The 124,255-nt window shown below is 35.2% G+C and overlaps 2 protein-coding genes across 15 annotated transcripts; both read right to left on the bottom strand.

Moving 5' to 3' along the window:
- Positions 1-301: 301 nt before the first annotated feature.
- On the bottom strand, positions 302-69,766 carry LOC134843542 (gamma-aminobutyric acid receptor subunit pi-like). Of its 14 annotated transcripts, none has more exons than XM_063859688.1 (13): positions 69,362-69,766; positions 69,178-69,269; positions 7,640-7,776; positions 6,944-7,141; positions 6,384-6,578; positions 5,968-6,099; positions 5,420-5,440; positions 5,145-5,168; positions 4,245-4,361; positions 3,388-3,543; positions 1,199-1,378; positions 1,078-1,125; positions 302-546 (listed from the first exon to the last, which is right to left on the bottom strand). In XM_063859688.1, exons 1-13 carry the CDS (start codon positions 69,430-69,432, stop codon positions 493-495), a joined length of 1,425 nt encoding a protein of 474 aa, XP_063715758.1. In that variant the 5' UTR covers positions 69,433-69,766; the 3' UTR covers positions 302-492. The 14 variants fall into 14 exon arrangements, with proteins under 14 accessions (XP_063715758.1, XP_063715826.1, XP_063715724.1 ...); XM_063859756.1 differs by lacking the exons at positions 69,178-69,269; positions 69,362-69,766 and adding exons at positions 8,738-8,792; positions 9,479-9,660; XM_063859654.1 differs by lacking the exons at positions 69,178-69,269; positions 69,362-69,766 and adding an exon at positions 50,166-50,552.
- A 20,642-nt stretch (positions 69,767-90,408) lies between these two features.
- LOC134856954 (uncharacterized) lies at positions 90,409-103,814 on the bottom strand. Its single transcript, XM_063873253.1, has 7 exons — positions 103,487-103,814; positions 93,417-93,428; positions 92,902-93,012; positions 92,674-92,714; positions 92,052-92,204; positions 91,143-91,750; positions 90,409-90,740 (listed from the first exon to the last, which is right to left on the bottom strand). Exons 1-7 carry the CDS (start codon positions 103,812-103,814, stop codon positions 90,512-90,514), a joined length of 1,482 nt encoding a protein of 493 aa, XP_063729323.1. The 3' UTR covers positions 90,409-90,511.
- Between the last annotated feature and the right edge of the window lie 20,441 nt (positions 103,815-124,255).

Consider the following 124,255-nt stretch of genomic DNA (forward strand, 5'->3'; position numbering starts at 1 on the left):
AAAATCCGCCCCCCCCTCGAGAAAATCCTAGATCCGCCCCTGGTTTAAAGGCAATCCAACGCTTGATTTTTGTCAATTTCGTGTGTTGATGGAAAGTGAAAGATGAAAACTTTTCCAGAAAAGCTGAATAATGGCATTTTGTCACGTTTTGGCTAACCTAAAAATTGGTAGAAAAAGTTGGAAATCCTCTTATTGCTGGCAAAAATCCTTGATCCGGTCCTGGTTTGCCTTATTGTGCCAAAATAGCACTTTATTTTGAAATTTAAGACAAAATAAACCTAATGCTTGTTTTAAAAGGAAGTACAAAATAAATTTTAATTCGAGCAATTCAAAGAAATTTTAGCAGGTTAATTCAAGTCAATGACTAAACTATTTTAAAGTAGGTAAATTTACAGGCAGATTTAAATTGTTCATTTAGGATTAATTTTGATGATTTATTTTTCGAAAGTTTTACCTCTCTGTTTCCGTTCTGAGAAACCGGCAGCGTCCGCTTCACAGAATAGCCACTTTTTGAGCGTGTGCATTACGCTGCGCCTGAAGATCTTTCTGAAATCAGAAGAACAGGTATGTCCTTTTGCTCCAGAACAAGTAACCACATTTCCCGACAGAATGTGATGTTTTTTTGTTAATTTGAGAACTTGATTATTTTGATTGGTTGAATTGCTCATCAAAGTTGGCATGATTGGTTGAATTGCTGTTTAAAACTTTACTTGGGGCCGTTCAACTTAACATACCCTCAATTTAGGCCAGTTTACCAATCACACATCAAAGACAAACTGCTGGAACATTTTTTGGGGAAAGTTGGGGTTTTTGAGGAAACCCCGCGAGCAAAAGCTTATAAGGTGAAGTTTCTTTCCAACAAGCATTTTTTGCTTCAATGCGCTTATACAGGGGCGGATTAAAGGGCGGGGGATTCGACCCCCTTTGAAGTTCCCCTTTAAATTTGAAAATCGGCCCCCGCGAGAAAATAGTAGATCCCACCTAATCTTATCTATAATTCATAAAATATCATTAAAAACTATCAATAATTGGCAAAGTGCAGGTAACTGTCTTCCGAAAATAGCTGATCAATCTTACCAAATAGGCGTGTTCTGCTCGTAGAGTCTCTTGTTTCTTGCGGAACGTCTGCAAAAACAATACAAAGTGAATGTTTAGCAATTATGCATGAGAGAACAGTTATGCTAGTATGTACACTTACAGTCCAGTAGAAGACGAACATGTACATTGTCTGCCACAGGCCTTGGGCGATGCCGAGTCCAATTAGCAGACAGGTGTCGATTGTCTTGGCTGTATCTTCGTCGTTTTTCCAGATCGAGATGAACGCGAAGAGAGCAGTCTTGCCGGATAAGTAGCTGACCCCGGCTAATACATAGGTGTCCTAAAACAACAATAGCTGGCATTTATGTCGGGCAATTATCAACAAGGGGGAGATTCATTCACAAATTTGGTTTTGACTGAATTAGACGTCATTTCTCGAATTCGCAACTCCAGAACTTGAAAAAGCTTGATGACCTTTTGAATAATTTTTGCTCTATTGTATCAAAGGCGGATCTAGAATTTTCTCGAGGGGCGCGAATTTTCAAAAAATATATATCAAAACAGTTGTTGACCTTTTTTAGGTCGACCAAATTGATTTCCGAGCTCTTACAAGTCACTAAAACAACCCTGTTTCGGCCGAATTTTCTGCACCGCAGGCAAAATTTGGAAAAAACAGGCAACAAAAATTGGGAGAATTGAGCACTTGTCTACGGCGTCCTAATTTACCATGCTAACCATTATATTTTTGCCCTGATATAATGAAACTTATACTTCAGTCGCGCTTGTCGCGGTTAACTTTTATTCGGTCGCGCTGGTCACTGTTAATTTTTTTTGGTCGCAATCGTCTGATCATAAAACCACAACCTCGACCCGGGTACAAATGCAGACAACAAAAAAGAGTTCGGAGAAAATTTTTCATTTATTTTTTACATGTGGCGGGGCTCCAAAATGTTGAGTTTGTGAGTTTAAAGGAGCTTTTTTTTAGCAGCCTAGCCACCCAGTTCAGATTTTTTTCAATCAAAACTATTTGATGATGTTTGATTGTCGGTATCAAATACAGCAGGCTGCTACAGTTGTCTTGTTCCAAATGAATTGAAATTTGCTGGCTCCATCTGTAACACAATTAAGACATTGTATTTTGCTCTTCTATCTTGCGCAAAACTCTGCAAATTCTGCAAAATTCTGCAATTTTGTATCGTTCCGACCATTGAAAATGGGATATAGTTTTGACACCCCTGATTAATTATCATAAATTACCATATCAGAAAAAAAATTGTTCTGAACCCTGAATGTAATGTGGGGTGGGGGGGGGGGGGGGGGCTTTGTATTCGGCGTGTTTTGGTTTCTTTATCTTTTATCACACAAAATGAGGTACCCCGAATAATCATCGGCATGGGTCAAATGAAAAATCATATAAACGCCTTTTCAATGTTGTTCCAAATCTCAAGATGGAACGGAATATGTATAATATTTATAAAAATATGGATGACCTGAGCTCAAAATGGAGATTAATTCCACCTAACACAGTTTTTGATATTAATATATTGATATTGCGTTTTGGAGAAGAAAAACACTGAATTTTTTTTTCATATTTTTTGTTTTTTGTTTCTGAATTTTTTTTTTCATATACGCTTTCTCTATTCACGGTTCTTGTAATTGCAAGGATTTGTTAGTTATTTAAAGATAGCTGATCTTAGCATCTTTATGTCGTTTTTCGACATGATTTGATAATTTCATAGAATGTCAATAAACTCAATGTATTTTACTGGTAGGCTTATCAAAAACTTGAAAATTGCAGTGACTTTTTCAGACAAACTCGTTTTGAACATTTTTCAACGTTTGATGGCCAAAATAGAGCCAATAAAAACATCATGATAATTTTTTTTGAAAGCGTGAAAAAGTAGCAAGACTTGAATCATACTGAAAACTGTTACTGAATAAAACATTTTCTTCCGGCCGAAATGAATGCCTCCGGATTTTAACGATAACCGTGTATTTTGATTTATGTCGAGACCTTCAAATAGTGCTATTCATTCAACGTCTGATAGAGTGGATGAGCTTTTGGTCGTAGTATAGAAACGGTATTATCCCCCATATTCGACGTCGTTGGACCACAAATTTATTTTCTCCGAATTATACGACGCTTAAAAGCGCGATCATCAGCTTCCTGCCTTTGATTGACCTTTGTTTTAAAATTGATCAAAATAGCCAAAATAGACCATGGGAAAGCTTGAGTGTTTTTAAAGCAAGCACAAAAAGTAAACGTTCATGCTTATATATAATAGCTAAAACATCAATAGCTGAACGCCGTTATTTGTTCTACATTTAACGCAAACTGCAACTACTTACCAGTTTAGTGAGGTATGAGATGGTGGGGAGGGTGTTTGAGACTGCGATCTTGAAGGCCACCGATGTCAGCAGCAGGGTGAGGGTGCCCCCTATTCTGAACTTCACATCAATTGGGTCAATACAGAACCCGGTGAACGACAGGCCAGTGATGAAGAACTGAAACACAACTCCCAAGTCATTCTCATGACTTCAGAATTATTGGGGCAAAATTACCACTCCAATTTTTTTTTTAATTAACAACATTTTCAAAGCGGCTCAAAAAATCTATTTGTAAATTTTGAAAAGTTTCGAACGTTGACTGCGATATAAATGTATCAAAATTGTTTGAAGAGTCTTTGCGCTGTAATTAATATCGTCAAGGATCTTCAAGTTGTCGAGTTCCTGGGTGTTTGCAGGATAAAAAGTGATGTGGTAAAAATATGGAACAGGCGTTTGCCCTGTCGGATCAGAGAAAAAACTCGAAGGGGTTGAGTTTTTTCATTATGGATACATGAATTTCTCAGGGAGATTGAGTTATAGTGGTTGTGTTGTGTCTATAATTGATGCATGAGTTTCTCTACTCAAGTTTTGAAATTTTGAGGCACTTTTTGGAAAATTTTGACGAAAAAATTTGCGTTTTTTCGGCGAGCGCTTCCCCCTCAAAATTAGTAAATATGGGCGGCTCCGAATGCGCTTTTGAAAAAATGTAGTGTCTGTCAGCCAAAAATGAACATCTCAAAATAGCACAAAGAGAAGAACTTTTGGGTCAACCCCTAAATCCGCTACTGCATGAATTCATGAATAGCTTTTCGTTTCTTTTAATTTCCACCCTTTTTTTATTTTTTAAATTTTCACTTTTTTAAATGAAAACTGCTCACCATGACCAAGTATGCGTTGTAGACGAAAAACTTCATCTTTCGGGACACTTGCGCAGTGGCAGTCAATGTAGACTGCATGATTTGGCTTTGCCTCGACAAGATCACATTATGCTTCAGCTGCACACAAACAGAAACGACCAGGTCAATCAATATCAATAGAAGAAATATACAAATTACGACATCTTGTGGTTACACATAGAAATATAGGAGGAAGATTACTAGTAAAATAAGTACAAAAAGTTCTTCAATGAAACATGATCGATGCAAAAAGAACATCTAAAAGCACAATTTTTTGCAAAAAAGATCAAATTTGATATAGTGGCATGATTCTCATGGCAGCTAGCCAATTCTGCTAATGTGACTGATTATATCTTTCGCAATGCTCAAAATCACTCTATGCTGAATGCCGACCACTTACCATCATAGTTGACTAAAATGTGTACCAATTTAGTTAGTTTAAAAAAATTAACATCAGGTTTGAAAAAAGTAATTACGATTTTTCAATGGTTTTAACAACATAAGACTCCATGTGAAGTGATAGTCACTGCAAAGATTTTTTTCGGGGAAAAAATGGAATTGTTTGTTTATATGAGGGTTTGACCAACGACGAGAGCTTTTTTTGACATCTGAAGGTTAAGTCCAAAACTTCAAAACATCGTTTGTCTAGTCTTGCAAGGATTTGTTCGAGGATAATCATTAAAAGTTAACAGTATCTTCAAGGTCAAAACTTTTCGATGTCGATGAGAGGAAGAGTTATTAGACTGACACTTGGTCGAAAGGTTTGGTTTTTTGAAAAATGACGTATTGAGTTTTTATGGGTTTTTAAAATTTATATAATCATTAATTACTCAAGGTTAGTTCGCTTTTGAGAGGATAGATAGACGTTACTGTTTTACAAACCTGTCGGACTTTCTCAGAATCTATCTATGAAATACAATTATGATTCAAAAGCACATTTCATATGGAAGTTAGATTGTTATGTGAAGTCATTCTTGTATGAAAACATCAAATATTTCAACCAAAATAATACTTAAAATCAACTTTTATTAAACATGCTCTGGCTGTATTGTTATTGTTACCAATGTTTTTAAAGAAACTGAAAAAGACCATTTATCATTCACAGTTTGCGATGAGTGAATTAATTAAGTTGCTGCGATTATTGACAGGATACATACATCGCGCTCGCACGCTGAAGTCTGAAAAATTAGTAATGACTGAAGATCATTCGGTTGAATCGTGAGTTCTCATTTTTTAATAACGACCAGGTGTGGATTTAGAGGAACGGTGGGAGAGGTGATAATTTTCCAAGACAACCATATTTTTGACGACCAAGTTCAACGTTTTTTTTCTAAAGTGCCTTTGGCGCCAATGCATTCACACTGTGATGGGAAAATGCGCGCCAAAAAATGCATTGTTTTTGGTCAAACTACGACAAGATATGTCCTAAAAGGTGACATTTGCAGCATATTTACAAAAAGTTGTTTTCTGTGGCGTAGGATTTTTAGTAAGCAAGTGTATTTTTAGATTTTTAAGTCTTGTGACGAGAGCTCCGAAAACCAATTGGGACCTTAAAAACTGTCGAGAGTAAACATGGATAAATGGCTCACTACCAAAACATGGCCCACTACCTCCTCAAAATCCAAGATCCGCCCCTGGTAGATGCGTTGATTAAAATGTAAGTCTTAGAATACATTTTTTCAATGATAATTAGAAGGAAACTTACCTTGACGTGTTGATAGAGATGCCATTCTTGACTGTCCTGAAAGGTCTCGATGTCTATGATTCCCAGTTCCTCGTCCGGACACAACAGCACCTCACTTGAGGGCTTTTCAGAAATAAACGTCACCGAAATATCCTGAAAAATGTACCTAAAGTTTGCAATTAAGATAATTATATGTCAAACAAAAATTACTTCCTTACGTTAAAACGTTCTTCACTTCTCATACCATTTTCGGCTTACTGGTGATAGTCATTGTTGATGTCGGAACAAAGCTTCTCTGTCTTTATGACAATTTACATAATTCAAAAACAAAGTGATTGTTCATTTAAACTTTTAAATGAGCGAAATTCAAAAACTTTCTTTCATCATCTGCAATTATATTGTTTTCTAATACCTAGAAGTGAGAGTGGGAGAAATACCTGAACGTCATTGGGGAAATCCATGAGCTCCATGTTTTCGAAGAAGGTGCCTTTCAGACGTCTGAACAAGTAGACGGTGGGGACTCCACTGGAGACATCCAGGGACCAGACGACCTCGTCACTCTTCTTGTCCTCCAGGTTGGAGATGTAGAGTTTGGGATCCCACCTCTGCTGTGGAGGCAACTGGGCGAAGTCCTAATACAAATTCATAAAAATAGTAACATTAATAAGTATGGGCGAGTTGTTTCCAGGCATTAATGAAACGATTCACTAATTCACTTGATAAGTTTACAAAACACACCAATAAGTTTACTGCCTAAAAGAGCTTCATTGGACTTACAAGTCCGTTCACAGGTGCCTCGGAGCGGAAATTCATTTTGTAATTTTTTGATACTGGGTGAGAAATAAATTTTCAATATTTGAAATTAAATCATGTGACTACTTGGATTTCAATTTATGTTGCCTTTCGCCAAAAAAAATGAGAGAAGGAAAATTAACTACAAAAAAGACAAAAAAAAATCATGGATCTTACTTAACTAATAGAAAATATGATAACTAGCCAGTGGGGTCATGTTGGCGACACTTGGGTGAGTCCACCTCTGTCTGACTGCCACTTCAGCTATGAACTTTTGACTCTTTGTGTCAATGTCGCTTATCTTTACGAAGTCCAACTTGATGTACACTCGAGTGGGCTCCCCCTTCTGGGCCCCACCACCACCAACTCCCCCTACCTCGGTGGGAGGTTTCGTGTCTCCGACCTGTACGCATGAAGTTAGCATTTATTATGATCTATTCTCTCAATATAGCAGACACAGCTCGACTTTTTAAATCAGACAAAATAAATTTCGAGCACCCTTGAAATCACAAAATCAAGGTAAATTGTCAGAAACTTTTTGCTACGTTATAAAAGTATCAGTTGCATGAGCGTGGGCTTTTGTTTGGACCTGTTGGCTAAAAATATCGTTTTGCGCAGTTGTTGGAAAGTTGTGACCAAAAAGTTACGTTTTTGTTCAGTTCCCCATGAAACTAATATAGGTTGGCTGAAAACTTTAATGTTGTTTGGGTTCGGTGTAAAAGAGTGTTTCAAGATACTGCCAAAAGGAAGAGAGCCTTTTGGTTGATTAAAAGGTGGAAGTCCTGAAAGAGTACCACTTCTCAAAAAAAATCGTGTCCCGACTATAGAGCAATATTAGACACTTTACTAGTTGAAAAAGCTACGTGCACATTGATGTAATAAGTTGAAAAAACTATTTAACCTGTAGAATTAGGTCTCCGTTGGACCCCATATTCGACTGAGCGGGATGAGGGTGTTGACGTGTATTTGCAATGGGTACTTCTGTTCCTCCGTTGATGAAACCGTGTATTGTATCTGCGTCTGGTTTGATCGACGGCGCTGAAGAAAAAAATGACAACTAGAGGAAATGGAATCGGTAGCGAATTTCAGCGCGCCAAGTTCAAGCGCAAAAATATATATTTTGGCAATACAGTTACAGCAAACTAGGAGAAATAAAAGAAAAGTAGGTGTAGATTTTGATTATCTTTTGAATCCCCATAGTGACAACACGGGATCCATACCTGAAGGAAATCATAAAATATGGCGGAAATCAAGAGCGCCATTTAATGAGCAGAATAATTTTATGGGTCGTTTTATAGTCACCTTTGAATATTTCTGGCTAAAAATTCCAACTGCAAAATACTAGGAGTTTGATGTTGCTCAAAAACTTAACCGAAAAAAGAAGAGGCGGTTGCAGTGCAGATGGCACAGAACTTTTTGATCACGTTATAATTGCAAAGAAAAGGTTTTTGGATTTTTTCTGTCAATTTTTTTTTTCGGAATGGTAAAGTTACAGCCGATCATTGAATAGAAAATGGGCTTTTTATTGGGCTTTTTAATGAGCTATTTATGTTGTTCAACTAAAAAAAGACTAGTGGATATGAAAACAAGCATTCGGAGTGAGTAGAAAAAAACTCGCTTCAGTTTTTCTCGATACTGAGAATTTTTTTGGAACCTGAGATGGCTACTAGGGTTTTAAACTTTAAAACGATACCACACTTAACTCACTACGAGTTTTCTCACAGGTGCCAAAAGCCGGGCAGAAAATCTACCCTAAGCCATAGTTCCTTGTCGCCATAAATCATTACCTAACTTCTACTCGGACACTTGGCATATATTTGTTCTTAGTCAGACCAAACAGGCCCGGATGACCTTGAAATATTACTGTACTTCAAGCTCAAGGAACAAATGTTTCTATTTTGTCTATTTTGGCAACAATTTGTATCAAAAATGCAGTTTGATGTTGAAGTTCTGCTTAGTGCATGTTGTTGGAGAAACTTTCTAATTTTAGCATGCTTACCTGGAGCGCAGTGTTATGCTAGGAAATAATGAGACTGCAATTGAGGAAGGAAGCTCTAGGCAACCGTTTGTTATCAATTTATTATAGCGACAAAAAATTGTAGGTTGCTTTTATATTTTTATAAAGCGGAAAACAAATTGGAATCAAATGAATTTAAATGGCAAGATTTGTGCTTCAATTATCTAGAGGCCATTAAAGTCGAGAAGAAAATAAAAATTATTGAATACCGCATGAAGCTTTTGTAGTCAGAAAATGCTGAAACAATTATCATTTATTTTCCACAAGCACTTCTAGTGTCAAAGATAATAAATTGTTTTTATCCATCTCGATAAACATTCATATTGAAGATTTGAATCAAACAAAAAAAAAAACCACAAAAGTTATGATAAAACTCAGGTTTTGTCTATCTTGGATTGATTGATCAATCGAAGTGAACTTTATTTGGTAGAGATTAATAAAAAGCAACATTATAGAAATAGGTTTTTTCAGCTTAAGTCACCTTTGAGCATGGTCGCTTGGTACTACTGCCATCGCTCAAACCAATTATAATCGTTAGAAGAATTGATTGAAAAAACAATTTCCTAGATGTGGCAGAAAAATAGTAAAGAAATAAGATTTCAACAAAACGGAAAATTAAAACGGAGAATTGGATGGTTTTGAAAAATGTAGGTGAGTGCATTTTTCAATGCCATTTTTTCATTCTGTGTCATGTGTATATAAATAGTGGAATACCATACTTACATACAGTTAAACACGATCTGTCATTTTTTCAGTTTTTATGACTTCAATAGTGGCATTTTTGTTAGTAAACTGAGCCATAAAACAGAACAACAGTGGATTAAAATATCCAGTGCTCCAATTTTCTGCGGACTTAATTCTCTGTTTCTGAATAAAACTAGAAAAGCAGCGGAGAAAAGACAAAATGAATATTTTTTTAAGATGAGGCCTAAAAAACCAGGATGTATCAACGGTTCAATTTGCCCTAAATTAACAACGGAAAGCAGAGAGGAGCTGTGCATGTCGCTTGTTAATGAAGCATCAAAGCAGCCGAGTAATTAGGGGGATATTAGTGGGGTCAGACGCTTGACTGATCTTCAGGAATTTCACTTCCACATCACGCAAAGGTCCCAACCTTTGATACTGCTTATGGGCCCACGTGAACAACCCCTCCCCCCTCCATCCTAAAATAACCATATGAGCACACGAAAATAACCATAAAAATTGTGAATTTTGATCGACTGAAAAAACGCTTCTCTCCATGTGAAATATCTCCCCTCTAAAAAGGGAGGTTGTTCACTTGGTCCGCTTCAAGTCATCGATTTTCGATGAACTGACACTGGATTTTTTGTACGGGCGCAAAAGAAGGCAATCAATTTCAATTGAGAGGCGTCATGACAAATATTTTAGCCGATATTTACTCCTTTTTAATAATAAAACTTGGACGATGACAAATCTGATGATTATAGAAAAAAAGATTTGTGTGCATCTAACAAAAAATTATGTGGCACACATCCTTCCTTCAGATATTCGACCTTCCCCCTTCAACGTAGAGTGGTCAAAATTTACAAACTGCACAAAACAAAAAAAAAGAACAGAGCGAAAAGTTGGTATCTACAATTGAGGTTGGTGTGTACAAATAAGTACAAATGGGTGAACTTTATAGAACTTACTTAATCTGCACTAAACATACAAAGAAATTAAATTAAATTTACAGTACCGAATGTACACTTAAAGGTACATATAAATGAAACGATGGGGCAATGTAAAAGGCAAAAACCTATTAAAAAATATATTAAAATAGTCAACAAATGAAGTTTAATAAGTTCGTGGAAGTTTTAGTTATAAGATACCTCGAATTTGTCTAAGGGTTGTCGCAAGTGTTGGTCTATAGTCGATGACACTTCGCTCCGGAAGTCCTCTGTTCTGTGCCAATACTTTAAAGCGTCGAGAATTTCCCATTGGGAGACTTCCACGAAGTTGGCGTCATGGATATTAACTTAGCGACCCCCATTGCGGTTGAATAAGAAGATCAAGTAAGGGTTGTTTCGGCGGCCATCGTCTGTCTTTGAGGAGAGATAGTGAGGGGGTAAAAAAGTCGAAAGGTGACCAGCAGGAGAAGGCAGGGGCGTCACATAATTGATCTCAGGTCTGTGTAATTATCACGTATCGGCGCTCCTCGTAAAACTGTGGGGGTCCCACATTTTTTCTCGGTCTGGCTGATGGTCTCGTCTGAGTGACGAGAGGGGGGTCTCCTCTGGTGTGCTGTCCAGCACTATTGGTTCTGTTGCTGAACCAGATGTTGATGGTCCTGGTAGTCTGCTACGCTCTTCATATTCTGGGAGTGGGGTCTTTTGATCACCTGTAACACTCAAACAAACGTTATTGTCTGTTTCTTGGCTAATTGTAGCATCGTTGTTCGAAACATCCTCGAAGTACTCATCGATCAAGCCGTCCCAAGAATTTAAATTTAGAGAAGATGAGGAGGTCGATTTCGGTGGTGATTCCGGAATGACATTTATTTCTGTCGGTGACTGCGTGTTTCCATGTGTCGGCGTCTGGTTCCCAAAGGTCGTCCTCTTCTGAGAGTTTTCCCGGATTGTCTTCTATCAGTACACCTTGATTGTGGTTTAAAAAGGATTTTAGAAGGGCCCGGAAGTATTTTTCCTCTGATGGCTACATCCGACCAACGTAAAATTTGTCCATTTTACAAAGTAACCATGTGTCAATGATCGCCTCTCTGACGGGATTAAAAAACAGGTCTCCATTTTTTCGAGACTGCACAAAACAAAAAAAAAGAACAGAGCGAAAAGTTGGTATCTACAATTGAGGTTGGTGTGTACAAATAAGTACAAATGGGTGAACTTTATAGAACTTACTTAATCTGCACTAAACATACAAAGAAATTAAATTAAATTTACAGTACCGAATGTACACTTAAAGGTACATATAAATGAAACGATGGGGCAATGTAAAAGGCAAAAACCTATTAAAAAATATATTAAAATAGTCAACAAATGAAGTTTAATAAGTTCGTGGAAGTTTTAGTTATAAGATACCTCGAATTTGTCTAAGGGTTGTCGCAAGTGTTGGTCTATAGTCGATGACACTTCGCTCCGGAAGTCCTCTGTTCTGTGCCAATACTTTAAAGCGTCGAGAATTTCCCATTGGGAGACTTCCACGAAGTTGGCGTCATGGATATTAACTTAGCGACCCCCATTGCGGTTGAATAAGAAGATCAAGTAAGGGTTGTTTCGGCGGCCATCGTCTGTCTTTGAGGAGAGATAGTGAGGGGGTAAGAAAGTCGAAAGGTGACCAGCAGGAGAAGGCAGGGGCGTCACATAATTGATCTCAGGTCTGTGTAATTATCACGTATCGGCGCTCCTCGTAAAACTGTGGGGGTCCCACATTTTTTCTCGGTCTGGCTGATGGTCTCGTCTGAGTGACGAGAGGGGGGTCTCCTCTGGTGTGCTGTCCAGCACTATTGGTTCTGTTGCTGAACCAGATGTTGATGGTCCTGGTAGTCTGCTACGCTCTTCATATTCTGGGAGTGGGGTCTTTTGATCACCTGTAACACTCAAACAAACGTTATTGTCTGTTTCTTGGCTAATTGTAGCGTCGTTGTTCGAAACATCCTCGAAGTACTCATCGATCAAGCCGTCCCAAGAATTTAAATTTAGAGAAGATGAGGAGGTCGATTTCGGTGGTGATTCCGGAATGACATTTATTTCTGTCGGTGACTGCGTGTTTCTATGTGTCGGCGGCTGGTTCCCAAAGGTCGTCCTCTTCTGAGAGTTTTCCCGGATTGTCTTCTATCAGTACACCTTGATTGTGGTTTAAAAAGGATTTTAGAAGGGCCCGGAAGTATTTTTCCTCTGATGGCTACATCCGACCAACGTAAAATTTGTCCATTTTACAAAGTAACCATGAGTCAATGATCGCCTCTCTGACGGGATTAAAAAACAGGTCTCCATTTTTTCGATTGGTGTTTTTCTAAAAAGATTACCTCCGATGGTCACTTTCATAAGTGAAGGTCGTCTGCGTTGGGTGATAGGAATCGGTGTCGTCCGGTTTTCGGGAAAAATTTTGGCCGGCGGAATTTTAGATTCCGAGTCTGATGAAGCATCCATGTCTGCATCTTCGTAGCCGTTTTCTGCTCCATCGTGTAACTCCCAGTTCCTGGCCGACGGTCCGACATGATCAGTTTTCTTTGATCTAAACGATTATAAATAGAGATAAGTTTTTTTTAATCTGGTGTTAGCAGTGCTGTTGAAGTGTTTTTTGAACGAAAGTACATCCGATGTACAGTTGTTTGGTAATCCGTAGGTTCCAAATAATTTTTGCGATTGAAGAATTTAAAATCAACTTAGGTAATTCGTCAGACATGGCAAGGATTTTGGATTTTACAGTATATAAAAGTCTCTCGACAAGTCCATTTGATCTATGATCACCTACTGTACAATAAATAGTTTATATTTTTAACTTTTCCCAAAAAGATTTAAAATTGTGTGATAAAAGGCATGACCCGAGGTCGACTTTGATTTTTCTTGGAAAAGCCGTTAGGATGGCAAAAATTGTTCAAGAAGGCGATAACTTAATTTAGTTAGACGATGTATTGCTTACTACCTTTGCAAACGGAAATTTGGTAAAATGTTCTATGCAGTGTAGAATGTATTTTTTTGATCCCCAAAAAGCGTCCAAAGGAACGGCAAAATCTAAAATTATCTCTTCGTTGGCAAATGCTAAGGCACGAAGTTTGCTCACGTGATCTGATCTCAACAAAAATTTAGGTAATTACCGGCTTTCAAACGCTGCATGCAAGACTTACCATGAGTGTATATTTCTCTGTGAATATGCGGCCACCAGATTTATTCGGCCTAGAATTCGGCCAAACTGGCCTCGGTGGGACTCGTGCAACATAGAGCAGAAGACCCCTCGTGCCGCTGCTGGCTTTATTAACAAGCTTGTTGTCCAGACAGAGAAGTTCGTCTCTAGTATGCAGGTCCTTCTCATACGTTTTCATATAAGATCCATGAGTTCCCAGTGGGCGTCCGAAGTTCAGTTTTGTGATTGAAACCCAGAAAATTTTGTCGTCCTTGGTCATAAATTGTAAGGACTACTTTGCTTTATACCGTTTTAGTAATGCCGCAGGATCGTTATTGAATAGATCATCTTTGATTTTTAAAGCAATTTTTTGTTCCTATGGGACAATTACTAAGTAATCAGATAATATAGAGAATGGTGTACCCGCGGTATTTAGTTTTTGTCGGATAACATTTTCGCTAAGCATTATGAAATATAACAGGGCCTTATCCGTAAATGAGATGCTTTTATAATTGAATTTGGAGTTATCTATCGGAATGCAAAATGATGAGCAAACTTCTGACGTGACGTGCATTACAAGAAATGGTAGCAGCAATAAGTTTAATTTCAAAAGAAGCTAAAGAGCTATCGGTAAAATTTTGCACAATCACGTCGCTTGAATTAATCGTTCCGACAGGAGATTAGTATTTACAATTGCATATACAGCGACCGACGGTCGATCTACATCAACTCTGCTCACCGGAATAAAATTGGATGGATTCGTTGAAAACGTACAAATTTTTTTCAAAAGAAGCCACGACAAATTTTACCTCGTAGTGGGAAGGGGGTAAGGCTTTGCCTGAGTGTAATCTAGATTAAACGTCGGTAAATCCCATAATATTACCTGGAAGATTGGAAATTTCAAAATTAATTGGTAAAAACCTGTTCGCTCAACGGGTTAATCTGCTATGCATACTTTTTTTGCTGTGGTTTAATGAAAGTGCTGAAAGAGCTCCTTGTGGTCCGTAACAATTTCAAAACGTGATCCATATAAAAAAATTCTGAAGTCCTTACATGCCCAGACTACACCTAACAGTTTTTGTTTCTTGGTTAAGTATTTTATTTCGTGTTTATTTAAAAAATCTCGAGGCAAACGTAATAGTTTTCCACTCTCCCCCTTGGAATTGTTTGAGTGTGGCTCCTAGGTCGTTATGTGAGGCATCCGTTTTTAATCTTGTTCTTTCATTGATGTCGAAACGAATATTCTCGGAAATATTTCCGATTTCAGATTTTATTTTTTTTTGAATTCAATAGAACGAATGTTATCCCATTGGAACACTGACTTTTCGTTAAGTAACGGATGTAATAGAGAAATTAGGAGGGGAAAGTTTTGCACAAGTTTTATTTACTGATTGATCGAACCAGAGAATGAACGAAGTTCGGTCAAGTTTTTCGGGGTTGGGAGGTTTTTTATTGCAACGGCTTTTCCGACCAAAAGTTTTTTCCAACTTCTGAAACTTCAAATCCTAGCCATTCTATCTCTTTTTGGAAAAAAGCGCATTCCTCCATTTCACTGCCATGTTGATTTTGTCTAAGGTTTTCAGTATTCTTTGTACGATTGTTTTATGTTCTTCAATAGTTCCCTTAGAAATCACTAAATGTCATCTATTTAACAATTTGTGAATGGAATTTCTTTGCAAAGTGAGATCATGCCTCTTTGAAACTCTTTGGGCATATCACCAAGTCCGTAAAATTATGTTAAAAGTATGTATGTCCCAGTAGTGTCTTCTCGTACCTTACTAAAATTGCACTGTTTGCTTGTCCTTTTGCATCACTTGGAGTTGACTATAAGCGTTCTATAGATCGAAATTACTAAGCCAGATCTACCCATCGTTCTTCTCTGACAGTTGTAAAGCTACGTTATCAATCAATTCGTGGATATTGGTTGGGCGTCTGTCAATTTTTTTGCAAAATTCTGATCATTCAGTAGTTTTAAATCTGAAAAGAGTCTAATTGAACCGTCTTTCTTCTGGTTATAACGGTTGAGCAATCCTCAGTTGGTATCTTGCCGATTCTATTGAACAGGTTTTTTGTGCTCGCAAAAAAAAATTCCTTTGTCAAGAACTTGAAGTTATTTCACTTACTCTTCCCCGATGGGTCACTGATTGTACAGATCCGCACTGGAGACTTCTTCTGTTTCACGTCTTTTCCATACTTTGGGGGGTTGTCAATGCTCAGGATATTTTTTATAGTCTTTCCGTAATAAAAAAAGGGGTCTCTTCACATATCCCCCGTTGGAATGAGTTCGAACTACTATTTTATCCAAAATACTACTGTGCTGTCTGTGAAACCGCAGTACAACTGTTTTGTACGTTTATCTACAGGGTGTATCTTCAAGTTGGTGTTTCCTACCTTCAACTCATGTAGAACATTCTGTTTTAAAAAAACTCACTGGACTGGCCGAATGTACAGGTACGTTCATATTCACAATCATTTCCCACCCGAGTCCTATATTTAATAATTTAATCGTTTTCGTTCCGTTTTGGTCGTAAGTTTCCTCACATTCAATCCTGAGTAGTAGTCGTCCTTACTTTGACCGTTTTCGTTCCAGGCGTTAATTATTCAACAAGTTTCCTGGTTTTTGCTCCAGGAATTTTCCGAATGGACATATTTAAAATTTTCGGTTTTGACAGATTCGTTTAAAATACTTACATTTGGTCTTTTAATCTTCGTCTTTGCATAACTTTGCGAAACACCTTTCATAGTTACAGTTTTTTCAAATGATATCTCTGGCTGGAGAGACATTTAGGTGCCATTTTGTGAAGGGATATCCGCATTGCGTACACGTGTTGCTTCTTTCAATGTTAAGACTTAGTTCTTTTCGAACTTGGGCATTTATGTTAAATGAATTGAAGCTTGGGCCGTTGGTCGCTTTTGCCATGTTCGTTGGCTACTGATGGTCAAAGTATCCTTTTTCGTCTGTTAGGGTTTCACTTAAGGCTTCCGACGGACTGATGGCTAGGAATATTAGTTTCCATTGGGTCTCGCTATTTCTCAGATTGCAGCTGTATACATCCCTGATCCACTCTGCTTCGTCAGGCTCTCTAACGTTACATACTAGCTAGGTGAGTCAGTGCTTCCCAGAACTGTTCAAAGGATTCCCTGTCTCTTTGATTCTGATTTCAAATTTTGTACCTCTCAAATGTAACGTTTGGAGGTTTGTTAAAAGCTAGGTCCAAGAGATCCCAAAATCTTTAAAAGAGATAGATAAACATTTTACTCCTGGGTTTTTCTGAGAGAACACCCTTTTCCATTCATCGAAGAGAATGCAGACGACAAATGACCACAGAAAGACTCCTTCGATATGATTTTTTTTTGTGATATCCTTTTGGACTGATAGTTTCCTAAATATGTCTAGCGCGTTTTTTTTAAATCAAAAATTTTGAAAAATCTTCAATATAGCAAATTAACGTTGATAACATTTTTAAAGATAAATACATCTCTGATCCACTCTGCTTCGTCAGACTCTCTGACGTTAGACGTACTGGCTAGGTGGGTCAGTCCTCCCCTGAAATATTCAAAGGTTTCCCTGTCTCTTTATTTCTGATTTAAAAGTTTTACCTCTCAAATGTCAGTTTGGAGGTTTGTTAAAAGCTAGGCCCAAGAGATCCCAAAATTCTTCAAAAGAGATAGGTAAAGATTTTATTCTAGGGTTTCTGGGATAATACCTTTTTCCCGTAATTTCCGTGAGCTAGAAATAAGATGGATCTCAACTTCTTGTCGGCTTCTGCTCATCTCAAGCCTACGAATTTGTTTCTTTCTTCATCTATTCTCTTCTCTTCAGCGGCTTCATTAGACTTCATTGCAGTCCTATTTATTGCCTCCTGACGGGCTTGTTCCGTTTCCGATTCACCTCCTGTGGGCTGTTCGAGGATTGCATTCTGGTTTTCTGGTACATCTTGTCCACTTAAAGTGTCGATTTCCAGATAATGGCCAATTGAAATTGGTCGCTCCAGTAGGTCTAGGAATATGGTGGCTCCATGGTGTGGTTCGGCCAGAATGCGGGAAATACCCGCAAGTTCGATTCGTTTGACAGCGAAATAATAATTTATTCTAAGATTGACCCTAAATGTGTACAAGTTATGTACACTAACTAGGGAATTGAAAGAATCAGAAAGAATGATTGTGAAATAAATTGTCTGTTCTAAAACCGCTACGAACAGTGAAATGATTGACCAATGGTCGATACGTTGGCAGGTATCCAATCAATACCAAAAGCCTCAATAGAGCAATTAAAATGAACAACTCACACAAGGGATAACTCTTTTGGCCTTTTGTTTGTAAATTTTGACTGTCGATGTATCGACCAACGTATCGACCAACGTATCGACCATGCTGAAAATTTGGTTGAAATTGAAATAGAGTGTTTATATGTTTTTCGAGCTCTTAGAAAAAAAACTCAAAAAACGCTACAAAGAACGCGGCGCAGAAAAACGGGGCGCAGAAAAACGCGGCGCAGAAATTTTGGCTAAAAATGCGTTCTTTAAGTGATTCAGCAGAGCTCGGAAAATCAATCCGGTCGACCTACAAAAAAGTTCGTCAAAATTTTTGAAATTTTTTGAAAAAAAGTTCACCCCCTTAGAAAAATCCTAGATCCGCCCTTGACGTGTCTTTAACATCAATGGCGGACTTAGAAAGAGAATGCAGACGACAAAAGACAGTTTCCCTCGTTGGGAACTATTTTATGGCATCAATTTTGGATTGATAGTTTCTTAAATGTGTCTAGCGCGACCTTTCATAATCAAAATTTTTGAGAAAGCTTCAATACAGCAAAATAACATAGTTAGCATACTTAAAAAAATTTCTTCACAGTAAATTGAAAAAAAAGATGGTAGAATCAAATTGGTCGGCTGATTAAAAACTGAAAAGCTTTCTCAAAGCGTAATGAAAATCCGCCCCATCGAAAAAATCCTAAATAAGTATTTCACAAAATCCAGATATGTAAAATCACAGGAAAGCTTCAAACTAATTTTTTTGACAATCTTGTTTTTGAAACAGAAAAAAAAATTGAGATTTTGTGTAAAGAAAGGTTTTTCTGTATTGACATTTTAAATTTTTTACGATGAGCATACAAAGTGGAAAAAAAACTTTTTAAATTCAGAATTAGATCAGGTTGGTGTTATGAAGTTTTCGAGGGAATATTTTGGAATTTTTAAACCCTCGGCAAGGGTGCGGATTTTCATGGTCTAGCATTTATTCGTACATCTGCTGATTAGCGACTGAATTCAAGTAATCACAGAAAAGCCGGGAGATAGTTTGTCGAGCAGTTGACGCAATGAACTGTGTAGATACCTGTCCCGGTTGGAAAATTGAGCCTGCAGAAAATTGAGGGAAAAATTCAAAAACTGGAAAATTTAAGTGAGAGAAAAAAATTAAAAAAGCCCATGTGGCAAAAATTCAAAGAACCAAGAATCAAAAAAACTGTTCTTTTTTGAGGTTGGGTTGGTCAATATCTGCTAGACTATGAAATTATGAGCACTTGCCGATGGGTTTATAAAAAAGAAATCAGCCACACATCGACCAGTAATGACTTGAACCAATCACTTGCAATCAGGGTTCGTTTTGAGTCATGACTGGTCGATGTGTGGCTGATTTCTGTTAAAAGTAACCTCACATTTTTTCTTTAAACGTAATTCAGTTTCACAATATAGTTTTTTCAATTGAATGGTCTCATTTTCCCACTTCGGATTTTAGAGTCAATTTCCGGTCACAATTAAACTCTCATAAGCTAACCAAAATGGCATTTTTCAAAAACAATCACAGGCTAGACTTGCTATGTTTTGAACTCAGGTCAGGGAATTGTTAGTTTTGAAGTGGAGAAAAAAGTTTGCTCAACGGTAAAACTCTGAAAAAAAAGAACCTTTTTAAGGCCAATAGCTTCATTCGTGCAACCGGAGATGAAGGTAAGGATGATTTTGCTTTATACCGTTTTAGAAAGGCCGCATGATTGTTATTGACTAGATAATCTTTAAAAATTGAAGCGATATTATGTTCCTCTGGTAAAATTACTGAAGGATCAGATCATGTTTTACCGGTGGTCTTTAATTTTCGTCGGATAAAACTTTCGTTAAGCATTATGAAATATAACAGGACTTTATCCGTAAATGAGATACTTTTATAATTGAACTTGGAGGTATCTATCAAAAGGCAATTTTATGAGCAACATTCTGACCTGAAGTGCGAATTATCGACTTGGCAATACAAGAAATGGTAGCGGTAAACTCTTTTGGCCTTTTGTTTGTAAATTTTGACTGTCGATGCTGAAAATTTGGTTGAAATTGAAATAGAGTGTTTATATGTTTTTCGAGCTCTTAGAAAAAAAACTCAAAAAACGCTACAAAGAACGCGGCGCAGAAAAACGGGGCGCAGAAAAACGCGGCGCAGAAATTTTGGCTAAAAATGCGTTCTTTAAGTGATTCAGCAGAGCTCGGAAAATCAATCCGGTCGACCTACAAAAAAGTTCGTCAAAATTTTTGAAATTTTTTGAAAAAAAGTTCACCCCCTTAGAAAAATCCTAGATCCGCCCTTGACGTGTCTTTAACATCAATGGCGGACTTAGAAAGAGAATGCAGACGACAAAAGACAGTTTCCCTCGTTGGGAACTATTTTATGGCATCAATTTTGGATTGATAGTTTCTTAAATGTGTCTAGCGCGACCTTTCATAATCAAAATTTTTGAGAAAGCTTCAATACAGCAAAATAACATAGTTAGCATACTTAAAAAAATGTCTTCACAGTAAATTGAAGAAGATGGTAGAATCAAATTGGTCGGCTGATTAAAAACTCAAAAGCTTTCTCAAAGCGTAATGAAAATCCGCCCCGTCGAAAAAACCTTAAAAATGCGCCTGCCTGCAACAAGAGCAAAATTGAATGAGCAAATCTAGTATCTCACCAACTCCAGATTTATAAAATCACAAGAAAATTTCAAACTACTTTTTTGACAATCTTCTTTTTGAAACAGAAAAAAGGTTCAGATTTTGTGTAAAGAAAAGTTTTTTTCTATTGACATTTTAAACTCTTTTTCTTAATAAGCAAGCAAAAGGAAAAAAACTGATTAAATTCAGAATTAGATCTTTAAAAATTTATCTATTTAAAAACGTTGATGTTTTCGAGAGAACTTTTCGTAGTTTTTAAACCCCTCGGCAAGGGTTCGGAATTTCATGGTCTGGCAATTATTGATACATCTGCTGATTAGCGACTGAATTTAAGTAATTACAGTTTCCAGAAAAGTCGGGGATACTTTTTCGAACAGTTGACGTAATGAGCTGTGTAGATACCTGTCCCGGTTGGAAAATTGAGCATGCAGAAAATTGAGTAAAACTTCAAAAACTGGAAATTGAGACAACTGAAAATGTTTCAAGTGTGAGAAACAAAATGGAATAAGATGTGGCAAAAAAACCAAAAAACCAAGAATCAATAAACTATTAGATTTTGAGGTTGGGTTGTTCAATAATTGCTGGACCATGAAATTCCGAACCCTTCCCGAGGGGTTTAAAAACAGAAATCAGCCAAACATCGACCAGTAATGACTTGAACCAAACCCTTGCGATCAGGGTTGGGCTCAAGTCATTACTGGTCGATGTGTGGCTGTTTTCTGTTAAATGTGTCCTCACATTTTTTTTGCTTAAGCGTGGTTTCAATTTCACAATTTAATTTTTCAATTGAGTGGTCTCATTTTCCCACTTTGGATTTTAAAAGCAACTAACTCTAGGCTCATTTTCCGGTCCCCATTAAATTCTCATAAGCTAAACAAATTGGCAACTTTCGAAAACAATCACAGGCTAGAGTTGTTATATTTTGAACTCAGGTCAGGAAATCGTTATCTTTGAAGTGGAAAAAAAAGTTTCTCGAGCACAAAGTTTTTGCTTAACGTTAAAAGTCATTTGTGCAACCAAAACTTTTTCACGCGTTCTTTTTTTTGGCTTCGAAAATCAAAATTGAATGAATGATAGCTACTTTTTTCAAAATCTTAGAAGGCTTTTTATTTTCAAAATAAATTATAAAACTTGAAAACGCCAGATTAGATTGAAAGCTGATGATGTCCCCAGTAGCGGATTTGAGAGGAGGGAAGTGGGTGCAAACACCTCCTTTCAAGTAACTTTGAAAATACTCACTGCGAAAATGGAAAAAAAAGTTTCATAAAAAAGACATATTAGCATTTAAATCTACTTTTTTCGAAGAAAATTGCTTGCAACGCAGAAAATAATGCGAAAAAGTTGTTTTTTTTTCATCCAAAAAAATCTAGAATCACCTGGGGTTGCCTAGACTGCCTATTCTAGATAATCCTTTGGCTATCCCAAATTCCCAAATTTTTTTGATGAACTCCAATGCGCAGGAAAATTCTCAAAATCAAAAAGAAGGAAAATATTTTACCAAGTTTGTCGATAGCGTTGTTGTAAATTATTCATTTTTGTAAAAAAAAATTCAATTATTTTTAAAATTTAAACTTAAGATCTTGTGAAATTACTTAAGATCTGAAATTACTTAAGATCTTGTGAAACCAGTCCAGAACAAGTTCTTATTTTATTCTATAATATTCTTGAAAACTACCTCCGTAAAATACTTAGAACTAACCAATCATGATCCATTACTAAAACTTACAATAAATTGTAGGGCTGAAACTATTTATAGTTTTAGCCAGAACAGAATAAATTTAACTTAGCAAATAGTTGCTCTTCCTCAGAACAGTTCTTGATTCTAAACCTAGAAAATACCAGTAAAAAATCCCGACCCTCAATTTTTACTAAGAGTAGCTCTGGTGGGAGCAACTCTTTAAACTAACCAAAACTAATAAAAACGCTTTTGCAAAAACAATTTACAGCCATCAAAACTAAAATTGAATTAATTTATATGGTGCAGATATAAATATAAACTGTAAAAAAGTTTCTTAGAGCAAAAGGAACGAGCAGCAAAGGAAGATGAAATTCGATGACCTTTCCGACTCTGGAATGGCGAATCTATTAGTTTGTTGCCGTAGTCACAACCCTCACAGGATTTTAAGTATGGAGCCAATATCGCAGCAAAGGTACCCATTGAACTATACAAAGTTCCAAATCGGTATTGAACTCAAACGTACGAATCCTAGTCTTTTGGCGCTTCACACAGAGAGGTCAAACCCTATCTTACTATTTGATGATTGTTTAAGCATGAACGTAATCTCGCTCTATTTACCGAAATCACCACATCACTATATAATTCCGCAACCTAGACTCCACCCCTCAATTCAACCACGATCTGCGTAATCTACTTCTTCAATACAAATAACTGTACTCCTCCTCTCTTGATGAGAACAACTTCGCCATAATACGTTAACTTTTTCTACTCTCTCTTCACACCTTCACTGCTTCAAAAGAAACTACTCCAAAAGAAACAAGAAAAATCTTGATCCATCCCTCACAAGATTAAAGCTTAAAACCTATACAACTTTCTAAACCCCTGATTGGAGGAACCAGTCCAAAACAAGTATTTATTATATCCTATTATAACTATCTCTATAAAATACTTAGAAGTAACCAATCATGATTAATTACTGAAACTTATAATAGTTTGTGTGGCTGAAACTATTTATAGTTTCAGACAGAAGAGAATAAACTTAACTTAGCAAACAGTTGCTCTTCCTCAGAACAATTCTTGATTCTAAACCTAGCAAACACCAGTATACGCTAGATCTATTGAGACTAGGAGATATAAAAACTAAGATTAGGATTGGTATTAAACTAAGAAGTTGCACGACCCTATCCGGCCGAAAATAAGATAGCGTGGCGAACAGACGGTTCACCTTATCCGAAATTACTCTATCAGAAAGCCACCCGGACTTAACCTCACTTGTATCATCCAATTTGAGCTATTGAAAGTGCTTACGAGAACTTCGCGTTGAAATTTAGATACTCAAATAGACTACTTAATACTAATTACAAGGAAACAAAAAGATACTAACCGTTTTCTTTTTCTATCAACTGTTCAAAATAGTTGTTCACAAAGTTACAGGTGTTAAGAATTTGTATGACATTATAAAAACCATATTGAATTTGCATTTTCATAAAAATTATGCTAATAATTGATGAAATCTCAGCTCGCACTTCATGGTTTTTATTGTTTTCGTTTTGGCTACGGCGTCTGCGAAACACAAAAATGCATTATTAATGAAAACGCAAAATTGAAATATATAAAATGCCCTAGAGATGAAAAATTAATGCATTATTTCGCGACTATCAAATAAATTTGGTTATGATGAAGTTTAATCGTTCAGGGAAACATCGAGGGTTACTGGCGGGAACAAGGAATTTATAATCGATAAGGTGTATTGAATTCTTATCGTAGGTTTCGTGGTCGATCTACGGTGAGAAGCTAAATAAAAGCATGCAAATTATTATCTATCACGGGTATCAAATCTGCATTCGGATCTACTTAACAATATCCACCCCTTTCAAGACAGGGGGGGGGGGGGGGGAGAGATTGTTAAGTAGGTCAAAATGGTTGATTTTTCGACCAATCAGACAATCAGAATGCAGTAAAATTAGACTTTTCAATAGAAAGCTCAGTGATAATTTACTGTATTTATTTATAGGGGTGGATCTGTATTTATTTATAGGGGTGGATATTCTTAAGTAGGTACCATAGGGCGATGTGGGATTGTTCAGTAGATCCCTGCATTCTCGGCCTCCAAGCTGACAGGAGAGAAAGCATGTGTCAAATTGGTATTGAGTTACCCCAATTTTAAGCCAATCAAAAGCTAGTACATTGCACGGAGAGATTGTCTTTAATTGGACTATTTGGCCGGAAGGTGCTAACTAAATTGGTTTAAAATCGTATTCAGGTTTCGTTACAGACGGGAAAGTCTTATAAAAAATAAATTTAGCTGTTTTTCGGACAAAATTGAAAAAGACAGGCAGAGGTGGGGTTTTTTTTTTTTGGGGGGGGGGGGGGGGGGGGTTTATGCGGGGTAGGGGGCCGACGTTCGTTCTTCAGAGATTTGACCTCTTCCCAACCAAAGGGTCCTCCCTTTGGTATTTTTTTTATGAATCCATTTTAGGCCTATTAACCCTAAAATTTTTCTAAAGGCGCTTTCGGCGCCAATATATACTTATTTTAAAGGGGAGCCCAAAAATTGCTTTTTTGACCTGTTTTTCAAAAATTTGTATGCGGCGCAAAATTTGTGTCACAATAGGGTCTTTATAATGTTTTGGCAATGCTTGTAAATCAATTTGGTTGACCTAAAAAAAAGGATCGACAAATTTATCGACATTTTTTTTGAAACTCCGCCCCCCCCCCCCTCGAGAAAATCCTAAATCCGCCTCTGAAGACAGGTGATTTTCTCACCTGGCCAGCCTTCTGATGAAGATGGCAAAACTCGACTGTTTCTAGTGGCTCCGTATACCATGTACGCCATGAATGATGGTAAGGATGTTTATTTCAATACACTATTTAACGAGGCCATTTTACTCTAGCGTGAATTTAAAAATTACTTAATTAATCGTCAAAAAATCTGCTGATGCAGCAAAACGTAAATAATTTTTTGTTTCTGAAGTGAACAGTAAGATTGTTAAAACATAATGAATTAAACTTCAGAGTACAATCTGCGTAATTTATATTTTACAAAATGAAACAATGCAGTTTTGATCAATGCTTTTTTTCACTCACAGCATAATTTGAACATCGCCGCAGTTGGATTCAACTGTTACACCATGAGTTCTACGCTTCACCAAAGGCTATTGACAGTATTTAAAACAAAAAAATAGTATATGAAAACACTATCTCAATAGCAAAAAAAATGAAAAACGGTTCTCAGTGTTTTTGACTTTTTCAATTTCTCGGCCAAAATCTGGTATGTTTCGACTGTCTAGACAACAAATTGTTATTTTTATTTAGACAAGTAAATTTTCAATAAAACTCAAAAGTTAAAGTATAAATTTATAAAATTACAAATCACCCTCTTCAATGATTAAAGCATTCCACGCCTGGTTCTTGATTGTATTAGAATTAAATTAGCATATTATAAAATTTAAATATAAAATTTACAATTTACTAATTTAACTCTAATACAATCGAGAATCCGGCATGGATTTTTTTAACCTTAAATCCGCAAGGGCCATCTCTTACGAACCAAACTTAAAAAACTCCTACCTTTTTGAGTTCCAACAGCATATGAAGACAACGATTGTAAATTTTGCGAAATGAAATCGGAAGTTTTGTTTAAAACAAATAGGTTTAGTTAATTTTTCAAAAAAAAAACATTTGAAATACGTAGCCAATTTATCCTTTTTTGGTGGATGAAACCGAGAGTACATGCCTGCTAATTATCAGGATTTCCACTACGAAATGACATCTGTCTCTGCCTTTTTTGGTTCGATTTTTAATAATGAACAGAAAAGAAGTTTTTCTGCTTTGGTAATTGTTGTTAACCCCTTCTAAGACTTCGATATACTAAATTCAAATAAAACAAGACTGCTTGTATCAGGGCGAAGCCCTGAATGTTCCGACTGCCTCCTAAGGTTTATGGAGCAGTAATAACATAAAAAAATTAAATGCAATAAAATAAAATTAAACTTTTTTTTCTGAAGATTGAAATTTTATATGAAAATCATACCCCCACACGCCATTTAATTGAATTATAAAAAAGAATAAATTTCGCTCCTTGTAACAAATCAATTATGGCAAATAGGCTTCCTTCAACCATTTTGGAACAATTTCTAAGACGGCTTAAATCTTCGCTTACGCATTGATAGCGCGAATTACATCGCGCGTTAATTGTCCCAAATTGGCCAAAATGGCAATCTTTAAACTCCCATAACTTTACAAAAATTGATTTGAGGTGAAATATTTTATCAAATTTAAGCTCAGGACAACAATGTTTTTTGAATAATAAAAAAAAAATTGTCAAAAATGGTTAGATAAAATGTCGAAATTTCTCTGAAGAAAAAAAAAACGCACCCCGAGCACAAATATTTCTTTATTTTCGTATCGAAAGTCGGAACAAAAAATTTAGTCTGTGACTGATTTGAAAACAGCTACGAAGTTTTGAAGTTTGCAAACTTGGCTGGGTAGTTAGAACTCGCTGTGAAATGGAAATGGAGCCGACAAGTGATTGCGTCTAAAAATCAAAAGCTAGGAAACTGAGTGTGAAAATGAGACTACAATCAATAGAAAAGCGTATGGCGTTGGTTCGTAACAGACGGTAATTTGCAACTAGTGACGATCTGAAACAAGCAAAAAACCGTAACAAGGCGTTGGCAAGTGGGACACGCTTTCTCCACTGCGCCTACATCCAGCAGAGTAAAGTAATGCCGAAATATCGGGCTGTCTCTTGGATTGCATTTTTTCTCTTCAAAAGTTATAATATTAATGATTCTTAATGATATTATTTTTGTCATGAGTTTGTTCTGAAAAATATACAACGACAGTGGCTTTAAGATGACTCGTATTTTTACGTTAAAAAAAATCAAGTTCATTATTCACAAAAAAGATGAAATATCCTCAAATTGCATCTGCCTTCCCACCAAATCTTTGTTCTTTTGTTGTTCCGACTTTCGTAACGAAAATAATGGAACATTATTGCTCGGGTGGGTTTTTCTCTACAGACAAATTTCGACGTTTTAACTAGCCATTTTTGACGGAATTGTTTTTTATCAATCGAAAACTATTGTTGTCCTGAGCCTAAATTAGAGAAGATATTTCACTTGTGACCATTTTTCATGAAGTTATGGGGGTTCAAAGATTGTCATTTGGGACAATTAACGCGCGATATATTTCGCGCTATTAACGCGTAAGCGAGATTTAATCCGTCTTAGAAATCGTTCCAATTTGGTTCAAGGAAGCTTAGGTACCATGATTGATTTGTTAATAGGAGCAAAATTGATCACTTTGTACTCAATATGACGTGTGGGGGATTGTTTTTAGCAAAAATCTCAAATTTTTTTTCGAAGTTTTTTAATTTAATTTTTTTTACCTTTAAATTTTTCATGTTATTACTGCTCCATAGACCTTAAAAGGCAGTCGGAACATTCAGAGCTTCGCCCTGATACGAACAGTCTTGTTTGAGTTTTGTAATTTGTTTTTCTCGATAAGTTGATTTTTGTTTGTGCTGCTTTATTTCGCGCTCGTCTACTATGTTTTGGTTCTTCGACCCAAGCCAAAAGTTGTTCCAACCGCTCGAACAAGTTCAGGTAATTTTCGACTATCTCTGCCAAAATGCAGTATGGTTCGACTGTCTTGACTCTCGATCAAAAAGCAAGCGCCGCCTGTTTGCTTGACCCAGCTCAGATAAAATTCATTTTTCCGACCAAAAATAACTACGTTTTGACTGTCTCAACTTTATCGGCCCCAAAAATAATTTCCTTTTGTTTGCTTCCTATTTTTACTTGCCCTAAAGTTCGAATATATTTGGTCTCTCTTTCGACTGTGTTCAACCTTGCTTTCGACCATGCTTGACCTATTTTTTGAGTTTCACGACTTTACTGACAACTAAATTATAAAAAAAATTGAAATAAGTTTATGAAGTATACAGTGCTGATTTAAATTATCCGGATAAAATGAACAAAACTTGAATTTTCAAACGCGTTTTTTTTCAAATTGGGTTAAGATAAGACAAAAAAAGAATAGAACAAAAGTTGCTTAGAATTTCATCAGAATTAATATGGTGCAGTTTGTTCTACAGAACTTTCAACCAAAATTTCACCCAAAAATGGATAATTTTTGCTTTTTTCAATTAATCAAAATTTTTTTCGCTGAAACAAATTTGTTAATTGATAAGAAAATTATGTCACAAGAAGCCTTTTACACAGCTTAACAAAATTTGAAAGGGGTTAAACCTCCAAAAAACAGTATAAGAGGAAACATTTTTACTTGATAGTCAATAAATGTGATTTTTACTATATTTAAACAATTTAAACAATTTAAACAATTTGCGCAAACTTTTGGAGAATTATACTCTTCTTAAATTTTGTTATGCTGTGTAAGAGGCTTCTTGTGACATAAATTTTTTATCAATTAACAAAGTAGTTCTGATTAATTCAAAAAAGCCAAAATTTTCCATTTTTGGGATAAAATTTTGGCTGAAAATTTCGGAGAAAAAATTATACCATATTAATTCTAATGAAATTCTAAGCATTTTACAAAAAGCATTCTATTTTTATTTAATTAACATCATTTTACAAAAAGCAATGCTTCACCCAGGGACGGATTTAGGGGGGCGGGGGGGGGCGGACGTATCCCCCCCCCCTCCCCCCTCAGGAATTCGACCCCCTGCCGACCCAAAGTACTTTTTCGACCCCCTGCCGACCCTTTGGTACTTTTTATGAAATCCATTTTCGGCTAACCGACCCTAAAATTTTTTTTCTAAAGGCGCCTTTGGCGCCAATATATTCTATTTTGAGGGGGGAGCGCGCGCCGAAAAAACGCAATTTTTGGTCAAAATTTTCCAAAAAGTGCCTAAAAACGCCTTTTTTGGACTGTTTTTTCAAATTTTTGCCTACGGCGCAAAAAATGTTGCCAAAAAAGGGACTAAACCATGCTTAGGGAGAGCTCAAAACAAAATTCAATTCGGTCGACCCCTAAAAAAAAAAGGTCGACATAATTTTTAAAATTTTTGAATTTTTTTTTGAAAATCCGCCCCCCTCGAGAAAATCCTAGATCCGCCCCTGGCTTCACCTGCTGTGATTCGCCTATTTTTGAACTCTATTTTGTCAATACTTGGCTTTGGCTTCTCTAATTAAAAATCAGGTATATTTCGACTGAAATGGCTCGGCTGAAATGGATTCTAGACAGCTTACTTTCAGTGGCAAAACTGCAGCTTCTCGATTTTCAAAATCGAAAAATCAGTTCAGCTGCTTGTCCCATCATGACAAAACCCCTGAATTTTTCAACTGCCCATGAATATTTTTTGGTGAGCCTCATAGGGAATTAGTATAGCCAGTTCGCTTGTTACAATTCAATTTATGTCGAGTTTGAGCGATAGTTTGCTACCCAAACAGAATTTGCGCTATGCTTGAAGCATCATATGTTTAATTTGAAGATGCGCATAAACTACTCCAGAATTAGACAGGTTGTTACTGAAACAAAGGGCGTGGATTTAGAGAGCTTAACTTTTTCAACGGAAGCAAAAAATTCAACTCGATAAGATTCTTTTTTCAACGGCGAAAATTTGTTTGCGTTTTTTTTTGCAGTCCAAATCATCACTGAAATCACTTCATATGATGACAGGGGCAAATCTAGGGTTTTCTCGAGGGGGGCGGGGGCGGATTTTCAAAAAATGTTCGAACATTTTGTCCTTTTTCTTTAGGTCGACCAAATTGATTTTCCGAGCTTTCTTATGGGGAACTTTTTGGAAAATGTTGACCAAAAAATCGCGTTTTTTTTGCGTGTGCTCCCCCCTCAAAAGTAGTATATTTTGGGGCCAAAGGCGCCTTTAGAAAAATTTCAGAGTCAGTCGGCCAAAAATGGATTTCTTAAAAAGTACCAAAGGGGGACCCTTTGGATCGGCAGGGGGACCCTTTGGAAAATCCGCCCCTGTATGATGACATGTTGTTGTGATGCCTGATTTAAATTTAACAAAATCATTCAAACATTTAGTACACTCCCATAACTTGGTCAATCCAGTAAACAGCAGAATACTTAAAAAACACTAAGAGTCACAAACACTAAGAGTCAAAACACTAAGAGTCACAACAGCAGCATATTTGAAAAACACAAATTGTATACAAAGGAAAGGCCTCACCTAGATCAATCAAATCAAGTTTTGACACCGAGTTTTGATAAACTTTTTTTTCTAAAATTTTTTTTCAAAAAAATGTCATTCATTTTCAGTGTGCTATAGAAACATTGTTTCGATTGTAAAAATATTAATTTAACGAACTCGTCACATTTCTCTTTTCATTAAGCAAAACTTCAAGTCTCATCTCAGAACTTTGATATTTGATGATATAACCTTATACGAGATCAATGTAAGCTTAGTTTTATGCTTGAAACTTTTTGAAATCTCATGCTCTCAAATGTATTTCTTTTTTTTAAGGATTTTGTTTTTCAATCCAACAGCGTACCTGACGAGTCAGGGGAGTCAATATTTGGGCAATCGAATGCGATAAAACAATGCAATCTTTGAGAAATTGTCGGTATGAAAAAATTAAGCGTAATTTACAAAAACTTTTCCAACACAGCAGAGTTTAGTGAAACTATTTAATTGTTCTTGGAAAAACTTTAAACGTTAAATTCGTTGAGCTCAGAAATTTTTTGATAAATCGCGCATCACTCTCGCCCAACTCTCTGATTTATTGCTGATTGAAAAGAGTGCATTGAGAAAACTCCGGGAATCTTACGTCATTGCTAATCCATATTTTTTCCGAGCAGATTTTTTTAATTGAATTAGACTATTAGAAGAAAAAAACAAGACTGCTCGGATCAAGGTCAAGCCTGGAATGTGGAGTATTTCAAACTCGCTGTGGATTTCGCTCAAAGAAACTGATGAGTATTTCAAAAAAATGAAAACTGCTGGAGCTATTTCTAAAAACCAACCTCCAAACGCCATATCACATAAATTGATAAATTTCGCTGCTAGTAAGGTAGAAATTATGACGAAAAGCCTGTTTCAACCCATTCGGAACTATTTCTATAACGTATTAAAACTCCGCTTAAGCGTTAATAGCACAAAATATACTGCACGTTAATTGTCCCGAATTAGCCGTAATGGCCATATCTATAGACTTGTGACTTTGAAAACGAATCACAGGTGAGAATTTTTTAAAATGTGAGGTCAAAGCAACGAGGCTTTTGGGATGATACGAAAAAAAAATGTCAAAAACGAGTAATAAAAAAGTCGAAATTTTTCACCAAAAAAAACTGTTCGTGTTACGGCAAAGCCCTCAAAGTTTTGACTGACCAAGTGTTCTCCATTAGTTTTCGGTTAATGAAGTTGTGACAAACTATGAATTTTAGGCTGAAAGAAAAAAAAGAGTAATGAAGTTTGAGTCGTGAATGGAATTAATAAACCAATTAGCTTGCCTCAAGTCAAATTGGAACAATTTGGGCGTAAGGGATGACTCGCCACGCGTTAATATTGAGAGTTAAACCATCAGCATCAAAATATAAATTGAGCAGTTTAGTGACACTCGTTTCATAGTGGTGAGGGTGACTTTTCTGGGAATACCAAGACGAGAGTTTTGATCTCCCGAGATAAACATTCATTTGAAAGCTGCTCTAAATAAAAAACCACCCGAGTTCATGGGAAGTCGGAGCAAAACAAGGATCGCCCTGAGCACAAATTATCAGCCAGCTTCTTTGAATTTCGGAAAAAAACGAAAAATTATAGAAATTTAGCTTACAAGTGAAAAAAATATATATTTGGTTTTCAAATTTTTGTCATTTTTGCAATTTTTAGTCAAATAAGAAGATAGGTTGCAATTAGTTAAAAAGGAATCAAAAACATAATAGTTCCGTCCTTTCTCTGTGGTGCTTTCCCTTATCATCCACTCGAGGCACTTAGGATAGCATTCACTTAGAGGCACTTAGAATAGTGGTAAGGCGTTCACTTTGAAATAGTCAGATCATGTATTCGATCCAATGCCATGGGAATGATAATGTATGAGGACAAGCTCTCACTTCAGGTCTATCATAACCTGAACAATTTCGGCTGCAATAGTGGTACCACTTGAAAGTTCTAGACGCAAAAAACGGCCTTGATTTGCAAAAAAAAGCTTCACTCAACAAAATAACACAGTCTGGAATGTGGGGAGAAAATACAAATGGACCATCCTCGACAGGACAAATAAAGCCTACTGATAGCTCTTCTACGATTTGCAGGAACCACTTTTTTTTTACTCACGGAAACAGTTTCTTAGTCTGATAGGTTAACCTTCTAAGAACTGATCAAAAGTGACTGCAAGTTTTTATTATGACACCACACTCGCTAAGCCTTTTTAAAAAATCACAAATCAATTAAGATAAACACTTTCTAGACCAATTGCACTGTCCTTTCGCTTCTTTAGAAGGGCAGGAATGCCAGAAACAGCAACTCACCGGTCAAATTTTTTATTTATCAGCCGGAATATTGCAGTTTCGGAAAACTTCGATGAGCAATAGTTTCCTTGTTTTCAAATATTACGGTACCAAAAATCTATTGATTGACTAGAATGGTTTTTCCTTGCTTCTTTAGTCTGTATTAAAACTTCTGAAAAACTGTATTAAAACAATTGGAAGTTTTTGTTTTCACTATACCTTGCAGATTACCGGACGGTGTACCAATTGACTTTATGCTTCTGAAGTCCTCCATAGATAAAGAATACACAAACAAAAATGGAGTTTTAAACAAAAAATCAATAGAGTTCCAGTTATGACTGCAACAGTTAATTGCGACCTAAGGTTGTTCAAATAGTTCAATTGTATCAACTAGTTTGTAAACTGGTAGCTGGTTATTATGAAATATTACCCAAAGAGCAATAACACGCAAGGTGGATTAGAAGTCAGCTGGGACTCCAAACAACTAGGGTAGCTTTTGTCGTCTTCAAAGTGATACCTTTACACCTGGACTATTAAATGGACAAAATATGGAGCATAACTTCCCCAAACTATCTTTGATTTCACTTCAATTAGTATCAAGAAGGTTGGATTTATAATATCATAAAATGGCGGTCGGATTTGAACGGTCCTCATATTAAAACTGAGATAACTCTTACTCTGATACCTTGGTGGAACGGCAGTCGGGCGACAACGCGCCCATCTATATGGGTCTAGACAGAGGCGGATCTACGAAACTTGCAAAGATAGAGAACGGAAAGTTTTAAGCTTTTAAATCAACCAGAAAAAAATGGCTAAAAACACATTTCAAATGCGGTTTTTAAAGGTGTAAAACAAAAAATGCGTTTCTCTTGGCACGCGTTATCTTCTCAACATGTATTAATTATGGCTTGTGAGACAGTTTTAGAAAGTTTGTAGAGTCGTTTATCGAATTAACCCCCGGCCTCAACCTTGGATCTTTTATGACCGGGTGGGGGGGGGGGTGTTTTCAAAAAAATCTCGTTGACTTTTTTTGGCTAATTTTTGAAAAACAGGCCAAAAAAGGCGTTCTTAGGCACTTTTCGGGAAATTTTGACGGAAAAATTGCGTTTTTTGGCACGCGCTCCCCGCTCAAAACTAGTATATTTTGACGCCAAATTCATTTTTGGCACCGAATCAATATGAAACGCTATTTGGACCAACTAGCCTAATGTCAACCCGCATTGGAGTTCCATGAACAAAAATCAATTATAATTCAGTTTCCTTGTCAATATCCACAAAAGTGAAAACAAACCGATTATAATCAATTGCTTTTTTAAATTCATTATAATCAATTTTTTTTTCACTTTTGTGGACACTGACAATAAAACTAAATTATAATCGACTTTTTTTGCAATTTACTGAGATGCGAATTTCAACGCACATAAAGTTTTTTCTACTTTTTAAACTAAAGTTGGTTATGTTGGTTACTTGTTGTTCAATTGAATTTTTTTCTACCAAACTTTGATATTTTTGTTACTTTTTTAGATTACTCAACATTACCTCCCTAGCGTTTGCGCATTTACAAGGGGTAGGGGGTTCAGGTGGGGGGGTTGTTCAGGCGGGGTGTTCATGTGGGCGGAGAGGGAGTTGTTCAGGAGGGTATGTGGGTTCAGGTGGGGGGTGGGTTTAGGTGGGAGGGGGGTTGGGTTCAGGTGGGGTGGGTTTAGGTGGGGGGGGGGGGAGGAGGAAAAGGGCAAACGTTAGGGGGATTGAAGGGGAGCAAAGAGGCAAACGTTGGGGGGGGGGGGGGGAGCTCAACGGAATCTTTTTGCAATTTGAGTTTAGGTTTTGAAATGGATTAAGCCAGTCCGTACCTTCGCTTTGCAAATTTTTCGCATCACTCACTCGATAAATGCTGAAATTCTTGCAAAATTTTGCACGACGCGCGAAACAAAAATAAAGTGGAAAAGAAACCCGGGTTGACCAAAACTTCTTATCATACAATTTCCATATATGAGAAACTTCTTGTCATACAATTTCATACAATTCCATACGTACAGAAAATTGTATGAAAACTCTATGATAAGCATTTTTCCATATATGAAAATTGTATGATAGGTGTTTTCCCATAAACCAAAAGATTTGATTTTTTCCTTCTAAATGTAGTCTCTGAAAAATTTCCGGTTGTAGTTGCAACCGAACACAAGTGACAAAGACCTTGGTTACTCAAAACACCAAAGGTTGGACGGTTTTGCATTTACAATGCATAGAAAACGACCTGAATTTGGTTGTCTTTCACAATTCATATAACAAAAGTAACCAACTTTTATTTTTTGGCAAAATTTTTTTAATGATGATTATTTTAAATTTTTGAAATTTCAAATTATCAGAATTGAATTGATCAAGGCGTACATTAACACACCATACAAAAGAAAGAGGAATTTTTAGCGTTTTTGAAAAAAAAATCAAGTGAAAAGAAAATAAAAGCCAATTTTATCGTATCCAGGACTACGTTATGCACACAAAATATTAACTTTTGCATGCAAAAAATTTTTTTTGAAAAATGTTTGTTTGCGTACGAAAATCGATTTGCGGTTGAAAAAAACAAAAAAAATTTCGGGCCAAATTTTCAAATTTACTTGAAAATTATTTTGTGTCGCCATCAAAAAATGCCAGTCATACAATTTCCATATATGGGAGTTGTATGATAAGCATTTTTTTCAAAAAACGAAAACCTCAGTTTTTTATCACCAGATTGTTTTATTACAATCAAACAGCCACAGAAATGATTTTATACCAGTTTTCAACCATTTTTAGAAATTGTATGAAAATTGTATGACAAGCATTTTCCCACACACAAGATGTATGGAATTGTATGACAAGCATTTTTGGTGTATGGAGGTCAACCCGGGAATTCATTTCAATGTGATTTCCTACTTATTATAAAATCCATTATAATGGATTCAAAATGAATTATAATGCATTTTGTTTTGGCGAGAAAAATGGATTTAAATCCATTTTTAGTCCAATTTTGTTGTCTGAACGTAACATGGGAATCGATTATTTTAACAACATTTTAGACCACGAAAATCCATTATAATCGATTTGTTTTCACTTTTCTTAAATGCGGGAACTCAATTTTACAAATAGTTCCAATTTCAAACCCTCATAATTTACAAAAAAATATATAAAGTGAAACAAATTTTGGAGAGAAGCCTCCTCATACTTCAGTGTGACCCTCCACTCTGCCCAAGCTGAAATCCGATCACCACCAAATCACAAGAATCACACTGAAAGCTTGTTTCCATGGCTTACTTTGCTATATCTGCATTACTTAAATGTATACTCATAAAATTAACTTGCATTAATCCTTAATGATCAATCGAATCTAACAGATAGCAATAGCGAGAAGGACTCTGTTGTGTGTTTTGAGTAACTTGGGATGCTCAGCAATAGTCAATTGCCAACTCATCGCTAAAAACTAAGGTATTTTTCCAGCGCAAATTAAAACCGCGCTAACCTAAATTAAAAAAATTTTATGTTGATACATTTTAATTTTAAATTTTTACTTGTAATTGGTTGAGAAAAGACCTTTGAAACCAATATACTTTTTGCTCACGTTTTAGTTGAATTTTTGATGTGGTTTTTAAAAATACAATGAATAATTAGACAAGTTCATAAACCACTAATTGCTTTATATTTTTTGAACATAAAATTTTGGGAGAATTTTATCAATGATCCAATGCTTCAAATAATGAAAGTAACTGATATCAAATCAAAATTAAGAAATAATAATTATACTTTTCATGATACTGCAAATAGTATAACTTATGGTTAAAAGGAATCTTTCAACAAACTGGTTTCAAAATACATACAATATATGCATGGCCAAATCAAAAAAACTTGAAAGAAAAATATCATATAAGCACGGAAGTTTAGCTCCTTTTTGGTTTTTTGCAGCTTATGTTTTGTGATAGCTTTTATACCAATGGAATTTGTTTTAAGCAGGCAATTAAAGTAATTTGTTATTAAAAATCTTCAAATTGCTGAAAAAACTCCTTGTGATCATCAACTAGCAGAAACGTTTCTGACAACACTGATTTTGGAAAAGAATTCTAAAATTAGGAATCAATTTAAAAAAAATACGAAAAAAGATTTTTTTCCTTTATTTTTCAAAATCATTTTTTATTCAAAACTCCCGCTGCTCCTTTATTTTTCAAAATAATTTTTTCTTTCAAAGCTCCCGCTAAATTTCAATTTAGTAAGAAGAATTATTAGAGGTGAAAACAAACCTTTAGTTTTAACTATGGAACATTTTTTCAGTTTCGACACTGTTGAACGCCCTCGTAATTTTTCGAGGTACAACAGTGCCAAAACATTATATAGCTCAACAGTGCTATAAATTTGGACTTTGTTGAACGCATTTTCAGTTTTGGCACTGCTGTTCTTCGGCCTTGTTGATCGCTTTCGTTCTCTCGTAAATCAAACTAAAAAAGGACAAATTTTTTTATCTCATTTCTAGCTCGACCTTTAACATGAATTACAAATCAAAGAAGCTGGTTGGTGCGCATGAAGCTCAAAATGCTCTAATCACAAAGAGAATTGCAAAATTTTATATTTTTCGTTAAACAGATAGTTTTTGTTCCGACTTTCGTAAGAAAAGTTACGGAATATTTGTGCTCGGGTGTTTTTTTTTTCTTCTGACAAATTTCGCCTTTGTAACTAGCCATTTTCGACGGAATTTGATTTCATCGTTCAAAAATTGTTATTGTCCTGAGCGTAGATTTGAAAAAATAACTTATCTGTAATCAGTTTCTGTAAAGTTATGGGGGTTTCAACATTGTCATTTTGACCAATTTGTGACAATTAACGAGCGATATGTTTCGAGTTATTAACGCGTAAACGGAGACTTAATCTGTGTTAGAAATTTTTTCAAATTCATTAAGGAAGCTTATTTGCCGTAATTGATTTGTTACTAGAAGCAAAATCTAGCTTTTTTGAACTTTATATGGCGTGTTGGGGTACAATTTTCACAAAAAATTTCAAATAAAAAAAATCATTTTTTTTTCATTACATTTAACTTTTTCATGTTATAACTGTTCCATAGACCTCATAAGGCAGTCGGAAAATTTAGGGCTTTGCCCTGATACGAGCAGTCTTGTTGTTCCGACTTTCGATACGAAAGTGACGGAATATTTGTGCTCGGGGTGGGTTTTTTTTTCTTCAGACAAATTTCGGCTCTTTTCCTGTCCCCCCCTTTCAAATTCAATTTTGAAAAGTTTATTTAACATTGTCATATCGCAATGAAATTTGGCGTGGTGAACAAATCGACAATTGTGAACAAATTTGTTCTCCATATTTTACAGCGTAACATCACGCATTTAGCCGTAATAACACGTAAAACAAACATAAAACTCGGTATTTTGAAAGGGGGGGGAACTGGAAAAGAGTCCAAATTTCGACTTTTTAACTAGCCATTTTTGACGGAAATTTTTTATATCATTCAAAAGGTATTGTTGTCCTGAACTTAATTTTGAAAAGATATTCCACCTGTGATTATTTTTCGTAAAGTTATGGGGGTTTAAAGATTGCCATTTTGGCTAAATTGGGACAATTAACGCGCGATATATTTCGCGCTATTAACGCGTAAACGGATATTTAATCCGTCTTAGAAATCGTTCCAAGTTGGTTGAAAGAAGCTTATTTGCCATAATTGTTTTGTTACAATGAGCGAAATCTATTCTTTTAAACTTAATATGGCGTGTGGGTAGATGATTTCATAAAAAATTTCAAATTTTAGAAGAAAAAATTTTTCATTTTTTATTTATATTTAATTTTTTTTATATTATTACTGCTCGATAAACCTGAAAAGGCAGTCGGAACATTCAGGGCTTTGCCCTGATACGAGCAGTCTTGTTAATTTTGTTTCCAAATAATTGTATTTTCAAAATTAGTTTGAAATAAGTAAAAGTTTGAGTAAACAATGGTGAGAGATTTTTTGAACATTTTAAATCAAAATTCCAATAACTTTCCATGGCTGAAGTCATACCTGCAGTGCCGATCGTTTCGGTTCCAAAATTTTTGATGCTGCGAAAGTCTTGCATGTTGAAGAAAAATATCAAAATTGAACAACAGAATGATTGATTATTTATCCCCTAGGTGGTTTTATAGTTATTTATACCATTTCAGAAATGGATCCTTAGATATTACAGATAATTGAACACGGATCAATAGCACTAGTCAAGGATTAAGTGACTAAAAGCAACCCTAAAACATGGAAATTTATCGAGTACAATATCAGTTTACGTCTTTTCCTATCAGCGGTAGAACATGCAAGCACCTAGTTTACACAATTATCGAAATATTTGAATACACAAAGCGCGTTTGCTTTTTGATCAAAACATGTTTGCTATACAAGAGGACATAACAACGCACTTAGTAAAAGGGATCCCTTCCATATTGTCACAACGATTAAGAAGATATTAGAGGTGGTATAAGAGACAGCTACGGGTGAAAGGGCGGATAGAGAAATTGTTCAAAACAGCTCAGAAAGTTAAACGTCTTTTTTCCAGTCACAAACAAATTTAAATCAAGCTCAGTTTTTTCTTGGTCATAAAAACTTGGCAATTTTTTTTCGTTATTAAATGAAACTCGTAATGTATCAAAGGTTTGTATCTGTATTTCATTTGCTGTAGGCACAAAAACACAACATTAGTTATTGCCAATAAAGAAGCAATTTCGTGGTCAATAAAAAACAAACCTTGGACTAAATGGAGCCTGCCTGTTCTATCGATTGTTCACAGAGATCAAAATATGCAAAAAGAACAAAAACACCAATGAACTAACTGATTAAAATCAATTTTAATGCAAATCTTAAGTTAAAACTTCCAATCCGATGGCAGTGAACAGTATAAAAACTTTAATAAAAGTAACAGCTTTATTCAAAATTAGAACGAGTTTGACCGAAATTCTGGAATTTACTCTAAAGTTATCAACTTACCTGCTGCTGCGTTTTCTAAGTATTTATTTGAGTTATGCTTGTTTCCAGCTATTGATTGCATGGCAAAGGCGGCAATTACGACCAGTTAATGACGGCTATTGTTACGCTTGGGTTCATTTTAAGTAAAAATTAAACATTGTGTCATATGGAAACGAAATATAGGCAGGTGTTTTGTGAATCAAGCCTCCCTTGGGAATAGGAAATGACCATCGAAATTGTGTTCGAAAGTTCAATTGGTACGATACGATAACTGGGAAATATTGAAATATGGAAAGTTCGATGTGTTCTTGTTACAAAAAATAAATTGAATAGGCTACTATTAATAAGTTAAACTAATCGCACTATCTGTTGGACTTTACAAAAAAAACTTCAAAAAGGTTGACTTAAATCATCCCAAATGGCATTTTCAGATGGAGCATAAATGTTAATTGCAGCCGTTTTTAGAAAATACCAATATTAGTGCAGCCAATATTCAAGTGAAAAAAATCTCCCTTAAAATTGCGTATCGAAAGATTGCAAAATACCTAATCAAATTAAATTATGTTCCAAACGAATTTAAAGGAACAACAAATAACAACACGAAGTTCACGAACAACAAATAACGTCCAGTATTTTTTTCGCCCAGTTTTACGTAACTCAAAGAAAATTCACATGGGTCAAATCTGACACCTTATTAAAGCCCTGTTGATCGTGATTTAGAGTCCATAAAAAATCGGTCTGAATTGGTCTGAAGAAAAATTGGTCTGATTTTTTTTGGTTTTTAGATTAAGTAAGACAAAAGTTGTGACGCTGACCTCACCGCTACAGTTTTAAATTTTGTTAGCATTTATTGCCTCTCATTATTGCAGTTTTTCATCTGTAATTGTTTTCAGTCACACTGTTTTGTGTAAAGCAATTTTTTAAAAACATAATGCCAAAACAGCTTGCGTGAAAACAAAAAACAGACAAAATAGTTTTGGTGACAGTAGTTTTTTTTTAAAATGAGCACTAAAAAGTTTTTGATGAAAGTTAGCAGATATCAAATTGTATAACTCACCGATAGTTTTGCAAGAGACAGTTTTCATGCTTCTGAAATCAGAGATGGTAGATCCTCCCCCCATATTAGCCATTTCGACGCGAACTAGATGCTTTTATTTACTTTGTAAAAATTATTACACCTGAATTTCAGTTCCTCGTTGTTCCCTTTTTTCGCGAGGAAAGTTGATAAATCAAACGACGGTTTCAGATAAAATAAAATTTTAAAAACGCTACTCAGAAAGTGTGCAATCAAAACACATCGAAAATCGATTTCCTTGGCAATTAGAGATAATAAATGGTAATGATGTGTTTGTCTGTTGATGTTTATGCGCTGTTTTTGCTGACATTTTTTTATAACGCTCCATGTTGAATACATTATTTCCTGATTTCTATTCAAATGATAGTGTTTTCAAGTAGTTTTCAAATTCCGATTCTCCTCTTATGTAGACTCCAGAATCCTAGATAAATGACACCATATTAATCTACTCACATATGTTGGTTTATAAATAAACTTTGAAGTACTAATAAAAAAATAGATATCAAAACAGAACAGACTTGAGAAACTGTTTTTTTTCTTACTTGGTTTCCATCCTATGGTTTCCACTTTTCGGAAGTCAGTGAGTTTGACGGCCACATCGAATGTTAACTCGTCCATTATGCTAATTGATTTTTTTACAATGCAGATTTAATGAAAAATGAAAAAGTATTGGGCCATAAGGCTTGAATTGTCCTTTGATTTTGAATAAGAAAGCAAATTTAGTGATCGAGAAATGTGGCTCAACCAAATATATTTTGATGCAAAATTTTGTTCACATAAATAGGCAACCAAAGTCCCACTTTTTATAGTCATAAGACACGATCTTTTTCATAATGAGTTTCATCAGCTCCCAAAATGATAATTCAGTCACGTGCCGAGTAAGGTGATTTCAAAATGAGCGGAATGAGTTATATCAAAACTGCGGCATAAGACTTTTATTGCAGGAAACTTATTTTTATAGAATGATAAATGCGACAGGTAAGAATTTTGGTGAGAAATATTTCTAAGCCGTTTCCTTTTTTTGATAAATTAACCAACGCTTTTTCTAAAAAAAATTTTTTCACAAATCTAGCCTAATCTTTGATCTGAAAATCAAATACGTTTAGATAAGTCATCTTGCCAGAGTTTCATTGCAACTTCAAACATCAGACCAATTTCAGCGATCGAAATAATAGTTTTCATATAAAAAGTTTGATATTCCGATAAAGATATCTATGCCTGTAATTCGAACGTTTAAAAAATGTATTATCTGCAGCCTTTTTGTGATTTTTTTTGGCTTGGAAACTGTCCATTTGGCGATGTTCGTAACCCTTTCATATGCTTTGTGAAGAATTTAATTTTGATATTAAAATTGTTCTAAGGCGACTCGTTCACATCTTTCATGCTGAGGGAAGAAAAGCAAAAAAACAAACGTTGTGAAACTGCATTTTTTTGTTATCAGAAAAATATTCGAGCCATTTAAGGAGAAATTGGGGCCCTGGCTTGATCTAAACAGTAATGCTGTGATTCGTTTTACCTCTTTAATCTTATGAGCCTCGGTATTGATAAGATAACTGTCAATCTATGTCCATCGGTTGATCGTTCGTGTTATTTTTAGAACAGACTTTAAATTCAACGCATTTCTTGTTTGTTTCATTCTTTCAGCTTGGAATCCATAACCTATACATAGGTAGACAGAACAGTTTAATATTTTACTATAGCTCATTCTAACGACTCGAACTTGCGGAGACTTCGTTAATTTTGGCTCACTCACATCGAGGAGCCGCCTAGTACCTGGACCCAATAATACAATTGGCAGTTATTGCAACGAAGATTTTGGAAATCGACAGTATTAGTGGAACAAAGATCCCAGAAACTCAAATTCTGATCATGGAACAATTTTCAGGAACTGGGATTGATACTGGTAGACTCAAGAAACAAGAACGCGTTTCAATTTACGAATCCACTGAGGAAAAGAGGTTAAAGAAGAGAAGAAAAATTCTCTAATACAATTATAAGTTCCGAAGCCGACATAAATTGCGATCAAACTAATAGGTGAGACGGCTTTTTGATCAAAGCCCCAAGATTAAAAATCTACTTTTCTGCTTTCAACAAACCTCCTGATGCAGCGTTTGAGAGATATGACAATTAGACTTATTGTAAAACTAGAAACATGCAAGAAAGTCGGTTTTATTAGCCCCGTAGTGATCACAAGAAAAAAGATGGAATAGTAAAAATGGATCTAGACTGGAAACTTTATAAAACCAAATTTGTAACGCAATTCTTCATATGCCGAACATTCACGAATTGATAAACAACGTGATTTTGCAATTGTCAGAAAAGCCAAGCGGTCAAGTATGTTTCAGCTTTTTTAATCTCAAAACGCTTAGAATTGTCTCGAGGCTCGTGATGCAACGAGTAAACAATACACTTTTTGCATAGTAGGTGGTAGCACACATGAACATACCGAGTTTTTCTCTGATATGCAAAATGAGTTTCAAAAAGTCTTAGACTCACTTAAAAAACTTTGATTCACGAGTCATCACACAAATAATTTTTTCGTGGCCACGATAAGCTCATTTAAAGAACACAAATCCATTGTTATAAGAACACTCAAAAGCCTAAATGAAAACAACATGGCAGTGAAAAAAACATGGCAGAGGCGCTTTCTTTCAAAAAAGCGCTTTTCTTACATAATGCTTAGGATTCAAGATATCCGAATCAGGGGTGCAACCGTTGGCGGGAAAAGATGACTCAACAGGGATTCTTCCCAATTTAAACAACATATCTTAAAGTCGATCATTTTTTGGATCAACAAATCTACATATCAATTTTTTTATCAAACGTGGCAACGTTTAGCTATCCATTCAGATCTCTTTCAATTTTAAAATAACTAAAAAATTGACTGCTGATCAAATCAAAATTTTCGAAAAATCAAAAGCAGAAGGTTTAAAAATTACCTAAGCTTACACGTTGAAATTTAGGAAAAAACTGAAAACTGACGCTTTCAACACCGAATTCTGAGCACCGACTCCAAGGGGAAGAGTGAGAAACAATTGCGTTTGCATCAAGATTTTTAAACTACCATAAAATGAAATTTTTCTCCAACACATTAGAAGTTTTCGGCGTAGTTTGAGCTTCAGAACAAGTCAGAAATCATCTAATTAGCAAAGAATTATAAATAGTTACGGTTCACAAAACTTTACTTTTGACTTTTTCAGGTAATAGTCAACAAAACTCATCCGTTGGGTCAACAGACTTTTGTTATTTAATTGTAAAATGTTTCGTATGCCTTTGAAAGTCATAGGTTGTACCGATCTTTTAGTCTTCCCCTGGTTAAAACCTTACATTTTTCACATTATGACAATGGATTTGTGGTGGTTTCAGTTGGAGCATTTCGAGAAGTTTCATTTATTGGTGATTTTAATAATGCTGTAAAAATAATTCTGTAATTAGAAAGCCGGCGCTGTATTTTGTAAATTAAATCATCACATCGCGAACAGCATATACGAGCAGTTTATTTGGTTGTCTCTAGCTTACTCTAGTTTTTTGCCTCAAAATGTGTGCACCTTTTAATAGTTGTTTTACTCAGTCTCTCAAAATTTGCAACAATTCCCAGATTAGGGCAGAAAATTGTTTCTGAATTTGTGTACCATTAGAAACTACCATTTCAGACAGGGTACATTTGTTTTTTTTTCAATTCCAGCATCAAACTTAATCTAGCAAAACGAAATTCAAAAAAATTAGATCCTCACCTTATGTTCTCAGAGAAAGATATTATTGCCTTAAAATTCAAAGACGATTTGTTGCAGGCTGACCATCATGCTTAGCTAAAATTAAATTGTTACAAAATTGATTTGTCGTTACAACTTTCAACTTTCCCTAAATCCCAGAAAACCATACTCAACAAAAAACAGTAACCAATAGGAAACTGCTCCAAAATACTACAACAGTTGGCACGATCATTTTAGACTTAATATCGACAATTACGAATTTCAGAATTTTGAGTTTTCATCGGGCGTACATGAAGAACAATAAAAAAATCTTCAGGGTTGATTTAGTTTTCTTAGACAACGACCTTGTCGTTCGGCAGCTATACTTGGATAATTTCACTTTATCTTTCATGCTACTCACCTGGGACAGTATGGGATGAATACCTCTCAATTTTTAATCCTTTTGTAGAAAAAAAATGATATTGAAACTTTATAATGTACACTGTTAGATAATAAATTAAATGAACTTCCAGAAGACTGGTATTTACAGTTCACGCATATTTTTTTTAGCCATGACAATCAAATTACATAACTTTTAATGCGTCAATGGAAAAGATCATTCCGAATCTGAGATTTACGAAACAGCTTTTCTCTCGAAAAGAATTTTAACTGGACCACCAATTTTCGTTGAAAAAATCTGATTTCGTATCATGAAAGTTTATCTTATCCGAGAACAGAGCACACATATGGGAGCTGCATGATAGGGCAGACAAAAGCTAAATGGACAAACATTTGAGCAATTCCAATACTCAACTCACTCAAAATACAACATTCTTCTCGAAGCATCAGTGCGATCATCAGAACCCTCACAAAAACTAGAATTCCCTGGATAACTGCTTCTGGGGGATAGTTTCATAAGAAGGCCACGAGTCGCAAAAACGAGGAACCTTACTTCAATTTCAGCTAGCAAAACATCTTAGATTCCTCAGATCTTACGCTAATCCTAGCCCTAGATGATGGACGCATTCTTCGCAGATCAGATCTCGCTTTCAAAGGTAAATTGCTTTTCGGCTACTACACTCAAAATACTAGCCTCAATTCAAAACTGAAGACCACAAACCCCACGATGATCCCACGATGATCCCAAAAATTCAGCGTAAATATGAATTTCAAACTTCGACGCGCGTCAGCACAATTTTTTTTGAAACAAAGACATGCTGTTTAGATTTTGCTGCCAAATTTGATATTGCTACTCAATTAACCCCGGTTATTGTGTTAGTGGTAAAAAAAATTGTTTATTTGCCATCAAAACAACATATGACCAAAAAAAATCATCAATTCTTCGTAATCGAATAATTAGCGCTAGGCTGTTGAACTATGGCTATAAGTTCTATTCGTAAACCCCCCATCTGAAACTGAGCTCAAATTAAACGACGACATAAGTTTTTTCCAGACTTCTGTTCTTGCGCAGTCCTTTCTTCAGCATGAATAAAGCTTTTGGTGCTCTGAATATTATTTCTGGAGGCAAAGTGTATTTAACCTGACAAAAAAGTAGAAATGGTTGTATGATGATCAAATTGGATCAGATCTAAAATTTGCTAAAAATTTTGGTGGAATTTCGATTGACCTAATGCTCTTTCGAAACTAAGCTTTAAATTTATTATGTTTACAGTTTTGAAGGTGTAAAAACTTTAAATGTTTTTTTTTCTGTTAAATTGAAAATTTTGTCATACGAACTCATATCATCGACTACTGAATAGTAATAATCCTGCAGGACGACAAATACAGCAATTATATCAAAAAACATATCGATACTAAAAACTTAAGCCTTTAATTGTATTTTCTTGAAAATTCATATGTTTTGCAAAAAACTCGTCGAATGATGTATAAAACATAGTTAATCATAATTATAGAATTAATTAAAACGTTTCTCATTGAAATGCAAGCGTCTGCCAAAAAAAGACAGCAATTAGACGAAAATTTTATTTCGTTCATTCAAAGAAAAGTTTTTTTCCTTAGGAAGGCTTCAAACGCAAAAAGTTCAAATATAAGAAAGTGAAAAATTTATATACATTTATAGATCGATATTTAAAACAAATAATTTTAACTTTGGATGCTTCAAATTAATAAAATCATTTAAAAAAAGGTAATTTTTATGTTGTATCTTATAAGCGCATTTTGAATTTTGTAATTTTTATAACTAGGGTTGCATTGAAGACACATAGTCCTTTTTTATAGTATGAATAGTCGTCTTGATAGTTCCGGGTGCTATGCAAATGAGAAGTTTTTTTCCAAAAGAAATTTTTGAACCAATTTTTGGTGATATATTGCAGTAGGTGGTAGTGCAATTGCAATAGCTGGATGTCATTTTGTTATACTTCGCACATTATTTATAATTTTTTTCAAAAGCTAAATTTTTGTATTAACAAAAACTATGTTAGTAGCAATACAATTATTTGAAAATGAAATGACTTTATCATGCATTATAATTCACAAATTTTATACATGCACTATGCTCAAAATTACCACCTATTTTAACATTTTACTCATTTTGTCTTTGCTTACAAGATAAGACTTTTCAAATTGTTATGTTTTCATCACAGCGTTCATAATGTACCTTGACGACCTGAGTTGACCAAAATAATTAGTGATTTCAAAAAATGGATAATTTTGCAAATAAAGTTAGGTAAAAAACCTTGTTTGGTCAATAAAGGAAAAAATCTGTGTTTATGTTTTTTTGTATTTATGCAAACTAAAATAACACATTTAGTAATTTTTTCATCAATAATTTTACATAAAATCCGTTTTCAATCGACACTGATAGTTGTTGATCAGATTTGTCGGTGTAGTGATACTCAATTTCAAGTGGCATTAAAATCTTATATTGAATCAAGACTCTACTGTCGGTTGAGCATCTGAGTTAATCTAACAAATTAGTGAAATAGAAAATTAGGATAATTTGCGTTTGAACTTAGGTCAAAACAAATTTTTTGACCGATAATTTAAAATGTAATGTTTTAAGTAAATGATGCTCAAATAATCGTTAAAAGTAACTATAAAATAATTAGATTTTTTACATTTTATAAATGCAAGAAAACCAAATTTCGATCAACGCTGAACAGTGTCCTGTCCGTTCAGATTTAATGTATTAGTTATACCTATAGCCACTCATTTTTTTTCAACATCTGCCTTGTTTTTTAACTGGAAAAATCCGAGAAAAAAAACGTTTTTATTTCACAATCAATCAATTTTTTTTCCAATTATTTTACGGCAAACTTTCGAACTTAAATTTTGTTGACGCTTACAGGTGCAAAAATTCTTGAGTAAAATTGAGCTTAACTCAACACAATAACACTGTCTGCAAGCTGAGAGAGTAGAAAAAATTGAGTAAATTTAGCTTTAGACTTAAGTAATTAAGGCTTACCGATAACTTCTTTATGATTTGCAAAAATACAGTTGTTTTAATGTTCGCTGTGTCCAAAAAAATAGGCGATAACTGATTTTTTTCTATAAAAACTTGTTTACTTACAAAAGAAATTAAGAAACCATCAGTTACCTATCTGATTTCAGGGTTGTTGATATTTCATTCATTTATTTCACTATTATTTGTGGTGAATCTACTTAACAATACCCCCCTATGGAACCTATTTAAGAATATCCACCACTATATATAAATACAGTAAACTAGCACTGAGCTTTCCATTGAGAATTATAATTTTGCTGCATTCTAATTGGTCGAAAAATTGACCAATTTGATCTAATTAACAATCTACCCCCTTTCTTGAAATTGGTGGAGATTGTTAAATAGATCCATTGTGGTTGCAATTTTTAAAATAATATTTGAGAAAAATGGTATAAGAATCAAAAACAGAGCTCAAAAATTCAGTATTTAGAAAAAAAACTAAAACATTTGCATGGTTTCATCCATGGCTTTTGCTACATCGGTATTTAACCAAAATTCAGAAAAGCCGCATTTCGAGGTTCATGGGAAGCAGGCTCGGTTTCAGATCGTTGAATGCCTATCCTGTAATGATAAAAAATTCTTCAAAAAATTGAACAAACTACGCAGCTGCTACCTTGATCAGATTTCTATTTAATATTATTGTCATTGCTTCAAAAATTGGGGATGAAGTACGAAAAAAATAAAAATCAGCTACCTCAATTTTGAGAATGAAATGAATTAAAAGCGAACCGTAAAAGTTTTTTCAAAATTATAGTTTCTGTAGGATTTTGTAATTTATTTGCTCCCCTACGTTACTTTGTAAAGAATTGGCTCCTCTATAATTCGTTTTTGTCTAAACAAGGCAGGATGTCCGTTCTAAGGTCCATTCGTATTCGTTTGGTATTTCTCAGCTAAGCATTTTTTCGTATTCTTATTGGTTGACTTCATTTCATTTTGTAATGAATTGGATCCTTTTACAAAACGGAAGCAAATAGTTAACAAGATTCAGTCCGTGCTCTATGTAGTTTCAGTTTTTTGGTAGCTTCAGTTTTTTGGTGAAAATGAAATGTTTTGAAAAGTAGGGTTTCCAAAATTTTTTTGCCATTTAGTGTCTAAGCTCCAAACAGGGATCACAAGCAGTTGGTCTATATAGCATGGCTTAGTAAAAACAATTGGTGGATACAATGTCAATTAACTGTTTTCGCCAATTAATTGGATTGACAATCGTGGTTATGTCATTTAAACAATTAATTGTAATTAATTGGTTTCATTCACGGCTTTTGCTACATCAGTATTTAACCAAAATTCAGAAAAAGCCGTATTTCGAGGTTCATGGGAAGCAGGCTCTGTTTCAGGTTGTTGAATGCATATCCTGTAATGATAAAAAAATTGTTCAAAAAATTGAACAAATTACGCAGCTGCTACCTTCATCAGATTTTTATTTAATATTATGTAGCGTGCCACCCAAGTATAGAAGACCCAATTAATTGCAATTAATTGGCCTTCGTTGTAAATTGACACTAATTGAAAGAAAACTATTGTCAATTAATGGTCCATTTAATTGCAACTAATTGGTCACGATAATTTGCTAAGCCCTGCTTCATAGACTTTTAACGAGAAACGTATAAAATACCAAAACTTTCAAAATGCTTTGTTTTAACCTTTTGATTTGTTTTGGGCACGGTTTGGTCGTTTTGTTTTATTGGCTCCCAATGCCACCCAAATCAGCTTCAATTTTCTCATAATAAAAAGTAAGACCCAAGAACTTAGGAAGAAAGTTTCAAAAAGTGTGTATTTGTCATTTAATTTTTGTAGTTATTTGCTGACTGAGTTTTTGTTTGATGAATCGCTACGTTTGTTTGAATATGTTACTTTTTATTTTTGTTGTGATGAATTTTTGTTACTACCGCAAACAATTGCTTGTAGTTGACATAGAATCTAAAGATGCAGTCTTTTCCGTTGGGTGTCCTGCATTTCGCAAGTAATACGCGAGTAAATCTAACTTGCAAAAATACGAAAAGTTCTAAGTTTTGCTAGTGCGTCCATCTTACAGTTTGCAAGCAACAACGGCAAAAAATTTTTATATGCAAATTTTTTGTGCTCGTCTTTTTTTTCTACTTTGGTGCGACTAAGCTAAGCTTAGGATTAAATTTGGCGTGACTTTCTTATTTTTGTTTTATCGAAAAAAGCTTAAGAATATATCTGGGTTTTGTTTACGACTATCGAAAATTTTGATTATGAATTTTTTGTGCTGACCCTGGTGAATCTTGGGTTGCCGTTTTAATCCTGAGTTAATAAACAAATGTGTTATACTTAAAAACTCTTGCTATCATCTTGTTAAAATTTTCTGGGCTAACTGATAAATCTGATGCCTAGTTTTGAAGAATTTGACAATGAACTTGAAAATATATTTTCACCTTTGAATAATCTTGCGTTAGGGATTATCGGCGGCCTTTCTCTGTTTGTGTCAGCTTGCATCGCGGGTAGCAAAAACACAGCCGAGATTGCGTGCAGAGCACCCATTGTCCTCTTACTCGGAGAATCGCACGACACATTCCGAGAAGCATTGGATGATAAAAATGTGGGATTAGTCAACTCTGCATCAGCACTCGCTGGATCACTAGATCCATCCACAGGTTGTATTTTGGTGGACTTATAACTCATATGCATACTGGTTTGAAAAAGGAGTCCGGACATTTACTTAACGGAAAGAAACAATGCAAAATCAAATAAATAAAAATGAACTCTGATGTGTTCCAAAAGCTTAACTAAACGATGCCGTTATTTCAAAGTAACGTATTGCAGTTGAGTTGAATAATCTCCAAAACAAAAAACTGTTTATTATTTTTCATTAATAGTAATGGGGATATAGAAAACTGCCATTTAAAGATATGCACCATATGAGCTCTCAAAAACTTGTTTCAAACAACTAGCCTGTTTCTTTACAAGTAGTACAAAAAATTCCGACCACAACTATTGTAGCAAAGATAACCAAAAATAAGTTCTTACAAGGATTTTAAGAACTATTTATAAACAGCATTGTTCTGGCATAAAAAAATCTACTGAAATTCAAAATCAAGAGCTAAAATCAAGGAATCTATTCCAACCTGGAAAAATATGAAAAACTACAAAAATAAGGTAGTTGCTGGAATTTAACAACTTCAGAAAAAAGTTCTTTTTTTGAGTTGTATTTTTTCAGCCCCCTTCGCACACACATGTATACACATATATCATGCAATACAAAAAAATTTGACCGTATTCTGCGTTTTGCGGAAAAAATGTCAACTTTGGTCTTATTTTGACGCTTTTATGTTACTTTTTATCGCTATTGGTAATTTTCATTAAAACAAGACATGTAACAAAACTTTTTCCTCGCTTCAATTTGCTTATAAAAAGGATTTTATAGTGTATAACCTGTATAAAAAGTGTATAAAATTTTTGATTAAAATATTTAAAAAAAACTTGTTTTTAAAAATGGATATTGGCGACTGTCGAGTCGATTGAACAAATTATACAATGCAACTGATTGTAATCGATTTGATAATTTAAAAAGTCCATTAATTAGGGCAGAACAAACTTGATTACTAAACTGCGATAATTGGTTGCAATCTTAGTTTTGCCAATACAGGAGAGCACGTAAACAGGGATTGTCTGTTGGCGTATCTGTGGCACGAAACATTTCGACTAATTAAAAAAATTTAACAGTTTTTTTCAATTGGTGTCGTTTTTTTATTCCTGGTGTGAAACAGGGATTGTCTGTTGGCGTATCTGTGGCACGAAACATTTCGACTAATTAAAAAAATTTAACAAATTTTTTCAATTGGTGTCGTTTTTTTTATTCCTGTTGTGATGACAGGATCTGACAGATTCAAAGATCACGTTAAAAGGGTATATTCTACATCAGTTTTCCTCAAAAAACTGAATATAAAAGAAAATTAAAAAAATCCAAACATTTTTCTTCATTAATTTAGATTGTGCTAAAAATATTTGAAAACTAGGCTTACTAATGTTGAACGAATATTTTAATCTAAATGATCAGACTTTAAGACCTTGCTCGAAATTAGATTAAAACCCAAAAGTTTCAAACCGGTCTTTTCTCGACTCTGGGAAGACTTTCTGAAAAATTTTGATGTTGTTTAAATTAGGACTAAAAGGCTGCAATATATCCCACAAATTTTTTTTTTTAATTATCGGAATTGAATAAAGGATCTTACGCGGAGACTTTTCAACAAGTTCCGGATATGTTTTGACAGCTTTTAAAGTCAATGCACGTAGTGAAGACTCTTATATAGATCACCCGCATTGGAGTTCCAAGAATAAAAATCGATTATAATTGAGTTTCCTTGTCAGTGTCCACAAAAATGAAAGTAAATCAATTATAATCAATTAAAAATGGATTACAATATTAGTATTTTTCGAGGCAACAAAATCCTTCCTTTTTTCATCCATTATAATCGATTTATTTTCACTTTTGTGGGCACTGACAATGAAACTAAATTAGAATCGATTTTTTTCCACTTTACTGAGATGCGAACTTCAACGCACATAAAGTCTTTTCTACGTTTTAAAGTTGGTTACGTTGGTTACTTGTTGTTCAATTGAATTTGTTATTTTTGAACTTTGATATTTTTGTTACCTTTTATATTACTCAACGTTACCCCCCTAGTGTTTGCCCATTTACAACAAACCCGCCTCTCCCCCCACCCGCCCAACGTAACGTAATCAGGTGGGGGTGGGTTGAGGTGGGGGTGTTCAGGTGGGGGGGGGGGGGGGTTCAGGTGGGGCGGTGTGGGTTCATTTAAATCCGTTTTTAGTCCATTTAGAACGTAATATGGGAATCGATTATATTTACAACATTATATGCCACGAAAATCCATTATAATCGATTTGTTTTCACTTTTCTTAAATGCGGGCAAGCTTGCTGATTTTTCTAAAACTTCAAGTTTTTAACGCTCAAATTTGATTTTCATCGGTTTGAATTTTGATTTCTTTTGAAGTTTTTTCTCATTTCCTTTGTTAAAAGGATGGTGCACTCCACTGTCAAACAACAAAAGTTTAAAAAATCACCGAAAAAGTTTGGAAAAGCGTTTTTAATCATCAGAAAACATGGTCAAAATAAAAAAAACACCCAAAGACAAAGTTCTTTCCCATTCCAAGGGTCGGGACGAGAAAAAAAAATTAGTCGAAGCGTAAGCTGACTGAGTTTCACATACGTACCTCGTCTGACAGTTAAGAAGAAACAGAGATGGGATCCAAAATTATTTCGCAATTATAATGGTTGTAAAATAAATGTTTTTCTCATTAACTTGCAACAATTAAAATTGAAGGAATTCTCAAAGTATCTTTCATAAGTTACATCAGTTAAAGATCATACTTAAAAAAATGTTTTCTTATTGCATTTTAAAAAAATCAAATTTGAATTCAAAAAACAAACTTTGACTGCTTTTCTTCAAAACCGAAATTTAGTTTAACAATTTTTTATTGACGGTGAAGTTGTTATTTTTCGGATTGTAACTTTCAAAGCTACCATTTTCTTATTTATCACCATTTTGTGCGACAAGGGATCAATTTTCCAAAACTAGTCCGCGCTCAGCATAACGATGAGGTGGGGAGGATATTGTGTTTCAAATTGAAGCCAGTATTTTTATTCTTTAACTCGTAACCTAATTTTTGTTTCAAAATACCGCGACGAGTTACTTAATGAAGTGAAAGTAGTTGAAATTTGAAAAACCCGAAGCGGGTTTTTCATTTTTGCTAACACTCAGAATAATTTATTTTCCCGTCGTATTGGTTACATCTCCACCTTTAAATCAAAAAGTTGAATGCTCAAGGCTCACCAAGATCCGTTCTGGAGGGTGACGCAATATTACCCAGCCCAGAAAAAAAAACACAAAAAATTACATGTGGCTCAAACGCAGGGGCACAACAGCGGTTCTCCACAATGAGCTAAACAGCTCGTATTTTGACCATTAACATTGTAGACAAATTGTCTTAAATTAACTATATCATCCGACAACAAGCGGAAGAGCAATAAATGAGTAGTTCTACAAAAACATCTCAGCAAGATAATTGTATGCTTCCTGTGTCAAGGTGCTCAAATAATATATCGAGCTTTCCAATATAAGAGCAAAAACTTCCGGGTCAAGGAGCTCACTTCATGTTTCGACTTTCATCGAGCAGAAGTCAGTGCTCGACCGAAAAAATAAGTCGAGACAGAGTTTTGGGTCGAGCACAAATTCGAAACTTACCTCGAGCCCGGTTGAAACATACTTTGAGCACGGTCGAAACATACCTCGAGCACGGTCGAGCACGGTTAGCTTAGTTTTTGTCTTGATATAATGATGTAAGGAGAGTATCAAACTTTTAAAATTTGGCAAACTTTTAAAATCTGGAGGTGATCATTTTAATTTTGAATTTTTAATTAATCATAAATCATAAAATCAACTTTTTGTGAAAATTGTATGACTAGTATTTTTTCGTAGACTTAGTTGGATTTGTATGACAAAATTTTTGGCCTACGGAGGTCAACCAGGGACGCAAAATGCATAAAATATAGCGTTCAAATCAGGATAACTCATGAGTCTAAAAGTTGAAAACATACCCGAATTCGGTCGAGAACCGTCAAAACATATCTTTGTTGGTTCGAACATGGTCGGGCAATACTTCTTCGCCGAGCACGGTCAAAACATACCCTGCTTGGGCCAGGCATGGTCAAGCACATTTGTTTCGGCCGAGCCCAATCGAGTTATACTAAATTTGGGTCGAGCACGTTCGAAACATACCAATTTTTGGTCGAAACCGTCGAAGCATATCTTGAGCACCTCAACACGGGTTGATAACTTTTGTTACTCGTGACCAGATTGGGGCATATCGCTGTGGTCTAGGTTGAGTTTGGAGATTTTGACTTTCCCGAAAGAAAAAATCAATTCTCGAAACATACCTCGAGCAAAGTTGAGCACGGTTGAAACATACCGCGAGCACGGTCGAGCAGGGTCAAAACATAGCTCGATCACTGTCGAAAAATACCGATGGTCCCGCGGTAATCCGGAATAACGAAGAAAACGTTCTTCCAAATAGTTACATATTGGTTTAAAATTTTTGATTCAAATTGCAAACAAGTATTCTAAAAGTTGGAAAAAACAGCTCAAAAATGATTCAACTCACTGCAAATAAATATGTCATTCTGATAAAAAATCATCATAGGATGTTATCCCGGGTTGATCAAAAGTGCTAATCATTCAATTTTCATATATGAAAAAACGCTATTCATGCACTTTGATACAATTACAGAGTTACAGAAAATTGCATGAAAAGTCTATGGTTAGTGATTTTTTTTGTATATGGAAACTATATGACTACTTTTTTCAGTAAACCAAAAATTTTGATTTTTTTCTAAAATTTAAATTCTCAAATTATTTGAGTAACCGGTGGCAAAAACTTTGGTTACTCAAAAGTACAGTCACCATAGGTTTGAGCGTTTCGCAATTACTATGCATCGCAAAAGGCCTGAATTTTTGTCTTGATATAATGATATAAGGAAAATATCAATTTTTTAAAATCTGGCAAACTTTTAAAATCTGGAGGTCATCTTTCTAATTTTGAATTTTTAATTAATCATAAATTAATCAAGGCATACAAAAACATGCCATACAAACTATCAAAATAAATAAAAATCCTAATAATTTTTCAAAAATTTTATCCTGAGAAATGGCACAAAATCAATTTTTGTGAAATTTGTATGACTAGTATTTTTTGATAGACTTAGTTGGATTTTTATGAATTATGTTTCAAAGTTTTTCACCAAATTTTGGTGTTTCGATTATGTCGATCTACTTCCGGATGTTTCGAATTTTTGACCATCGAATCCATTTGATAAATCTTTGAGTTTGCTCAACGCAACTCAGATTGTTTGAACTTCCTTGGCCGAAATTTGGTATTTTCTACTGTGCTCGACCTATGTTTCGACTTTTTAGTGATAGTGGTTATGCATTGATTGTGTTAGGCTTTTGCGTTGTCTTTTCAACCAAAATTATGGCTCAGTGGTCTTATATGAGTCGCATCTTTTCGGCTGTCCTTATTCTTTGGCTTTTTGTATTTGGGATTAAAAAAATCACTCTGTCATTGAAAGCTCGGTTTCTAGTGAAGGTCCGTGAGACACCAATTTTGTAAGCAAAAGCTGTCCATTATAATATTTCATCAGTAGTGTGTCTGGTAGCATGGAGCTCCGTTTAATTTAAATCATGTTTTGCTCTAATAATAACTTTGATAGACCTGTAATATAGATAAAATGGTTGGGAATTTTTATGATGGTTTAACCCAAATTATTCCAAGGATGCTCTTCCATTATAATTGGTTTTAGTGATATGTTTATCTCTGAGGGTCATAACATTGGTATGAGCGTGGTTTTTTGTTGTGAATGTCTCGATTGACAACTCTTTTCTTTTTGAGTTCAACTTTCTTACCAATTCAATGTGGAGTCTGGTATTAAATGATGAAAGAAATTCTTTTGATTCTATCGAAGGATGTGGTTTATTTGGAGGAGTAGCGTTTTGTAGCCTCTCCTATCAGGCTTTTCACTACTGTTACTTCCTCTGGGTTTATACAAATTATGTAGGTGTGCAGGATTCACTGAATTTCTCAGATCTCTCCACATTTTGTTTCTGTAGGCATGAGAGTGATTCGGCCGTAATGTTTGCTCCCGTCGTCTGTCTTTGTACTGATGTACATTCTCAGAAAATCAAAAAAGCCTTCTTCACAGGTCCAGTGCTCAAGTAATTGTAAGTTTTTCGCACTTGTACTTGATTTTTTTCAGTTCCTGCGCAGAACATTTTGTTCACGAGTAAAGTTATTAGGACTATGGCGTTTTCATGATGATCTTTTCCATACAATCTTTTCCAATGCTGTTTACGTAAAATTGCGCCTGGTGAAGCTTTCAAATTTTTGTCGTCTATCAGTCAACTGTTGCATCATTTAATTCATAGGCAGACATCCAACGTGCACTGAGAATTTTCTTCTGTGCTAAAAATGGACCCGCAAAGTAGCAAGCAAATTTCGAGATGGTGAGTGCATATTTCTCTAGAGAGTTATGTCTTTGATTTTTTCCATGTCGCCTCTAATAGTCTGGTTTTTTCTCCTTGGCTTCATCCTGGGCAATCTCTTATGTCATCTGTCTACCCACTCGTATCAATCTTTTTATTTCCACTCTAGTAGTTCTTCTAGTCTTGAGGCTTCAATTATCTCCCAGCATTTTTCGGACTCCTTATTCGTTGCCTTCTGGTGGTTGCGAACAAGTTAGGTATTCTAGATAGACTCGGTTCAGCGCTTCTATTGAGACAGGCAACCTTTTTTTAGGTCTCTGATTAGTGGTTATCTGAAATTCTTCTTGTCTGACTTGATCCTCCTCACTAATAATTTCAGCATCTGTGTGATATCCTCGGTATCGTACTCCCTCATCGCAGTTCTATTTTTCTGATTTATTCCGAAAAAGTTCCCATCAAACGGCCTCACTGGATGGTTCTTTGGTCACGTGTACGCCACTTGCAGCTTTTATCTTTTTGGATCTTGATTTGGACTATGGCCGTTGGACAGTCGTGGCGTTGCCTTTCTCACTAGTCATAGTACACATTTTGTTTCTTTTTCTGTTGTTTTTGGCTGGTCCGTAATATCTAGCTCTTTGTCCGGAATGACTGCTTTTTGCTGCTCTTAATCGGCCTCGTCGTGTTTCGTTTGTCTGTTTTTATCTTATCTTACTGCTGTTTCATCTCATTTTTCGGTGTCGTATGATTTTCTCTAATTTACTCTCTTCTTTTTTCTGTGTCTCTAATTTAGTCATTTATTCCCGTAAGTTGTAGCACTGTTCGAATGGCTACCTCCCTTTGTTATAAATTTTGCGTACAATTTCATATCCCCGAGCTCTGACCGTGGTAATGATGTTAATTGTTTCATTTTTTGGGATGTGAACCATTAGTCATTTCATGTATTCTTGCGCTTCATCATCATTTTGTTTGAAACTCTCTCTGTTGCGTTGTGTTTGTCGCATTTTAAGGCTCGTGATCGTTTTTGTTCTGACTTTGTTTTTGATGTTCTTCGCACATTTGTACTTTTGTAGGTAATCATATAGTATGGGTAATTTAGAACAATTCACAAAACTAGTATGATCGGATAAAATTTTATTGCATCTTTTTTTTACAATTTGGCCGATAATTTTCACATTTTCCTCTATAATTATCAGAATACATAACAGCGAAGTCCTCAAATTTTTTATTCAATTCTAGTCATTATAACTTTTTTCAAATGCTTTTGTTTTCGTTTGATCAATTCTGAGAGTTTTTTCCGATCCAGCATATTACGTCGTGCGTTGCATCACTGATAATCAGGCTGAGCTATCCAATTTTTCTTAATTCTTTCTGTTCAATTGATCTCAACTCTTTTAATATTTGTCCGGCCTACTGATTGCTCCACCTTATTTTCACTTCGAAAAAAAACATCGTATTATTTCGTGCGACATATTCCCAAATTTTATACGTAGATCAGTGATTATTTTCAGCTCTGAACGTGGCAATGAAGTTAATTGTTTCATTTTTTGGGATGGGAATTTTAAGTCGTTTCATGTATTCTTGCGCTTAATCATAATTTTCTTTGAAACTCTCTCTGTTACGTTGTGTTTGTCGCATTTTAAGGCTCGCGATCGTTTTTTTTCTGTCCCTGTTTTTGATTTTCTTTACACATTTGTATTTTTGTAGGTAATCAAATATTACGGGTACTTCAATGTAAAGTTAGAACAATTCACAAAACTAGTATGATCAGATATAATTTTGTTGCTTCTTCTCTCACAATTTGGCCGATAAATTTCATATTTTCTTTTATAATTATCAGAATACATAACAAAAAAAATCTCAAATTTTCGCTTAGATTCAAGTCATTGTAGTTGTTTTCACACTAATTTTTGTTTTGGTTTGATCAATTCTGAGAACTTTTTTTCTACGATCCAGCATATTACGTCATGCGTTGCACAACTGATAATAAGGCTGAGCTATCCGGTATGACTTAATTTTTTCTGTTCAACTAATCTCAACACAATTATTATTTCTCCATCCTATTGATTGCGCCACCCCATTTTGTTCCAGGTCAATGGTTGGTTGAAACTCTGATTTTGATATTGTAAGACAATCAAAAAAATTTATTTGAACTTCCCTTTTTTTACATGAACTGTCCGGCAATTGATGATTTTTGTCTTTTTGATGTTTTTTTTTAAATGGGTGACTAATCTTCTGTATTTGAGACCCGAGTATAACGAGCGTAAATGATCTTTATCCATCTTGATTTTTCATGTTTGCTTCAACACACAAAACTACTTCTACTGGATCTAAGTATTTGCCTTTGTGGTGTTTACTTGTCGCTTCAGCTAGGCATTGCCTTTTATCATGCAAAATCACAACAAGTTGGCGTCTCCTCTTGATTGAGTATGCTGTTAGCTGCCAAACTTGGTGAACCATTTTCAATGTTTTGCATTCATGACAGCTTTTTGTTCTTGTGGCGAAAAAATTGTCGCTATGTTAATGCCTAAAAATCCGTCCATCATGTGTAAGATGATAAGTTTTGATCCTATTCTGAATTCATCCATTCTGTCAGATTGATTGTGACGCTTTTATTAAAAACGTTACTCCTCTAGGTGGTGGTTTAATTAGTCTTGAAAATTATTGTATTTTACACATTCACTACATATGTTACTGATTCATTTCGTTAATTTGTTCAGTAGAGCTTGATAAAACTTCTCGGACCAGATATTTTTTAATTCGAAAAAAAATTCGTAATAATTTGTGCGACGCAGGCCCAATTTTTATATGTAGATCAGTAATTCTTTTCAGGTATTGTTTTTGTGTTCATTCTTCTGTCAGTGAAGTGATGGTTTAATCGCTTCTTCTAATTATGCTCTTATATCTAGTTTCTTTCGAAACTCTATTTTTCTGTGACTATTTTTTTCAAGAAGTAGAAAAAAAGTTTTGTGTTTTTTTTCTCAGCATATTCACTCCAATATCTGTCTGTCTCTCCTTGAGTTTCTCCAAGTTTCTTTAATGCTTGAATTCTATAGTGCTGACTGGTGTATCATCATCTATGACATATATTTTGAAGATCAAAAAGGTTTGTTATTCACTTACTGGCAAAGCATAAGACACAAGGCTTTAACCCATAATGCAAAAAATTGTTCATTTTGTTATTTTCGGTGAACCATTTTCAATTTTGTTGCGTTAATGACAGCTTTTTGATTTTGTGGCGAAAAAATTGTCGCCTTGTTAAGGACTAAACTTCCATCCATCATGTGTAAGATGATAAGTTTTGCTCCTGTTCTGAATTCATCCATTCTGTCAGATTGATTGTGACGCTTTTATTAAAAAAGTTACTTCTCTAGGTGGTGGTTTAATTAGTCTTGAAAATTATTGCATTTCACACATTAACTACATATGTTCCTGATTCATTTCGTTAATTTGTTCAATCGAGCTTGATAAAACTTCTCGGACCAGATATTTTTTAATTCGAAAAAAAATTCGTAATAATTTGTGCGATGTAGGCCCAATTTTTATATGTAGATCAGTGATTCTTTTAAGGTTTGTTTTTGTGTTCAGTCTTCTGCCAGTGAAGTGATGATTTAATCGCTTCTTCTAATTATGCTCTTATCTCTATTTTCTTTAGAAACTCTATTTTTCTGTGACTTTTTTTTCAAGAAGTAGAAAAAAAAATTTGTGTTTTTTTTCTCAGCATATTCACTCCAATATCTGTCTGTCTCTCCTTGAGTTTCTCCAAGTTTCTTTAATGCCTGAATTTTATAGTACTGAGTGGTGTGTCATCATCTATGACATATATTTTGAAGATCAAAAAGGTTTGTTATTCACTCACTGGCAAAGCATAAGACACAAGGCTTTAACCCATAATGCAAAAATCGTTCATTTTGTTATTTTCGGTGAACCATTGTCAACTTTTTGCTTTCATGACAGCTTTTTGTTCTTGTGGCGAAAAAATTGTCGCTATGTTAATGCCTAAACGTCTATCTATCATGTGTAAGAGGATATACTTTGTTCCTGTTCTGAATTCATCCATTCTGTCAGATTGATTGTGACGCTTTTATTAAAAAAGTTACTCCTCTAGGTGGTGGTTTAATTAGTCTTGAAAATTATTGCATTTCACACATTAACTACATATGTTCCTGATTCATTTCGTTAATTTGTTCAATCGAGCTTGATAAAACTTCTCGGACCAGATATTTTTTAATTCGAAAAAAAATTCGTAATAATTTGTGCGATGTAGGCCCAATTTTTATATGTAGATCAGTGATTCTTTTAAGGTTTGTTTTTGTGTTCAGTCTTCTGCCAGTGAAGTGATGATTTAATCGCTTCTTCTAATTATGCTCTTATCTCTATTTTCTTTAGAAACTCTATTTTTCTTTGACTTTTTTTTCAAGAAGTAGAAAAAAAAATTTGTGTTTTTTTTCTCAGCATATTCACTCCAATATCTGTCTGTCTCTCCTTGAGTTTCTCCAAGTTTCTTTAATGCTTGAATTTTATAGTGCTGAGTGGTGTGTCATCATCTATGACATATATTTTGAAGATCAAAAAGGTTTGTTATTCACTCACTGGCAAAGCATAAGACACAAGGCTTTAACCCATAATGCAAAAATCGTTCATTTTGTTATTTTCGGTGAACCATTTTCAACTTTTTGCTTTCATGACAGCTTTTTGTTCTTGTGGCGAAAAAATTGTCGCTATGTTAATGCCTAAACGTCCATCTATCATGTGTAAGAGGATATACTTTGTTCCTGTTCTGAATTCATCCATTCTGTCAGATTGATTGTGACGCTTTTATTAAAAAAGTTACTCCTCTAGGTGGTGGTTTAATTAGTCTTGAAAATTATTGTTTTTTACATATTCACTACATATGTTACTGATTCATTTCGTTAATTTGTTCAATCGAGCCTGGTAAAACTTCTCGGACCAGATATTTTTTAATTTGAAAATAAATTCGTAATAATTTGTGCGACGCAGGCCCAATTTTTATATATAGATCAGTGATTCTTTTAAGGTTTCTTTTTGTGTTCATTCTTCTGTCAGTGAAGTGAGGATTTAATCGCAGCTTCTAATTATGCTTTTATCTCTAGTTTGTTTCGAAACTCTATTTTTCTGTGACTATTTTTTCAAGAAGTAGAAAAAAAGTTTTGTGTTTTTTTTCTCAGCATATTCACTCCAATATCTGTCTGTCTCTCCTTGAGTTTCTCCAAGTTTCTTTAATGCTTGAATTCTATAGTGCTGACTGGTGAATCATCATATATGACATATATTTTGAAGATCAAAAAGGTTTGTTATTCACTTACTAGCAAAGCATAAGACACAAGGCTTTAACCCATAATGCAAAAAATTGTTCATTTTGTTATTTTCGGTGAACCATTTTCAATTTTGTTGCGTTAACGACAGCTTTTTGATTTTGTGGCAAAAAAATTGTCGCCCTGTTAATGACTAAACTTCCATCCATCATGTGTAAGATGATAAGTTTTGCTCCTGTTCTGAATTCATCCATTCTGTCAGATTGATTGTGACGCTTTTATTAAAAAAATACTTCTCTAGGTGGTGGTTTAATTAGTCTTGAAAATTATTGCATTTCACACATTCAATACATATGTTACTGATTCATTTCGTTAATTTGTTCAATCGAGCTTGATAAAACTTCTCGGACCAGATATTTTTTAATTCGAAAAAAAATTCGTAATAATTTGTGCGACGTAGGCCCAATTTTTATATGTAGATCAGTGATTCTTTTAAGGTTTGTTTTTGTGTTCATTCTTCTGCCAGTGAAGTGATGATTTAATCGCTTCTTCTAATTATGCTCTTATCTCTAGTTTCTTTGGAAAATCTATTTTTCTGTGACTTTTTTTTCAAGAAGTAGAAAAAAAGTTTTGTGTTTTTTTTTCTCAGCATATTCACTCCAATATCTGTCTGTCTCTCCTTGAGTTTCTCCAAGTTTCTTTAATGCGTGAATTCTATAGTGCTGACTGTTGTATCATCATATATGACATATATTTTGAAGATCAAAAAGGTTTGTTATTCACTTACTAGCAAAGCATAAGACACAAGGCTTTAACCCATAATGCAAAAAATTGTTCATTTTGTTATTTTCGGTGAACCATTTTCAATTTTGTTGCGTTAACGACAGCTTTTTGATTTTGTGGCGAAAAAATTGTCGCCTTGTTAATGACTAAACTTCCATCCATCATGTGTAAGATGATAAGTTTTGCTCCTGTTCTGAATTCATCCATTCTGTCAGATTGATTGTGACGCTTTTATTAAAAAAGTTACTTCTCTAGGTGGTGGTTTAATTAGTCTTGAAAATTATTGCATTTCACACATTCACTACATATGTTCCTGATTCATTTCGTTAATTTGTTCAATCGAGCTTGATATAACTTCTCGGACCAGATATTTTTTAATTCGAAAAAAAATTCGTAATAATTTGTGCGACGTAGGCCCAATTTTTATATGTAGATCAGTGATTCTTTTAAGGTTTGTTTTTGTGTTCATTCTTCTGCCAGTGAAGTGATGATTTAATCGCTTCTTCTAATTATGCTCTTATCTCTAGTTTTTTTAGAAAATCTATTTTTCTGTGACTTTTTTTTCAAGAAGTAGAAAAAAATTTTGTGTTTTTTTTTCTCAGCATATTCACTCCAATATCTGTCTGTCTCTCCTTGAGTTTCTCCAAGTTTCTTTAATGCGTGAATTCTATAGTGCTGACTGTTGTATCATCATATATGACATATATTTTGAAGATCAAAAAGGTTTGTTATTCACTTACTAGCAAAGCATAAGACACAAGGCTTTAACCCATAATGCAAAAAATTGTTCATTTTGTTATTTTCGGTGAACCATTTTCAATTTTGTTGCGTTAACGACAGCTTTTTGATTTTGTGGCGAAAAAATTGTCGCCTTGTTAATGACTAAACTTCCATCCATCATGTGTAAGATGATAAGTTTTGCTCCTGTTCTGAATTCATCCATTCTGTCAGATTGATTGTGACGCTTTTATTAAAAAAGTTACTTCTCTAGGTGGTGGTTTAATTAGTCTTGAAAATTATTGCATTTCACACATTCACTACATATGTTACTGATTCATTTCGTTAATTTGTTCAATCGAGCTTGATATAACTTCTCGGACCAGATATTTTTTAATTCGAAAAAAAATTCGTAATAATTTGTGCGACGTAGGCCCAATTTTTATATGTAGATCAGTGATTCTTTTAAGGTTTGTTTTTGTGTTCATTCTTCTGCCAGTGAAGTGATGATTTAATCGCTTCTTCTAATTATGCTCTTATCTCTAGTTTTTTTAGAAAATCTATTTTTCTGTGACTTTTTTTTCAAGAAGTAGAAAAAAATTTTGTGTTTTTTTTTCTCAGCATATTCACTCCAATATCTGTCTGTCTCTCCTTGAGTTTCTCCAAGTTTCTTTAATGCTTGAATTCTATAGTGCTGACTGTTGTATCATCATATATGACATATATTTTGAAGATCAAAAAGGTTTGTTATTCACTTACTAGCAAAGCATAAGACACAAGGCTTTAACCCATAATGCAAAAAATTGTTCTTTTTGTTATTTTCGGTGAACCATTTTCAATTTTGTTGCGTTAACGACAGCTTTTTGATTTTGTGGCGAAAAAATTGTCGCCTTGTTAATGACTAAACTTCCATCCATCATGTGTAAGATGATAAGTTTTGCTCCTGTTCTGAATTCATCCATTCTGTCAGATTGATTGTGACGCTTTTATTAAAAAAGTTACTTCTCTAGGTGGTGGTTTAATTAGTCTTGAAAATTATTGCATTTCACACATTCACTACATATGTTACTGATTCATTTCGTTAATTTGTTCAATCGAGCTTGATAAAACTTCTCGGACCAGATATTTTTTAATTCGAAAAAAAATTCGTAATAATTTGTGCGACGTAGGCCCAATTTTTATATGTAGATCAGTGATTCTTTTAAGGTTTGTTTTTGTGTTCATTCTTCTGCCAGTGAAGTGATGATTTAATCGCTTCTTCTAATTATGCTCTTATCTCTAGTTTCTTTAGAAAATCTATTTTTCTGTGACTTTTTTTTCAAGAAGTAGAAAAAAATTTTGTGTTTTTTTTTCTCAGCATATTCACTCCAATATCTGTCTGTCTCTCCTTGAGTTTCTCCAAGTTTCTTTAATGCTTGAATTTTATAGTGCTGAGTGGTGTGTCATCATCTATGACATATATTTCGAAGATCAAAAAGGTTTGTTATTCACTCACTGGCAAAGCATAAGACACAAGGCTTTAACCCATAATGCAAAAATCGTTCATTTTGTTATTTTCGGTGAACCATTTTCAAGTTTTTGCTTTCATGACAGCTTTTTGTTCTTGTGGCAAAAAAATTGTCGCTATGTTAATGCCTAAACGTCCATCTATCATGTGTAAGATGATAAACTTTGTTCCTGTTCTGAATTCATCCATTCTCTCAGATTGATTGTGACGCTTTTATTAAAAAAGTTACTCCTCTAGGTGGTGGTTTAATTAGTCTTAAAAATTATTTTTTTTTACACATTCACTACATATTATACTTATTCATTTCGTTAATTTGTTCAATCGAGCTTGGTAAAAATTCTCGGACCAGATATTTTTTAATTCGAAAATAAATTCGTAATAATTTGTGCGACGCAGGCCCAATTTTTATATGTAGATCAGTGTTTCTTTTAAGGTTTCTTTTTTTGTTCATTCTTCTGCCAGTGAAGTGATGATTTAATCCCTTCTTCCAGCTATGCTCTGATCTCTAGTTTCTTTAGAAACTCTATTTTTCTGTGACTTTTTTTTTCAAGAAGTAGAAAAAAATTTTGTGTTTTTTCTCAGCATATTCACTCCAATATCTGTCTGTCTCTCCTTGAGTTTCTCCAAGTTTCTTTAATGCTTGAGTTCTATAGTGCTGAGTGGTGTGTCATCATCGATGACATATTTTTTGAAGATCAAAAAGGTTTGTTATTCACTTACTGGCAAAGCATAAGACACAAGGCTTTAACCCATAATGCAAAAATTTTTCATTTTGTTATTTTCGGTGAACCATTTTCACCTTTTTGCGTTCATGACAGCTTTTTGTTCTTGTGGCGAAAAAATTTTCGCTATGTTAATGCCTAAACTTCCATCCATCATGTGTAAGATGATAAGTTTTGCTCCTGTTCTGAATTCATCCATTCTGTCAGATTGATTGTGACGCTAAAAAGTTACTCCTCTAGGTGGTGGTTTAATTAGACTTGAAAATTATTGCTTTTTACACATTCACTACATATGTTACTGATTCATTTCGTTAATTTGTTCAATCGAGCTTGATAAAACTTCTCGGACTAGATGTTTTTTAATTCAAAAAAATTTCGTAATAATTTGTGCGACGCAGGCCCAATTTTTATATGTAGATCAGTGATTTTTTTTTAGGTTTTTTTGTTCATTCTTCTGCTAGTGAAGTGATGATTTTATCGCTTCTTCTAATTATGCTCTTATTTCTAGTTTCTTTAGAAACTCTATTTTTTGTGACAATTTTTTTCAAGAAGTAGAAAAAAAGTTTTGTGTTTTTTTTTCTCAGCATATTCACTCCAATATCTGTGTGTCTCTGCTTGAGTTTCTCCAAGTTTCTTTAATGGTTGAATTCTATAGCGCTGAGTGGTGTGTCATCATCTATGACATATATTTTGAAGATCAAAAAGGTTTGTTATTCTTTTACTGGCAAAGCATAAGACACAAGGCTTTAACCCATAATGCAAAAATTGTTCATTTTGTTATTTTCGGTGAACTATTTTAAACTTTTTGCTTTCATGACAGCTTTTCGTTCTTGTGGCAAAAAAACTGTCGCTATGTTAATGCCTAAACAAACATCCATCATGTGTAAGATGATAAGTTTGGTCCTGTTCTGAATTCATCCATTCTGTCAGATTGATTATGACGCTTTTATTAAAAAGTTACTCCTCTAGGTGGTGGTTTAAATAGTCTCGAAAATTATTATTTTTTACACATTCACTACATATGTTACTGATTCATTTCGTTAATTTGTTCAGTCGAGCTTGATAAAACTTCCCGGACCAGATATCTTTTAATTCGAAAAAAAGCTCGTAATAATTTGTGCGACGCAGCCCCAATTTTTATATGTAGATCAGTGATTCTTTTCAGGTTTGTTTTTGTGTTCATTCTTCTGCCAAAGAAGTGTTGATTTAGTCGCTTCTTCTAATTGTGCTCTTATCTCTAGTTTCTTTAGAAACTCTATTTTTCAGTGACTATTTTTTTCAAGAAGTAGAAAAAAAGTTTTTTTTTTTCTCAGCATATTCACTCCAATATCTGTCTGTCTCTCCTTGAGTTTCTCCAAGTTTCTTTAATGCTTGATTTCTATAGTGCTGAGTGGTGTGTCATCATCTATGACATATATTTTGAAGATCAAAAAGGTTTGTTATTCACTTACTGGCAAAGCATAAGACACAAGGCTTTAACCCATATTGCAAAAATTGTTCATTTTGTTATTTTCGATTTTGTATTTCCCTAAAATTTGTGGGATCAAGTGATTTTCCAATATCCGTTTAAGTATTTTATAAATTCTATTGCTTTGTCATTCTTTGTTTCTAGTTTTTCCCGAAAAAAAAAGAATTTCGTTGACATACTAACAGGGATATACGTTTTTATTTCTTCTTCCATTTTTTTCCTTTTCTGAAGTCTAATTTCAGATAGTGTATGTAGTATGTTGATGGTTCTTTTCTTTTCACTTTTGTTCTTTTTATTGAGAGATCTAGTTGATCTCTTGGCATCTTCTGCCATACGCATTGCATTGTGAAATCAGAACTGAAAAATCCTTTGTAAATTTATAATTTATGCATTTCGAGCAAATTGAGTTTTAATTTTTTGATGTTTTTACAGTAAACAATTACGTTTAGATAATCTGGCGGTAAAAAAAAAATTCCGATTAATTTCACAGACAGTTTTTTTCGAAATAGGTTTCTTTTTCAACTGTGTTAAAAAGGTTTCAAAAACTCTTAGAAGACCCGTCAAGTTTTTGGTTTTCATGCGCTACTTTTGCGGTTTCAATGTTAATCTTATGCTTAGATAAACGTATTTTGGCAGTCTCCAACTTGAGACGTTGCTGAATACCTGCTAGTAGCTAGCAGAAGCTATCAAACACACACAAAAAATCAAAAATAGCAAAATTGATGTCAGAATCATTGATTTTTTAGATCTGAAATAACCAAGAAAAACTGAATTTCGGATCTGAAGTTTAGAATATTTTAGAAAATTTACTGGATACGGGTCTTGCAAGATCTTGAAATTTTACCCTTATTTGCAAGAATCTTGCAAAACTTTTCAGGATAACCTCCCTCGATCGATTAGGGCATAATCTGGTAAATATTCGAAACATATGCACTGAAAATTCTGCAAAAAACACTGATATTTTTGGCAAAAATTTACGGTTGGTTTTATTGAGGGTATGTGGGCTATGCATAAAAAAGACTTGGGTTAAATTGGAAAATGAGTTATTGCATTAGGTTAAAATTTGAAAACAAATCTTATAGAAATGAAAAAGGAGTAGCCATGTATTGAAAAAGGAGTAGCTATATTGTGGCTGAAAAAAATAGTTATAATTTGTAGTAAATTAGCTTATTTGTCACTTCTTTATTTTCAGAGAAAACAATTTTACTGCAACGCAAACTTTTTTGATGAAAAGAAATATTTTTTTGATGAAAAGAATTTTTTTTTGATGAAAAGAAAGATTCTGCTACCATTAGTTCCATATAGAAGCGAGTTGAGATAGATTGTGCTTAAAGCGAACTTTTTCAAATTATATCCTCGAAAAAAAATTGAGATCTTCCGATTTGTTTAGTAAAATTTTGTTAGCCTTCATTGGTTCGCTAAAAGACGTATAAGCAAGTTTTGATTTCCCGCTGAATGAATTTTGCAACAAATTCGCTCTGAAGCTGAGGACTACACAAGAGGTTGGTAAATTTTTCATCGTACTTAATATTATAAGAAAACTTAAAACGAGATAATTAAATGAAAATGCGAATCCCAAGGATATTTGATAATAACACCTTCTAATGATATTTCTTGGGATACTATTTTTGCTCCACCTAAACGATTGAACAAAAATCCTTGAGCGAAGTTCGAATTTCACTTGTTTTTTTCAGCTGCATTGAAAACAGCATTCTGATTTTTATAACCAACTTTTGACCGCTCCTCCGATTCAACTTGCCCCGTTTCCTTTGCCATCATAACTAAATTCGCCACTCAGACAAAAGCTTTGCCTTAATTTGACACTCAGTTGAAGTTTTATTGTGATTTCATTAACGTTTCCCATTAGTTAAAGAGAGGTCATTAAATTTGGAAGTAGAGTTATTATAAAATATAAACTAACTTGAGTGATGACCACTGCCATTTTTTTTATTCCTTCGCCTCGAAATTGGCGCCTCATCGTTTTCTTCTTCTTGGACTCTTTGCTGATTAGTTCTGCGATAAGAAAAAGTCAATTTTAATTGAAACATGAGAAAATAAAAACATTTTAATGACTTTTCCCGTTCAAAAGTAGGAATCCTGCTCACCTTGAATTGGTCGTTTTATGTTGGTAGGAAATTTTACGATTTCCACTGAATGCAAGTGGAGGCAAATCCATTTGAAAAAAATAAAGCAGATTATTTCTTTTAGGATTATTTAATACAAAATTTGTTTGTATAAATAATCGTAAGCCAAGCTCAATGATCGTAATCGTCAGCCATGAACTTAATGAATGATCAAAGCAATAAAACAAAGGTCTGTTCTAGATACCGTTTTTCAAATAAATGATTTTAAAAACCGTAGTTTCAATTAATTTTGATTCAAATCAGTACAAAATCACTTATAGTTCTGATATTTCACTTCCCAACTTTAAGCATTGATGGATTTTTCGCTTCGGATTTATGTTTTATTTAATAGACTTGAAAGCAGAAATAATGCGAAATTTTCAACGCACACAAGCAAAAGTAAGGGGGAAGCACAATACAGAATTAATTAAATATTAACAGGTGTTCTGCCAAAACAAAGATTTATCGTTTCCTTTTTGATTGGTACTTATTCTAATTATTAATTAATTAGAATAATCTCTCGCTCAAAATTGTGGTGCCTTCAAGGTTTCAAATATGTCCAAACGTTATTTCCCGATATCAAAAATAATTTTAACAACGTTCACTAGCGACACAACATGGTCGAGGCCGACACCGTTAAGGAAATGCGCAAGCACATCGACCTATGCTACAGTCAAAAACAACGCGAACAATTTTCAACGCGGCTGATTCCAGAAAAAAATATATACTTTGAACTCATCGATCACAATGAAAAACAATTGCACAAAGTTATTGCTATTTTAAAGAATTTTGTTCATGTCTAGAAATTTTTTATATTTCTCCTTCACAATATTTCAATATACAGTTCAATATATACTGGAGAAAAACTAATGCAACCAAATAACTTTCAAAATCGAAAAAACCTAGGAAACCTTGTGAGTATTAAATCTTTTCATTCTTTTTGTGAAAAAAAAAACACCTTAGAAATTCAATTTTTCGCAGAATCAATTGACACAGGAAAAACTGAAATTGAATTGTGGAAAACTTGAACATGATCCACTATTATCAAAGACGGAACAAATTTTTGAACATTTTGATTCGGATATACCAAATCACTGAAAGTTTTCATTTCACTTGTTGTTGAGAGATATCAATTTCAGTCGATTTTTTTGCGTGGTTTCAAAATGTTTTTTTTTCCAATTAGAGCTTCGACAAATGAGCTTATTATAATTGTTTTATATTTTATAACTTTTTTTATGACTAACTCTGAAAAAATGAGTGCATAACAATTTACGGACAAAAACTAACGTAGCAGCAAACAATTTTTTCCACGTTTCAAAGAGTTTCATTTCCTTTTTATTTTTATTTTCTCTAAATGCGTAATCAAATGTTCCTTTGTTGCAGCTAACTCTATTTAATGTACAGATAAAAATGTTGGTTAAAACTGAATTAATCTCAAAGATAAAACATCAAAAAGTGAGAGATTATTCTCTCCGACGGAGAAAATCAACGTATCAAGGTCATAGAATGAATACCAGTTAAATAAATAGCAATTATTTTAAAGGTATGACTAAAATACTGCAATTCACAACATTCCACTTAATAGAAAAAAAAATTAAGCTTAATTAAAGGCAACTGGCCCTTTTCTCCTCCTGAAGGAATCTGAAGAAAAATTTTAAGACTAATAAGTTACGAGATACTCGAGTACGTATTTCTGGCACGTACGGTTAATGCTCAGTAAAATAAGCAGTTAAACTAGATTCAGGCATAGTATGGCATGAAGGATTCGGCGAAATTTACCATCAAAAACTACTTTAATAGCAATTGAGTGATAAAGTTAACTGACACTGAAAATGCACTAAAGTTACGTAAATAACGACTAAGTGATATAATTAATTAACACTGAATATTCACTAAGGTTTCTTAGACCAAATGAGAAAGTAATAAGTACTCCGACAATAATGAAGTTTTAAGAAAGTTTTCAATTTTAATTTTTTTCTTCTTCGATAAAACTTTCTAGTTCGGCGTTAAAAAGTTCGCTGTCCAAATCTTCTATTTCGTTGAAACTGTTCAGGGCCTCTCTTAGTGACTGATCTGTTGAAGAAAGAGAAATTGTGTCCGTTGATGAGGAGTCTGAGGCATTGGCTGAATTTTTCGGAGATAGAATCGTAAAAATAGGAGTTCTCTTACCCGAAGGAATTGGAGTGTGGATTTTTTTTGTCAGAAATTGTTTGTTCGTTACTATCTATCGGAATCGCGTTTGATGCTGAGTCAGGCTGGCCGTCTTTGCTATCTATAAAATCTGTGTACACCCTTTTACCATAAAATTGGGGAGGTCCTAAATTTCGGCGGCTCGAGGGTCGGAGTTTAAATTCATTACCGGTGGTAGTGTTTTCCTCCGTACAAGGTTCATGAGCAGCTGTGCTATCATCTGAGGAATCAGCAATCTCGTAGATTGGGAAGTCGACCGATGTGTCTTTCTCTGATTTCTGCCGTAAATCCGACGGATTCTTGGTCTCCGAGACCGATGGGAGTTGTGAGGTTGAGTTTTTCTGTTACTCTGAGTTATTTTAGGGTCTGGAGAAGGGATAGAGGATTCTTGTTGTCTAATACTATCCGAAATTATAAGTTCTCTGATCACTCCCAGTCGCTAAAATCTGATGTGTCTGACCGAATCATCATTGATTCATCACATGCTAAGTAACTTGCGTTTGATGTTTGTACTTTATTGCGTGTTTGTCTGCTTTTGGCGGGATTGGTTGAGGAGTTAGACACTCTCGTCCTTGTGTTGTTGTCTGATGTAGCTGACTCCGTCCGTAATCTAGTCTTCGGACCGGTTTTCCTCGTAGGTTGGGATTTTGCTTTGGTAATCCGCTTTGAACCTGCTTAAAAATCAGGGCTAGGAAAGAATGGAAAAGAGATGTTTCCTCTGAAAGACCGTGTAGTCGATGAATTTGATTCCGGAATTACGATGTCAGATTTTCTGATGATTTTTCCGTCAGACAGTTCTACCGTAGTTTTTGATGAGTTTATATTTTTTGGTTGAGTTCTTTGTAGAAATGGTTTCCATTTATGCTTTCCTTAGTTTTCCAGAGTATTTTACCTTTGAAAGGACTTTGCAGAGGCAAACGGGATGAAGAAGGCTTCGAAGGTGAGGGATAGTCCGACTCGTACCCTTTCTCCAATGGGGACTGGTTTTTCTTTTGGATCTTGGTGTCCAAGTATCCGTCCTCGACTCTGTCGTCTAATTTCCAGTCTAGTGCTCGTTTTTTTGCTTAAGATGGATTTACCGTTGTCTGAAACTCCATCGGATAAATTATTACAAACCAGTTGTTTCCAGATCGTATTAGGTTTTCTACTGAAGTGTAATTCGAAAGGGGAGTATTTTACTTTCGATTGAATAGAAGAGCAAAGATTCCATATAATTTTTGAGAAAACTTTTTCTAAACTAGGTTTTTAGTGTTCGAATGCCTTTGCTAAAAATTTAATTTTTACAAAATGTACAAGATTTTCTACAAGGCCGTTAGGGCGAGGGTCGCCAACTGTACAAAATAAAAATTTAATGTCATTAGTATCGCAAAAAAAAATTGAAATCCTGACCAGTGAAACAGGAAGCACGTGATCAACGCGGAAAGATATTGGAATGCCGTGAAGGCAAAATTAATCCTGAAGAAATTCGATTACTGTGAAATATGCGATTAATGCGATTACTTTGAAGAGGTGGAAGATGTTTGCCTAGCCGATGGAAATTTCGAGAATCTGTCGAAGCATAGTAAAAGGTATTATTTCTTTCCCCAACTGATATCCAATGGGCCAGCAAAATCAAGATTTAATTCCTCATTAGGTTCGGATAATGGCAATAATGCGCTGATTTGAGTACTAGGGACAAGGTTTTTTGTAATCTTACCAGTTTGTGTGCATTGCGAATAATTTATCCCGTGGAAGTAGATCTAACGATTCATGTGAGGCCACCATATACACTGTACTAGATATTTCATTCCGAATTGTCCTGAATGGGTCTCATGTAGAGTCTTCACGACCGCGTTTCTTAAAGTAAAAGGGATTACGAGTTTTCCAACCAAGTATAATAATACGTCGGATTCTTGAAGGTCCTTAATGATTTGGTTTCAATAGTGAGAATTCGCATTAATCTTATCTATTTTATTTTGGAGCGCTTTGGTGATGGGACTCAATATTGGGTCTTACTCTGTTAATAGGGCTACCAACTTGGCATTGAATAACGTGTTTAAGACCAAAGGGCGTTCAGGCAGCCTCAATTTTTAACGATATTTAGTCACTATTTTTTCATGTTCAGATAATATGGGAAATTCGACTGTGACTTCACCGGAAGTAGATGGATTAATTATATTTTGATTATTGGAGACATTTACTGTATTTTTTCACAGTTTCAAGATCCTGTGGACTAATAATTAAACTACGATTAAGAAATAAAAACTGTGAAAAAGCAGAATTTGATAAAAAAATTTTGTGGAATCAATGTTCGAGAAATCCGAAGCAATACATTTAGAGTTACAAAGTTCAGTTCTAGAATGTTTGAGATTGCAAATTGGAAGAGTCGAGTCAATGAATTTATGGACTGAAGTGATAACATAATTACGTAATCTTTCGTAACTGAACCAATAGCGTTACAGTTCATTTTTCCGCTATCCGTTGGATTTATAGCTTGGTTAATTTTCTTGATTGTAGCAACTACAAATTCTTCGTCGTAATGTGATGGGGAAATTGCTTTTGGTGAGGTATATTAAGTCAGAAAAATTAAGTCAGAAAAACCCATTTTTTTCAAGGCTAAGTGTTTTATTGTAAAATAAAACGGTAGAAGCCGATCAACCCAATTTGTTAGGTGACTATGATATGTTTTAATTCCATGATTATGTGAGAGTGCAGAGAGGAAGGCTTTGTGATCTCTAATAGATTCAAATTCCGAGCCATAAAGGTAATTTTTATATGGTTCGACAGCCCAGACAACTCCATTTGTGGAATTTTTGGATTTGTGTGGATTTAAAAATCTTGAAGCAAAAATAACTGTTTTCTAGTTGTTCCCGTGGAGTTGTTCTAGCGAAGCACCAATTTCATTATGTGATGCATCTGTTTTTACACTCGTATTTCGCTTAACGTCGAAAAGAGTGTTTTCAGTAAAATTGAATATTTCTGATTTTATCTTCTCGAAAGTCTTTTTATGTTCTTCGTTCCATAAAATATTGATTTCTTGTTTAGTTAAAGTACTAAGGGATTTCCGAGCGATGCTATCTTTGGGACAAATTTATTATATTGATTTGTTGAACCAAAGAATGATCTTAGTTCCTTTAAGTTTTTCGGAATTGGAATGTCTTTAATGGCCTTGGTTTTGTCGATTAGAGGGGCGATTTCTGTTTTAGATATTTTAAATCCGAGCCAATCTATGTTTTTTGAAAGAGATTACATTTTGACCATTTGACAGCAAAATTGTAATTGTCTAAAATCGATAAAATTTTGCCAAGAATATTTTTGTGTTCTGAAAAACTTTCTTTAGAAGCAACTAAAACGTCGTCCAGGTAATAATTTGTAAAAGGAATGTTGGGTCCGTGACTCTCTGAAACTCGTTATCACAAAGTCCGTAAAAACCTGTTAAAAATTGATATATGCCGGTTATGCCTCCGCCTACCAAGCTAAAATTGCGCTGACTACTGGTAAGATGTCTAAAGAAAGTTGACTTTAGGCGCTCTTTGAGTCTAGTTTGGTAAACCTAATTTGTGTATATTAAGCATTTGATATTTGTTCTTGTAAAATTGTTATTTAAATAATTTCGAACCGAATGCTAGTTTGATCGATTTGACCATTTGTAAGGTGATAGCGATTGAATTTATAAATCTATCCTCGTCGCAATTTTGTAGTTTTTTGATATTTTCTTCGGATTTGAGTCGGTTTAGTTCTGTTTTTACCGTCTCGAGTAAATTTAGGGGAACACGTCTACCTTTTAGTTGTATTGGACTCAGAGGCTCATGGAAAAAGGTGATTTTTGTCTGATTTTAAATTTTTCTAATCCGAAGGATTAGTTGTTTAAAAGTCTTGCTTATAATATCTGTTCCTTTTTCTTTGTCGGATGGAGAAATTAGTAAAATGGACTCAAAATTTTTCTTGTTTAGGTAGTGTGGGAAGCGTTTCTGAGATACTTCGATTCCCACTTTCGGCAAATTATCATTTCCAAGGATATTCCTCTCGTGGCCCTCTGTCAGAAAAAAAAGGACATTGGCTGTGAGACCATCCGTTTGAGAATATAGGTAGAATTATTTTTCCAGTAATGCTAATCGCGTTGTCTGTGAATCCACAGTAGAAAACTTTTGACGATTGATCCACCGGTTAGATTTTCAAGTACGGATCTGGTAACTTTAATTCGTGGATGACATTTTGCTTGAGGAAACTCACAAGACTGGCTGAGTCAACTTGAACATTGAGAATTACTTGGTTTTCTTTTCCTTGTCCAATTTTAATAGTTTTTTGAGAATTTTTCCTTCGTTGTCGTAAGTAGTTGTCACGTTTAATACAGAGTAATCATCATTGTTGCTCTGTCCGGATTCTGACCATGCAATGATTACTCCACAGCATTCTCTATTTGCACGATCGTTATTTACATCCGGTTGTTCCGAAGAATAATTACAATCTGTATTATTTACATTTTGACTATCTACTATATTTAAATTTTTACTGCGGGCTTTACATCGTCTGGTGAAAAGTCCACGATATTTACAAGATGTACAGGTTGTGTCCTTTGCTGGGCACACCGCTAGATGTCCTTTTGAAAATGTGCCGCCGCATCTCATACAAGTGTTACTCCGTTCGATGTTCAAACGTGGTTCCCTTTGTACTTTTGTACATTAAATTGAATAAAAGGTTTGTTTAAAGAAGATCTGTTGGATTTAAAAATATTTGTCATTTTCATGTGATTCGTTATTCCTTTTTCGTCAATTAGGGCCACGTTTAGTGCTTCTAGAGGTGGACGAGTTTCTCTAGGGAGCTTCCGTTGGATGTCTGAGATTGTCATGTTAATGATGAAAATATCTCGTATCCATTCGTCTTCGCCTGCGGATATGTCACATTTCATTGCCATTTCGGCAAGGGCTCCCCAGAATTGCTCTAGCAATTCTCTATTCTCTGTTTGCAGTTCAAACGCTTATGTCTTTCGAATGTAATGTTTGTCTTCTTCACGATTGCTACAGAAAAATTTTCCAAAAACTGTTTGAAGGGAATTCGGAGGATTTTTACTTGCGTGAGTTTTTGGCCGAAGATCTTCTTTTCTTCATTTCCGAGGGCCTAGTAAAGGATTGATCGGAGTTTTTTGTCAGCTTCTTCGAATCTCATGCCGTTAAATCGTTTTGTTTCTGTCTTTATAGAAGCTATCTCTTCGTCGTCAAATCTCTTTTAAACTCAAAATTCGGAACTACTAAGAGTACCCTTACAGTACTCGCCTACAAGATTAGGATTTTCAAAATTGTGTTTTCAAAATGTAAAATGTTAGAATAAAAAAAACGTCGTATCTCGAAAACTACTAGGGTTTTAGCAGTCATATTTAGCGGCAAAATTGGAAATTCTTGATAGTACTCTGACAGCGCTTAACTACAGAATTGGGAGTTTCAAATTTTCAAAATTTTCGATAAATCACAAACACAAACATTGTCGTATCTCGTAAACTAAAAAAAAATTGGGCATTCATAGTTGGAGGCCAAACTTGCAAACCCTGGGCAAACGATGACAGCCTCTCATCTTTAATTTGCTATTTTCATATTTGGTGAGATAAACAATTAGTTCAAACTGGAAAAGCGAATTTTTTTTTAATTGCATCAAACAATACAGCTTAATCGTGAAAAAAATCTTCCGTTAAACATGCAAAAATAATACATTGAGAAAACTTAAATATGGCGAAGGCTTAATCATTGAGAAGGCTTAAACATGCCTGCAAATGAATATATAATAGATAGATAGATAAATTTGTATATTCAAGACATTTTTTTTGATAAATTTTGAGCATAAAGATTGTGAAGTCTAGTAATTGGCCTTGACATTCGCATAAAGACAGAAAGCTGAAAAAGAAGGAGGTTCAGCCGATGAATTTGAAGATTGAAAAATGGTCGTTTTTTACGTGAGTGCGAGTTATCAAGAATTAAAATATTACTCTAACATGGCAGCGGCTCGTAGTTATAGAGAATGGCAAAAACTTGTAACAGATAGACTTAAGTAGAAAGAGCAAGTGGCCTATTTCATAAAATTTTTGCATGGAAAAACTAGTTTTTCAAAGATAAAATTTGACTCAAGGTCATCTTACAACTCAAATTTGCATGCAAAAATAGCTCAAAATTGGCAGATTGCTCTTTCTAATTATTTCTGTCCGTTCCAACTTTTTGCCACTAATTATACGAAGAATAGTAGGACCAAAATAAAGAAGAAAGAGCAAAACGACATAGCCGTATTGTAAAGAAGAGTTCTGAACAACAAATGAATCATGGTACTCATGATGAATGGACTCTTAGAGAGAAAGTGTCCGTGGAAGAACAAATTTGCACTCAACAGACAACAGGAAGAATGAGTCCGTTTTTTTAACCTTCCTCATCGTTTTCGAACAACAGAAGATTCGAACGCTTACAAACACGTACAATTGTGAGAAACAGAGGCACAACAATTAGGTACAAACCATGAAAAAGGTGCCGAAGTTTTTATCCCTAAAACAAAAGAATTGCGTAATAGTTTTCTCCGATGCCAGAAAAATATAGCTTAGAGCACCACTCATCGTTTTGTATGGATACTCAACAAAAAACTGAATGAGATAGCAATCTCAAGGCCAAAACCAGATGTACAAAGCAATGAGGGTGTTGCAAAATTGATCAGATAAAATCGCCTAGATGTTCTTGTAACTCATGTAGCTCCCCGAAATTGTTCTTAAGATGAGTGAATAACATCAAAAATGGTGAACATGTAAAAAAAAAAACAAACATGCGTGGAACAATTATATAATAACATGATGAAAAACCGGGGAAAAAAGAAAGAGCTGTGAAAGATAATTCCAGATATTCTCAACTGCGTTGCTCTACCATTATGTTCCAAAATACAAATAAGTGTGAAAATGAACCTTGAAAGTGCAGCCAGGGCGATTTCTTTAGGTGAACTCCTTAGATGAACTCTTTTTTTAGGTATATCGAACCGTCTTAGATCATATAATTAAAAGGTTCCATGCGAGCAGCGACAAACAGCAGTTGGGGATGTCAAGTATGTAAGGGGAGGAAGTCCAGGAAGAGTTCGGTTCCCAAACTCAAGGGTAAGAGGCAACACACAAGCGATAGGTTGTTACAATTGGGGAAACTGAGGAACATTTTGAATCTACAATTACTTCTCGGAAACCCAGGGAAAAGGGAGTTACCGGAACATCTGTAAAAGAGTAAACTATGAGAGCGGATACTATTATAACTCTATAAATTACATTAGGAAAATGAACGATATTGATCAGGGTAGTTCTAACAGACAGGTGGAAGATACAAGAAAGTAAGAAACACCCAAATGAAGATGAAGTAAATTAAAACATCTCATCGTGCTTGAACATCAACGAGGTAGGCTTTGCGGAATACCGGAACAAAAGGGATGAGGGGTTTGATATATCAACACAGTCAATGAAATAATCATTCCTCCTGATGTAGCCAAATCGATGATGTCTCAAAGAGTGTGAGAGATCATTAAAAGCACAAAAGGACAATGCGATTAGATGGACTTGCGGAAAAGAATTCGATTAAGTCATCAGATGTTTCGATTTGGTCGCAGAGAACCAGTGGAACCGATTTGGGTGAAGATGATACCAGTAAAAGAATAAGACAATTTTCTGACTCTGAAGATACATCTAATTGATGATGATGATGATGATGAGATTCCATGTTTATTTGGTGTGCACGCGCTGGAAAATTAAAGGAAAACCATAATTTGAAACGTGATATTAACTGGAAACTGGAAGTACAGAAATTAACGAGTTTAACATGCATCGAACGGGAAAAAACAATTGCATGACGAGTTTAAATTTTGAATATCCGGAACTGAGAGTAAGATCGAAGTGTTCGGATGGGGACATTGAAAACATTTACTCTCGAGACAGAGCGAGAAATTGCGAGAAATACCGAACAAAGATTCCAGAATTACATATTTCGACATGCATCTTATAAAAAATGGAAAACTCGATATAGCTGGAAAAAAGACAAAAAGCAAATTGAAGAAGTTATTGAAAACGCAATCAGTCGATGCAAACTATGTGCTTTCAACCGTGCAAACTATGCTCAAGTTATGTGCTCTAGAATGGATTGAAGGAAATTTGAAACAGTGGACGATAAAACGGGAAGAAAATGAAATGAAAAGGACATGGGAAGGAGAATCGAAGAGCAGAAAAAAGGAAAAACAATTAAAGTTGCAAGAAAAGAGAATGTGGGGGAGAACTTTAATACACTGTTACAAAAATTGGGGATTTGAAATCGAGTCACGAATTGAAAAAAAAATTAGATTGGAACTGCGACTTGTACATATTTTCATCATCCTCCGCTGAACAGACAAAATTAAACTTATTTCAGCACAAAGAAAACTAAACATACCAAGTCAATTACAAAATATCAAATTTATCTATTCCTGATACGATTTTCCGCTGATGAAACAATCTCTATTTACGGTACAATTCTGCCAAGACTAGGAAACCTTAAAGCTTTATGTCTGTATACACGCGCACGTGTGTTAAAAAATTAGGATAAAACCGTCTGTTGGTTAAAATTGGTTAAACTTAAACTAAGACTAGTTTAAGACGGGTTGGTTTAAGATTCGTACAATTTAGTTGTAGGTTTTTATCTAAGACTAGATTAAAGACTAAAAAGTAACTAGGCTAAGTTAAGAATTAAGTAAAAAGGTTGAATCAGGAGTTAGTTGCACAGAATTAGTTGCGTATCAAAATTGACAATGAATCAATCTCTAAATCTACCAAAAGCCGTCGCGCTTTTGGCAGGTATTTAAATTAGCATGGTCATAACTGAATATAACTTAAAGGTTAAAATGTCGACAATAAGATATCACATTTGACATTCCCCGCAAAAATTTAACTATAGCATATACTTTCGCCACACAAAAGGAATGTTCTGGCTCAGAAATGGAGTAGAGGGTACACTGGTCGGAAAAGCCCCACATTAGGGCCCAATGGGCAAGATGTTAGCACCTGAATGGTTAGATGGTAAATTTTATCCCACGATAGCACCCGGTGGGTGAGATAATGATTTGGCCGTAAATAATTGTATTGTACTGTTAAGGACTCAAGTTAAAAACTAAAGCGACTCAGAGTTAGTCCAAATTGTAGCGTATTAGGCCTGCCCAAGAGTTATCTTTTCGACTATAATTGCGTCATAATGGCAAACAAAATCGCATCAAAAAAAGTACTAATTTTAAAAAAAGTTACTGAATGGAAGATTTCCGAAAGTTTGAGTTTTAATGTGCGAGGTTACTAAACCTCAATAAGGTCTAAACTGCATCCCGGTTTACGGCTCGATTGATAGTCCATCTCCTCAGTTCGTCAAGCGTCATTGGCCGTCCTAGGAGTTCTATCTCAAAAATGATGGAGAGGATAGTTAGCCAGTATGGATTGAGTACAATTGGTGTAGATGTTGATTCAGTTGGTTCGGAGGGTAGGCCCGATGGGTGAAATTGAGTAGTACGAACCTCAGGGCTGAATTTAACCTTCTTGTGTGGGGTACTTTGGGCGGGTGTTACGGGAGACTTTATACCACTCGAATGCTCAAAATTTCCTTCTAATAAGTAAACTGTCATTGTATGCGATGTCGAAGGTGATGTCAGGATGGTTAGAGCTACCACGTCAATTTGGTGGCTTTCCATTTCGATAGTGGTTGCTTCAATCGTTGGGCAATATGGGGGGGGGTGCGAATTCGATGAAATGTTAGTCATCTGGCTTCTCGTCCGATATGTCTACTAAGCTGGTAAACACTTTCTCTCCCAGCATCGTCGGAGGTTGTCTAGCTCGCATGGGTCTGGTGTTGTGCCGTGCATTAATATCGGGCAGTTTTTTGGAAGGTGGTGATTTCACCGGTGACGAGGCCTTTCTTTTAGCTGTGCCAGACAATTTAGCTTTTGTCTTGGTAGAGGCAGGGTCAAATTGTTGTTTATCCGTTTCCCGCCATTATAACAGGCTCGTCAATCTTTTCGGTTGATTCTGTTCCAGGATTTTCCGGAGAATTTGGTAAACCTTTGTTGCTTGTCTCTGCTTCTTCGTGGCTGTCCAGGAAGATTAGCGGCGGGGTTAGGTGCGAGGCTGTGCTATTATCACCTGAGTCAAGGTAGATCAACGGGATCTCTGCCTTTTCTACTTTCGGTTCAGTCTGGTTTGTAATTTCGGCTTTAAGGTCTGCTCGGTCTGGTGGTGGATGTTCTGCTTGCTTTTCTAAATTGGTTAGGGTTTTAGTCTTTAGCTCTTTTAGCGATATTAGATCGCTGACATTGTCATCTGATAAGGTTTCCGCTGAAGAGTTCGTCGCTCTGCGTTCGTTTTCGCTAATTCTAGAATAATCGGGTTTGCCCGGCGGGCTTGACTCATGATCACTTTCGAGGCCAATGGGGAATCTCAGTCGTTTCCGTTGTTCTTCCTCCTCTCCAAGTAGTGTCTCTCTAGAACTATTCATCGCCGCATTCCGCATCGCAATATCTAGCTCTTCGAATTTTGCCTGAAGGTTTCATTTCTTTTGGGTCGCCCTTGAACTTTTAAAACCGACGTTTCTTTGAGGTTTCGTAATCTTCCTCACTCCCTTGGTTGCATAAAATTTTTCTAGTTGATCTCTCTTTCTCGGGCTAGGTTTCTTCGGAGCAGGTTGTCTTTTAATGGCTAAATCAGATTTACGTATTATTTTTCCATTTTTTAGAAACATTTTGTGATCTGACTCCCTTACTATTTCCTCCTTAAGTTCTCTATAGAATGGTTCACTCTTCAATCTATCCTGAAAGTTTCTATATATAGTGGTCTTACCCGGTGGGTTGTTCAGCACTGAATTTTTTACGCCTAAAGCATCTCTTTTTTCGGCGCGGGAGAGAACTTTTACTGGATAACCAGCGCTGGTTTGGACGAATCTCACTGCATTAGAGATATCATCTGAAGATGATGAAATCTCGTCCAGATCTCCGTCTTCAATATCATCGGGGGCGTCCCAGTCGTGCCTTCTTTCCCGACTCATGAGTTTTCGGCCTTTATCTATGCATAACAAGGTTTTGTTCCAATCAAGGTTATTTGAGGATGGTGACTTGACTAAGTTATGCCAGATAGTATTTGGGGATCTACCAGAGTGTGATTCGAAGGGGGAGCAGTTTAGCGACTGTTGCGTTACAGTTCTTAGAAATTTTATAATCTTCAGTAGTGCGGATTTTAGCGACGGTTTTGGGTGTTCTTGTGCCATAACTAAGAGCCTTTCTTTAATGGTTCTAATTAAACGTTCGACCAATCCCGTAGCTCTATGGTCACCCACTGGGCTAAACATAACCTTTATGTTATGTTCGAGGCAAAATTCTCTAACTTCTTTGGAGATAAACCAGATCCCTGATTCGTTCTGATAGTTCTAGGTATCCCATGTAGAAAGCTTATGATGGATTTTGGCGATGTGCTGGATGTTATTTGAGCCGATGGAAATTTTGAAAATCTGTCGACGCATACCAATATGTATTTTTTGTTCCCCATATTAACGGTAACGGACCGGCGAAGTCTAATTCCATTTTTTGGTTTGGTTCTTCGACCGTTGGGAGTTTTCCGAGGTTATTATGGTTTGAAAGAGGTTTCAAATTTTTACCTGCTTTAACGCACTCGATGCAGTTTTCACCGTGAACTTGGATCTCGAGATAAGTTTTTGGCCACCATATGTATTGGGTTGCCAGACTTTTCATTGCGAACTGGCCTGGGCGGGCTTCGTGTAATCTGTGAAGCATTGTCGATCTCAAGCATGCCGGGATAACTAATCGGTCGTCCAAATAAAGACATCCTCCGCTGACGTGTAAATTATTAATGTAATATTTATAGTAGTTTGCCAATTGTATAATATCTTGTTTGCGGTCTTCCTCAATTGCTCTAATAATTTTTTGCAATACCAGAGCTTGTTTTGATTATAGAGACATAAATTTCGAATCGACTATTTCAGGCCAGGAGAATGGAAATATGTTAATTTTGACTGTTTTTTCTTACTAGGTGTTCTTTCCGAGAGATTATCCGATGGGTTGCTAGTACTTGGTGTTAAAGTATTCATGCTATCAAAGTTGGAATGTTCAACTTGTTCAGTTAGTTCGAGTTTTTCGGATATATCTTTCAGAGTTTTATAGTTTGTTCAAAAATCGATAATTTTGAAAGATGGATCGCAGTCTTCCGTACGTGAGTGTAAATTTTGGCGCACTGAAGTTTTAGAGTGGTTAACTATAGCTTGGAAAATTTCAGCGGCGTTCACAATTCGTTTCTCACGTTCTATTTCTTGACTGGTCATATGATCTATCGACTGGCCGATCGTATTGCAGTGTATGACGTCATGTGCTAAGCCTTGCTGAGAGAAATTATTTCTTATTTGCGGCCACAAATTTCTCGGCATCAGATGATCAAAACCTAGAAGAGTACTAATTTGGTTTACAGAAGCGATAACAACTTTTTCTTCGTCGAGTGAAACTGGAACGGGTTCACCCGATGGGTGTCGGGATAAGTAGTCGACAAATCCCATGTCTTTGCCCGGTAAATGTTCGACGGTAAAGTCGAATGGTAATATTTGTCCGCCCAACAGGTGAGACGTGATTGAGCCGTTTTTGTGTATTTGTCGTCTTTCGGTGCTCCTAGTAAAGCTTTATGGTCTGTTAGGATTGAGAATTGTTTGCCCAATAAATAGTTTTTAAAATGATCCAATGCCCACACTAGACCCAGCAATTCAAGTTCATTGGTGCTATATTTTAGTTCAGCTGCTTTCAAAAATCTGCTAGCGAACGCTACAGTTTTTCAAATCCCCCGATGGTCTTGTTCAATAGACGCGCCCAATCCTAAATGTGATGCGTCGCATTTCACTCGGGTGTTCAGTTTTACGTCAAAATGATCATTCGTTACCGTGTAACAAATTTCTTTCTTGATTTTTTCAAACGCCTCAACGTGCACCGTGGACCACTTAAATGGTTTATTTTTCTGCATAAGTTCTCTAAATGGAGCTGACTGCTGATAAGGACGCTAAATTTGGTATAAATTTGTTGAATTGGTTAATCGATCCCATTAGTGATCTTATATCTTTGATACGACTTGGTTCTTTCAAATTTCTGATTGCGTCAGATTTTTGTATTAGATTGTCGTCTCTTTTGCATCGATTTTAAATCCCAACCATTCTAAATTATGAGTCAAAAATGTGCACTTTCCCATTTTATGGCCAATCCTTCGTCGTCTAGTGTTTTTAAAACGTTAATAACTAGTTTTTTTTTACATCCTCACTACCCACGGTAGCAATTAAGATGTCGTCAAGGTAAAAATGGGTGTTTGGTTTTTTTTCCGTCATACGGTCCATTAAGCGTTGAAATTCGTTGGGCATATCGCCTAACCAAGAAAAACCCGGTTTAAAAACGGTAGGAGCCTGTTGCGTCTCCCCCCACGATGTTGGAATTACATTGGTTGCTTGCCTTTTTTGAAAGCGGTATTTGGCTATATGCATACTTTAGATCAATCGATGAGAACCAAATTTTGTCTTTGTCGTGACCGCTGATTGTAACTGCTACGTTATCAATTAGTTCAAATAGGTTCGGCATTTGATATCTATTACGAAATATCTGTTTGTTCAATAACTTCTAGTTTTATGCTAATTTAATTGATCCGTCCCTTTTGGCTGTAATTACGATAGGGGAGATGAAACAATCTTCAGAACATCCAGACAATTTTTTGATGTGATCATCTCTTAGTAGTTGATCGATGCATAATTTAACCTTACGGAGAAGATGGATCGGAATGCGTTTCCCCTTCACCTGTATTGGCTTTATTGGTTCGTTGAAATAAGTGTTAATTATGAAAATCTTTGATCTACCGGATCTTTTTATAAGGTCTGAAAATCATCTTGATATATATGCTTTAAACTCACTTTGTGATGGTGTCTCTTGGTCGTGGTCTGGTTTTCTGTCAGATGCAAATTTTATTTGATTGACGTCTGTCCCGAATGGTGATCCTTTCTGGGTTATCCGTAGCTCTGACCCATTGGGTGCGGGTTGTTTCTGGAGTACTACTATTCCCAGGTTCGGTAATATGTCGTTTCCGAGGAGATTTCTTTCTGCTCTTTTAGTAATGAAAAGTTTCTGATCACTAGCGTCCCAACCCTTCGATCGAATTCTCACCCGAACTCTTCCAATAATGTTTATTGTGCTCCCGAAGCTCTGATACGCTTTCTTTGTTTTTTTGTCCAAAGGTTCTAACTTTAAAAGTCTACCTCGTATCTTCAATTCATGAAGTAGGTCTTTTCTCATGAATGAGACTGGGTTTGCTGAGTCAATTTGAATTTCGGTGCAGTAGGGGTTGAAATTTCCCAGAGATACAATCAACGTCTTTTTTAGTTCTAGGCCTTCGCGACTAAATACGGTTCTCACTCCACGTTCGATCTTATCTTCAAATGCATTAATTTGAATATCCGTGTCCACCGCTAGAACTAAAAAATCATCTAAGTTGACTTCGAATTCGGGATTCTCCTGCGGGTTAACCCGGGTATTTTATTTTTCATGGGATATTTGGTTTTGTTCGACTATGTTTGTTTGCATTCTTGCTGTACTCCTGCAATGTTTTGCATAGTGGCCTTTACGACCGCACGTATTGCAGTTTCTATCTCTGGCTGGGCATGTAGTTAGGTGTCTTTTCTTGAACTGCTGACCACAGTTGCGACACTTATTGTTTTCAACGATATTTGGGGTCGGTTCATTCTTTATGTATTGTGGTCTCTGTACCGCTTTATAGGCAGGGAATTTTAGGTACTGTTGATGAACTTTGGTACCTTTCTCATGGACTAGTACGTAGGATAGTACGTTTTCTGGAGTCAAGTATTCGATGCATAGTTTCTTCTGTATCTCGACGTTTCGCATATTTGTAATGAAAATGTCTCTGACTAATTCTGACTCGAGTTCTCCCAACTTACAATTTTTTGCCAACTCGGATAGTGTTTTGTGGAATTTCTCTAAAAAATCGTTTTCTTTCTGTCTTAGATCAAAGAAATTAAATCTTTCGTATGTTAGATTTGTAGTGACCGTTAAAGTAGTTTTAAGTAATTCCCAGAATTCAGCAAAGTTATTGTCCAGTGTGTTTTTTACCAGGATTTTTATGTGAGAAGCATTTTTGTCCTTCTCTTCCAAGTGCCAGGTGTAATTGTGATTTTAATTTCTTGTCGATATCTCCGATTTGGAGTCCGTTGAGTTTTGCGTTGTCTTCTGCCTTTCTCCTTCTCATTTCTTCGTTGTAATCTCGGATAGCTATTCGGTGACGTTCTTCATTTTCTGCCCAACGGGCTTGATCATCGGACGGATCCGTTGGTTCGGCCATAGAGTATGTTAGTTCGTGTCTTGCCTGTGGATTGATTATGTCTTCAATGTCCACGGAATCTTTCCGGATGATTGTTAGTTGGAACTTTTCTGACCACCTTTCCCAGTCGTGTTGGCTTTCGCTCAATGTGTTGTTCCAAAAAAGATCTAGTCATTGTAGGTTCGACTCGTTTGACTGCGCAATGTTTAGAAATTAGCATAAAACCGTCTGTTGCTTAAAATTGGTTAAACTTAAACTAAGACTAGTTTAAGACTGGTTGGTTTAAGATTTCAACAATTTAGTTGTAGGCTTTTATCTAAGACTAGATTGAAGACTAAGGTAACTAGGCTAAGTTGAGAGTTAAGTAAAAAGGTTGAATTAAGAGTTAGTTGCACAGAATTAGTTGCGTATCAAAATTGACAATGAATCAATCTCTAGATCTATCAAAAGCCGTTGCGCTTTTGGCAGGTATTTAAATTAGCATGGTCATAACTGAATATAACTTAACGGTTAAAATGTCGACAATAAGTTATCACATTTGACAACGTGATGAGATAGTCAGCTGATTGGGTATATCTATCTCTCAGAAGTCTTTACAAATATGAGTTTCGAAATTAAAAATTGCAGATTCCTGCCTTCTAAATTTTTTATGCAGTCGGAACAAAAGCCAAATTTATTTCTGTGCACAGCTGAATTTTGGAGTTTTTTGATCAGACATCAAAAATGTTTGACATCGCGAGTTCCTAAATGTTTGACCTCATTTTTCTTCACAATATTCAATCGGTATTCAATAGGCCAATTACGATGATTTAAATGTTTTTATCGAAGCGATGAACAAAAAACCCCTCTTGATAGCTTTAACAGAAATTTTGTTAGGGGGTTTTTCGAATAACTGTTTTAGAATGATTTTAAAAACCTTGCGAACTTCATCAAAAGTGGAGGAATGGGAGGAAGTGTTTAAAAAAATCGTTTAAAAAAAGAAATAATAAATTACCAAAATCTTAATACTAATGGAACCTGATCTAAACTACATTTTATTATTGGATAAATTAGATATTTCATCACGATAAAATATTTAATATTAACCAATCATATTCCATCTAACTAACAACCCACTCATTTGTAAGTGCTGAAATTACTTTTAATTTCAGCACCAGAGAGATTTGAATTTAACTTAGAAATTAGTTACCTCTCCAAGAGAACTTTAGCAATCGCAATAAGCCAGCATACTCTAGATCTATTGAGCCTAGCAGAGACTAGTTAAACACCCTGAGACTAGTAGATATAAGAGTAAGATTAGGATCGGTATTAGACTAAGAAGTTGCACGAATCTATCCGGCCGAAAATAAGATAGCGTGACGAGCAGACCGTGTACCCTATCCGAAATTACTCTATGAGTTATACCATTGAACTTAACTCATTAACTACACAAGTTTAATTCATTTTCTTTAAATGTTTAATAAAGGTCTGTTACAAACCCCGAAAAACAAAACAAGTTTCGGGGAGTTTAATGACACGATGATGGCCAATATATTTTTGAAATTATTTAAATTAGTTCCGATAAATTTTTCTAAGCGCAAAAGAAAGATTTGATCGAACAATTAGAACTGCTGAGTTTGAATCCTAAATCCATTTTGACTGCCTTTATAAGAAAACATGGAAACCAAAAGACCACAATTGATTTAGTCTTTACTAATTTTCTTTAAAAAAGATGCGTCCTTGTAGGGAACTAAAGCAAAATATTTTTGTTCAAGTTACAAAGACAACGAACTTTTTTGACGCGCTTTGATAAAAGATCAAAAAAAACTGAACAAGTCTGAGAAGTTAAAAAAGAAAAATAAAGTTCTTAGCAGACAAGTGACTTCGTTAATTGTTTCATCTCCAAAAGTGAAATAGAAAGGTTTTTAAGTATGAAAAACAGAGTGAAATGTTTACCAAGTCTATGAACTCCAACATAAACTCCAACAAAAAAGGATGTCTATGAGTGTCAGAATAGTCTACAACACATTTGGAAATATTGATGCGTCGATGCCGAAACTCTTTTTATCAATATAGGAAAATCGAAGCTTGGTGCTTATACTCACAAAATGAAAGATAATTATCTAATAGACTTTGAGGTGTTTACAAGGATAATTTGGTAATTGTTTCGTCTAAAACAAAATTTATAATTATTTTTTATGTCTCTGACAGTTGTTCTTCGCAAAATTTTTTTCATTCTGAAATTTGTTGACAGTTTTTTTTTGAAGAAAAACAGCTAGTTAACTTAAATTTACAGATAAAATGTCACAAGGATAAAGGTTAGGAAAGCTCCCACACGGCGCTTTCTAACAGGCTAAAAAACTTTCAGCGTGCGTTCAAGTTCGGTGCTCGGTAAACGTTAAATTATAAGTTGAAGTTATCAGTGCCACAAACCGTCCTTGAGAACAGTTTAGTATGATTAGGCATCATGGGTGCCCAAATAGGTAAATCAGGCGCTGATGATGCAAATGTTGGCGTGAACACTGGAATTAGATGTATTCGCCGACGCATTTTTTACTGGGAGATCGACTAGTTTCAAATCAAAACATTGTTACTCGCACTACTAAAAATACAAGAGATTTTTCAACCCGAAATCTGACCCTGTTCGATCCAATATTTAATCCAGTTTGATCCGTGAATAAACCCTGTTTAACCCATGATTCCACTCTGTTTGATGTTATTCAACGCTGTTCGACCATGATTTGAACCAGGGTGGGTCGAAAACCTTATACAGTCCCACTATTTCAGTCGAATCATGAGCTGAGCTCCTCAACTTGGGTTGCATTAAAAATAGGATCTAATTAGTATTCATCTTTGCAGCCGATGAAATTTCCTTTTGTCAGACTAATCTCGGGATCTAATTCTTTCGGGACTGTTATATCAAGTATCGCTCTTGACTTTTATGCCGTCCCCTAAGGGTTCAATCATCAGTTTTCAATAAGATTTAGTGCATTTTTAATAAGAGGCTACCATCATTCGCAAAGCTTTTTTAGTTGCTATTCTCTTCTCAACGTACGGATATTTAATTCAATTTATCTAGGTGAAAAAAACGTCACTCATTTGTATGATTTCGAGTCTAGACAGGTAATGCAGAGTAAAGTCTCTTGATTGGATTTAACCAACGAACTAATTTTGAGGGAATTCAAGTGTGATTGAATTGGCGATATGCTGAAGAGACCGGGTATATCTTTTCCTGTCAGCGTGATCAGATAAATCTATGAACTCAGATTAAAATGACATTTGTATATTGCTAGCTCACTTTCCATCGACATGAGGTTAGTCTTCCTGAGAGGATAAAAAAATCAGTTTTGAGAATTGAGATAGTTTGTGTAAAACACTCTAAATGCATGTCAGAAAACTTTTATGGGGTAAAAATTTTGCAGCCTGATTTTTTTAAACAAAATTTTGAGATTTAATCCTATCTGTGGATTTTCGCACAAATTGAAAATAGTTTATACACTTTGCGAAGAGTGAAAGATTTAAAAACAAAACAAAAAATGTCCATATAATTTTCGAACGGGGCTACCGCTTTACTACAACATAAAATACTATTTTATTTATCATATTCATCATCATTTCTGTCAATGATCTCGCCATTTAGTCGGCTTCTGAAGCAGTTTGTTAATCTCATTCTGTTGATTTGGGTTCAAACTCACTCCATTGTTATTTGGGGGGAACCTACCCCCCTGTTGAGAAGACCTGTTTGTTTTGGCGCCCCCCATCATCGAACTAGTGGTGCTCTTTCTACCACCAGTAGGAGGGTCCAAGGGTGGTAACTGACGATTCGATTTCATACTTTGAACATCAAAACTGAAACAAACTTTGATGTAAATTTTCAGCTTTATCATAAAACACTAAATAGAAATGTTCTGTAATCATCAAACCAAAAAATGACCCCATTGCTGGCAATTTTTTGAAAACATCCATATAGTTACAAGTGTGAAGAACTTTTCGATGAGTCATAAAGCTTTTTTAGTTATACCCAAAAAACAACAAATGGCTTAAAAGCCTGCTCTTTACTCCGTCTCTAAGAATTGGTCCCTAAAGTTGGCTGGTCTCTAAAATGGATGTTGTAAAATAGAAGGTTAGTTAGTTATTGCAACGAAAGTTGAGGGAACGTTGCTGAGGGCTATATCTTGCACGAACATATTCCTAAAAAGTAACCGTTTATCGCCTAGCAAGATAGCCGTGATAGTAAAAAAAGTGTCGTACCCTGGAGAAGTTTTTCGGCTGTCTGCAAAACTGACTTTATTTCTCTCGCTAAACCGGCTAATTGAACTTCTGTCCGTTTTCAGGGCTGATTTACGCGTGTTAGCTCTAGAAATGCCCTCCAAGCTGTCTTTTTTACCCCTCATTTCTGGTGGACCTCTTGATTTTTGGGGATACCCGTAGCCCGCGGGGAGTCCAGTTTGCGAAGACGCAAAAAGAGCATCGACAGGGTCCTCGGCTTTTCGGCCAATTGCTACTCGGTTCCCGACTATCCGATTGGCGCTTGAATTTCCTCCTACTGACGATCGCTCAAGGGAGTCGCCTCGATCCGAATATCCGTCGCTGTCGTATCGCCGAGTGGTCGAACGACTCGCGCTGCCGAGGCCTGAATCACGAGCTGTGAATCGTCCTCTAGATCTAGTAAATCTCGTGCTCGCAATGCTACGCGCGTCAAAATCCGATTCATCGGACAGTTTTGGTCTCGGTCGCCCAAACTCTTCTAATATTTCCCGTCGTTTTGGCGGATTCGCTCTTTTTTCGCGCCAACTTTCTTGTTTTTTATTACTTTCGTTACTGACTTGATGCAGTTCCTTCGCTTCGTAATGGTTCAGCTAAACAAAGTTTTGAACGTTTTAATTTAATGACTGTTTATCATCATTTATGGTCATACCAATCTAAAACTGTTTTTGAATCATTTTGAAGCCTGTTGGTGTGCAAAAACTGTTTAATGATTCTTCCTTTTGCAGCTGAGCATATAACGATATCTGCTCTTGTTTTTGAATGAATATTTTGCTGAATCGACAAAATTATTCATTCTCTTCACTTATGAGTTTGATCAGGTATAACTTTTACCAAGCGGTTATTTGGAATCGTTTTTTTTTCTGATAGGAAAGGGGTCTATTTAGTACTTACTACATTGAGTTCCTGGTTGTAGTCGTTGCGGACTCTGTTGACCTTGAAGTAAGCCTTGGCCTCCTGCTCTAACCGCCACTCCGTCTCCTGCAGCTCTTCCGCCAACTTCGCATACGTCTTCTCCTGCTGACTCAACATCTTCTTCCAACGCGCCTAAGCCACGAAAGTAGATCAATTCTGATTAAGCAAAGAGTCTCTACATGATTATGGTGCGAATTGTAGAAAATTTGAGTTAAAAAAACGGCGCCTTCCAGTTCCCCTAGTGATTTATTCTAAAGAAATTTCTAGAGTGATTTTTGATGCTCTGAACTGTAGAAAGAAAATGTCAGCGTGAACAAGTGAACTAAGCGATTCAACATTTCCAACGCGTATATTACCGTGTGAAAATTTTTTAGACTATTCTATGGGGTGAATCTACGAAAGAGAGGAGACTGAAAAAGAGCCAGAAAAATGACTTTTTGTAGACTTTCGAGAAAACTTTCAACCAAAAAATGGTAATCTTAATATTTTTTTTAAAAAAGCCACCGTATCGCTTATTAAAAAAATCGATGGAAAAAAGTATTTCCTTTTAATGAGTTAATGTAGTAATTTTCTATATGAAAGCAGTAAGCAATTAACTTACGTCGGATAATTCGTCGAACTTCTTTAAAGGTGGCTCATTGTCTGAAATAGGTTTAAAAGGAGTAAAAAAAATCAATATTAATTCACATTTTGTACTAATCTCGCTGAATTTAAGAATCAGACCTGAAAATGGTTGCTTGTTTTTAAACTTGTACCTTCAGTTTTCTATAATCCTCGTTAGCTTATTTGAGATAATTGACTTATTTAATGGTAGTTGATAGGAACTCACTTGCGATTTGACTTCTGACATTTTCAATGGTATCCGTGAGTCTGAGGATCTCGAGGCCTGTGATGTTGTTGTGTTCCTGCTGATTCTCAAATCGCGACTTCCACTCATTTCCTAGAATTTCAAATCAAACTCAGTTCTCAATTACAAGAAAAAGTGAAGAAAAAGAAACCAGAAAAGTTTCCGAGAAACTTTTGCATATCAAAAAGAGAACTTTTCAAGAATATAAAAGCTATAAAATAGAAAATTTTATTATTTGATTATAGATGAAAAACTTACCTGCTGCCATAAAAACTATTAGCAGCAGCAGCAGCAGCAGCAGCAGCAGCAGCAGCTTATAAATGAAACTTTCAAAAGATTTCTAGTTTACAAGGAGATGATAGAAACTAGGATACAGCTACTCACAAGCAAATAAAAAAAATCTCGACAGTTCAGAAATGCATAAGAAAAACATCAGTAATTTTAAAGTATCAGATACTAACAAACTCCATTGAAGGAACTTCAGAAATTTAACTCACTCAGACCAAGTCCTGAAAACATGAATTAAAGTCTGAATTAAAAATCAATGTGACATAGTGAAAGTAGCTGGAGAACAAAAAAATAAATTTGTACGGCCAAAAAGTTCTTGTAGTCAGAAAATAACAAGCCTTCAAAGTTTTATATCATGTAGAGTCAGGAATCTTTCATAGGGAACCAGTGCTTTATCGTGATTCAAGGTTTTCTGTAATGAATGTCGAATTCGCAAACCCCTTTATGCCCAACCAAATATGCAGCTTTGCTGTTACACAAGGAACAATGAACATTTTATCAGCAGTTTTTTGCAAAACTCTTTCCGAAAAACAGAAGACGAATTCAAGTTTTTCAAGCAGTTTCCCAATTTGAAAAAACTCTTATTTTCAAATTACTATTTTATTCCGCTAAATTGCCAAATCAATGATTAGATCAAAAGATGCAGAGCAACTTACTCTCCATGTTGTTTTGACCTCGGATTGACCATCCTATAAAAAAATTCTCTAAGTCTTAGAACTTTTTATAATTTTTGAAGGAAATTTACGCTATCTTACAAATTTCTGATAGGAAAAGTGGCAAGACAGCAACGTTTTTCCAAACCTCTAAAACATAGCCAAAAATTTTGAATGTGTTTCTAAACCGTAATAACAGATAAAATTCAATATTGGATTTTTTTCAGTTTTATGCATGTAAAAACTTTAGATGGTGCATTTTGAGCTAAAATATCCGAAACAAAAAATTTGAATTGTTTTTTTTTAAATCTCTTGGTTATACGTAATAAACGGTTCAACGATTAAGGCATATGTTGACAAAATTTCTACTTACCAGCAAAAAAACTAATTCTATAAAATCTCTTTCTTAAATCATTTTCTAAATTATAATTGATACAAAAACTGCAACGAGTCTTATTTACTACAAAATTACAAAGTAGCTGAGCATTTACATTGTTCTAAATCACCTATACACAAAAAAAATAACCAAAACGATTAATAATTTTTCCAGACAATGTGTGGATTTTGGATTCTAGTCCTAGTGTATTTTCCACCTGTTTATTCCAATAAAGTTTGATTTGGAAACAGGGGCGGATCTAGATTTGGAAACAATTTTTGAAAACTTTGTCGATAATTTTAGGTCAACCAAATTGAGTTTTCCGAGCTCTCCCAGAATACTAGCAGACCGTAATTGAACGTAAATGTTTGCACCGCAGGCAATATTTTGAAAAACACAGGTCAGAAAGGGCGTTTTTGGGTACTTTTTGGAAAGTTTCAACAAAAAAACACCTTTTTTTGCGCACGCTGCAACTAAAAATTAGTATAAGTTGGCGCCGAAGGCTGCTGTAGAAAAATCTTAGGGTCGGTCAGCCAAAAACGGGTTCCTTAGAAAGTACTGAGGGGACCCTTTGGGTTGGCAGGGGTTCGAATCCCTGAAAGGGAGCGTCCGCCTCTCCCTAAGTCTGCTATGCTACTGCTGAGTTATCTTCTCCAAATTTCAGTCTATAAACACTGAGATCGGCCTATTCACATGTGTGTCATTTGGCATGTTCATTTAGAGGATAATTTTAGTTTTTCATTTACATAAAACATCCCGCAACCGCTCCCCGCCAAGTAACCTTATTTTGTAGGCTACAAAAATAATCAGACCATACCCGCACTGGAGTTCCATGGATAATAATTGATTATATTGTCATTTTATAGTCAGTATCTATAAAATTACAAAAATAATTGATTGTAATCCATCAAAAATGGATTATAATCCATTGTTTTTTTATATCATTATAATCCATTATAATCGATTATAATCAATTTTAATGGATTTTTTCAATAAATTAGTCATGAAATTTACATTTTTTTCAAAGTTATCGCGTTTTCTGTTTAGTGGAGATGCTACGTATTAGGTTTCATAAAATGTTACATTTCTCTTTTCACAATTTTTATAATTTTTGTCTTATATATCTCGTTTACCCCTCCCCCCCACCCCACTACTGTTTAACCCCCTCACCCGCCCCGTTTTCCTCCCTGTTTACACCCCCCTTTGTTTAACCCCCCCCCCCCCGCGTTTTCCTCCCTGTTTACACCCCCGTTTAACCCCCTCCCCACCCCCACATTACCCCCACCTCCCTGTTTACTACAACCGCCATTCGCCACCCTTTATGGGGGTAATTTATTGGTAGACTTTGGGGTAGGGGGGTTTATGATTTACACCCCCCCCCCGTTTACCGCCCCCACAGTTTACCCCTCCTCAATTTACCCACCCCCCCCCCCCCCGCAATTTTAGTTTAAACCCCTCCCACGGTTTATTGGGCGAGGGGTTTGGGCAAATACGGACGGATGGGGGGTAAAGTGTGGGCGGGGGGGTGGTTAATTCAAGTAGGTTAAGATTAAGATTGCGAGTAGGCCATGAGTAACGCAGAAATGTTGCAAGTTTTGCGAATGATTTTGCAAAAGATTTTGCAAAAAATGTATGGATTATAATCCGTTATAATCCATTATAACGGATTTTAATGGATCGCGTTTGTACGAAAATAATCGATTATAATGACAATATAATCGATTTCGTGGTCTAAATTTGCCACAATAATGGACTATAATGACAAAATTTTAGACAACAGTTTTCCATTATAATCGATTATTATCCATGGAACTCCGGTGCGGGTAAGATTTCCATCTTCGTCATTGTTTTTGCATAACTTTGATTTTATTTTTGGATCAATATTTTCGGGCAATTCGACTGCTAAAAAATTTCAATGGAAATATTTGACTAACTTCTAGAATCAGTTGAAATGTATACTTGAAGAACTCTTAAAACAGAAATTGGTCAAGCATTGAAACAACACTTAAATGAAAGAATTGTAGAAGATAAAACTATTTCACAGACATGGCAAATCTCAATTGGATCATTCATTGGGCGTGTTTAATAAACTATTCTAATTCTATGGTTCTATATGAACAATGTATGTACATAAGCTTAAATGTTAAAACGTTAAAAGGAAGTAGTTGAATTAAGATCGATAAAAAGGACAACTGAACTTCCGTTCATATCGACCGATGGTCGTAACTAAACTGGGATTAATTAAAATACCGAAGGTCATTATACCATACTAAAAACAAATCACAACATTTCCCACCGGGAAAAAAATGAAACTGCAAACTAACTATATAACTCTATATACACCCTTTTTCCCCTCCGAAAATGAAAGAATTTTACAAACTGCACCCAGAGGGTAAATATACAGCAGCAAAATAAAATCCACAATTGAAAGAGAATGTAGCAATGTACAGGGTGGCTATACAGAATTACGAAATTTACAGAATACGGCAACTAACTAAATAAAACTAATCCACAACATGTACATTTACATGTACAATTGTATCTACAGGTAAAATTAAAAACTCCGGCGGTAAAATATGGATTACAGAATTGTTTTGTTAAGTTTGAATTGATATGTTGATTACAAGAATTGGTCCTCAAACTCATCCAATTTAGCTCTCACTTCCGAATCTATAGTTGATGAGATCTCGCTATAGTTGTCCATCTCTAATGTGGGGTCCTTTGAGGTCGGGTAAGTTAAAATTGAGTCCAAAGAATTCTCGTGGAGGTGAGTCTTCGTGGTAGAAGTTGCAAGTGTGACCGTCGGGAGGGAGTTCCTTGAAGACCAGGACAACGTAGTTTCTGCTACTAGGATCTGTCTGGAAGGCGCCTCCGCTAATGGAGTCAAAAGGTCAAAAGGAGAGTTGACCGCGAAAATAGAACTGTGGGATTCCGGTACCTGAGAGAATACGGTAGTTGACACCCCTAGGTCGTCTTTTTCTTGCACCACGTCTATAAATCTCCGATTTCCGTAAAACTTAGGGGGGCCCACATATCTGCGTGGTCTAGAGTTTCGGGTCTTTGGAGTCACGCTGGTCGTCTGTTCCGGAATACTGTCTACCGTAATTGGGTTGTCCTGTGATCCTTCAGTAGTATTCGCGTCGTGTATGACCACAATTTCCCGCGGGTCGTTGTTCACTGTCCTTTCTGAGCTCAATAGTGGGGATTCGACATGACCTGTAATACTTCATCCCTGATTAGACTCGGTATGGGGGTTTTGAGGTACGTTATTATTGGTCACATCGTCAAAGTAATCCTCGATTATCCCGTCCCACGAATCTAGATTTAAGGAAGATGAACCTGAAGAAAATCTTGGAGAGTCTTGAGTGGCCGAGCTCGCGGTCGTTACGCTAGTCCCTGCTCTGGTGTTCTCCGTTCTCGGGGTGCCTTGTATCGAGTGGCCGGCTGTTGTCGATCCAGCTTTCTTCGGTGGAGAAAGTTTCCTTTTCCCAGCTAAACTCGAATGAGTATGAATATTATGCCCAGTGGGTGTCTGATTCACTATTATCTTTTTGGGCCCTGGGAGTATTTTTCCTTTTATAGCCAGATCCGATTTACGCAAAACGTGATCGTTGTCGAGGGTAACTGTGTGCTCTGAAGAATCGATGATATCCTTCTTAACCAGATTAAAATAAGGGTCCCAATTTTTCCTGTTAGTCAACTTTCTATATAAGTTACCTCCCATTACTGCTTTTCTTTTTCCCAGTGGATCTGAAGTTCGGATAGTGACGTCCGGGGTTGTGTGTAGGCTTAAAGTCCTAGCTAATGGCATTTTTTCTTCTGGGTCCGACGTGCTGTCCTTTTCCTCGTCCAAATAGCCATCTCCTGCCCCGTCGTGTAGTTCCCAGTTAGTGGCCCGCTCTTTGGACAATATAGCCTTCCCTTTATCTAATTGGTCAATATTGGACATCAGATTTTTCCACCTAGTGTTCGCTACTTTATTAAAATGCTTTTCAAATGGAGTACAGCCGATCGCCGTTTGTTTTGAGATTCTCAGATTCCAGATGATTTTCTCGATCGAATCGTTTAGAGATGGCTTGGGTACTTCGAATGACATTGCCAGTAATTTCGATTTAATTGTGTACACTAGTCTTTCCACTAGCCCGTTGGATCTGTGGTCTCCGACAGTGCAGTAAATGATTTCTATATTAAATTTATCGCAGAAGTTTTTGAAATCATGTGAAAGGAAGCATGACCCATGGTCGACTCTAATTTTTCTTGGGAATCCGTGAAGGTGACAGTAATCGTTTAGAAGAGAAATTACGTTTCTTGTAGAGGTGGTATTGATGATCATGGCCAAAGGAAACTTAGTGTAACGGTCAATTCAAAGAAGAATAAATTTGTTGTTACCCCAGCTAGCATCCAACTGTCCCGAAAAATCCAAATTAATTTCTTCGTTCGCGAATGTCAACGTCGGAAGTTTCGAAATATTATGGGTGCCTAGAAACACTTTAATGTTCTTACCCGCTTTTAGACATTGGGTACATGTTCTCCCGTGATGATAAATTTCCCGGTAAATATGTGGCCACCACAAATATTCGGCGAGGGATTTCATCCCAAACTGTCCTGGGTGGGTCTCGTGTAGCATTGAATTAAAAGTTCCCCTGATGGTAGCTGGGACGACTAGTTTATTGTCTAAAAAGACTAGCTCATCCTTCACGTGTAAGTCTTTGGTGTAGTTCTTCATGTAAGTCCCGAGTATGTCCATAGGTCGGTTCCTCTTTATCGTCTCTATCAGATCCCACAGCACCTTGTCTTCTCTAGTCATGATCTGAAGCAATTTCTTCGAACAGTGGTTTTCCAGGCGAATTGGGGAATTCGGTAAATTCAGGTCGGCCTTATATCTTCTTAAGAGGTCTGCGTGGTCGGGTGGAAGTCTGTCGTCTCTGAATTTGAGGGCGATATTATGTTCTTCGGGGATAATCAAAAGGGGTTCGTTCACTTTGTCCATTGGGAGTTCTGGTTTTTTTTGTTGGATGGTATGAAGTGTCTGTTTGGTAGTAAGAAATGTAAAAGGACTTTGTCCGAAAAGGTAATACTTTTAAAATTAAATTTGGAATTATCGACTGGTTGGCAAATTGTAGTACAATTTTCTGTCCGAGAGTGATTATTGTGGCAAATTTTTATCGACTGAGCGATACAAGATATGATAGCAGCAATAATCTTGAGATTGAGTAAAGCTAAAGAGCTATTCAACTGATTCTGACTAATCACGTCGCTTGAATTTTCGTTTCCCGATGGGATTGTATTAACTCGTGAATTAGTATTTACAGCGACCGCTGGTCTATCTACAGAATCTAAAGTAAGTAATTTAGAATCTTGATTAGTCGATAAAATGTTCTGAATTCTGTCGATTGGAGCGACTACAAATTCGTCGTCATAATGGGAAATTGGAAGGGCTTTGCCCGAAGGAAGTCTAGATAAAAGGCCGTAAAGCCCATGTCCTTTCCTGGTAAATGTGAATTTTTAAAATTGAAAGGTAAGAGTCTGTTTACCCAGCGGGTCAATCGGCTATGCATCGTTTTGTTTCCATGATTTGCCGAAAGTGCTGATAGTAACGCTTTGTGATCAGTTACTATTTGGAATTCTGTTCCGTACAGGTAGTTTCTGAATTGTTCTGTAGCCCATACGACTCCCAGCAACTCTAATTCGTTGGTAGAATATTTCATTTCATGGTTGTTTAAAAATCTGGGTGCAAACGCGATTGTTTTTCACTGGTCGTCCTGTAATTGTTCTAGGGTAGCCCCTAGTCCGCTATGTGAAGCGTCCGTTTTTAGTCTTGTCTTCTCTTTTATATCAAAATGGCTGTTTACTGCAATATTTACAATTTCCGTTTTCAACTTCTCAAACGCTATTGAATGGCTGGTATCCCATTTGTATAACGATTTTTTGCTTAGAAGAGGTCGAAGAGGAGAGCTTAACGTGGATAAATTAGGGACGAATTTTACATATTGGTTTGTTGAGCCGAAAAATGAGCGAAGTTCAGATATTCTTTACCAACCAACGGTCGTACTCCATTGCCTGAGATCTTGAAGCCAAGCCATTCGATGTCAGATTTAAAAAATGCGCATTTCCCCCATTTCACTGCCATGTTGTTCTTATCTAATATTGATAAAATTTTGTACACTATTGATTTGTGTTCTTCCAGGGATCCACGCGAGGCTACCAGGATGTCGTCTATGTAACAATTTGTAAACGGGATATTTTTCAACATTGAGTCCATGACCCGTTGGAATTCATTGGGCATGTCTCCTAATCCGTAAAATCCCGTTAGAAACCGATACGTTCCTGTCGTTTTGCCACCTACTATGCTAAAATTGCACTGTTTACTTGTTTGATCGCATAGTTTAAGTTGGCTATAGGCGTTTTTCAGGTCTAAATTACTAAACCACACTCGCCCGTTGGGTTTTTCTGAAATTTGGAGCGCCACGTTATCAATCAGTTCATGAATATTCGGCGTTTGATACTTATTTTTAAAAATTTGATCATTTAAAAGCTTAGAATCAAGTGCCAGTTTTATTGAAGTATCCTTTTTCCGAGTGATTACAATTGGGCTGATGAAACAATCTTCGTCGCATTTCTCTAATTTTATTATGTGACCTTCTTTTTCCATTCTTTTTAACTCTTCGTTCACTCCCGCGAGTAAGTGGAGTGGTACTCTTCTCCCTTTGGACTGTATTGGTTTAAAAGGTGTGTGAAAATGGGTTACCTTCCGATCGTTAGGTATTTTCCCCACTCTAGTGAATAAGTTTTTAAACTCGTTAAAAATTTTGACTGATAAAGAATGTAAGTTTTTGTACTCACTCTCGAGTGTGGGTTGATTGACCATGCAGATTGGTTGGGGGCATTTCCTCTGCGTTATTTCTATGCCCAGTTTAGGTAAATTGTCGTTCCCCAATATGTTTTGCTCGTGTCCGCCGGTTATGAAGAATGGGGTTTCTTCGCTGATCCACCCATTGGACTGTGTTCTGACAATTATTTTTCATTGGTGAATCCGCAGTATAGGTCTTTTATTCTTTTCTCCACTGTGTGTATCTTGAGGTTCGGGTATCTTAGTTTAATTTCGTGTAGTACATTCTGTTTTAAAAAAACTTACAGGGCTTGCTGAATCTACAGGTATGTTCATATTTACAATCATGTCCCAGCCGATGCCTAGGTTCAGGAGTTTCTTTGTTTCGAGACCAATATTGTCGTAAATAGTTCTGACGCTCAACACCGAGAAATCGTCATCGTCGCTCTGTCCGTACTCATTCCACGCATATATCACGTCGCACGATTCTTTTTCTTCCATCCACGAGTTTTCCGGAGGTGTGTATGTACAATTCTCAGTATTTACGTAATTATCTGATACATTATTTACAGTTGGTCTCTTATTGCGTGATTTACATAATTTGACGAAGTGTCCCTTATAATTACAGTTTTTACAGGTTATGTCTTTCGCTGGGCAAACGTTTAAGTGCCCTTTCGTAAATGTATTTCCGCATTTCATGCACGAGTTACTCCTTTCGATGTTTAAGCTTGGTTCCTTTTTGATATGATTGTGGTTACTAAAAGATTTAAAAGTTGTCCCGTTGGTCGATGACCGTGACATATTTGTCAGTTTCTGGTGGTTAAAATATCCCTTTTCGTCGATTAGGGCTTGGTTAAGTGCTTCCGACGGGCTTATGATAGCTAAAAGTCCTCTGGGTGTCTGTGTTCTTCATATTGCAAATGAAGATATCCCTTATCCATTCCGCCTCGTCGGATTCCTTGATGTTGCACGTGCTGGCTAGGTCCGTCAGTGCTCCCCAGAATTGTTCGTACGATTCACGATCTTTTTGCTTTCAATTTAGTAGTTTATATCTTTCGAACGTAATATTGGGCGGTTTGTTAAATGCTGCGTCTAGTAGAGTCCAGAACTCAGAGAACGATATTGCTAGAATCTTGACTCTCGGGTTCTTTTGTGTAAAAACTCTTTTTCCTTCACTCCCTAGGGCTAGAAATAAATTGATCGCAGTTTCTTGTCCGCCTCCGTTCGTCTCATTCCATTAAATTTCCTCTTCTCTTCGTTGATCCATTTCTCTTCTGCGGATTCGTACTGTTTCATTGTGCTTTTGTTCCTGCTCTCTCTGTTGGCTTTTTCCGCGTCCGACTCGCTGCCTGTTGCTTGTTCCAAAATTGGAATTTGCGTCTCCGGTATCTCTGGTCCATGTAGGCTCTCGAAATCCAGATTTTCTTTCGCAATGATCGCCAATTGGAATTGGTCGCTCCATTGGGTCCAGGCATGCGGTGGCTCTAGAGTTTGATTAGGCCAAAAGGGGGGAATTCCACGCACGTTCGAATCCTGCTGACTGCGCCATAATAAACTATTCTAATTCTATAGTTCTATATGTACAATGTATGTACATAAGCTCAAATGTTAAAACGTTAAAAGGAAGTAGTTGAATTAAGATCGTTAAAAAGGACAACTGAACTTCCGTTCATATCGACCGATGGTCGTAACTAAACTGGTATTAATTAAAATACCGAAGGTCATTATACCATACTAAAAACAAATCACAACAGTGTTTCTTTTGAAACCGTAATCGTCAAAACTAGACGTAATTCGAGAAAGAGAGCTAACCAATATACTTTTAATCCAAATTTTGCTGTGATGCATTTTTCCGAAGTGAAAAAAAAACTAAGTTTTCCTTCATATGGTTGCTTTTTTTTCGTTTTTCTATTCACTAAGCCATGCGTTTTTCCACTATCGAGTCAAAATATATCTTGATCACAATTTCAGTCGTTTTCTTTCTGAAGCTTCACATCGATTCTTTCTGAAGTGAACTGTTAGTCTTTTTCATAATGAGCCAACTGAAAGTCGACATTTTTTTCAAACTGAAGTTTGAGCTCCCTCGCTTCAATTGCTTCGTGCATTTGATTGACCGCTCTTTGAAGCGAAGAAACATACAATTTTGAAGAACATTAAAAATTAAATAAATCAAATGAACATTACATATTCACAAGTAGTAGCGAAATTAGTACGCCCTTCCCCCTACCCCGGCTAATCAAAGAGCTGTCGTGGTTTCTAATTTATCAAATAAATGTTTTGTAAAATAGATTGTCAGAAACGTTGTCGTTTTGGCTGTTTAGCCGTTTTTTTTTCTGTAGAAACGTGCATATACCTTTTTGGTCGATTTTTTTGTGCATATACCTCTTCAAAAGTTGGAAAAACGAGACTGCTCGTATATACCTTCTTGGTCGATTTTTTTCAGCCACCTTTCTAGTTCATCAATTGAACTCTTGAGGTCACCACATGAAGTGTCCACAAATTCCCGAGCTTGTTCTTCCTTCATCACGTGGGCCAGTGCCTGGTCATTGAGCCAGTTCAGCTGTCCTTGATGGTACATTTGCAGATCGAGGTACTTAGGGTCAATCTGGAAGTTGAAGTTCTTCACTGGCTCCCGAGGTGCCTCGACCTTCTTTTTCGGAACCCCGGGATACGCATTGTTGACGACGTTGAAAGGTTCCCAGCCGAGTCTGCTGACATTGTAGGGGTCGAAATCTTCTCTGAAGCGCATATTTTAATTAGTGTATGAAAAATCGTGGTGGGATTGGAAAACTGAGTACGTATTTTTATTTGATTATTTGCGTAAAATGACACAACTCCAAGAAAATAAGCCAAAACTTGTAGACTGTTGACATGCTTAGAAGATCTGTAACTTTGACTGAACTGTTAGGGTGCCCTTTAAAAAATTTTGTCCTAGATTAAAATTTGATTTTGTTTTTAAAAAGTGGAAGGTTTTGGTTTTTATTATTTTGATGAAATATATTTTTTTTCAAGTTAATTGTCATTCAGTTTCTGCCATTCCGACACTGACTGGTCCTGAGCTAAGCTTTGTATGGCTTAGTATGTCGAGCGAGATTCTTTTTTTCCAGCTAAAAGCATACAAAAAACCCAATTTGGAACTCTATAATGAACTGGTTTGCTGTACGACTCGCACGCGAGCAAAGGCAGTGAGTAAAGCTCCCTTTTTGAGCATAGTTCAGGTTTTCTTAACAAAAAATTATAGTAAGGCTTCCAAGTAACATTATTATCTTGACAAGATATTGCATGGGTTTCGCATATCTTGCAAGAGCTTGCACGATTTTGCTTGGTCTTGGCAAAGTTTTCTTAGATCGGAACAGTGGGAATGCTTTTTCGACAATTTCGCACTTTTAACTTTGATATTACCGTCATAAACTTAGACAAAAAATGGTTGATTCTTTTTAAGCAATAATCATTTGTTGAAGCAAAATGAAATGGTTTAAATTAGTACTGTAAGCCATTCGCGCATAAATTTTGATGTTTGTTTTCAAGTCGAGCAAGGATGAGGATAAATACTTGTCGTATTCCCCAATTTAGAAAAAAATTTGTCTTACTATACAAAAGGCTTCTTGCACTCCTTTTTATCCTTTTTGAAAAAGGAGATAAGTATATTGAAAAAATGGGTTGATTGAACTCCTCTAATAAGATGCTTCATCTAATGAGAGTGTCATGTTTAGGTTTTGGTGCTAATAAAGACAACGAGTCCCTAGTTTATCCGCAAGAGGACCCTTTTGACTTCGATATCAGAGAGACTTGAACTCTTAAAACATAAATTAGCTTTTCAGAAACTATCGAAACCCAGACCCTTATTCATTTCTTAGTTCAAATCATTTAACGCACAACAGGGGTGGCTTGAGCAATGATTCATCTGGCCTTTAAGCATTGGATAGCAGAATAAACAAGACTGCTCGTATCAAGGCGAAGCCCTGAAAGTTCCGACTGCCTTTTAAGGTTTATGGAGCAATAATAAAAAAGTTAAATGTGAAAAAATAAAATGAAAAAAAAAAAATCTAAAACTTGAAATTTTCTATGAAAACATCCCCCCCCCATATAAAGCCATATAAAGTACAAAAGAATAGACTTCGCTCATTGTAACAAATCAATTATGGCAAATAAGCTTCTTTCAGCCAATTTGGAACAATTTCTAAGATGGATTGAATCTCCGCTTACGCGTTAATAGTGAGTTAGGACCGATGGGTATAACTCATAGAGTAATTTTTCGGATAGGGTACACCGTCTGCTCGTCACGCTATCTTATTTTCGGCCGGATAGATTCGTGCAACTTCTTAGTCTAATACCGATCCTAATCTTACTCTTATACTATCTAGTCTCAGGTTGTTTAACTAGTCTCTGCTAGGCTCAATAGATCTAGGGTATACTGGTTTATTGCGGCTGCTGAAGTACTCGGGAGAGTTCAACTAATTTCTAAGTTAAATTCAAATCTCTCTGGTGCTGAAATTACAAGTAATTTCAGCACTTACAAATAAGTGGATTGTTAGTCAGATGGATCATGATTGGTTAATATTAAATACTTTACATTGGTAAAATATCTAATTTATCCAATCATAAAATGTAGTTTAGATCAGGTTCCACCCATCCGGGTTTTACAGAGTTTTTTAGAATAGTCTTTCTGCAATTCAAAGGATGGATGATGGACGTTGGTATTTGGCGAACATCTTATTTCTTCTGGGTTTTCTTATTAGAGAAGTCCCAGATTCAATCGTTGTGTCTTCTCAAGACAACGACTGGGTTTTCGCAACAAACTCAAATCTGATTTCAGAATGGTTGGCTATGTCAGGTTTTTCTGTTTCATTGATGAGAACTTCTTTGTGTTTGACCTTGTCTTGGAATGGCGTGGAGATTGTGCGTGGAGGGGATGCCTGGTTACTCGGATCTGTACGTATACTTGAACATCGAGGTGGTCATTGGTCTAGTTCAATGAAGTCCTTTTCTGCGAAGTCAAGTCGTACTCTAAATCCTTTGAGTTGTGATTGTGGGCGGCATATTGATTGTGGTTGGCCATTCTTTCTCGAGTGTAGTAGGGTCGTTTTGTCTTTGGATGTTCGTCCTTGGTGTTGTATTCTGATCTATGTATTGCATAATGTAATTTACATTTTATAAAACTTTTATTAGTTTAATATTTTTTAATTATGATTTTAGTTAGTTGTTTTCACAAAAGCTTTTTGTTTTAATTCAGTTATTTTGAAGAGTTACTCACCCTTGAGTAGCTCTTATTAAAAATAGGAGTGTGTGTCACAAAGCGTGGATGTAGCGCGGTGGGTTAGGCCGGCTATAGAGCATGCTCAGGACGTCCTTCCTGGTGGGTTAGGCCAGGAGTGGGAGTATGATTGCATGCGGTTTTTGTGAGAGGTCCTGTTATGTGACAACGTTTTATGTTGGGTTTGTTGTGGTTTTTCTTATGTTTTGTTGGTTGTGTCCTTTTTTCAAAAATCAAATTGTTTGTGGTATGGGTTTGTCTTTCGACTTTTTTGTGTTTTATTATTTTTTTCTTAGACTTTATAATAGTCTTCAAAAGAATAAATTATCCAGTTTTAAACTGGGTTAATCCGGTTTGGGTACCGTTGGTTTCCTTTTTCTTAGTCATGCTGTTATGCTATGTGTTGTGGTGTTTAGTAAGCTGCATTGGTTAGTTTTGTTTAGTATATAATTCCTTTCCAACCGGGTTAAAGGAAAGTTTGAAACTTGTTATCGTGTGTTAGAGTTGTTGAGTTGTGAAATCTTGAAACTGAAATTCATTATTTAAACAATTCTTCGTGGGCGAGCTGTGCGAGTTTGGATAGAATTCTTGTGCGAGTGAATGGAAATATCAAAAGGTTAGTACTGCATTTGCTTCTTATCAATTTACTACATAGAATTTCAATTTTACTGCTAGTTGTTGGGGAAAATTAAGTTACAAATTTTCATCATTATTAGATTTACTGCTTGTGGGGGAAAAATTTATAAATTAAATTACTGCATTGGTATTATATTTATTTAATTGTTGGTGCAAAAATCTAATAGGGTTTTAAACAGTTTTGAAGAAGTTTGCTATTTTTTATTTTTTTTTGTGAATTTTTCAGATGATCGTTGGATGAAGGCTAAAATTCTAAAGAAAACATGGATAAAGAATGGTGAGTTTCTAATATTTTAATTAGTTAGTAATATGTATAATTCATACTTACCTGTTAGTCGTCGGGGAAGAAACCGTGGGGGAAGATGTCGTGGATGAGATCTGAAGTTGTTAGTAATTTAGCTAAAATGCGGATGATATTTTTAGTTTGAAGTAGTGGCCAAAGCAATTGAAGTGCTTTAATGGTGGTTAGTTCTTCAGTGCCAACTGCAAATTCATAAGGTGTGTTTTGGATTAGATTATATAATTTGTGATTGAATTTAGTGTTATGGATGAATTCTAAAATGGGGATTTCTATAGGTTGTACAAACTCGTGTGGGATAAGGAAGGGTCGGGATTCTTCTGCGTTGAAGGTCTTGGTGATGGGACAAAAAATATACATTTGGGTTATGGGATCATAATTTCGAAGAATACCATGAAGGTTAGTATCTTTAATGCAATATGTGAAGTTAAGAAAGAATGGTGAGGTGTATTTGGAATTGATGAATTGAAAACGATGGTGTGGTTGTCTGGAGGGAATGTGTAGGTCGAAGTGATTTTGGATAAAACGATAATAAGTATATGTGTTTGTTTGTTTAGTGCGCAACATAATATCGTGTGAGCAGTGCAAATCTCTTTCATGTGGTGCAAGGAAATGAAAGGTTAGTGAAAATATTTGGAAGCGTTCTTTAAAACTTTCGTAGGCTTGTGTGTCTGTTAGTGCTTCTGAAATAATGTGGTCAAACTTGCGATCGAAGATACTTAGTGTAAATACATATGGTGTTTTAATGAAAAATTTCTCGGTGATTTGTGGGTTAGCGAAGCGATCGTCGTCTAAGAATTGATCTTGGTTAGTTCTGATGATGTTATGATCGTAATATTCTAGTGTATATTCATTTGCTCGGGGTGCAGTGTGTGTTTTTAGTGATTTTTTATATCCAATGTAAGTAAATTGTCTAGGTGTTAGTGGTGTAGTGAGTCGATATAGCATGTCCTTATTTCGTTCTATATCGATGTGAGTGTTAGATAAAGGTAAGCAAAGGGGATTAGTATAATGATAATATGAGGTCCAAGGAAGGGTAGGCATTAAAACGTGTTCGTCTACAAAGTTACGTGTCTCATTAGTGTCGTGAGGGGTGTTTAAGGTGTATTGTGGAAATGAGGGTAAGGTGATAGCTAAAAATTCTTTTGTGTTAGTGTGTTTTGGATGGTTGATATATTCACGGGCTGTTCCTGGTTTCGCCGGGAAAGGATGGTTGGGGAACTTTCTTTTAAAAGTGCGGTAAGCTCTATTAGTGCTGAGTGAAGATTCAGTAGATGTGGATGATGGTGCTAATGATTCAGTATAAATTGAAGAGGGTGTAGGGGTAGGAGGGTTGGATGAATCTATTGTGGATGAGATTTGGTTTATGGTTGGGGTGTCAAGGTGGTAGGGTTGTTGTTGTAGAGTAATGAAATTATCTAGTTCTGGGGAGATTCGGTGGGTGTCTGGAGAATGAGATGATTGGTCTGAGTGAAGTGAGGAGTATGTTGGAGTGACTTGGGAAGCATAAGAGGGTGTAGAATTGGTTGGGTCAGGGTTATTTGGTAGTATGGGTTGAAAAGGGGGTTGAGAAAAATTTGAGGAGTTGGTGTGAAAATTATTTGATGGAGATGGTTCAGAGTCGGCAAATTCATCGGGGGTTTCAATATTCGGGTTATTGAGTTGTGAGATGGAGTATAAAACTGAGATGTGTGAATTAGTCTCGGAATTCATGCCGGATGTTACATTACTGGTGGGGAAATCGGGTGGCGGAAAAGCAAAAAGTGGTATTATTTGGATTGGAGTGGTGAGGTTGGTTGGATGGGAATTTGATCGGTGTAGGGATCCAAGTTGTCGGCTCATCGTGGGCTAAAAAAATTATTATTTTGAGACTGAAAAGCGGTGGTATGGGGTTGTTCTATAATTTGTTCATAAGTATTTTCATCTTGTGAGTGGTGTGGCATTATATGTTGGATGGGACTTTGTGATATGGTTGGTCTAAAATTTTGTTTATGTGTTATGGCTAAATTTCGAAAATTACGTGGGACTAGGGATAATGGATGGTTATGTGGTAGGGGTGGTAACTGTGGTGCTGTTGGTGTTGTGTCTACATTGTTATGTTCTTCGTCGTATGTGTTCTGTCTTGTTGCTATTTTTGTGTTATATTCTTTTATTTGTGCGTCTAAAAGAATTTTGTTTATAGATGTAGAAAAGATTCCAAAAAATCCTGCAAAGAGTATGCGTGCTACGCTTGCTTGTCTGTTTACTTGTGTGTGTATAGCACATGTGTTGTAGATTCCTTTTAAAAGTGAGAAAAGAAATCCAATAAAGTTAAACATTGCGTATAAAATAGTCAATTTTTCTAAGATGTAATAGGGTCATCCTAGAAAATCAAGAATTTCATTCTTGAGTGTAACAAAGCTAAAAATATTGATAGGTGATATATCTTGGGGACGGTATTTTTCACCGTTTAGATATATATAATCTTTAATGTCTTTAAAATATCCGCTATAGTCTTGCGTATAGATGTCTGCAAATCCTGCGGTTTCGGCAAGTTTGCGTAAGTTTTGGTCAATTGATTGTCTTTGTATTGTGTCCATTTGTGTTAATAATTCTTGGAATTGCTGTGTTCTAATGTGATGTTGAATATCTGATTTTGAGTATATTCCTATTGATTGTAAGTCTATATTTGGGTTTCGAGCGATAGCGCGAATGCTTTCTGGTGAAAATTTTTTGAGTGATTGCATTAATGTGGGATATGGGGTGAGAAGGTAATATTTATCTTCATCAGGGTTTAGTTGTACTACGTTGTGGCTATTTTCTGATCCACATGGGACTGCGGTATCCCAGAAATAGGTTCTTCGTGAAAGTGTGTCAACGAAATGTACTTTATTCTTATAAAAGATAGGGATTCTTTTATAGCATCGTTTATCTTCAAAAACGTATAGTGGTGATACTTTTTTAGTACAAGTATAAAACCATAAGATGTTTCCTTCATAGTCTAAAAAATTTGATCTATTTCCTGATAGTAAATATCCTGCGTAGGGTATTTTTAATACTGCTAGTGCAAGTGATTGTAATATTTGTGTTCTTTCTAATTCGCATAGTTGGTGTAGTGTTTCTAATTCGGAGAGTGACATTTCTTGAAAAATTCGGCTAATCGTGTAGTCTAGTTTCATATCTAAGTGAATATCATAGTGGATATTACCAAAATATGTACTATTCATTAGTGATAGTTCTTGTAAACGTGTGCTTTGATCGTCTTGGGGCTTTAGATGTCCATCAAGTTGACCTGTATTCTTTTGAAAATGAACTGGTACGTATGATGTTCCCTCATTTGGAGGATGACTTGTGGCGTATGGGTCGACTTTTAGTTTTCCAGTGGTCATGTCGAATCCATTTTCGTATTCAACTAATATTTCAGAGTATTGTGTTTTGTGAAGTGGGTTTTTGTATTTACATGCAAGTTCTGTTTCTTGATATATTTGAAAACGTGTTAATTTATTTTCTATATTATGAATGTTTCTAAAATTAGAACTTATTTTTCGTAATGGATTTACTTGTTCATATGGTATTGATTGTATAAAATATTTTTCGTGAAATTTTATCATACGAGCGTGTATTTTTGCTACTTGAAATGTTGTACATGTGTCTTCGGGGAACCAAACAATTGTTGCTTGTGTTCTTGTTGTAGGGTCACAATAACCTTGGTCGTTTTTACAAGGTAATCTAATTCCTTGATAGATCATTGTGTTGTCTGATAAATCTCGTGTGAGTTGTATTTTTTCGAGTTGTATTTTCCAATCGAAAAACATTATTTCTTGGTATCCTTTATTTTTTGTGTCTGCTTTACAGTTTGATGGGTCATTTATACCAATGTGTGGTATCCAGTGTTTATCGTGCATGTCATAGGTTAATCGTCCGTGTGCGCCGTTATATGGGTATTTTTCATCTAATTTTATATGTCCTTGATATCTTTCAAGTTCTGCTTGATGTACAGAATCTGAAAAAACTTGAAAATATACTAACTTTCTATCTGTGTTTTTATTTTTTGTGATGTTAAGTCGGAGTAACTCGTTTTTACAATCTTCGGGATTGAGATGTAAAAGTCGTTCTATATTACTCTGGTAGAATGATTCATGGTCAAGTCGGTTTTTATTTCCGTTTGAGACTTGTGAACAATGTACTTTCTTTTCAGAAAATGTTGCTGTGAATTTATATCCTATAACTGTAGTTGCTCGGGCTTTTGAATAAAGTGTTGCTATTACATTTGTAGTTTCTATGGCTTGGGGTTCTGTTTCGCATTGTGATACTTGATTTATTGCATACTTGTGTAGTGTTTTTTGTTCGTTTTCTTCACAATCGTAATGTGTTACTAATAAATCTTGGGGTCCTGTGCGGGGAGAAGGGTTTATGTTTTGATTTGAGATTACTAGAAAAAGGAGTTGGAGAAAAATTAATAATTTTAGAATATACATGTGTATGATAATCCTGAGTATGGGTTATAAAATGTGATGTAACCAATTGTCTTTTCGGTATATCTGTCGTATTTATATATTACTTCAGTGGTTATAAATGGTGGTGGTAGTGATTGAGCTGTTATGTTTGGTGGATTTAATGGGTAGGGATGTTGAGTAATGTTGTTTAATTTAACTGTGATTTCAAACTTTAATTGTAAACTGTTTTGTTGGAGTATTTGGATATTGTGATCACGGATATCGTCGTGAATGTCTTGTCGGTATTGTAATCTATTAAGTGCCCAGTTGTGAAGGCGATTACTTTCTAGATGTTGTCCAAATAATGGTGGAGGGGCTGTAAATGTATTCCAATCTAGTCTTAAAGGGATATTTGTTGATGATTGTTCTCGATATCTGGCGTCGAGATTATTTGGAAAATTTAAGTTAAAAGGTGGTGGTGAAATCTGGCTTATTGATGGTGTTGATGGTAGTGATAATGTTTCTGGTAGTGATGAGGATGTTGTTGTATCCGTAGAAATATCTATTGGATCATTGACTAAATTTAGTTCACCTTGTGTAAATGAATGTGTTGTCCAATATGGTAGTCGTGATGCCTGGTTTGGGGGGTTAAAGGGATTTTCACGTATTTGTTCAGATGTTGGTGTTGAACCTAAGTAATCTGATGGTAGGCTTGAGGTGCTACGTTGTGAAAGAAGCGTAGGGGTTTCTGGTAATATACCAATGGGGTTTTCTGGAGTGTTTTGTGATGGGGATTGAGGTATATCAAAATGAACTCGGGGAGTTTGAAAATTTCTGTTTCGTCGAGGATGTATAATTTGTCTATTTATTTCGACTGTATTTTGGTTTTGACTAGGATTTCTTATTCTACTTAATTCTTGTGGTAGTGTTGGGTATAAGTTATATGTTGGTTCGCTTAGAGGTGCTTGTCGTTGAACTGGTTCTAGTGGTTCTGATAAACGAGCGTGTCGTTCTTCAAAAGTGTATGGGTTATCTTGAAAGGAAATTCGTGTAGTTGTTTGAGGATTTTGGGTAGTTGAAGGTGTTGTTGGGTTATCTTGGGATGATGTCGGTGAAGACTGGCTTTGTGACTGTTGGGTAGCAATTTTTGATAGCTTTTTGGTCTATTCTTTTAGTGAAAAAGTTTATGTTTATTATAGTATTCTTCTAAGAAAAGAATTAGGAGGATTGTTGCTAGAGCGAATATGATGATTGCTTTCTTTATACATTTGCATATGGTCAAAATGAGGGATGATAGAAATGTTATGAAAATTACAAATAGTAGAAAAATATCAGTTCTACTGAAAATAGTTCGTATCATTTAGACAAGTTGTATAAATCGTACCTGTGGATATAATCAAGGGTTTTTGAAAGATGGAGAAATAGTTCGAATATAGTGTAGAAAATTAAAAAAATATTACAAAAAATGATTAAGATTATTAGAAAAGGTTCAAGGATATCAAAAAGAAATATTATGAAAGTTTCAAGTATCGTAAAAAATTGTTTGAGGTTTGTGATAATTTTAGTGACTGTTTGATAGAAGAGCATTTAAGAAATGACTTCGTGATCGAATATTTTTTGTTGTTTGGGGCAATTTTCAAGTGTGGTCGGATTATTTATTAGTTTTTTGACAAGTGGGTTGAGTTTTGTAAAAAATTGTTGGGGGCAATTTTTATGCTGACCGGGAGGTCTTCTTTGTCTTTGTTTTCATTTGTCAAATGATCTGGGGTATTTTTGAGATTTTTATACTTTAGGCTAAATAAAATGGTCGTTCTTTTACTTTAGGCTAATTTAACATATTTGTTTGGGGGATATTTGAGGTCTGAGTTGGGGAAATATTGTTGATCTTTGGTTTATTAGATAAGGGAGGGTTATGATATTATGGTGATATTTATTTTAGTTGTCAAGTTGGAGTGGTTTGCTTATTTTTGACCTGGAGGTCGTAAAGTTATAGTTATAGATATGTCTGGAGTTTAATATCGTTCGTCTAGTTGGTTTGTGTTAGAGTTAGAGAAGGTGACGGATTGGATGAATCCTATTGGCTAATTATGAACTAGAATCGCTGCGTGTTTGTCAGCATGTTATTTTGAAAAATGAAAGTGTAAAATGTTTCAGAGGTGCAAAGATTATTAAATGTAGAATTAAAGTTGTTTTTGAAATTCAACTTTCTTTAATATTTTAGATTGTGGGATGAATAATTTATAATTTTTCGGTGGTTGATTTCTAAGTCGTGAAGACTCTCTATGTTCTGATTTGTCGATTTGTTCTTGGGGTATTATTTGTTCTGTCATTTTTCTATTTTTTCTTTCTTTTTGAGAGGTATTTTGATCTAGATTTTTTGTATTGTTTTTTGTGGTGGTTGATTTTGTATTTTGATTTCCGAGGTGAATATCATTTTGTTCCTTTGTTGTATATTCCGTATGTGGGTCATTTTGAATAACTTTTAAACCTGTAAAAGAATATAATTGAGTTAGTTCGCGAAGTGCGTATTCTTTTGGATAATAAGGTAATAGGTTATTTTGGTGTTGAACGATTTCTTTTTTGTCTGAGTCGGTGATTTTATATGTGACATCAGTGGGTTTTGCAATTATTTGGTATGGTCCTTTACGAAGGGGTTGTAACTTTTTTGAAATTCCTTTTTGAGTATTAAAATTGGGTATTAAAACAAATGCTCCAATTTTTAAATCGGAGGCTGGTGTAAAGCGTGAATTTATTTGTTCATTAATATTTTGCCTTTGTAACAACTTTTTTGTTACTTTTTGATAAATTTCATTGTGTTTTTTATCTCTATTTAAAATCCATTCGGTGTGTGTACCGGAGGCTAATTTAAGAATTTGTGGGTGATGAAAATGATCTTCATCGTGTGTATGTAATGGTAGGTTATAACAAATTGAGTCTTTATTTGGTTGACAATAACCTTGTGCGTTTTTATGAGAGTTTGCTGTAAACATTATTGGTTTGCGTGGCTTTTGGTTAAAAACCATTTCATATGGTGACATTCCTAAAGTTGTCGTGATTTGTGAATTATATGCTAAGGGAAATAGTTTTACTTCTGCTGACCATTCGGTATATCTTGTATCATTTCCATTTATGATACATCTGAGATATTCTTGTAATGAACGGTTCATACCTTCGACTAAGCCGTTTCTCCAAGGAGCGTGAGATGTACGTGGTTTGTGTTTAATGTTATATAAATGACATAGTGTGATGATTTCATTATTTATGAATTCTGTACCGTTGTCTGTAACTAAAATTTCTGGTAGTCCGATTTTTGCTATCCAGTGTTCATAAAGCGTTGTGTAAGCATAATAAGCGTTACAATGTGGTACTGGGTTAAGTGCTACATAATGTGTAAATGCGTCAACAATTACCATAATGTAGGAGTTTCCTTCGGATGAGGGTGAAATTGGTCCTTTGGTATCAAATGAGATACGATGATTAAAGTACAAACTTTGTCCTTTAAAATCTTGTTTTTGTGCTATTTGTTTTTGATTTGGGTAAGGTTTATTCAGTTGACATACTATACAATCATTGCATAGTACTTTTATCCAAATTGGTGCATTTGGGAAATAAAAGTTTTGTATAAAATTTGAATATGTTTTCTCTGATCCAGAGTGTCCTTCAATATTTTGTGTATGTGAAATATTAAAAGCTATGAGAATCATACTTAAAGGGAGACAGGGAACTGTAGATTCATTTAGTTTGTATTCTAGAAGGTCTGTGTTTTCGTTAATTGTTGTATTATTGAATTTTGGAAAATATCGGAGGAGTGTTTTGTTTCCTAGAATAGTTGAATCTGCTTTGATAGGTTTAGTTTTATATTTGTGCCATGATTTCAGTTGTCGAATTACTGGGTCAAGGTTTTGATATTGTTTCAGTGTTGAAATTGTAATTGTTTCTGTTGGGGGGAGAAAAATGTTTTCAATTTCTAATTTAGATAAGGGTATTGTATCAAGTGGGTCATGGAGGTCAAAAACTTGATTTATTGTGTATTTTGAATCGTTTGTTTGTGGTCCTGATAAGTTTATTTTATCAGTTAAATTTTCTTTTTCAATTAGTGGAAAATGGTCTTTTTTAGGCGGGTGTTGTTTTATTCTTTTTTGTTGGGTGTTATTTTTTATCCATTGTGAATATGGGATTGGCTTAAAAGTTGATGTTCCAAGTAGATCAACTTCATAGTGATTATTTTGACAATCTAAATAAAGTGGGAAATGTTGTAAATTATTTATTTGTGATTGTTCAACGTCAGTTTTTACTGCATATTTGCTTTCCAATCGGGGTGATGTTTCATTTTCTGCAAGGTAGAATTTTATATTTTTGGGTATTTCAACTGTGGTTTTACGTGTAAGTAATTCAGGTGGCGTATTTCGACTTAAGATGTCTGGTAATGCAAGATTTTTTCCTGCGGTCCAAACTATATGTAAGTTTGGGAATTTCATTAAAATTAGTTGAAATCTATAAACTCGGTGGTTTGGATTAGACTTTTGTGTAAAAAGAAAGATGATTGGTTTATGGTCTGTGAATAGAACTGTGGGATGTTTTGATCCAAGTATCAGAAATTCATATTCTGTTAGTGTATATATTATGGCTGTACATTCTCTCATTAGAGTTGAGAGTCGTAGCTCTGCTTGAGTGAATAATCGAGAATTTGCTGATATGAGGTTCATTTTATTTGTACCATTATGTGATTGTAATAATGCTGCGCCGATGCCAAAGTTCGAAGCATCGCACATTGCATAAAATGGTTGATTTGAACCTGGAATTGTGTTTGAAATTTGTTCAGTTAGAAGTTTTTTAATTTCTTCAAATTGTGCTTGATGTTCTGTATTCCATTCAAAATTATTTTGTTGTCTAAGTATATTATAGAATGGTCGTAGATATAATTGCATTTTATAAACATATTTGCTTAAAAAGTTTAACATTCCAAGGAATTCTTGGATTTTCTTTTTATTTGTTGGTGGTTGGAGTTTTTGAATAGCGTCTATACGTGATTTCAATGGAGTGATTGTTTTTCTTTCTATATTATGTCCTAAGAATTTAACTCTTGTCAAAAAGAAGTGTGATTTATCGGGGGCGGCCTTCAGATTTTCGTTATGAAGTATTTGGTGATATTGTTCTAAAACATTGAACATTTCCTCTTTTGTCTGTGATTGCATAAAAACATCGTCTAAATAGGTGATTGCGTTTTTCTTGAGTATTAGTGGTCGAAAAATTTTGCTCATAAAAGCTGAAAATGCTGCTGGTCCTATGGATATTCCATAGAATAAGCGGTTGAATTCGTATTGTTGGTTTCCAATAACAAATTGTGTTAAACGTCGTGATTGTTCATCTAATGGCATTTGGTTATATGCACTGTTCATATCGGCGGTGGTAAAGTATTTTCCGTTTATTTTTGTTAAAATAACTTGTATTGATTCAATGGGCCAATTACACTTTGATTCATCTATGAGTGAGTTGAGGTATCTAGCATCGAGAACAATTTTTAATGATTCTCCTTTGGCTAGAATGATAACAGGGTTGATAAATGTGTTGCCTTTTGGTTGTTCTTCTTTGTTTACTGGTGATATAATGTTGTATTGTTCTAAAATGTCGAGTAATCTGTTCACTTTATCGTGTAAGTGAATTGGTACTTTACTTGCTCTCTGTTTTTTGAAAACTGCGTCTGGTTTTAATGGGAGATGTAGTGATGAGCTGATTTTGCCAACATCAAATTTGGATGTTGCATAGACTGATGAATATTTAATTAGCTGTTTGGCTAGTTTTTCAAATTCGTCTTGTGTTATTTGTGAATGTTGGAAATTAAACATTGTTAAAAATTTCTGTTGATTCTCTGTGTAGTTACTTATGTTGAATGTAGGTTTGAAATATGGGGTTTTTGTGAAATAATCCGTATTTTTGTTTTCGTTACTTATTATATTATTTATAGATAGTTCTTCATTAAGGATTTTGGATTGGCAAATATCTAGTAATTGGAGTATATTATTTACACGATATGCTTTTTCGTGTATTGGTGATATTGTAGCGTTGGTTTTGCAGTAGCCTAAAAGTCCTAAAGGTAATGTTACTTGGTAAGGTGTATTGTTGTATACATGTAAGGAAATAATATCTTAATTCGAGTTTTTCAAATATTTTATTGATGAGATTGTGATTTTGAAAAACTTATGAATAGGTTTGAATTCAAAATCTGACATATAAAATTTTTGTTTGTTTTGTTTTTTATCATATTGGTGAACTTGTTTGATTGAAAAATTATAGATGTTTCCTGATAGTGGTTTCAAGTGTTTTCTTTGTTGGTTATATATTGGGTAAAATTTTGAAAAGAATGGTGGTTGTTTATTTAATCTTTGAAAAAATGTTAGGGATGTGTCTTTTGTTTTTGTATATTTATCTTTGATTAATATTTTACTATTCAAGATGTTGATTGTTGGTATATATTTAGAGATAAATGGTATTCCAATGATATTGTGTTTAAAATCAGTGATATGGAATATTTGTTTAAATGGTTTGGTTAAAATTTTGTTTTGCTCCATTGTTCTTGTGGGGAGAAGAAATAATTGAATTTTTCCGTAGTTTATTAATGTTGATCCTTGTGCTGTTGCTAGTTTGCTGGAGGTTTCAAGAGGTGTTAGCTTTGGGTGTAAGGTTTTTATTTCATTCCATGTGGGAATGTTTATTATATTTGATTCTGCTCCTGAATCAATTAAAAAATCAATTTCAAGATCTGGTGGTTGAAATTCTTTGCTTCTTGGACTTTCTAAAAGAAATGGTATTGTCCAAATTTTTTCTTTGGGTTGTTCTTTTTGTATGTTTTGATAGATGTGATTTGTATTCAAGCATTTTGTTTTTTCGTTCTCATTGGGGTGATTTGTAGTGTTAATTTCATTAGTTTTTTGTGTCGTCGGTGTGGAATGGATGGGTTTAATATAATAATTGTGAAGGAGTTCTGATTGATTCTCATATATGTGTGATGAAAAAGGTTGTTCATATATAACAGGTTCATAGTCATTTTCGACTTTTATCATATTGATGGAGAGAGTGTTTTCTGCATCGCTTTCTGAATCTGATGATCCACAGTTTATTTGATTGAGTTGTAACGTATCAGTTACTGTGTCATCAATACCTGGAGGGTCTGATGTTGTTTCTGGATTTGATTGTACTTGATTTATATTCCTTTGGTGTTTAGGTGTACTACTTCTATGGCGATTATTAGAATTATTATAATGGTTATTATTCCTGTGTGGTGATTGGGAATAATTTCTATAACGATTATTATAACTTGAGTGTCAATTTTGTGAATTATTTCGCGATCTGTTTTGGTAATTATTGTTTGGTCTGTTATAGTTCGATCTATTATATGAATTATTCCTTGATTGATTGTTCGGGTAATTCTGGTTTCGGTTGTTTGAATAACTTCTATTCCGATTATTGGAGTAGTTTCTATTCCTATTGTATGATGAATTTCATGATTGGTTGTTTGGATAGTAATTATTTCTTGATTGGGAACTAGATCTAGAAACAAATCGTTGTGTATTTGAATTTGATCTGGAGTAGTTATTTCGACTATTTGGTCTATTGTAGTAATTTTGTGATGAATTTTGCGTGTTTCTTCGTTCTGGTGATCTTCCTCTATAACTTGAGTTATATGGTGATTGATTTCTTGTATAATTTGTATTGTTCGGGAGTGGTTTTCCTGAACTATTGTTGCTGTAGACAGTTTTGTTCGGTAGATTTTGATCTTGTTTCATGTATTGATAGAATGATTTATTTGGTTCTTTATATTTTTGAGGTTTATTTTGATTGTCTTGCTGTTTTTGTCTACATTCAGAAATACTATGTCCGTATCGTCGGCAATAATTACACCATTTTTTGAAAGATGGTTTGCCTTTAAAGTTTGGGTGTTTTTCGTAAATATTGAGTATTTCAGTGATTTTTTCAACGAGGTCTGTATCTGATTCCTGTATATTGTTTATATTTGTGGAAGCTGTTTCAATTCTGTTAACGTATTGTTATTTCAGATTTTCCGTTTCTTCGAGTTTCATCGTGATTTCTGCTTGTTCTAGTTTGTCTACTAGTTTTCGAAAATCTAAATCGGGTTCTCGAATTGAAGAAGGATGGAATGCTCTCTTTTTTATTGCTATTTTTCTTAATTGCGGTGTTAAGGTCATCATTAAGATTTCTGTCATCTTTGTGTTTTTATAGTCATGTGTATTTAATGAATATGCTTTTCGAACTAGTGTTTCGATTCGTACTGCTAATTGCTTGATGGTTTCGTTTGGTAATCTGCGAATTTCATTACATAAAACTCTTTGTTGTTGTTTGTTTCTTTCGGAGTCAAACATTTTTGAAAATTCTTGTGTAAACCTTTTCCAATTTGATTTTATTTCTATAGGCAATACTGAAAACCATTTTTGGGCTGCGCCATCTAAAGTTGTTTTTATCAACGCTGTGCGTCGATGTATCCAGTTTTGATGTAGTGGCGTATTAATTGGTTCGGGTCCTATATTTAAAATTAAATTTGCTGTTACTGCATTTAAATAGTCTTCTACAGAATATTCAGGGTCTGTTCCTGTGAATACCATTAAAGGTTTATTTGATGTTATTGATGATCCACCCATAAGGTATGGATTCATTGTCATTTGTAATGATTCTGCTGCATTTGGCATTTGAGAAAAATTTGAAAGTTGATTTCTTGTTATTTCGTGTTGTTGAAGATAATATGGGAGTGGTATTTCATTTTGCATTTGTGTTGGTTGGTACGAGTTTGCAATCATTGGGTTTTGTTGCTGAATTGGTTGAAAAGATTGTGTATTAATTGGGTTTTGTTGCTGAATTGGTTGTTGATTTTGTGTATCTATTGGTTGTGGAGAAAAAATTCTATGATATGTATGTGGTTTCTGTATTCCTTGTCCACGATATTCTTGATTATAGGGTGCAAATATATCTGGTTGTAAGAAATCATCATCTGAGGATAAGTAATCCATTTGATAAGATGTTTGTTTTTTATTTTTATTTTGTTGAAAAAATGGTTAGTTTTCACTACGATCCTGTGGAGGATGTAAATTTGTTTGGAAATTTACTGAATTAGATGGTGCCATTGAGTTATCCCAGTTTCGAGATCTTGTATAATTACTAAAATTTTTTCGTGGTTGATAATTTGTTTTTGATGGATGTGTATAATTATAATTATGGTCTGCAAAATTGTTTCTAGTGAACGTTTTGCGTGTTTTTGGCGGTATTGTCATGGGTCTGTATGTTTGGTAATCCATGTGTGAATATTTTGGGGCAACCGAAGGTTTAACGGTTGATTGTAAGGTTACCTGTGTTTGTGAAGGGTTTGTATTTCTTGGTGTTGTTAAGTTTGGACGTATTGGTGAAATACTTTGTTGTGTAGTTGTTGTGTGTACGATTTCTTCATTTATGAAGTGTGATGGTGTCTGGATATCTTGTTGAGTAAGATTCCTAGTTCCATTGAGATTTTCCTTGTGTATGACTGTAGAGTTTAAACTATTATTTTGCATATCGGGTAAAAATGTATTATAGTTTAATGGTGTTGCATCAATGGTTAATGGTATTACTCTTACATAATCTCTTACATAAGATATCGTACTTATTGCTTGAATTGAGATTGATTGCGGGAAGTTTATGAATGCGGGATGAGACCATTCGGGGTCCCAAACATAATCTGATTGTTCTGTGATGGCAGTATCATCGTTTGAGTTTTGGGGTCTAAAATTTTTTCTTGCTTGTGAAATTAAATCAATATTATGTGTGAAGTAATCTATTATGAACCATGCCAAAATTTTTTGTAAGTCGTGTTTTGTATGTTGGGAAACTTCATCTTTCGTGAAATTTTCTTTAATTATATTTAGAAAACTAGAGAGTAGTGTGATTTCATGTCGTACTCTTATATGTTTAGATGTTTCTGTCGGTGAGACATTTGGTATCTGGATTTCGTTTTCTAATATCGATATATAACTATATATTATCGCAAAAACTTCATTGGTGAATATGGAGTTTGCTCTTTGTGAGTTATGATATTGGATGCTTTTTATATATTCTGAGAATACTTTTGAAAATTCTAAATCAAGGTCGTCTGTTTGAATTATATATTTATTGTGATTCTGATTTGGTGAGTTGAATTCTATGGAGTAGATTCCGTATTGTTGTGTTAGGTTACATATATCTTTTAGATAGTGATCGATAATTTGTCTTTTGATTTTTACATCTGGGAACTCTGTTTTACATGGACTGATTCCGGGTTCAAACAAATTTAAGAGTAAATTTTTGCAAAATATATGCTGTCCTCTATCAGTGGTTGCATCTACTATAAAGGGGAAGATATCATCATCATCTGGACTTTCTTCACCTGGGGTGTGCGTTGAGCTCATTTTTTCGTTCGATGACTGTTAATATGTAATTATCAATGTGTCTAATTGGTTGATTCCAATTGTATAAATGTACTGGTTTGTGTTTATACTGCTTTTTTATTCTTCTTTTTCCTCTTTTTGATGAATTTGAAGTTGTTTCTGAGTCAGAGAAATATAATTGATCGTGAATTGGGCAATTTTTATCTATTGATTCTTTTAGTTTATAAAGTTCGTCTAAACTGTTGGTTTCTGATTCTGAAAATGCGTTACGGTCTTTGGAAAATCTTTTTCGTGTTATTTGTCTTTGTTTAGTTATTATTTTTCTCTTTAATGTTTGTCGTTTTGTTCTAATGTATCCAACTGTTTGTGTATGAGGTGTGATTACAAGGTCGTATTTTTTGTTATCTATTTCACAATTGTGTAAAACGATTGTTTGTTTTTTTCCTAGGTTTTTAAATGACATAAGGTTAAGGATGACGGATGCAAAAGGTTGTTAAATGATTTCTATTTGCTTAAACTGTTAGTCCTTACGATTTTTTTGTTAGCCTAACCTGGGTCTATTTGTTCAGGGTTGGGGAGAAAAGTATATCGATTCCGAAGAATGATTTTATACTTTCTCGTGGCTAGTATAAGCTAAGGTGTTAACTTACTTAATCTTACTTAAGGGTAGTGATTGTGTTCAGGGTTGGAGAATAGTAAATCGATCCACAAGGTTCAGGTATAATTAGAACGCGAGTAGTTCGTTAGATACTATTTTAAACTTACTAAGTCTAAGATTTATCCTGGGTCTGGTAAGGGGGGGATCAAGTGAAGGATGAATAACCGAAGTTCTTCACTGTTTATCCTAATTTGAATGATTAGTTTTGTTCAAAAATTTCTATTAGTCCTGGACTTTTAGAAAGGGTTGGATAGTGAATCGACGTTTGAGGTCGTTAGACACTAGTTAAGTGGGTGGGGGAGAACAAAGTTGTTCTTTTTGATCCAAGGATAGGCCTTGATGATCAAGTTTTAAATTTAATTAAATAGAAAATGATTTAAGATCCAAGGATAAGCCTTGATGATCTGATTTTAAAATTAAGTGAATTTAAGTTTAAAATGTTTTAAATTTGTGTAAAGAAAAGATTTAGTATTTTTATGATATTAGTGAGCTTATGAATGCTGTTATGTTTAGGTGATGAAGCTGGAACAACAGGATGATTTATAATTACTAACCATTTATTGTCATGCTACTAATTTTTATTTTGATTTTTCAATAAATATTTTTCAAACATGTTTTGTATATTACTGCAGAATTTAGGAAAACGATCTGAGATCTTTTTATCAATCGTTATTGTATATTAATAATTTTGTTTAGCGCCTGAAATGATTTTGAAGATTGACTTCAAAATTTTATATTTGCAAATGAAAATCTAAATTCATTGCTAGTAGTATTCTAAATACAAAAGTTTGTTCTGGCTTTTGCCGAACTATCATATAACTATATGGTAAGTTTCTGCTTTTTCGTATGTCGTCTCTGGTTCGAGGTCTTCTTCCAATTCCGGGTAGTTCTGTTATCGTTCGGAATATTGGCTCTGATCTATTGAGTCGTAGAGACATTTCGATTAAATTATTGTCGTATAACATTTTGTAAATGTTTTGTCTAAATTCTAATCTATTATTGGTTAATTCTAAGCTATTAAGGTCTTGTTCGAGACTTATGGTCGCACCAGATGAGTTAGGACCGATGGGTATAACTCATAGAGTAATTTCGGATAGGGTACACCGTCTGCTCGTCACGCTATCTTATTTTCGGCCGGATAGATTCGTGCAACTTCTTAGTCTAATACCGATCCTAATCTTACTCTTATACTATCTAGTCTCAGGTTGTTTAACTAGTCTCTGCTAGGCTCAATAGATCTAGGGTATACTGGTTTATTGCGGCTGCTGAAGTACTCGGGAGAGTTCAACTAATTTCTAAGTTAAATTCAAATCTCTCTGGTGCTGAAATTACAAGTAATTTCAGCACTTACAAATAAGTGGATTGTTAGTCAGATGGATCATGATTGGTTAATATTAAATACTTTACATTGGTAAAATATCTAATTTATCCAATCATAAAATGTAGTTTAGATCAGGTTCCAATAGCGCGAAATACATCGCGAGTTAATTGTCCCAAATTGGCCAAAATGGCTATCTTTAAAC

The sequence above is a fragment of the Symsagittifera roscoffensis genome, chromosome 1, assembly GCF_963678635.1.
Source record: "Symsagittifera roscoffensis chromosome 1, txSymRosc1.1, whole genome shotgun sequence".
NCBI lineage: Eukaryota > Metazoa > Xenacoelomorpha > Acoela > Convolutidae > Symsagittifera > Symsagittifera roscoffensis.

Coding starts and splice junctions, on each gene's coding strand:
- LOC134856954 (XM_063873253.1), bottom strand. CDS start 103,814: ATGCGCTTCAGAGAAGATTTCGACCCCTACAATGTCAGCAGACTCGGC. Junction 92,205..92,673: donor AGTTCGACGAATTATCCGAC/GTAAGTTAATTG, acceptor TTCGTGGCTTAG/GCGCGTTGGAAGAAGATGTT. Junction 90,741..91,142: donor AGCCGAAAAACTTCTCCAGG/GTACGACACTTT, acceptor AGTTTGTTTCAG/TTTTGATGTTCAAAGTATGA.
- LOC134843542 (XM_063859654.1), bottom strand. CDS start 50,445: ATGTCCGGACTCCTTTTTCAAACCAGTATGCATATGAGTTATAAGTCC. Junction 7,777..50,165: donor TAACGCAAGATTATTCAAAG/GTGAAAATATAT, acceptor TTTTTTCTTCAG/CGCCGTCGATCAAACCAGAC. Junction 6,100..6,383: donor ATTTCCCCAATGACGTTCAG/GTATTTCTCCCA, acceptor TACATTTTTCAG/GATATTTCGGTGACGTTTAT.